The sequence below is a fragment of the Panthera tigris genome, chromosome B1, assembly GCF_018350195.1.
Source record: "Panthera tigris isolate Pti1 chromosome B1, P.tigris_Pti1_mat1.1, whole genome shotgun sequence".
In the NCBI taxonomy this organism is placed as follows: Eukaryota; Metazoa; Chordata; class Mammalia; order Carnivora; family Felidae; genus Panthera; species Panthera tigris.
The window spans coordinates 41151300-41294923 of NC_056663.1; the positions used below are offsets into that span (position 1 = coordinate 41151300).

At 43.2% G+C, this 143624-nt stretch overlaps 4 protein-coding genes and 2 long non-coding RNA genes across 9 annotated transcripts; 1 reads left to right on the forward strand and 5 right to left on the reverse strand.

Annotated features, from left to right (window-relative positions):
* Positions 1 to 430: 430 nt before the first annotated feature.
* NKX6-3 (NK6 homeobox 3) lies at positions 431 to 4520 on the forward strand. Its single transcript, XM_042982657.1, has 3 exons — positions 431 to 812; positions 2756 to 2925; positions 4281 to 4520. Exons 1-3 carry the CDS (start codon positions 431 to 433, stop codon positions 4518 to 4520), a joined length of 792 nt encoding a protein of 263 aa, XP_042838591.1.
* LOC122237623 lies at positions 2925 to 8023 on the reverse strand. The gene is made up of 3 exons (XR_006216208.1): positions 7832 to 8023; positions 3808 to 3905; positions 2925 to 3067 (listed from the first exon to the last, which is right to left on the reverse strand). It is a non-coding gene; the product is annotated as an uncharacterized LOC122237623 (long non-coding RNA).
* A 13280-nt stretch (positions 8024 to 21303) lies between these two features.
* GPAT4 (glycerol-3-phosphate acyltransferase 4) lies at positions 21304 to 42251 on the reverse strand. The gene is made up of 12 exons (XM_007097048.3): positions 41869 to 42251; positions 33944 to 34013; positions 33482 to 33782; positions 32603 to 32677; positions 31767 to 31856; positions 31490 to 31583; positions 30741 to 30856; positions 29597 to 29652; positions 28963 to 29048; positions 24458 to 24586; positions 24291 to 24370; positions 21304 to 22310 (listed from the first exon to the last, which is right to left on the reverse strand). Exons 1-12 carry the CDS (start codon positions 42031 to 42033, stop codon positions 22202 to 22204), a joined length of 1371 nt encoding a protein of 456 aa, XP_007097110.2. The 5' UTR covers positions 42034 to 42251; the 3' UTR covers positions 21304 to 22201.
* Positions 42252 to 42397: 146 nt separating this feature from the next.
* On the reverse strand, positions 42398 to 55024 carry LOC107181067. Its single transcript, XR_006216638.1, has 2 exons — positions 54690 to 55024; positions 42398 to 42877 (listed from the first exon to the last, which is right to left on the reverse strand). It is a non-coding gene; the product is annotated as an uncharacterized LOC107181067 (long non-coding RNA).
* Positions 55025 to 82274: 27250 nt separating this feature from the next.
* GINS4 (GINS complex subunit 4) lies at positions 82275 to 93637 on the reverse strand. 2 transcript variants are annotated; one of them, XM_007097049.3, is made up of 8 exons: positions 93474 to 93637; positions 92678 to 92792; positions 88849 to 88935; positions 87895 to 88008; positions 86363 to 86460; positions 86109 to 86197; positions 83353 to 83443; positions 82275 to 83270 (listed from the first exon to the last, which is right to left on the reverse strand). In XM_007097049.3, the coding sequence occupies exons 2-8, from the start codon at positions 92771 to 92773 to the stop codon at positions 83174 to 83176; spliced, it is 672 nt and encodes a 223-aa protein (XP_007097111.1). In that variant the 5' UTR covers positions 92774 to 92792; positions 93474 to 93637; the 3' UTR covers positions 82275 to 83173. The 2 variants fall into 2 exon arrangements, with proteins under 2 accessions (XP_007097111.1, XP_015399756.1); XM_015544270.2 differs by lacking the exon at positions 88849 to 88935.
* Positions 93638 to 106978: 13341 nt separating this feature from the next.
* Positions 106979 to 124601, reverse strand: GOLGA7 (golgin A7). Of its 3 annotated transcripts, none has more exons than XM_042983385.1 (6): positions 124578 to 124601; positions 124184 to 124315; positions 119011 to 119163; positions 112178 to 112279; positions 111043 to 111105; positions 106979 to 108389 (listed from the first exon to the last, which is right to left on the reverse strand). In XM_042983385.1, the coding sequence occupies exons 2-5, from the start codon at positions 124292 to 124294 to the stop codon at positions 111058 to 111060; spliced, it is 414 nt and encodes a 137-aa protein (XP_042839319.1). In that variant the 5' UTR covers positions 124295 to 124315; positions 124578 to 124601; the 3' UTR covers positions 106979 to 108389; positions 111043 to 111057. The 3 variants fall into 3 exon arrangements, with proteins under 3 accessions (XP_042839319.1, XP_007097114.1, XP_042839320.1); XM_007097052.3 differs by having other exon boundaries at positions 124527 to 124578; XM_042983386.1 differs by having other exon boundaries at positions 111043 to 111110; positions 124527 to 124578.
* Between the last annotated feature and the right edge of the window lie 19023 nt (positions 124602 to 143624).

The window sequence follows — 143624 nt, forward strand, 5'->3', positions numbered from 1 at the left end:
ACCAATGGCGCCGCGCCTCTCATAGCTCAGCCAGTCTCCGGTCTGTATTCTAATGGGCCATATCTTTATCAGGGAAATGTTGCTTCTCTGAACTTAAAACTTCTCATGGAGGGTCCCCAGACTCAGAGGCAGAGAAGGGGTCTGAGCTGAGGCGTGGGGAGCCGCCTTTCTCCAGGACAGACAGAGAGGGAAGGGGCGCTGGTGAGGCCTCTCACCTGCCCCAGGAGCACCTGACTTCCGAGGAGCTGACGCAGGTGCCAGGTCCCCAGGCCAGGGCTGGGCCGGATATCTTAGGTGGGAGGGCAATCTGGGGCTCGGCCGCTTTTGACCTTTCAAACCTGCCATGGGCTTCTGGGTCAGAGCTTGGGGTCTCTGGCTTTAGGGGCCTGGATTTGGGCTTCTCACCTCCCCTCACCCCAACCCGAAGATCATGGAGTCCAACCTGCAGGGCACATTCCTGCTGAACAACACGCCACTGGCCCAGTTCTCGGAGATGAAGGCCCCCGTGTGCCAGTACTCGGTGCAGAACTCCTTCTACAAGCTCAGCCCTCCGGGGCTGGGCCCCCAGCTGGCCGCCGGGACCCCCCATGGGATCACAGACATCCTGAGCAGACCTGTGGCCACGCCGAACAGCGGCCTCCTCTCCAGCTACCCTCACGTGGCAGGCTTTGGTGGACTTGGCTCCCAGGGGGTCTACTATGGACCCCAGGTGGGGAATTTTCCCAAAGCTGGCAGTGAGTACCCCACCCGGACCCGGAACTGCTGGGCGGACACGGGCCAGGACTGGCGAGGCGGGCGGCAGTGCGGCAACAGTGAGTACAGGGCAAGGCTCCACCCCCACCCCGGGCAGGCAGGCGGTGGGCACCGCAGGATCAGGGCAGGAGGAGGTGTGGGCAGGGAACACTCACGGGGTGGTCCATACCTGCTGTCCACCTCTCCTCAGCCATCAGACACCTGGATCCACGTCCCACCTCAGTGCAGGAATGACTTGTCCCCTCCCTGGCCCACCCCCTCCCGGCAGGTGCCACACCCCTCACCCCCACCCTTACCAGCTGCTGTCTCAGCCGCCCTCCTAGGGAACCTGGGGGTCTCCAGGTCTGGAGAAGGCCAGATAGCCTACATTTGCCCTGTGCAGGGTCCGGCTGGTAGCTCACCTTCCTTCTCCCACTGGGAGTCCATGTCACTTCTTCATCCAAAGCAAGCAAGTGCAGTCCCCAGTGAGAAGCTGCTGCAGCATCACCTTCCCAGAGAGCCCACGCATGCCCTGACACCATTCAGGGACACAGGCTGCACTCTGACCCCATCTTGGTCTTGCCTGTGTTCAAGGGGGCCGGCTTCCCACCGTCCTCCGCAGGGCTTATGTCAACAGGAGCAGCGAGAACAGCCCAGACTCCAGGATCAGGCGCTGAGTCAAGCCAGACTTGGCTCTAGTTGTTGTGGGGGGTCTCCTTGCCCTGCCATCCGCAGACCTGTTTTCAGAGGACTGGTGCAGGGCCCCCGCGATGCCAGTCAGGGCCAGGAGGGGGTGGCAGGTCGTGCACAGGCAGGTGAGGCTCACCTGGGAGGCAGGGAGGGTGACGGTGGCTGAAGGAGCCATCTTTGGGCCACGGAGGCCCAGCCAGGATCAGGCAGGGGCAGAGGCGGAGGGAACCTGCACTTCTCTCTAACGCCGGGGCTGCCCCACTGCAGTAGAAGCTTGGGGCCCACCAAGGAACCCCCCTCCCCACCAAAGGGCACCGGCCTCCCCATCTGCTATGCCTTTCCAGGCGGTCACACTGCCTGACCGCCCACCTCTGACTCAACCTGAAACATGGAGAGCTCCATGCGGGCGAAGACCTCATCTCTTGGAAGTGGTTTCGGGGATACTTTAGGCCTCCGTCCCTCACACCTCCATCGTCCCCTCCCCCCACCACACACTGTCTCTCCACATCCCTACTCTTCAATCCCAAGTGCATAGCCACACACAGGAAAATATCTGAGTCAGTGGTTGAATTAACACAAAGAGAGAGAGAACTGCAGATGATGGTCTCTTGGGAGGTCTCTTCCCCTTTTGGTGCCTCAGTTTCCCCACCTGTAACATGAGGAGGCGTGACATGGGCTGTCGGGCTGCACTGAACAAGGCCCGACAGGTGGGCCTTCTGCTTCCCCTGAGCCCCGAAGCCCTCCAGCCCAGCTCCTGCCTGAACAGCTGCCCTAGCTGGGTGGGGTCAGGGGCTTGAGCCTCCTTACAAACTCTTCAGGTGTGGTTGAGGCCACATGACTTCTAGGCCTGATGACAAGGGAGAGCAGTAACTTGGGGCTTAAGGCTTTGGTTTTCTCAGAAACCTAGAAAATGGGATCTCCAGAGCAGGGAATTAGGGAGTGAGGAATTCCCAGACCCCCTGGGGCCCCGATTGTTGGTGGAAGGTGCCTGGTCTCTTTCCTGGTGTCGCTGAGACTGGGAAGAAAGTCCTATTGAGTAGTGAAAACATTACACAGCAAGGAATGAGACCAGGGCAGGTTTTAAGCTCCCTCTGTCCCCTAAGATGCTATAGACTGGGGCAGGTGCCTTCTGGAGGTCCCTATCCATCCAGACACAGCAGAGGCCACAGTCACTATTGTCAGAACGCCAGGAATGCTGCTTGGTTAGTAGTGTCACGACGCCCCCACAATCTCAGTGGCTTCTCTGCAAAGGAGCTTGCCCAGTGGGAGATTCAGGACAGGGCTGGGACCCCCTGCTCATCCCACTAACCACATACTTTCTCCCTCCCACCAGCCCCGGACCCCCTGAGCGACAGCATCCACAAGAAAAAGCACACCCGGCCCACCTTCACGGGACATCAGATCTTTGCCCTGGAGAAGACCTTTGAACAGACCAAGTACCTGGCTGGCCCTGAGAGGGCACGGCTGGCATACTCACTGGGGATGACCGAGTCGCAGGTCAAGGTGAGTCTGTGCGGGAGAAGGTGTCTGCCTTGCAGGGAGCAGCCTGCCAGGACAGGATGCCACAGAGTGGAAGAGAGGCAGCCTCACTCTCCCAGCAACTCCTGGCTCTCCTGCTGTTTGGGCACTGCCTGCCCACCTAACCCTGGAGATGGTGATAATTACCATCACAAAAAAAAAAAAAAAAAAAAAAAAGGCTGTCAATACTGCTCTCTGTTATGAGAGCCTTGAGTGTAGGACCCCATTTAATCCATAAAGCACCCTTGATGTAGGTTTTCTTACCCACTTTACACATGAAGAAACTATCTCAGCTGAGCCCCTTGCTCAAGGTCACCTGGCTGTTAAGTGCAGAGTTGGGGATCAAGCCCAGATCCAAGGGGCACCAACCTAATGCTTTCCCCTCCTCTGTACTGCATTGACCAGAAGAAATTTCAAGACCTGATGGCAGCCTCTGGCCCAGATCAGGAGTCAGCCTCTGAGCCATGTTAGGGCTGGATTTGGTCTTGCTGCATTGGCTAGCAGAAGGAGCTAGCCTTGGTTTGCCAATAAAGATAACGCCTCCTCCCAGGGCCACCCAAATGAAGCTCAGATGGGATATCTGGTGTAGGAAGCCTCCGAGCCAGATGCAGTGGCCATGCTCACAATACGTGCCACAGAGTCTGAAGTCAGTAAACAGGCTCCTGCCACCAGGCTCCCAGAGGGCAACTTTGATGTTAGATCTCTCCTGAGAGACTTTGGGTGGGGGCTCCCCCAAAAAGAAAGCTTTGAGATATGTCACAACTGCTCCACGCTGTGACATGGTGACGAATTCAAGGGTAGAGGAGGGAAGTACAGGGGCAGGTTGGGCCCCAGGTCTGGGTTCCACTAGCATCTCCAGTCACCTACTTCTGCAGTCTCCTGGTCTGTTGAATGGAAGTGGAGAGAAAAATGTGGTCTTCTTGCACATTTTTCTGTTTCTGTAGGTACTTTTTTGCACTCTTCAACTATTGTAAGCAATGAAAATATGTTATTTTTGTAATTAGAGAGAAATTATTCAGAAGTTCAGTGAGGGTCTATGAAACTGAAGAAGGGATGACTTTTGAGCACCTACTGAATGCCTGGCCATTTCGGCTTCTTCCATCCAAGTGCCCCGCGTGGCAAAGGAGAAGGAAAATACACCGCAGGGAGGGCTAGAGCTTAGCAGAAAGGGCTGCTGAAAACGGTGTGAATATTACAACCTGTTCTTTTACTGAGCCATTTATTTTACTATACTATAAAAATAAGGATCGAATGTCCTTGCCGCTGAGTGGAGTCACCTCCTGGAGGGGGACCCTGTGTGTGCTGTGTGCGCACGACGCTCGGGCTCCTTCTCCTCCCAGGTGTGGTTCCAGAACCGAAGGACCAAGTGGCGGAAGAAGAGCGCGCTGGAGCCCTCGTCCTCCACGCCTCGGGCCCCGGGCGGTGCAGGCGCGGGTGGGGAGCGCGCGGCCTCGGAGAACGAGGACGACGAGTACAACAAGCCGCTGGACCCCGACTCGGACGACGAGAAGATCCGGCTGCTGCTGCGCAAGCACCGTGCGGCCTTCTCGGTGCTCAGCCTGGGCGCGCACAGCGTGTGACGCCCCCCTCGCCCGCCCCCACCCCCGCGTCTCAGCGGAGGCCCGACCGCAGCCCCTCCCCTGCCCTGCGGGTGGGGTGGGGGGGTCCCAGGGCCGAGGGCTCCCCCGGCGCCGACGTGGAGGGAGGGGGGGAGGGAGAGAAGGGGGAGGACCGGGGGCGGAGGTGGTGGTGAAGGGGGCCGGTCTAGCTGAGGGAGGAGGGAGGTACAAACGCGGCCCGAGCTCTGGCACCTCTGGGCCTTTCTGCACCTCTGGGGGCCCAGGCCTTGACCTGCCAACCCCGCAAACTCGTGAGCGCACAGGTGGATGGAAGCGACCTGGCTCCAGAGCCAGGAAACTGGCTGTGGGGTCCCAGACGTGCCACTGTGATTCGGCTGGCGGGGCGGGGGGGGGGGCACCCCCAGGGAGACAGTAGGCCTGGGCAGAGGTCTCCCTTCTGCCCTCGGAGTTGGGAGACCAGGGTGCTGGGTCCAGATGGGCTACTGGCCGACTGCAGAAGAAAAGATAGCACGTCCGGATTCCCTCCTCAGACCTTGGCACAGGAAGGATCCCACTTGAGAGGCCAGAACTAAATACAGGACCTGGACTGGAGGAAATCCACCTCCGGGAGGGGAAGTGGGTCCCAGCGAAGAAGAAACGCCTCTGACATCCTAACTCAAGGATCACACCCCTGGAAGGAAAGGTTCTCCTGGTCTCCTTTGTCCACTTTGCCCTCAGTGGGGATTCCCCCAGAAGAGGGAGCGACTAGAACCCCACCCCCACCCCACCCCCACCACCCCGGCTGGGAAAGAGAGAGGAAGAGGCAGAGAAAAGTTGAGAGAATCCTAGGGGTCGGTGCTGCACCCCAGAGCCGCCCCCTTGGGCTGCCCTCGGTGCTGATACAAGGGCAAGATCACCCGCGGAGAGGGAAGGGATGGCAGGGCTGGAAGGGACTTCAGAACCCCCGGCTTCTCCAACTGGGGTACCCCACGCAGGAAGGGAGAGGCCCCTGCAGGGAGGGGCTGCAGGACCACCCCACCTCTCCCCGGCCCCGGGCCCTTCCTTTCCTGAGACCGCTCCGCGGCAGGCGCTGGAGCCTGCGCAGTGGAGGGCACTGTCCAGCGGGGTGGTGTTTTTCAGCCCAGGTGATGCTGAGCAGCCGGCAGGTGGGAGGGGCTGGGGGAGGCGGGCGGGGAGGAGTGCAGCCCAAAAGGGACCGAGCGTTTGCCCATCTTTACTGGCTTTTAAAAAATAAAGAGTAAAAATTAAAGTCCCAGAAACCTCCCCGTGGCTCGTGTGCTTCTGTGAAACCGGCCGCGGAGTCCCAGCCAAGCCAGCTGTGAGAGGCCCTCCTCCCTGAAGGCAGGGCTGCCTGCTCCCTTGCACAACACCGGTCAATTGGGAATCTCATTGGTCAATGCCAGGCACTGTCATAAGTGCGGGGGTGGGGGTGGGGGGAACCCAAGACTTTAATGGAGTTCCTGGCCTCCTGGAATTCATAGCCTCTCGGGGAGAAATGAACTGTTTGAGGAACTAGGTTCCATGAGGAAAAGATCAAGGGGGAGAGAACAGAAGCACTGACATTAACTGAACACCTACCTACTAATTTCTCCCACATCGAAGGCCCGATTACATTTGCCCTCACAAGAAACCCAGGAGGTAGGCATTAGCGTAGCCTCATTACATGAATGAGGAAACTGAGGCTCAGAAGTGATCTAAGCCAAGTCACAGAAGGGGGACAAAGCAACCTGAGAGTTGATTCTAAGGCTGCCCCAGGCGCAGCCCTTCAAAGCCTTTTCACAAAGCCTATAACGTGAGAGACTAAAACGAGGTGGGCTTTCAGGACCCTTCCAACTTTAATGATCCATGCAAACACCCACAACTGCCCGGGTAGCTAGTCATCTGCCTCTCTGCAGTCCCAAGTCCCTTGGCCCCCCGGGGCCTGAGACTCTGGTTAGTGGAATCAGCTTGGAGTGGGAACGAGAATAGGAGGAAGACCTCAGCTAGGACCTCTGGGAAACTGAAGCTCTAACCTTTTGTAGTAACCCTAATGGACCCAGAGACCGGGCGTTACTGACAAGAACATAATGCTTTTAAGCTCTAACCCTCAGTCCAGAATGATGCCCACGCTCAGTGTCCCTCGACATAAGGTGGGAAGGAAGCAAGGCAGCTTCTAAGAACTGAGCACCATCTCTGTGTGCTCCTGGCCACAGGCTGCGTTGAGGAGCCCTCCACTGGCACATGTGTCCTGAGTGGGGCCCTGCAGCCAGGCTGCGGCAGGCACGATGGCACCCTGGGAGGACCCGAGGATTCACTCAGCACAGACCCCAAAACGAAAACTGCCGCGGACCCCAGGAGCCAGGCACAGCACAGTTTCCTGAGCACTTTGAGGAGAGTGCAGGGCCTGCAGGCTGGAAGTGGCCGCCAACCTAATCCCGGTGCGAAGTCATGAAGCAGGTGGGGAGGAAGAAGCCAGTGACTCAAAACATTGTGCTGGTTTGCTTTTTTTGGTAAGCAAATTATAATCCTAACGGCTCTCCGATCACTGTAATTCTTTCAGGTCTGATTCAAATTGTCTGGGTTCAGTATTAAGTCAAGCCTGGGGAATGTGTTCCCTCCCTACCGCCCACCCCACCCCGCCCCTGCAGCCCCGGGAGACATTTGCTGAGCTAATCAAAATCTTCTCCAATCTTGAAGTTCTGGGACGCCTGCCATTGGAACTTTCTAGCTCAAAGCCTCCATCGTTCCAGCCGTCTCCCCTACCTCATTCCTGCTGCCGTGGGCCACCTGAGCAGGGGAACCAAGCCAGGCAGAGGTACTGCCTCCCATTGCTTTGAAATGGGAGAATAGCCCAAGCTGGATGGCCCGGATTCCTGAGGGGAATTTGGAATAAGTTTTGTCCTCTGCAGATGTGTGTGTGTGTGTGTGCGCGCTTGTGCGCACATGCCCGCGCATGTGTCTTGCTGGGGAGCACTCAAGGCTGTGGTACTTCATGTATCATAAAGAAATCCTAAGCCCTAGACACGTGATACCCAGTTACAAAAGGGATTTCTTGAACATCCTGAGTTAAACAAAAATCCAGTTATTTTAGAAACTCGTGCTTCTTGCATCAACATCACAAACTCTTCAGGGATGAGACAAGGAGAAAGAAATTAAATCCTATGCTTCCAATAGCCACAGAGCCCTGCTCTGATGGGCAGCCCAGTAGGTTCTAACAGGCAGGCACAGATTCTGCCACAGCCCTCCTACCTGTGGTCCCCAAAGTTAGAAGGACACATACAGGACATGTCTCAGCCGGGCTGGGTACAAGTAGCAGGGTGAGAGTGTCTTACCAGGTTGAGAATGGCCACATCCTGATCACTGTGATTAAAAACAAGATGGGGCCCTGGAATCCCACTCCTGGTAACCCCTCTTCATACTCTGGCCACCTGTGGGGCTGAGGCTGGACACCAGTTGACCCGACTCTTTTCTTGCAGCATAGCATAGGGGACTGTGTTCAGTTACATCTGGGCCCACATGCTGGCTCCACCACTCAATGTCATGGGGTGAGTTGCTCAGCCTCTGGGCCTCTGTATACTCATCTGTGAGACAGGAATGATCATGCAGACCTTGCAGGGGGTCTGTGAGATCAGAGCTAATGAGTGTGACTCAACAGTACATGTTACATTATCCAAAGAGGGCTTTGGAAGCTGACAGTCCCCATGTCACCAACCAGTAGGTAGGTCATTGTGACCGAGTTAGTTAAGCTCTTGAAATCCGGTTTCCTCATCTGTAAGGTGAGGCTGACAACCCACTCTGCAAGGCTGAGGAGATGATTAGAGGAAATCACGTACAATGCACAGGACAGCCTGGGCACTGAAATAGGAGTCTGCTCATGCTCTCTCCTTCCTCCTCAAATTCATGCCTCCAGGGAGTGCCAGAGCCATCGCTAAGCAGGTCTTCTCAACAAGGGACCAGCTACATACTCCTGTCAGTCATCCAGCCCCAGCCGGTCACCTGCTATCTGGGCAGCTATAGAAGGACTTGTGTGTGATTAGATTCATTTACTGGCAAACTGCCTGAGATCTGGACTCCCAGGAAGGGTGCTACCGGAAGTGGAGGGCCAAATTCAGTTTGCAGATAGATGTGTTTCTTCAGGGACAGACAGTGCTTTTAGAGAAATGTTAGCTGGCCTCTAGGCAGAGCAAGCCTGGTGCAGTGAGGGATTCCCACCGCTTCCCAGGGCTTCTGTGTGCCTGGGCTCCTGGTTACCTGGCCTGCCTATCCCCTGATGGGTCTGGATCTGTCAGTTCTGCTGGAAAGCCTTGCTCCTCTAAGACATGGTCTGAGCACCAGCAGCGGCCTCCCCTGGGAACTTGTTAGAAACGCAGACCCCTTCCAGAATCTGCATCTTTTCCAGATCCCCATATCTGGCTCCTATACACACCATGCACGCCACAGTGTGAGAGGGTCCAGAGTGGGTATGACTGTGGAATGTGTGTGCATAACACTTCTCTTCTCAGAGCAGAGTCTGGTCCAAATTGGGTGCTCCATAAAAGGTTGTTCAATGGATATAGAGGAGTCTGGGTATAGTCACAGCACTTGTGACCCGATTGGGAGCAAAACTTTTCTGAAGTTCCAAGGACAAGGAAGTAGCTACCAGAGGGGGCTACCACCACTTCCCCAGGCAGGGCTGGAGCCCCTCAGCTGCACGACTAGAGCCGAGATGCAGGCTGGCAACTGTGAGAGCAGCTGACAAGGAGACACGGGATTTCAGAGCAGAGCCCTCTGTGGGCATTAAACCCGACTTAGGTCCCAGGTCTTAGAAGACAGCACTGTGGTTCATGTTCATAACGATGTCCCAGAGCCATAAGAAGGATTAAGCTGTGTCCTTCTTGTTCTGCAGAATGTGGCCAGAAGAGCAGAATATTTTAGAAGAATTTTCACCGGGATATGATTTTGCTTAGAACAGTTCACTCTCTGATGATGCTCGGATAAACAAAATGGTATCAAATAAAGATGTGCTGTTCTGATTATTGGATCATGTCTTTTCAACTTGGTTCAGAGGGTGGGTTGGGAGTTTAAGGAGGAGTTTAGTACAAGCCTGTGGTAGGAAGGACTTCTGTCATTCGGGAGGCAGACGTCATGGGAATGAGGCTAAAGAAACCCCTGTGATCACCTTGTCCCCAGGCCAAGAGCATTGGCATCACGCCAGGATGCCAAAGAGACATTTGTTTGTTCCCTATTCTGCAGAAAACTCCAGCACCTTCTATGAAAGGGACCCATTCTAAATGCTTTACTCACATCCCCTCATTTGTCTCCAACAGCCATGTATAATTTAGCATCCCCATTTTCCAGATGAAGAAACTGAGGCAGAGAAATGAACTGATAGATCCCAAGTCCATGGATACTCAGTAGTGAGTATACTGATACTCAATTTCAACATCATGCTCTGCCTCTCACTGCACTGACCACATCCACCACCGCTCCCGCGGTTGCTTCCTGCTAACATTCATTAAACATTCATGGTTCCATGAGCTGTTCCAGGGGCTTTTCTCATTTCATTGTCAAAAAAACAAACAAACAAAAACCCTCACATGAAATTAACACTGTTACTGTACCCATTTTATAGCCAAGGACATTGGGACCCAGAGAAGTTAAGTAACTTGCCTTAGGTTACACAACGTAAGGCAGTCAGGCTGACTCTGGAGCTTCCACTCTTAACTAACATAAAAGGGGAAAGAGAGAGGGGCCATTTGAATTAAGTCTGGGCTGTGAACTGTTTAAAAAGAAAACTAGGATTACATGTGTTATAAATTAAAGTCCATAAAGTCAACATTTGAGATCTGCTTTTTACCTGTTGCTGGGAATCCCAACAGGGGACAAGCCCCCTAGCCTCCTGATGCTCAGTCTAGAAGGAGACCAGCTGCTGAGAAAGAAAGGGAACGCAATGCTTTAGTGGTGTGAGGAATGTCTTCAAAGGAAAGAGGGACTCTGAGGAGGCAGCGGTTAAGGATTAGAGAGAGTTTATTTATTTATTTAAAAAATTTTTATTATGTTTATTTATTTTGAGAGAGAGAGAGAGAGAGAGATAGGGTGCGAGCGGGGGAGGGGCAGAGAGAGGGAGACACAGAATCCGAAGCAGGCTCCAGGCTTTGAGCTATCAGCACAGAGCCCGATGTGGGGCTCCAACTCAGGAGTGTGAGATCATGACCTGAGCTGAAGTTGGATGCTCAACCAACTGAGCCGCCCAGGTGTCCCAGAGAGAATTTAATTAATGGCAATGTACATTAACAATAATGAAATTCTCTGTTGACCCATGAGACACCATATCTCATCAAAAGCATTATATCTTTTATCATATAAGAAGGAGCCCTAGAGGGGCATCTGAGTGGCTCAGTCAGTTGAGTGTCCGACTCTTGATTTTGGCTCAGGTCGTGATCCCAAGATCTTGGGACTGGCCCATGTGGGGTTCCGCATGGAGCATGGAGCCTGCTTCAGATTCCCCTCCCCTCTTCCTTTGCCCCTCTCCCCTCCACGTGCTGTCTCTCTCTTTCTAAAAAAAAAAAAAAATTTTTTTTAAAGAATCACTAGAATAAAGGCAACCCTCATTGGTAAGAATCACTCACTGAAACTATATGACCTAAAAATTAGAATTTATAGAATTTGAAAGGAAAACAATAACTGAATCCCCATTTGAAACAATAATACAATAATATCAAAGTCACTATGGCATTCCATACAGTTGCACATACATTATTTCATTTGATTCTCTGATAGACTGGCCATCAGATTTTATCTCCATTTTGCATATGAGGAAACTGAGATCTATTCAAGATCAAAACTTCTTGTCTTCTAAGTGCAGGCTGTGTCTCCTCCTCAGTGTGTGAAGACCTGAAATCTATAGAGGACACAAAAGGACCAGATGAAGTCCTCGAATCAAAGACACACTGATCAAATGCATTGTAGTACACAACTACAGCAAACATCATTCTTCTTGGGGTGGTTTCTGCTGCTTCGCAATTGACTGCCAGTGCCTCTAGAAGGGGCAGATATGACACAGCCAGGGAAGATGTTCACTGAAGCAGTTTCCCAAGCTTGCCTGACATAGGATTTGTCAGGCATACAGATTCCCAGGACCCTTCTGGATCTTCTGACTCTGTTGGGAGAGGTGTGTCCCTGGGATGTGTCTGGAGAACAAATGCCCTGGGGCACTGGAGTGGACAAATTTGACAGATAGTGGTTTCAGAAGTCCAACTCGATTTAAACCCACATTTCAGCTCTCCCTACCCGCTTTGGAGTTATTCATAATGACCTGCATTGGGTTCTGTCACGGTTCCTCTTTCCCAGTGACAAAGATTCAAATAGCCGGAGGCGGCAGGGATGGAAGGAAAGCTGCAAACGGTCTGGATCTTCTTCACAACGAAAGAGGGAGAGATGGCAGGACCCGTCAGGCCTCCTGCTGCCGAATCGTTTCTGTGGCTGTGATACTTGCGAGAAGGTCTAACGTAATCAAACCGTCAAGGGCTCCTGGGAGAGACCCGGCTCTAACAAATTTCCTAAACCATTGCTGCCGTGTTCTGGAAAAGAAAGCTTACAGTTCTAACACTGCTTTAGCTGGGACCATCACATGCCAAGGTGGGAAGATCCAGGGCAAGAGTGGTGGTCGGCCAGGTGCAGGATAGCTGTAAAGCTCCGTGAATGGCAGCGTCTATGCTCACTGCCAGAAGTAAAAGGGCACAGCACTTCTGTGGTTTGGCCTTGCCTGGCACTGATCCTTGCCTTTTTCTGGTACTGTTTTCTGATGTTACTGCGGAAAAACAACCCTCCTGCCTTGTTTGATTGATCTAGTGTGGGCGGGCTGACCACACCTCCATCACCAGGCTCATGTATATGAGTGACACAGTCCTAAGCCAATCAGTGAAGGCCACCTCTCTGGTCATGTGATAGATTGGTTCCGGGATGGGCCTGAGGCTCAGTCCCAGCCAATGAGTAGGGACCCAGGTTGTTCTCAGATCTACCTGTCTCACCTCCCTACCTGAGCTGTTTCTGGCTGCTGCGGCCATCTTGCCTCCCTGAGAAGGGAGCCAACCCCGGGGGAGAACTAGGGCTGAGAGTTGGCGGGAGAGCAGGACTGAATGGGTTTCACTGTGTCAGGCCCAAACTCAGCCAGGCCTCATCTGCCCCTAGCCTTTTCAGGAGACAATACCCTTTTGTCTTGAGTCTAGTTGAATTGGGTTTCTATAATTTATAACAGAAAGAACACTAACAGAGTAAAAAAAAATTTTTTTCCCTTTAATCCTGTGGTTTGCTTCTAGGCTGGTCCTGCCAGAGGGCTGGCAACATGGACAAAGGGAGCTGCCTGGGTTCGAACTCTCAGGAGTTCCTTCCCTCTCACCTGTGGCCTGAGAGCTGGGTCCTACCCTTTTCCTCCCTTTCCTCCACAGCTTCCCCGTCTCAGCTCAGATGGCCATGCTGCAATGAATGGACCATCCTTAGTGACAGTACGGACTGGATTAAGCGATTCCTCCCCTCCTCAGTGTTTCTTAGTTCTGAGTCTTGCTCAAATTCCAGAAGAGAGCAGCACCTGGCTCTCACAGGGACTGCCTCTCCCACTTCTTGGAGGGTGAGTGGGCCAGGCTGCCTTAGCAGAGATGGACTGGTCTGCCCGCCCCACCCACAATGGTGAGGAAGTCTCCAGAGCCCCTGACAGTGCACAGATCTGCAGCAGCTTGGACAGGAGTGGCTCCACCCCAGCAGCCCCCCACGTCCACCCCCCGCCCCCATCTGCCTCGGCCTGCTGCCCAGAAGGGTAGAGCTGTAGGGCTCCTTCTTGCCCTATTTAAGCTGTGCTGAGTCTGCAGAGTCTCAGACAGAAGCTGCTCGGTTCCAGTCTAGTTACCACATCACTTACATAGCTCCCCTCGCGTCATCAGGCATCCTCTGTTGTCCTGATGCTCCTGTGCCTGCGGCCCCACCTCAGAGGCCCTGTCCTGTCCTGTACTATTTGTTACTCTTCAGAGCAATGAGCCAAAGGCTGACCCTCCCTTTGACGACCCCCTTGGGTACAAATGGGGCAAGTGAGAAGAGAGCTTCAGGTGAAAGGCAGGGGAGGGGTGGGCTGACCCCAGACCCATGTGCAGGTCTGTTGAGAAGGTCTCCTTGTCAGTAATAACCCCATGACACAAATAGTTCCCATTCTTTAACCAATAATTCGCTCACCCCGTTTCTTCCAGGGGAAGGCACCAACACCCGGACAGGGACAACGATGCTGGATATGGTGGAAGAGGCCGGATCATGCCTCTTTCCCCACAGCCAACCCAGAAGGCATGCGTTCCAAAGCCCCTCATTAGGGCCTCCCAGCAGGCAAACAAACATCATTAATCTTGGCAAAGTGAGTGAAAGCACATTCACCTGTCCAAGCCAGAGAATTAATGTTGTGTCAATAGGAAATTAGTGTTTACCTCTGGCCTTTACCTCTTCCCTTTGCTACAAAGAGCCCAGGGTGGACCAGCCCAAATGCAGGACCATAGTCAGAGGCAAGAAAAACAAAACCTCGAAACACAGGTGCCGGCCTGGGGCTGTGCTGGATGGGATGCCGGGTGACAGAAGAAGCCCAGCTGAGAGTGAGTTCTCAGGTGCAGGGAGAGCACAGGAGACATTCCCAGCCTCAGACAAGGTGAGTGGTGACAGCAGTGCTTTGGCGTCAGAGATTCTCACAGGACTGTGAGCCTTACTGGACATGCTTCCCTCACCCTGCATGGACGAAGGTGGCCACAGATGACTCCGTTTTCTCTCCCGTACACTGGGCTATGATCTCTCACACCAGGCAGTCAGTGCATGTAGGTTGAAGGGTACAATGTTATTGGTCAAGGAGCTGCTGTTTACTGAGCACCTACTAAGTGCCAGCTACTGTGTGTGATGATTGACAGAGATTCTCTAAGAATCCTACAAAGAAGCTATTTTGCCTTTTTCTCAGATAAAAATGATACTGCAATGCAGAAAAATTCAATAGGCTAGCCTCAAGGTCACATGATACAGGGAAGGGGCGAGGCAGATTTGAACCTGGGTCTGACTCCAAAGCCAGCGTTTTCCCTAATAATGGTCACGCACACTTTCACACCAGGCACTGCACATGAGGTCAAGTGTAAAGACAGGAAATCTCTGAGAAAGCCTTCTGGGTCACTCTGTGTTCCTCCTATCCCCCAGGAATGCCTCACTGCTGGGGGGTGGGTCAGGGAGAGGCCGGGCTGGGCCGGGCCAACTGGAGAGTGTGAGGGTGTGTGCGTGCCTGTGTGCCCCAGGAAAAGGAACCAAACAAGCCGATAAGATCTCTTGTTTCCAGAGCAAAGCACCAATTAAACACAAGGCAGATGTGAGCAAATAAAGCTGTGGCGTCCAGAGAGAAAATCAATACTAGATTATATGCCCTAGTCCAATCATATACCAATTAATACAGAGCGGGTGGGGCTGGGTGCTGGGGGAAGATAAGGCGGGGGGGCCAGCATGCAGGGGCTGACTGTGCCTGCCCCCACCGTCCCCACAACTTGGGGCTCATGCCCCTTCCCTCCTCAGGTGGGGGCTGCCTGCCCTGATTCTAAAGGGCTGTGCCTGAGGTCTCTGGGGGGCAGCTCGTGTGAGTGGTGCAGCGTGGGGAAGTGGGGGAGGGTAAAATGAGATGCCCTTTAGTCGGCGACTCGGAAGGAAGGAAGAAGAGCATAGAGATGCTTCTGGAGGGTGGCACCCACTGGGAAGGCACAGACAATTTGGAGCATGCAGACAGGCTGTTTGATGTTTGGTTTGCCACATAAAAAAATAAGGCACTCACTTTTGGAAAGTGATAGAAAATCAAGCCAAAACGGGAAAACTGGAAACCAAATTTATATCCCTAAGAAATGATATTGAAGCTCCTGGTTATTCTGTCCATGTTTTTATTTAATTCAGAAAGTACAGCCGAGAAGTTAATAAATGATTTTCAAGAGGGGTGATAAAAGATAAATGCCAAGGGTTTGCAGCACAGGACCAGGTGACTGTGGGGGTGGGGTTGTCTAGAACATTCCATGGAAAGACTTCACGTTCATCACCAGGGTGCCAGGGACAAGGCAGTGTGACACACAGAGCCACCTGCCAATGGAGAGAGTTTACCAAGTTTAGCAGGCCCCCTGCCTCAGGGAGGTGGCTTTGGCAACATCGGAAGGACAAATCAAAGGTGCCGACATCCCAGGGAGAGGAAATCTGGCTGTGGGCGGGGTGCCTGGCTGCAAGGACAGTCACAGACCGTGAATTCCTGCCCTTGTGGGGGTCAAGACACATGGCCGCAGAGCAAGTGCGCCCTTCCACAAAAATTCCCAGTGCTCTTGGGGAAAGGAGACCCAATGTTGTGTGGGAAGAAGAAAGCAGAAGTGGAAGGAAAGGTGACAAATTAGTGTTGAAAAGGGCACCTGCTTCCGTTTCTCCTGTAGGAAGCCCCTCTGGCCAGCGTCCCTCCTGTTCCCTGAATACTCAGGGACGCAAGCCCCAGAGGCAAGGGTCCTTTGCAAGTGGGAGTTCTGTGGGCCAAGGACTGTTGCATGCCAAAGAAAAACGAAATTTGCTAGCCGAATATTTTTTAGACATTTTGCAAGATGCACGGCCTCCCTGACAATTTTTAATGTACTAACTGCCTGGTCCAGTGAGCTGATTAATTGGTGCTGGAGAGATCAATAAAAAACAGAAAATTAAAACAATTTTAAAGTGATTAAGTAGTTTAACACCTGTCTCCCGTCACGTCAGCGCAGGAAGAAAAATAAAGCAGGTGTCGAAGGGGCCTCCTGAAGCAAGAGAAAACAGCGCCTGCCTCGGAGAAATGACAAATCACAGCTGGCGGATCAATCTGAGTGCAGGCAGCCCTTCCCCAAGCCCACCTCAGCGGCGGGAACCAGAGACCCCCAGGAGGCTGGCACCTCCCCTGGTGGCTCCTTCAGAGCCACTTCTCAGCTAGGGAGGAACAAGTCTGTCCAGACCCTGAAAACAGGGCAGGAGGGAGCGAGGGGAGCCAAGGAACATCTTGGCCTAGAACTCTGGACGGGATGAGGTGAGAAGGCACCAGCTAACCTTCTCCTGACCTCCCTTCCAGCCAGTCAGAGCTGAGTCTGTGCTATGTGGAGGGATTCAAAGGCAACGAAAATGCATTTGGAGAGCTGTGGGGTCAAGACAGGGAAACGCACAAAGCTCTCTAGGATTAGCTTCAGGGCTCCACCCTTACTCCCTCCAACCTCCACCTTCCCCTGGCCATATCTACAGGTGTGCAGATACCTGCTCTGATGGCTCAAATGTCCCTTGTAACTCCTCCGTGCCAGCCTCACTCTCTTTGCCCCTGTCAGCAGCCTCAATGGAAGCTGAGTCATTCCTATCCCATAGTTTACTGTATTTGACTCCGAATCACCAGAAATAAATTCACGGAGCTCAAGAAACCCTAAGATGGTTCTTCTCCAACTTCACCACCAAAGTCCTAACAGCAGAGTGGAAAGAACGTGGATAGGAAAGTGAGGGGGAATTCACAAGTGGAGAGGTAAGCCCCCAAGTCAAACATTTCACAAGTCTCCTGTTTTACCTTGAAAGTGGACTTGAATTTTGCACACCCAAAATGCAGAATATACTAAATGATACTCATGTTCTAGCACACCACTACACCTCCCTGGGGGTTGGGCTCAAGCCTTAGGCTCAGGCTGTGAGCTCCTTGCGAGGGGAGCTAGACCAGCCTCCAGCACTTGGGGGCAGGATGGGCCACGCCCCTAAAAGCCCACATTATTCTCACCTGCTTGCTGGGACGGTCACACGTTTGTTTTCTGCTCTCTAGCTTCCTGTTCGCCTTCAAGGTTCCCTTGAAGCTTTCCCCACCAAGACCAGGACGGAAAAGGAACTCCAAGCAATAAGAGAAACCTTGCAGCATGTTCAAAACATTAAATTTTAAACATGTTTAAGAGTGTGATCTAAACATTAAATAACATAAAATGTTTAAGAACATCAAAGTCCTCAGCTGAACTTCTTACTAGCAATTCCCACTTTGTAAGCCTCCCTATTAACACCTGTCACACTAAATAGGCATGGAAAAGGAGTCACAGCAGTTAGAGGCCAGGGTCAAGGAGTTCCAACTGTGAGTTTTAATCAAAGTGTTTTACTAGCCAGATTTTCCTCCTTTCCCCTACTTCCTTTTGGGCTGGGAGCTCTGCTTCTGTATTCAGTGTTTGGGCCTCTCTGTACACAACAATCCGTTTGGAGCCATCTTAGTCTCGAAGAAAACTTGTCAAATGCTATACAGCAAATTTTATGCCAATGGCAAGTCCACACAAAGAGATTTCCAGCTGCTTCGGCTATTGGCCCGCTTTTAAAAATCATCCATACAGCCAAGATCTCCACAAGATATAAACTATCTCTCGGCACTTCTTGCCACACAATGTGACTCTGGAGACCCGGCCGGGGATGGAAGCGAACAGTCCCCACCATCCAACTCTTCTCACAGATCCCAGATGCCCACTTGCCAAGGGTGCCCCCTCCAGGTGTGGCTCTCTGCCTGTGACACCGCCCAGGCTCGGTGCTACCCACAATGCCAGTGAAGGGCCCAGCCCAGGTACCTCACTGCTCTCGGAAGCAAGCACAAAGTTCTTGACGCGGCGCCCTCGGGCCTGCGGCTGCTCCCTGTAGAGTAAGGATCAGACTGACGAAGATAAAGTTTCCCCGGGCCCAAGTTCCAAACTCGGCTGTTTTGTTTCTGTTAAAATGCAATTGTTTTTCTCTGGAGTGTGCGGTGACTGCTCGGCGTCAGGAAGATGTATGAAAACCTCCACTTCAATTCAGCATCCCTTTTCTCCCAGACAAACACGGTCGGATTTTAATAAATCAAAGAGCCACACTGTTTAATAAAAATTTATTGACTTACAAGTGATTATTTATCAAAAGACCATTAATAGCAGGTGCTGAAATGATGTGTTACTGGGTGGTGCTGGGGAGACTAATAGGAAATCAATGCAGCTGGCCGGCCAGAATGCATATGAGAAGCCCACCCCCCCATCGGCTAGCGCAATTTCACCGGCAAAATACACCAGACGCTACCCCTGGTGCAATGAAAAGTTCCCCCTTTTTATTTATCGTTTACAAATGAAATGATCAATACTTTTAATCTAGAGCAAAATTTATTAACTTTCCCATCGGAGAGAGACATATTGACTGGAGGGAGAGGGGGTGTTAGTGCAGTGGAAGATGGATGGCTGGATGGTCGTCTCTTAGCCTGTCCAAGAGCCAGTGTGCACGCAGCTGCCCTTCCAGCCCACAGGTCCCAGGCCACATGGGGCAAATGCGACTGGAGAAATCGAGTCTGGCCACCAAAGAGGCACGGCGGGCAGGTGTGACCTGTGACACAGTGGACTCGCTCACATGTCACGGATGTGGGAAGCACCTGTCCCACAGACCACTGAGTTTCTGTGGTCAGTTTCAGGGAGGAACAGCAGGGTCTGCAGACCCAGAACACTTCTGCAGCACAGCAGGGTGAGATGCTGCTGTGAAGGGCTGGCACAGGATGCTGCCCGAGGACCGGTCGCTGGGCTGGGCTGGGCTGGGCATTCAGGGCTCTGTGGAGCGCTCCCTGCTGCCTCACAGCCAGCCTTTTTTAATCCCTGAAGCGCTGCAATAGCGAGGGGTGGGGAGCTGACACAGTGAAGAACCAAGTTCTGAAAAGTTCGTTCTATCGTCCACGAGGTTGCCATCCCAAACCGCCCCATCGAGCTGAGCTTGCTGATCTCCGGCGTGGCTGGCAGCCTTCTGAGCTTCCTCTGACAGGGGAATTTTACTTGCCTGTTTTGAAAACTCCTTCTCTAACTAGCCGGGCGAGGGGGCGGAGGGATCTCATATTTGAGTGAAAACAGCTGATCTCCACATTCAAACCTGCCCGGCCTCACTTCACCCGGACACCAGGGCCCCTCTGATGGAGTCAAGTTTCACCAGCCCTGATGTTCTGGAGAAATCAAGTGGATACAAACGGACATATTTCTGAATTAGATGGCTTTAGAACTTAGAGCTAAAGTTTGAGCCATGGGTTTAAAACTTACAGACACTTGAGGTGGGAAGAGCTTTGGAGGCCATCTAGCCCAAGCCCTTAATTGTGGATCAGGAACGCAAGAAAAAGAGAACGGCAAATGAGTAGCAGGTTAGGAAGGGGGATTAGAAGCTGGCCCGTGCTCCCCACTAATTGATGCCGTTAATTTTATGCCAGGGTCATCCTCATTGTTGCTAGGATCCTGAGGGCAAGAGTATTCTGGACTTGACATTGCCTTACATGTTCTTCCTAGGTGGTGTGAGGTTTTACAACTCAAGACCTGGCCAGCCATCCCAGATGGAACTCCTTCCTGCCTTATGGATAATGCGGGGCCTGCGGGGCCCCAGTGAAAGAGGATGGTGTAGCCTGAGGACTCCCCATGCTTGTGACAAGCACTAAATAAAGTTTTAGAGAGTGCTTTTTTTGAGGTGTAATGCACATCTCTGCTCCTAGTAAAACAGTAGAATAATCCTAGCTTAGTTTCTGCTAGTATTTCTTTTACACAGCAGTGACTCTAACCCCAGCTTTTGTAACACTCTGCCGTGCCATCAGCAAGATAGGCCTGTTTTCGTAGTTTCTTGTTTTCTCTCATTGTTTTCAGCACACCGATGAAAACCATGATGTAAATGTACTAACAGCAGACAGCTTTTAAAAAAATAACTTTTAAAAAGGGAACTTGATCTTCAAGACCAATTTTAAAGATCATCCCAGACGGTTGTTAAACACTAAACACTATAAATATTGCCTCCTCTAAAGGCTGAAAACCACTGTTTACTCTTGGTAAAACAGTTCATAAGAGGCTGTTCCCTACAGTCAAAACAGTGTTTTTATTTGAGAGAAAAATAATCTTTCACTGGCTAGCGAGGTGAAAGGTAAGAGGAAAGGGGAGGCTAGGAAGGGAGATAAAGGAACAGGAAGTAGGTAGGGCAAGAGTCAGACTAAGGACAGAAAAGACAAAGTGCTATCACGTCAGTGGCTCAGGAGCAGGGCTGCCCTTCCACATCATCCCGTCACAGGCCAGAGGGTGGCCTCGGAGAGGCACCGCTTACCACAGCTGGTGCAAATCCTGAAAGGTGTCATGACCATGCTGGGGGGGGGGGGGAAGAGGAGGGAGTGGGGATGGATGGATGGATGGATGGATGGATGGATGGATGGGTGAATGCTGGGGATGAGGCAACTCTCTCTCTCTCGTTAGGTATGTGAAATTGGTAGACCCTAGAAGCCAGAACTGGTGAGGGTTGCTAGGCTTCAGACCTGCCCTCACAGTGACCGTGGGTGGATGCAGGGACCGCACGAGGCCTGCAGCTCTCCTCTGGCTGTGTGGGAGCCCACACCCAGCCAGAACCCACCTGGCCCCCTCACTAACCCTTCCAGAGCCTCCGTTCCTTCCTTGCCCCCATAGGTCCTTGTTGCTTTCCACCGTCCTTCCATCCAGACTGCCTGCCTCATCTGCTTTGTCCCCAACCCCAACAAACAGTGCCTCTTCATACGCCTCTAATCCCACTGCACCTATCCACGCAGAAATCCACAGCTCATCTGTGCTGGAAATTCCAAGTTAACCAGACAGATATGCAAACATCCAACAGGAGCGGTAGCTCCTTCTGAATAATACTATTCCTCAGTCCAGAAGTCAGGTGGATTCCCTACAGTCTTGGGGTTATGGTCAAGTCAGAGACCTGTAACTGCTGTTAAGAGACATGTTACTTAGGGCTGCAGCCAGGGGAGACAGAGGGAAGGGAAAAACCCCTCGGATCATTGACCATCAGAGACAATTTTATTGACTCACAGAAACAAACCCAAAGCCCTCTGCAGCAGCTCTGAGCTCAGACCTTGTCCTGCCACGTTTCATGGACCTACACTTGTAACACTGAGCAACTTGTCCTTCAAAGTAGCACTTCAACCCCCACAACAACCCTGTGAGGTAGGTATCACCACCCTTCCCCTCCTGAGCCAGGTTACAGATGGGGAAACCGAGGCACGAGTTAACAGAGAGCAAGTCACATGGGAGTTCAGGGTTAGCACTGGAGCTGGAACACAAAATGACTCTTGGTTCCCACCACACGCTAGTCACCGATCACCTTGCTTCTCACCGTCCCCTCTGGTGACTGCCCGTGGCAGCAGCACAGGAATGAAACCTCGCTTTGCTGAGAGCCCCTGCAGACAACAGTTTTCTTTCCATCCAGTCTGCAGAGCTCCGGGGCAGGGGGTGATGTTCAGGCCAAAGCAGGCCGCACCGCCTCGGCGCTGTCTCCTTGCGCACAGGTGGACCCCTTCCCCAGCAGAGCCCCTGGCACGTGGCACCCGCAACAGACCAAACACAGGCCCATGGCCGATTCTTCCCGACCACTCAGTCCCACATGTGTGCAGGTGGAGAGGGGACTTTAATGGCATTCCCCAATGGACTCATTGTAAAGAAGACAAGAAGGGTGTCCCATCCCGGGCAGCGGCCCCCAGCGGCGTCCGCTTCCGATGGCAAGCCCAGGGGTCCCCGGGGCGGTCCTGAAGAAGCTGGAGTCCTAGGCTCCAGGGCGGCCTGAGGAGCCCTGCAGGTGGCAAGGACGCAGCAGTGGGGGTGGCAGGGGGCGGTGGCAGCTCCAGCTGGCTCGCGGGTCAGGCCCGCGAGTGGTGGCTCCAGCCAGCGCGAGGCGCGGGCTCAGGACCGGCTCCTGTCCTCATGGTTCCCAACGATCATCTTGCTGTACAGCTTCTGCTGCTCCTCTTTGAACGTGTCCTTCACCTTCTCCCTCTTCAGACCACCATCCCTGATGGGAGAAAGGCTGGTGTAAGAGCAAAGAAGGCCTCCAGCCCACCCAGTCACAGCCAGCAGCAACACGCTGCTCCAAACCCAAGAAGAACCTGTCAGAAACAAAAGTACCCCGTGGCTCTCTCCCTCCCGAGGTGCCGTCAGTAGTGAGGCTACACGCCCCAACTCCACCGTTTCTATTATAGCTCTCACTCTTGCCCTGGGGTCAGAACTCCCCACTCATGTTCAAGGCACTTTGTAATCACTTCAACCTACCAAGGAGTTTACAATTCTTTCTACCAATTTGCCCTCACCTTACAAAAGATACAGGAGGTATTCTGGGATCATGGAACGTGAGCCAAGCTTTAAGAAACACTGAGACTATAATGAATCCGCACATCTGATCTGTGGGATAAAATCTGTAAATTCAGACCCAGGGATTCTGCAAATTCATGCCAACAACAAACAAGGGGAGCTGCCACTCCTGACGACTTCTGTGCGTGAGGGACAGTGCTGCAAAGGAAACCAAGTCACTCTCAGGGTCCTGGGCTGACAACCCTGGCACCGCCCCCCAATATCTCCCAATCAATTCCCTATACTTGGATTTGCTTCTTCAAAGTCCCACTCCCATTCGTCACCCCAACTGCTCGCCTACACCCTAGAATGAGCATCTCTCACCTTTAACAACTAATGGAAGCCCAAGTCCACCTTCAGGCTTTCCACTACAGCTTTTTTCCCCCTTTGAGTTATGGAGGTGGCCATGGCAGAGAAAGTCTGGACGGACCTTAAGCTGATGCCCGTACCATCTGCTGCCCCTTTACAAGCCATGGCAAAGGTAGTCACGCTGGTCGTTCTTAGGCCTCTCGGACAGGGCATGCGGGCAGTGGCAAACACTCCAGCTCCAGCGGCCTGTCAGACCGGAGTTCAAAGTCTGGCTCCACTGCTTGCTCTGTGACTCTGAAAACGGTTACCTGACCTCTCTTGAGTGCGGGTGTCCTGTTTGTAAGATGGGAGTAACAATGCTCATACTGCAGGCACCTGCTGTGAGGACGGAGTGAGCTCGGCACCTAGAGCAGCCTCAGCACAGCGTCTGGCTGATGAGGAGTGTTCGATAAGGGAAGCAATTTTTAAAAGGCCATACCTGAGAGCCATGCCATCACCTAAGAATCCACATGTCAGTATCAAATTTGAATTTCTACATTCTTTCCCCGTAATGCCCACTTTAGTCAAATGCCCTATAGAACTCACCCTTGTGCTTAAAACAAAGGGTCCTAGGGCATGGAATGATTTCCCTGAACCAGCATTCCTCCCGATCACAGTCCTGTAATTTGGAGGCTAACTACTGCATATTCTGGCGTAAGGGTCCACAACTATGGCCCGTGGGCCGAATGCAGCCTGGTAACTGTCCTGATAAAGTCTTACTGGAACACAGGCATGCTCCTTTGTTCAGTCTCTGGTTGCCGCCACACTATGATGGCACACTTAAGCTGTTACAACGGAGACCACATGATCCACAAAGTAAAAAATTTACTGACTCTACAGAGAAAGTTTGCCAACTGCTGCTCTAATAGGTAACAAGCCAAATACAATAAAGGAAACTTCTGTCTTTCCAAGGATAGTCCAGTTTTGCCAAATGTACAAGATCAGAGAGCCCAATGCTTCTATGAAGTTTCCAGACCAGCATCAGGCCAGCCCTTCTGAAGGACCAGGACTGCCTGGTGCTCTGGTAGACTAACACAAACCCAGAAGGTACACAGAATCAACTGCTTCAGTCTAGTCATGCTGGGCTCTGTGTTCCCCAAAGTTAGGGCGGCATGGACTACTTCTGAGTTGACACCAGGAGAAAGGAGTCAAACTGTTCACTCTCCAAGGCTGACAAGCTGAATTCTCTACAACAGGGAGAAGGCGGATTCTTTGTAAATGGAGTCAGCAATTCAGCTTCTGCTTCAGAAATTCCCATCCTGCTACACTCAGCTGATAAAACCCGGCTCTGACTCACCAAAGCAGGTCCACGAGCCCTCCCTGCCTGGCAATGGCCGATTTCACCCTATTTGCAAACTGGACGGCATCTTCATCAGTCTGTGAGAAAGAATAAATGAGACCACTCAACACAGGCTGATGTCACACAGATAGAAGTGAAGACTTCTGCATGGTGTGGGGACCCACCTCTCTGGTCATGGGAGGCAGGTACCAAACACTGCAGACAATGGCCCAGCTGGTCATCATTCTCAGCAGGTACGTTACCATCCCATATTTGCTGCTGTTCCAGAAGGCATCACCAAACTGAGGGTCATACTGAAAAAGAGTGGAAAATTGGATGGTAAGAAGTCAGTAGTTCAAACGAGGTGGGTTGTCAACAGCAACTTTTGTGAATACATCACCTGGGGCAGTATCAGTACCAGAAAGCCATACTCAGACCCCTCCATGAACACTTCTGAAATGATTCTACACCTGGGCACTATGACCTTTAGCAACACGAACCCCCCGATTGACTCAGATTTTGCTGTGGATCATTAGGGAGGACTCTCTGAACCGCCTTCCCCCAACAAACGTCCTCCTTCTCTTTGATCCATTTCAGGTTTTACTCATTCATGGGTGTATGTAGTTATTAACATGTTTAAGCAGATCCAAAATCAGAGAAGAGGATTAGACACTCCCATATCTCCACTCCCCAGATTCAACCATTACCGACATCCCACCATCCTTGCCCCCGTCATCCTTGCCCCCACCATCCCGCACCTGCTCACAAACCCTATCTCCAACAATGGTGTCCTTCACTCCTCAATGCTTCTACATGTGCCTCACTCAAACAGAGACACCTTCTCACATCACTGCCAAGTTTTTAAGATCATTTCTGGTGCTCCGGACCAAGGAGAAGACAATTACAAAGCTTACGCTATGCTTCTGTAATTATACCTCTAACAAAGCTAATGATCTGTTTAAGCGGGAGGCTCTGCTCTGATCACATCGCCAGCATTCTAGAGGGAACAGGGGTGCGACAGCTCACGAGGCCACCACACGCGTGCTGCCCTCCCTGCCAAGCAGCAGGCTCAACAGAGACTTTCTTTTGCCAATGACTCTAGTGAAGGCTAAGGCTGTACTCCAGTGGTATCTTGTGGGAAAAGTGGCTGACACCGTGACCCGCAGTCTCACCAACAGAAGAAGAATTTAAGCAGCAGGTAAGCAGGGTTGGGAGAGCTGTGCAAGCTATCAAAGCAGCAGCAAAAGGAACACAGTCTTTGAAGACAATGACCGAACCGACTGTCCTGCAACTGCCAGCACGTGTCTGAAGGGCTCTCACAGACATGACACCAGACTGTAATTATAGCACAAAGACGGGGACCAGAGTGGGGAAAATTAGAAAGAGGCAGAATCTCAAGAGTTCTCCCACAGGACCTAGCTGCCACTGTGTCAGAAATGCCCTTTCTCTGCAGAAGCTTGAGAAGGAACACCAGCAGGGACGCTGTGGAGACTAAGGCACTTGACAGGCTGGGGCAGGATTTGGACTACACAATCTTTTCTAAGGCTCTCCAAGCCACTTTATGATTCTCAGAACAGAAATTGGATAATTATGCCTAGTTGTGGACCTGACTACAGGAAGGAAGACATTTAGATTAAATTACAGACTCAACTAAGAAATTCAAATTTATAGAAAGCTTTGTGAGTTTATATTATAATAGCAAAGGGAAATAAAGGAGAAGAACGAGTTTTAAATAGAAGCTAATGTTTAAAAACTGCACAGAGAAACGAAAACTGTTCAAGCATAATTTTTTCCTCCATTTGAAACTGGCATCCCTTTGTATGGCCATCCCTGATCTATTACTTATGGCTTGCAATTTATAAACAGAAAGAGTTACAAACCCCTGTTAGAATCTCTCTGCAGCACTATCACCAACAGCCAAATTAAGGAAAGAGCCCAAATGTCCTTCAACAGATAAATGGATGAAGAAGATGTGGTGCATACATATAATGGGGTACTCCTCGCAATCAAAAAGAATGAAATCTTGCTAACCTGCAACATTGTGGATGGAATTAGAGGGTATTATTCTAAGCAAAATAAGTCAGAGAAAAGACAAATAGCATATGGTTTCATTCATATTTGGAATTTAAGAAACACACCAGATGAACACAGGGAAGGGAAGGAAAAATAAGATAAAAACAGAGAGGGAGGAAAAATAAGAGACTCTTAAATACAGAGAACAAACTGAGGGTTGCTGGCGGGGTGGTGGTGGGGGATGGGCTAAAGAGCTGATGGGCATTAAGGAGGGCGCTTGTTGGGATGAGCACTGGGTGTTACATGGAAGTGATGAGTCACTGGGTTCTACTCCTGAAACCAATACCACACTGTATATTAACTAACTTGAATATAAATAAGTTTTTAAAAAAAGAAAAAAAGAGAAGCTAATGTTTATGTTTTGAAGAAAGTGGTGTTACATTTTATAAGCACTATATGGATAAAATAGTTGATGTTATGTGTGCCAGCACTTTGTTTAGAGTTGATTTTCTGTTCCATGCTGGGCAGACACTGTTGAGAGAAAAACAAAGCAAAAACTCAAAATAGTAATAAATTTCTCAAAGTCAAATAATGGTTTAATTTTGGTGCAAATGTAGTAAGAGCCTTGAAATTGCTAAGATTGTCCAAATTTGATTACCAATGAAGGCTTTATAACAACTAGCAAAGTTGTAGAGCAAAAGGTTTTTTTTTTTTTCTGTTTTTTGTTTTCTTTGAGAGAAGAAGAAAGCTGGAGTTGGAGAGGGGCAGAGGAAGAGAGAATCTTAAACAGGCTCTACACTCAGTGGGGAGCCCAACACGGGGGATCCATCCCACAAACCTGAGTTCATGACCTAAGCCAAAATCAAGTCGGATGCTCAAAGGACTCAGGCACCCCAAGCAGAAGTTCTTAATCATAACTGTTTGTTAATAAATTTGGGGAGGGAATGAAATTATATGTAAAATTTACATGCCTTTTGGGGCACCTGAGTGGCCCAGTCGGTTAAGTGTCCGACTTCAGCTTGGGTCATGATCTTGCAGTTCGTGGGTTCGAGCCCTACACTGGGCTCGCTGCTGTCTGCACAGAGCCCACTTTGGATCCTCTGTCCCCCTCTCTCTGCCCCTGCCCCATTTGTGCTCTCTCAAAAAATAAACATTAAAAAAAAATTTTTTTTTTAAATTTACATGCCTTTTTCTTTGGAGAAGAGCCATAACTGCCCCAAGGGTCCAGGTACCCAAACTTGTTAAGAACCACTGCTCCACAGCAGGGTTCCCAAACGAGCGCATCAGCAGCACCCAGAATGGGTTAGAAATGCAAGTTCAGAAACACCCAGCAATATGCATTTTCCCAGTCCTCCCAGGTGATGTTGACGCAGCTGTAAAGAACCAATGTTCCGGAGTGAGCAGGGACAGTGAGGAAGGGCCTCCTCTAGGAACTTGTTTCTTACGAGCATGTACAGAGCAGCCCAGGATCCCTAGTACATTCAAATGCAGGACGGCATGCACATGACACAAACACCGCTCGCCAGGTTCTTCCCCATAGCAGACACAGTTAATGGACTGTTTTCTTTCTTGAGTTCCCAGAGACAGCACCCTCAACAGGTGGCTTACGCAGCCCTGACCCATGGATCAGTTAGTTAGTTACCCTACAGCCACTGTTCATGTGCCATTCCTGCACTGGAGCTCTGCCTCCCTAGTTAAGGGGAGGGCTGGTGAGTGTTTGCTTACCCAGGAGAAACCCCTCTTCCTCAACTGCACGAGCTGTGCTGGCAAAGTGACAGTGATTCTTTCAAAATAATGCTCTGCAAACAGCAAGCAGACCCTTGCAAAAGTATAGAGACTAAATTCTAAGTATAACTGACACAGATTTACTCATTGTTTCACCCTGATCTGAGATTTCAACGTCAATACTTTAAACATACTGACAACAGCCTGTGGTGTTTAGAAATCATAGTATTCTTTTAGAAATAGTACAATGTAAGTATTTATAAAATCAGATGGACGTGATGGGGGGCAGGAAGGAGAAAAAAGAGAAACTGACTGAATTCTATACTCCCAGGTAAGTCTGAGCAGTTAGAGGTACAAGCACCCGAAAAGTGGGGGAGCAGCCTAGACGAGCTCTTTGGGTGCATTTCATTTTCATAAGCTGTTCCTGGTACAGAAAATGACATCACAGCCCAAGCTGTGGAGCTGTCTCTTCCTTCAGTGTTAAGAACACATCTGTAGCCATCCGTGCTGGCCTCTCCACCAACTGTACAAATCCAGCCGGGCCACACCCTCAACTCCCTGCGGCAAGCCTCCTCTTCGAGTGGAGTACCTTGCATTCTGGGTAGGTTTAGGAAGAAAGAGGTGATAAGGGGGGGGGAGGGTGGCGACAAGCAAAGCTTGTGAAGGGTCCCCCACCTCCTGAATCTGGTGGTGGCAGTGAGGTGTGGGCTCCAATTGGCTGTTCCTCATTCAGCCCCTCCCCTGCCCCTTCTAATGGGCTGGAGACTGTGAACAATTCCACGGTCTCCTCCTCCAGCACACTCTACCCACACTAGCCAAGCCCAAGCTGCTCCACTGGAGGATCAACCCACGAACCAGTGACACCAGCTTCTTCCTCCCCTTTCTCTTGCTGTGTCCCATTCATGGCATCTGCGGTAACAACCACATGTCCCCTCAGAGGTCTTGCTTGTACCTTGATAGCAACAGGGTAAACTGTGGCTCCAATCTCAAAACTTCCTTTTTTGAACATCATCACTGATGTATTATTGATGCAGGTTCCTAAAATGCAGAAGAGAGTAAAATGCTATTTCTTTTGGTCCTTTACCTCAGAGACTAGGAGTTTAAGGACTAAATACAATAATAAAACCTCTTTTAATGGCTTTTCAAACAGGATAAATCTGTCATCTCCATAGCTTATGGATGAATACCTAAAAGGGATAAGCAAGACACTGTACTGTTTCTTACTCTAGTACAAGATCATTTTCCCAATTAACACACCCAGATTAGATAAAAGGCCAGAGCCACTCAGTGGACTTGGGAGGTCTCAGTAAGAATCTACATGAAGCTGAGATCCCACTGACAATACTATAGAGGGGACTCCTGCATTGGGAAAGGTCACACTATGGCCTTCAGTCCAAATTCTGAACTTTCCTGAGTGTTCAGTCCCACAACAAATTTTGAGGGGGACCGAACATTATTCAGTGAAAACAGAGAACCCCTGCAAGGGTTGGGGGACTTGGTCTGAGGTGGCAGCAGAGTCATCATCCTGCATGGCTTTCCCACCCTCCCCACCCAGAAACTCTTTGCAGTGATCGACCCCTTCTTACCCTCTGGGAAGATGAGGATGGGTAGCTTGCTTTTATCCTGCACATGCTCAGTCAGTCTTTAGAAGAGACAAATAGAACAAAGGTTCAGACAGCCTTATGTCCATCATCACCAAATGCACTTATAAAACAACCTATGCAGATGTCACAGGGGATGTCGTATATGAGTTAACAAATAACGACTATCTTTTACAAACCCACAGTCTAAATTGTATAAAGACAAAGCTTATGAAGACACAGAAAATCAGATGACTACTATTTAACTCCTACAACTATTGAATGCAGTCTTAACATCTATGTAGAGGACACTGCTCAAACTTGGGGCTACTAAAAGAATGTGCCTGCCACAGGGCCTTGAGGACAGCACCCTCAATAAACACCTGTTACTGGACTTCTGGACTTCCTAACAGCCTTGCTGGGTTGGACCTACAGTCCACCTGGCTTTACACCATCCCTGAGAGATGAGGTAAAGGGAGTCCAATGGCAGGTCCATTTGCCCTGTGGAATACCGCCTCACCTGAGTCTTGCTGCTCTCCATTCCCTGCAAAGCTCTCACCATTGCTTACACCACATCTACCTTTCTTTCAAACTTGAAAACAGAGAAGCACTTGGTTCCATTGCCTTAAGTTGGTTTTTATTTGTGATAATGAATTCACCTTGAGATTTCAGATAGCGTTAAAAGTTCATATGTTTAGGGGCACCTGGGTGGCTCAATCGGTTAAGTGTCTGACTTCCGCTCAGGTCATGATCTTATAGTTGGTGGGTTGGAACCCCGCATTGGGCTCTGAGCTGTCAGCACAGAGCCTGCTTTGGATTCTGTGTTTCCCTCTTTCTCTGCCCTTCCCTTTCTCATGCTCTGTCTCTGTCTCTCAAAAAATGAATAAACATTAAAAAAATTTTTTTTAAAGTTCATACGTTTATCACAAGGAATAAAAAAGGTTAATTAATAGACGTTACTAACTTGACAAATGATACTAGGCTTTCTATACTTTTTATATTCCGTATTTTAGGGAAAAAAATGTTTTACTATGAAAGCAGTCTAGGCTCAGTGTAGAAGACACTATAATTCCACTGTGGAGGGATAACTACCCCTAAAATGCATACATTCTAACTGGTCTCACGGAGCAATGGCATTTCATTGATTTACCTTTTAGCCACCAGGTGGCGATCTTTCACTTCAGAACGCTCGAACCAGACGTGTGGGCAGGCCTTCACCATGGCTCTCTGAATCACACCCATGAGTCCCCCGTGCACTTGACCCACCTAACCTCACACAAAGGAATAACTGGGAGTGAAACCATCCTCACACAAATCCCCCACTCTGTGGAGAAAGCCCCAGATCCCAAAAGGAAAGTACCGCAACCTCTCACCCTCTAACATTTTATTGATCAACACGTTTCTCACTATAAAGACACCATTGTTAGACTCCCTGAATCTTACATTCGCCTTTTAATCAGACAAAGCAAAAATATGTAATTGAAAACACAGCTGAAAGCCCTAAAAAGAACTAAACTGAAAGCCCTAAAAAGAACTAATGGTGCTGAGCAATACCTTGTGTAAAAATGCTTTCCCTGGGCAGATTGTCCAATGCCCTTGAACCCAGTCCTTTCAAATCCTTCCCTGTCCTTCACCCCTTTCCGTGGTCTACCTAAACATCCAAAGTCTAATCTCCAACCGCACTCAGTTACTCTGATCAGAATACTTCCTATCAAAGTACCGAGGAGTTCTCAAAGCAATAGAAACAAAGGCTACTATCTATGTTGGGGCCCACATGTAAAAACATGGCTCCATGTTTACACCCTTAGGTAAGAGATCTATGAAGGGACCAGAAGCGTCCTAGCCCTGAGCATTCTAAAGTTCTTACTTGCCCAAGAAAGCAACAGAAGAAGGTCTTACCATGGCATAGTAGCCATCACTGGCCAAAATGATGACATCAATGGGAGAGGTGTGATTGGCCACACAGATGCCACCGTTTCGAGGCCTGTTTTCCCTGTGTTTAAAACATATGCAAAGCAACAAAAATCCATGGGAAACCATTCATGCGGAGCCTGCTGCCCCCCTCCTCACCAGATCCATCAGCTCTGAGAGCTCAGAAGAGCCCCCGTGGGCTGGCTGCAGGTAGGTTGTGTTTTGCCAGTGCCATTTCCCTCCACATCATACCAAGTGACCTCACCTGTCATGGTAGGTAATGATGGCTGTCAGGGCTCGCACGCAGATCCGGTAACACATTAAGTGAACATGTTTACTCAGGAACTCCTTAAACCTGATACAACAGGACAAAGATTTTTGTTTTTATTTTACGCAGGGGAAGGCAGGAAAGTTACTGACTCTAACAATGTAATTATCATGCCTACAGTCCTTTATGACTGCTAAGTATTTTTATAAATATTGGTGGATATGATAAAACTACAATGTAATAGTGTCTTTATGACTGCATATGAGGACACAAAGAAATGAGGAGAATTGCTTAAATTCACCTAAGTTAATGGGTTTAGAATTTATAGCTCTCAAATGTCCACCACAGGTGAGTCTCCTCAATTCTCTTCCTTCCCAGCCAACACCTAGAGGCAGGGCAAAGGACAGAGGGTCTGACCTCACCAGCCCAGGGAAGAAGAGAGCCAGCTCTCGAACTTTCAGATGAAACAAATTTCTCTTCAAAAAAAAAAAAAAAAAACACAACACAAAAAAGCCCTACCTATATTTCTTATCCTCTTATCAATTTATCAACACAGCAGAATGCTCAAAAGTAAACAATGTGCTGTAAAATCTGCTGGCACTGAACTCCACGGCTGTGAGGTTCCTCCCTTCAACACTCTTCCCAGAGTGTCAGAGGGCAAAAGAACACAGTCACAGATCAAGACTGATGAAAAAAAACAACAAAAAACCCACAACCTTCATGCTGATGCCACTGTTATCACTGGCTTATCTTATCTATCGAAGATGCTGTGGATGTGGCTGTCCCCAAAGGAGTGGCCTGGCTGGAGCCACCATTTGTGGACATGGACTCACCTCCCATTTGGCAGGTATCCCACCACGGTTGTGCCTACCACCAGAAGGCTAATCCCAGTGAAAGCAAGAGCTATCCTGTAAAGAAGAAGACCCATGAGAACACAGCACACAAATCCTTGCACTAAGGACAGAATCAAGAATGTGAAAATGAAAGTGGGCATCACAAAACCACCCCCAAGACCTGATCACCCAGGACCCATCTAGATAAGAGCTCCATCTAGAAAAGTGAGCAGGCCTATCATCACCAGAGAGCATCTGAATTCCAAGCTGCCAGTGAACTGTGGATTTGGCTCTCAGCTGACACGACCTCCTCAGGCATCAGGCTGCCATAATGACGATGGAAAAGCCTACTGTTGGCTGCTGTGCCCTCAGGCACCTGCTGTCCTGCTGTCTTACCCTTCCCTTTGGCTCTGCACCCTGGCAGAAGCACAACTTCTCTGTTGAGCAATAGGAAGTAGAGCCCGAAGGTACCAGGAGCCAGCAAGGCGTACTCAGAATAGTACATGGTACAGAAAAACGGAGAGATCAATGTTGCCTCTGTATTAGAGAGGCACACTTATAGGAAAGAATTAGCCGCGCCCAGGGAGCAGTAATCAGAGTACACCACGTTCCCTGGTCCTGTGTTTAGTCCACGTAGGCGAGCAGTTTGATTTTAAGAAACCCAACTATTTCTGTCTGATATGCAGAGAATCCAAGGGCCTCTAAAGGATAATCACCAGTGTACCCTTCCAAGGGTTGGACAGACTGGCCAGTGACACAATCATACCATGATCCTTTCTAAAATGGGAAAGCAAAGCAGGGCGACCCAGGTAGGTCAGTCACGCCTCGGGCTTAGAGGCAGAGGCTCAGGCCTTTTGTCCCCATGAGGCCTGCCCTCACCTGAGTGGCAGAAGGAAGCAATATCGAATCAGCACTCCTAATCCCCATAAGACCGTGAGCCGAAGGCTGATGTACTGGAAGTTATAGTTGGTTCTGCTCAGCAGGTTCCAGGACTCCAATTCCTCTGCTGAGAATCTCTTTGTCACCTCATCATCCATAATGGTCTCCATTCCTTTCCGGCAAAAGTAGAAGATGTCAGAGAGCTCAAACTCTGGAGTATTATCCAGAGCCTTACTACTACCACTTCGACGGATTTCTTTGATCTCTTCTTCCAGCGAAGTGGGATCTTTTGCAATGATTCCTGCAAAAGAGAACACCCCTGTCAAGCAGCATGTTGGGAGGGTGCACGTTAAAAACATTCAGAGTCCACATCCTCCCTCTGATACAGTGAAGAGTATGTGTGGAATTACAAGCACTTAGGAACATAGACGGTTTGGGATAAGGAGTGAAAGCCAGGCTTACCATTCGTATAGGGCTTGTAAAGTTGGTGGTTCTTCTCCTTGGCGCCTCTCTCCATTCTCAAGGTGGCCCACTGTGGGGGGAAATGGCAACACAAGGAATGAGACCCTTCTTCACACAGTGAATGCCGCCATTTCCATCCCGGAAAGTCCCCATCCTGGTCACCTGAGATGGGACTGTGGCTGAGAAAGCACCCGCTCTACAAGGAAAGTCAAAGCCTTCTCCTTCTAGAGCAGGCCCCTCCTTGACAACAAGGAGACAAAAGTTAAGTTATCTATAGCAAAGGCCTGAGGACACCTGGGTCTGTTTCTCAGGCCTAGGTTCTCTCTGAATCTTTGTCTCCAGGATACTGAAAGAATTCACCAACTGCTGATACACAGACCTCTTGCATTTCCTCGTCACTGCCAAACAGCAGCTATTCACAAACAGCAAAATCAAGCATCCTTTAAGCGACTGCCTACCACTTGATGCTACGTACCTCCCAAATTATTCCAAAAGCCACAGTTTTAGTTTTTGAATATTAAAAAAATCTGTATGTCTAGACTGTCCATCCACCTCTAAGTAGCCTTTTAATAGAAGGACCCCAAGACCTGACATAGAAGGGCCTGAGAGTGGTTTAGTATTAAACAAAATCACACAAAAACACTATTTGGAGGGGCGCTTGGGTGGCTCAGTCAGTTAAGTGACCGACTCTTGATTTCGGCTCAAGTCATGATGTGAGTTCGAGCCCCACGTCGGGCCCCCTGCTAACAGTGTGGAGCCTGCTTGGGATTCTCTCTCTCTCCTCTCTCTCTGCTCCTCCCTCTCTCTCTCAAAATAAATAAATATACATTAAAAACAACAACAAAAACAACACTGCTTGGAGGTTTAAAGAAAATCTAGTTTGACACCTCTGCTAAGTCCTTTAATCACCTCACTCCAACACTCTTTTCCATCTACAAAATAAGACTGATAGGATGTCAACCTCCTGCTTCATGGGGTCACTGGGATCAGATGAGATCATGTATATGACAGAGGTTGGGAAACTGCAGACCACCCTAACTGTCCTCATTGCTACTGAAATAATAGCGGATTCCAGAAACGATCTAGAAAAGAAGCCTCTTCCTAGAGCCTCTCTTCTTTAACATCCATCTAGCCAAAGTCAGCGAGCCAGGGTCTCTCCTGCCACCCTCATAACGAGAAGTGGCAACAAGCTCACTCTCCCTGCCTGGAATGTTAGTGCTACACAGAAACCTATGCCCATGACCAAAGAAATAGAACAGATATTTTAAAAGGTGTCTTTTCAAACTTCAGTTTCCTCAGTTACGCAAGCTATCATTCTGTGACACAGCAAAACCCACACGGCCTACAGCGCCTGGTGCGGACTCTGCTGGCAGAGCCACGCATAGTAGGAAGGCTATGCCGCGTGGTCTAGCAGAGCCAAAGGCAGGACACGAGTTTCTTCGGTGATCTGACCTCATGTGGAAACTTCTTAAACAGACAGCTTAGAGTCACCCACTCAAAGAGGGGTCTAAGGCAAGAAAACCCACATCACCCATTTTCTATACATCAGGTATTTAATTAGCACTGATGTTTTCTGGCTCTACGCATGGATGATCTTTTCTAGAAGAAAATGTAAATGAAGCTCCTAAAATGGAGGAAGGTGGATTCCACCTGTGAAGTCCATCTAGGGAGAAGGTGAATAGGGGCAAGAGAGCTTAGAACAAGCCTGACATATACAGACACAGGTTGCTCAACCAGAACTTAGGCTTTTCCATTTTGGTCAAGACTGCATGAGTACAGCAAACATAGAATCAGAAAAACTTGGTTCTATAGGACAACTTTGGTATTTAGACAAAGTTGCAACAGGCAGGTAATATACGATATCAAGCCTCTTGAGCACTAGAATTGAAGTCTGTGAGGACTGCTTCACTATGCAAAATTCAAGATTGCTGTGGTGTTTTAATGGGAATGGTACAGGTCAAATGAGACTCTATGTCTCCCAGCTCTATCACAGAGCTGTCCTAAATATCGCCTTGCCCTCCTGCTTTGTACCTGTAGCTTTGCTTTGTCACACTTCAGGTCCATTACAAAATGCTTGTGGGTTTAGAAGGGAACTGTGCAGTCACAAGAGTAGGAGGAAGGAGGGCAGGGCTAGAGGAACCTCGTTGTTGGCAGCGAAAAGCCTGTCACGGAGTGGGCCAATCCGTGAACTGGACTGCGTCAGCCTGGTGCAGAAGACTGAATGTAAGGGGTGACGCACAGGAGCAATGTCTGACAACCACACATCTGGCTTCTATGAGCTGTCACCTTATTAAAGAAGTACAGTGTTCAGAGACCCAGAATAAAACAGAGAATCCTAGGTTCAGAGTTCATTCCTATGAACCTCCTCTCCTTCCCCTGGTGTGAGATGCCATCTACCGCGCTACTCAGTATCAGATTACCAAATCATTCCCTTCTCAGCTTCTCCCAGAGAAGAGACCATGTGAGGGCATTAACAATGCCACACGCTCAGGTAACATTAAACCCAAGGCAGACCTTGGCAGGTGAGGTGCAGGCCCAGTCCCTAAAAAGGCAGATGGTTCACTGGTGCATTTTTGCTAGTTGCTCCTTCTACCGAATGCTACAATTTAGGAATTAATCACAAGTAACGTCTAATAGTCTTAGCAACACTAATCTCAGCAGTCAGCCCCCACTGCATTTTTCCACATATATATCCAAAGAATGAGGCCCTTAGAAAAACCAGGCTCCCATCATCCAGCACCTTTATTCTCCTGCAAACACCACCTCTTTTAATGTCTCTTTTCTTTCCCTGCTTCAGCTGTAACCTCCAAGTAGCTACTAGCAAATCTGCAAATCTTTACTTCACAGAAGTGCCAACTTCTATTCCTAATCGTCTGCTGGTCATCTCCATGTTCAAGTCCAGCTGGCTCTTAACAGCATGTTGCGAACTCAAAACAGCATACCTCCTCCCAACCCCAAAAGTGCTCCCCTCCCTGTGGCCCCAGGATCACTATCTCTCTGGTCATGCAAGCTTTCAAGCTTCCCATCTGTCACCAAGTCCTAGCAATCCTCCCCTGAAATGGCACCCTTCCACAGCTGCCTCTTGTGTGATGTCATCACCTTTGTCCCTAGCCTATTCTCTTGCCTGTATTAATGTAAAGGCGATTCAATTGCTCTTTCCTCCCTTCATGCCACTCAAACACATGCTGCCAGTCTGATCATGTCACTTCCTTGCTCAAAAACCTTCAATCGTTCTCCAATAGATAAAGAAACACTTAGTTTTGGGGTGCCTGGCTGGCTCAGTCGGTTAAGCATCTGACTTCGGCTCAGATCATGATGTCACAGTTCGTGGGCTTGAGCCCTGCATCGGGCTCTGTGCTGACAGCTCAGAGCCTGGAGCCTACTTCCAATTCTGGGTTTCCCTCTCTGCCCTTCCCTGCTCATGCTCTCTCTCTCTCTCTCTCTCTCTCTCTAATAAACACTGAAAAAAAAAAAAAAAAAGAAACACTTGGTTTTATAATCCACCTCACTCCCTCTGTGCATCCAATGTTTTTACTCCACTAAACTATGTACTGTCTGCACTTCTAGAATGCTTTTGCCTTTTTAAGATCCAGTTCAAATGCCAACCCTTATACAAAATATTAGTTAATTCCTGTGGAGTTCATCTCTGCCTGTGTATTTTAATTGGCATCTAATTGTAAATTGGTTCTGTATGCATATACTTGTCTTTCGTAGACTATGAACACCTTGAGGGGCGGGAGCCAGAACCTACCCATGTTCTCACTCCAGCAGAGTCTGACAGAGGAGAGGGCCCCACATGTAGTAGGCAGTCAATAAGGGCTGTATTTAATTAATCAACTCCCAGGATTTCTCTTCATCAAGGTCTCCGCATGAAAAGATGAGGGATAAAACCTAAAACTACTTCCCATCATCTTCCCCACCACAGTCACCTTCTCACCTCGTTCAGCTCATCCTTTCAGCCACTCAGGGTTATGTTACAATCACCCTTCTCACTGGGGTTGGGAGGGCAGACCTGACTGACATGACCTCGTTCACTATAGGCACATAAGGACCTGTTACTACTTCTGCTCTGTAGATGAGGAAGCACGTGGGAAAGCCTGATGACTGAAGTCAAGTTGCAGAGCTCGTGAGAAGAGCGCTGAATTTCAAGCTAAGGGGCACTGGATTGGAAAGCTCATGCCCATCCCACTACAATCCCACTGTACAGCCTCTTGGGTTTCCTCACAACCACCACTTGCTTTCTAGCATTCTCTGTCAGCCACTTCGGCTTTGTACTTCAATGTTAGATTACAACAGTCTCTGACCTGACCTGATAAATCTCTAGCCTATGAGGGAAAATAACTCCAGTCACTTCTTTCCATCTATTTCTATACTTTCTACTTTCTCCTTTCCCAAATCATCTTCAACTCAGTGGGAAGTCCACTCCCAGGACTTCTACCCCAAATAATACCATCATCACTGTGTTTAGGGTATATGTGAAGCACCAACATTAAAACAAAACCACTTTTAAAGAATACTGCTGCCCAGCCAAAGCATAAGAGACTGTTAAAAACTGAGAACAAACTAAGGGTTGATGGGGGGTGGGAGGGAGGGGAGGGTGGGGGATGGGTATTGAGGAGGGCACCTTTTGGGATGAGCACTGGGTGTTGTACGGAAACCAATTTGACAATAAATTTCATATACTGGAAAAAAAAAAAAAAAGAACACTACTGCCCTCTGCGCACGAAGACCTTCTGCAACTCAGCACTGACAAGACCTACACTGAGTTAAGTCTTCCAGGACAGGGAACAGAGAAGTCACTGACCCACCCATATTCTCCCCTTGGCAGGTATACCAACATTCTTTTACAGACAAGGATGTACTAATTGTGGGAAACTAGCTGTTAAGCCAGGGCTTACTTCGTTCTGCCAAAAGCACAGGTATCGCTACAGTATGGACCATGAGATACGCAGTTTTAATAATCCTTATGAAGATTACCCAGTAAAAGTGGCTGACAAAATCCCAAAACATGGATACAAAGTTATATACATATATATATAAATATGTATTATATGTATAACATATGTAATATACAATATATATGACACATATTATACATATATTACGTATATTATACATATAATATATATATATATACTATTAACCACAACATATGAATGCAGTTGCCAAAGACTAAAAGGTAACACACGTACAAAACGTTAAAGGTACTATAAGCTGGGTAAACATCAACGAATGCTTAAAATTCTTTAATATTATATTATTTGTCCGGTTATCTACTGCTACATAACAAACCACCCCACAACTCAGAGGCTTAAAACACCACCACCAATTATTTTGCTCATGAATCTGCAAATTGTACCAGGTTTGACATCGGCTGGGTGGCTCAAAGGCTGAGGGCTGGGATCCTCTGCTGACTTGCTCACTCCTGTGTGTGGTAGTTGATGATGGTTGTCAGGGCCTCCTTGGGACTGAGAGCTGGAATACCTAATACATGGCCTAGCCTGGGCTTCCTCACAACATGGCAGCTAACTTCCAGGGGCAAACATCCCAAGAGTCAGACAGAAGGTATATTGCCATTTTTAACCTAATCTCACATGTTACAAAGTAGAATTAACATCCACTACCTTCTATTTGTTAGAAACGAGTCATAAAGCACGCCCCTATTCATAAGGAAGTCAATCAGAATTCTACCTTTTGATGGCAGACATCAGAATCACTCGGGGAATTTAAAAATACCCATCCAGACCAACTGAATCAGAATCTCTGGGAAGATTCTAGTACTCCCAAATAAGTAGTACTTTTAAAATGCTTCCCTAGGTAACTCAAATGTATAGTTGGGAGACTGAACCACAGAATTAAGATGATCTCTGAGCTTCCTTCCAGTTCCAAAACTCTAGATTATCAGCCCAATGTAAGAAAGGATGAAGGAGCTAAAAAAGGTAAAATAAAAAGTCTATTAAAAAAAACAAAAAAACAGGGGCGCCTGGGTGGCTCAGTCGGTTAAGAGTCTGACTTCGGCTTGGGTCATGATCTCGTGGTCCGTGAGTTCAAGCCCTGTGTCGGGCTCTGTGCTGACAGCTCAGAGCCTGTTTCAGATTCTGTGTCTCCCTCTTTCTCTCTCCTCCCCCACTCATGCTCTGTCTCTCTCTTCTCAAAAATAAATAAACGTTAAAAAAAAAATTAAAAAAAAAACAAAACCACAAGCACAGATGTATTTTTAGATGTATACATGGATACACACATGTATACTTTCCAAGATCTATGACCAGTTTGGCCAAATCCAACTTGTGTCTAATACTAATGCTGATAAATACAGCATTCAGTTCTTACTGTCCATTAAGGTCAACTCCGAACAGTAATAGTGAGACAAGACCAGATAGTCTTGCAGAGCCACCTATAACCTTGCTGGAATTTAGCAGGCCTTTCTAGCCCACCTGACTCTAGCTCACAGCCAATTTGTAATTACCCACATAGCTCCACAGGACAGTGCCAAGAGCACCCAGAGCCCTCTCAGCCCCTGATACTACTGCTAGGAAATAAGAAGTGCAAATCTAGTTCCTGAAATCTTCAATCTTGAGGTCAAAACTGGATATACCTAAATATACACACATTATTTCCAGAAGCACTTCTAAATCACTGTGCCTCGAACTAGTGATTTTCAAGATGTGGTCAGCAAAGAAAGTTTCTGATGGCCAAGATTATCTATCCCATGGATTGGCCCAACAATGTATACCTAATGAATTTTCCACTGTGTAATTATTATCTACATTAAAGTCACAAAAGCATACATTTAAAAATATAGTCACAATTAGAATGATTTTAATTGGCTATGAACTTTTAATATATTAATTTTGGGGGACATATTCAAATGGAAAAGGGAATATGTACAGATCCTAGGTCAGTTTAAAGTGGTTAATTTTATGTCAATCTCACCTCAAAATTTTTTAGTGTAAAATCGTAATTCTTACAGGAATATTAAATACTAAATCCCAATATTCAATAATATACATAAAAATATTTCCCACTATAAAGTAACATTTCATACAGCTTGCTTAATCTTTCAGAGTCTCCATTTTCCACTGATAAAATGTAGATGTCCTGTCCACTGAAGAATAAATAACCAAAGGAAAATGACTGAATTTTTTATGAACCGTAAGATACCAGATGAACAAATAATTTCTCAAATTTTGCATTTCTCAAATTATATATGGTCTCAGCTATGAAAAAGAATACCTGAAGATTTGGTGACGACTGAAAACAGATATTGCTAACAAGTTATCAACTCTGGATAGATATTAAAAGTCCTGTGGCACAGATCAACTTTAGGAAATACTACTTCTCACCCATTTCCTTTACATTGTGGCCACTTTTGTTCAGGGTATAATTGGTTAGGTTTTGACATATGTTAAGAAATTTATTGTCCTTCTCTTCTATCTTTAGGAAAATAAACCAATTCATCAAATGACCTGCCATGTTAATTCTTTCTGTCCGAAACGCAAGAACCTACGGAAGATAAATGTTAAATGTCTGAACTAGAGAAAGGTCTCTCCCACACGTATCAGTGAGGAAATACCTTAACAGGAGCTCTGTGTTTCAATATCTGTTACATAAGAAGAGGCAGAGTCTGGCAGTGATTTTTAATCCTAAGCTCCTCTTTTTTAAATAAATAGGCAAGGTATGGAGATACGGGAGGTTCCTTTGCTCAGATGAATCAAACATTCAAGTACTTTAGCTGGAAAAGAAAGTTTGCTGAAGGCTTTCACAAATACACATTTTTTTTTTAAACTCAAAATGCCACTTCCCAGTCTCTCAACTTTCTCTGTATGCAACAGAGAGATAATAATCTGCCAGACAAGAACAACTCTTTGCTAACAGCATTTCTTCCCTCCTCTGTGAAGCAACTATTTGTAAACAGCACAACTTACCGCAAAGATTTTTAACAAGGTTTTCATGTAGAGCTTTCGGATACCAAAGGAGACTCCAAAAATGGCAGGGACTATGATGAAAACGAGGAGGAGGGTGAAGAGGACGGTCAGGGAGATGCCCAGAAGGTTGACAATCAGGCTGTCAAAGGGGAGCAACAGGAACATGGTGGAGGATCCAGGCAGGGCCAGTGCCCTCCTCCCCAAGAACAAAGCACTGTCTTCGGATAGTCCTATCAGACAGCACCAGCCTGGGAGAGAAAGCGAGTCCCCATAGGATAGCAAACCCTGTTCCAAGTTCACATCATTCGACTGCCTGGGGGCAGGAGGACCGTAAAAAAAGGCCGTAGGGGACAGCCCAAAAATGCCAGCTCTCCCCAGAACAGATGGACTCTAGAGGTGAATGAGGCAGGAGCGATCTTCAGCACAAGCATCTGAGTCCGGGAGCAGTTTCTGTGAAAGTGAGTAGCATGGGAGGGATCTCTGCTCTGCTCCCCTTATGCTCCTTTCCTTCTAGAAGTTTTACTTTTTCTTTCCTGCTCAAGAGCATTTAGCAGATAAATCTGTCCCGAAGATCTGTCATTGCCAGAAGTACCAAGAAGAGTTCAACTTGGTGCCAGAATAATCCTGATAACTTCTGTGGAGGGGGGTGACTGCTGGCACCTCACACAGAAGGCTATTGAACTTGAATATGTGGAAATTAAATAATTGTTTTACTTAAAACTCCTTCATAAGCTGAAAATTGTGTTCATTGTAGAAAGTTCATATCTGGCCCCATTCTTCCTCTGGAGAGACTCCTGGTGCGTGCTGCGTCCAGGACCCTCCAACCTGGAGAGCTACAGTCTTGGCCAGCAGGACACAGATGCTGGCACAGAATGTCTCATGCTGCTTGCGCGGAGTGCAACTCCAGATGCGTCTGGCATTGGTTTCTTCTGGATATTCTTCTCCCTGAGGCCCCCTTCTCAGCGGTGACCTGGGTTCTTGGCAAGAAGTTGCTTACATGCTGCCAAAGCTGGGGGTGGAAAGAGAAACACCATCAGTCACACAAATCAAGAGGAGAAACATTGATATGCTTTGGTGGGGAGGGGAGCTGTTTTAGAGTAAGCCTACATTCAGTGCCAGCTTCTCAAGTCATCAAGGGCAAAGGGAGCGGGCAGAACAACAGGTAGCAGACACACGTGGAATGAAAGCACAGAGATGTTCCATATAAGCTTTCGATTTCAATAGTATCTGTGGCCAACTTTCTGAATAGAAAGTATATGGATATATGACACATTCTCAAAGAGGGGATACTGTGAAAAGTGTATTTCCCTCCTACTTGTCCCCCAGCTACCCAGAGTTCTTATCTGCAGAGGCAACCATGTTATCGGCCTCATATTCTTCCCAAGGAATTCTACGCTTATACAAGGAAATCTCAATTGATTTTTTCTGCTCACCCCCCCTCAATCTGGCAACAATAATGATGCCATACTCAGCACACTGTTCTTCAACTTGGGTTTTTTTTTTTTGTTTTGTGTCTTTAGCTTATTATATCTTGCAAGAATATTCCATCAGTGCATACAGGGCTCCCTCACTCTTCACAGGTGCACAGTTTTCAACTACCGTACCATAAATTAGTTAACTGGTTTCCTGAGGTTGGACACTACATTTTTGTTATAAATAATGTAATGAATAACCACGTGTATATGTGATTTAGCACACAAAATGCACATGCAAATACAAATATAAATATATTTTCAAGATAAATTCCTAGAAATGGAATTGCAGGGGAAAAGGAAACAGTTTTAATTTTATAAGACATCATCCCAGGGTGCCTGGGTGGCTCAGTCACTTGAGCATCTAACTTCGGCTCAGGTCATAATGTCAGGGTTTGTGGGTTTGAGCCCTGCATCAGGCTCTGTGCTGACAGTGCAGAGACCGCTTCAGAATCTCCATCTCCCTCTCTTGGCCCCTCCTCTGCTCACGCCCTCTCTCTCTCAAATATAAACATTTAAAAAAGAAAAAAAAAAAGATACTGTCTGTTTTCTCCAAGGAGATTAAACTCCTCTCTCTAGCTGTCTATCTCCCCACATTGGTCATTCTCTTCTGTTTTAAAGACTTCTTTGTAGACCAGTTTTGGGTTCATAGCAAAACTGAAAGGAAGATACAGAGATTTCCCATGTACCCTGTCCCTACATATATACAGCCACCCCCATTATTAACATCCCCACTAGAAAAGTGCATTTGTTACAAGTGTTGCTGAACCTACACTGACACGTCATAGTCACCCCAAGCGCACACTTACATCAGGGTTCACCCTTGGTGCTGTATGCTTTAGAAGCCTGCACAAATGCATAAGCACATGTATCCATCATTATACTATCACACAGTAGTTTTTCACTGCCCTAAAATCCCCTGTGCTCCAATTACTCATCCTTCCCTTTCCCGAACCCCTGGCCACCACTGATCTTTTACTGTCTCCATAGTTTTGCCTTTTCCAGAATGTCTTATAATTGGAATTATATTTTCGGATTGGCTTTTTCCACTTAACATGGCCACTCATAAACTCCACTATTTTAAATATCTTAACAAAAGTATTTCAATTTTAGGTTACTTATTCCTTTAAAAAAATTTTTTTAATGTTCTTATTTATTTTTGAGAGAGAGAATGTGAGCAAGGAAAGGGGCAAAGAGAAAGGGAGACAGAATCTTAAGCAGAGTCTGAGCTGTCAGCACAGAGCCCAACGTGGGACTCGAACTCAGGAACCGCGAGATCAAGACCTGGATGGAAGTTGGACGCTTAACTGACTGAGCCACCCGGGCGTCCCTTACATTACTTACTTCTAACCACAAGTTACCAGTGCAAGCCCTGCACTTGGGAGCACCTTTTCAAATCTCTGGCACACAGCGGGGCTTTGCACCAGTCACCTCTGGCTCTGTTCCTATGCATTTACACGTTCAAGAACCTGAACAGACAGCAGGTTACAACCTTCACCTTAAACTGTGTCCAGTGCCTTTCTGCACAGAACTCTCAAAACCTTTCACATCTTCTCTCAGAACTTGTCAACAGTATTATTTCCACATCACCCATCATGAAATAAGCAAGACACAGACAGATCCCCCTCTTCTGACTCCTAACCCAGTACTGCTCCCAGTACAGTCCCGTACATTTGGTGATTAAATGAAAAAGACATGCCATTTTGTGGCACCAAGTCACAAATACTAGTTCCTGTTTGGGATCCTCCAGTTCTTCCACTTCTGCACTATCATCACTGCTAACATACTGAATGCAACGTGACAGATCCTGAGCTAACCTCACAAACATTTTACATACCCTACCCTCACTTACGTCTCACAACAGCCCTGTGGTGGAGTTCTTATCATCACTGCTATTTTACAAAGGAGGAAATCAAGGCTTAGAGGATCACGGAAGTTAAGGGAATCATACAGCTACTAAGTATCGGAGCACGAATTTGCACCAGTGGATCTGTCTCCTAGCCCAAGCTCTTTAACCATGCCCTCCTACCTCCCAAACTACCATATTGCAATGAATGAACACTTCCTTCATGGCAGAGCTGCTCTACAGAACTTCTTGTGGTCAGAGAAAAACCACAAGGCGAATCTGGATTCATGTATCAGAATTTGGAGTTCTCAGAATCCAAGGTACAAACCTGCTCTTTCATTTTTATAAACTGGCTAAACTGACTGTACATGCCAGATTTTTAACAGCACACCAACAGAGGTTGAGGAAATTAGATATATTTCTGAGACTTCATTTAATTTGCTGAGTCACTGTATTCTTTAAACCTGTCTCATTCCAGCCTAATTCTAGGGCCACATCTCTGTTCCACTCTTCTGTCCTTGTTCCCCTTGTCTAGCACTCCCATGGGAAAGAAGGAACAAAACCCCTGTGTCCCACTGGTCAAGGTTACCCTGGGTTCCATGGACCCAAGATGACTGACACCAGGGTCCTTTGACTTCCCATGCCAGAGTTTAGATCTCTTTTCCTTGAATCACAATCAACTGAGAATTCCCAAGGTTATTCTGGGTTCATGTCCTCAAAACATCAAACACATTTAGCAATAAACTAATTTCTTCAGGGGTTGATGAACCATAGCCCAAAGGCCAAATCTGGCTTTGGACTGTTTTTCTAAGCCAGGAGTGAGCTAGGAATAGTTTTTACATCTTTAAAGAGTTGTAAAAAATGAAGAATAATATGACACAGACCACAGCAAAACCTATTTACTATCTCACCCTACGCAGCTTGCCAACCCATGACCCAGCTGCTCCTTTTTCCTCTGAGAGGCACTGAACTCACGCCCCATCCCATGGTTCCACCCCACCCCTCGAGTTCATGTTTATGGGTGCCAGACTCCAGAACAGAGAACAGTAACGTAGCCAAACAAGTTATCTGGCCAAGACTAAACAATCCCCATGTAGATTCTCAGAAGTAAAGAGAAACAGCAAGCAAACCACAGTTATCAAACAGAGTCCCAAATATCTTGCTGGATCAGCAGAGCAGCCATTAAATCTGGAAGACTGGTTGGTGTCTTAGGCCCCATAATACAAACTTTGATCTCTGGAAATAATATCAGAAAATCAGTCACTTCAGAGCTCTACCACACAATTCCCAGATGACTGTTCAGTTAAGAGAAGATATCACTTTGCTTCACGTAAATATAACCATGACTCCACAAGCATGAGGTATTTACTCATTCTCCTGACTTCCACAGCTTTCAGCCAGACTCACTGAGAGTAATTTGGACCAAAGTTGCCCCAGGAGCCCAAATGGTCCAGAGAAAAACAGAAGAACCAAGTAGTTCTGAGCCTTTTAGGAGGGAGGGTGGCTTCATCCTAGGAATGTGACAGAGCCCATCACTAAGTTACCTAAACTCTTCAAGCCATTGAATGGCAAATCTGGGACTTTAAGCCCCCAAATGACCCAATTTCCAGGGCTCCTCAGATCTGAGAGTGATGAGTTCATTCATTCAACAAATACTCAATGGGCACATTACTATGTCTCACACATTATGTCAGGCATTATTTAGTGCCTAGAGACAAGTGTTAAACAAATAAGCATACACAAAGTCGTAATTTCACACTTTGATGATTGTTAGCAAGGCAAAGATAATTCTGGGAAAGAAAATAACAGAGGGAACTTAATTTAATATAGGTCATCTAAACCAATTTTGATCCAATCACAAGTCAGAGACTATTATGATTCCTAACTGCAAAACCAAATACAGCTGAAACTTGAATAACAATATGGGTTTGAACTACATGGGTCCACTTACATGTGGATTATTTTCTGATACAATACTGTATTTTCCCTTATGATTTTACTAATAACATTTTCTTTTTCTAGCTTACTTTTTTCTTTTAAAAAAATTTTTTAATGCTTATTTTATTTTTGAGAGGGAGACAGAGAGAGACAGAGCGTGAGCAGGGAAGGGGCAGGGAGAGAGGGAGACACAGAATCTGAAGCAGACTCCAGGCTCTGAGCTGTCAGCACAGAGCCCAATGTAGGGCTTGAACTCATGATCTGTGAGATCATGACTGGAGCCAAAGTCGGATGCCTAACTGACTAAGCCACCCAGATGTCCCTAGCTTACTACTTTTTAATAAGAATAGAGTACATGATACATGAACAAAATATATATCAATCAACTATTTATCAGTAAGGCTTCAGGTCAACAGTAGGCTATAAGTTTGGGGAAGGTCGAAGTTACATGCAGATTTTGTCAGCGCCTCTACTGCCCAGGTTGCTCAAGGGTCAATTGCACCACGAAACTTCCTACTTCAGGAGACCATGACTACCAGACTATACCCAGAGGGATGCCACCACATATCAACTCAAAGGAAAAAAACACAGGGTTAATGCATTTTTCAAGCACAATGTCTATCACATATTAGATCTCAATAAATGGTACGTACTACCATTCCATTAGGGTCAGAAGAAACCCAGAGTATTGTCTTCGGTTACAAATGCTAAACTTTAAGAGGGCTACAGAGAGGAAGGCATTTCAAAGTATGTCCTAAAACCCACATGCCAAAAAATACTACCTGCCTAGCAAGTGCTAGGCGCTCAATAAAAAGGTTAGCTGTAAAGCATAGAAATGGGAATTAAAACTAGTGAGATGGCCAAAAAAACCCTCCAAAAAACAAAAACAAAAAAAAAACCAATTTCTTTTATAAACCACTGTATTGGTGAAAATGAGAAATTACCCTCAAATACTGCTTGTTGGAGTGTAAAAATGGTACATCCTCTATGGAGAACAACTCAGAAAATGCAATGAGAATTTTACACGCACATAACCTTAGCTCCAGCAATTCTACTTCTGAAAATTTATCCTCAAGATAAATTAGAACAGTAGTTCTCACCCAAAGGCCATTTTACGCCTGCCCACCTTCTCCCTCCCCCAAACATTTGGTTCACGTGCAGACATTTTTAGTTGTCACAACTTGGGATAGGGAGCTGCTGGCAACTAGTACAGAGAGGTCAGGGATGCTGCTAAACATCCTGTAATGCACAGATCACCTCCTATGGGAAAGAATGATCCAGCCCCAAATGACAATGGTGCCAAGGTTGAGAAACCCTGTACTGATGCATATACAAAATGATGTGTGCAAGGTTACTGACTGTAGCACTGTTTGTAATAAATATCAAAAGAAATGCCCAAGTCCATTAACAGAAGATACAATGGAACACTATTCATCTGCTAAAAGAAGAAAGACATTTACTTGTGTACAGATAAGAAACAATCTACTAGTTAGAGGCAGAACAATATTCAGAGTAAATACCAACTGTGACAGAGGAAAAGGAAAAAATACATAGTTTGTATGTATTTGCAAAGATACAGATCTCTGGAAACATACACACAAAATGGCTACAGTTGCCGCCTCTAGGAGTGGAAGGGAGAGGTCACTTTATCTTTTTGCTATTTTTAAAATTGTATTTATCAGGGCACCTGGGTGGCTCAAGTCAGCCACCACCGACTCTGCATTTTGACTCTGGATTTCAGCTCAGATCATGATCTTACGGTTCTGAGAATGAGCTCTGTGCTATCAGAGCAGAACGTGCTTGGGATTCTCTCTCCTCTCTCTGCCCCTCCCCCACTCATGTGCGAGCTCGCACTCTCGCCCTCTCTCAAAATTAACAAACTTAAAAAATGAAAAAAACTTACAAAAAATAAAAATAAAATTGTATTTATCATTTTAAACAGGTAATAGTGCTGTGTGAATTTAATGTCAAATGTATTAGAGTAGTGGAGTACAAGAAATTTGCTTGAATAGTAAACTAGGGCCTAGGAGCAAACGTACAGTGTTTCCAAGGAAATAGGGCAGCGCTCAGAGCCACTATGCTGAAGTGAACCTGAAGTGCTAAAAAACCAAGAATACACATACAGCAGACATTAATCCTAGATAAAATAAATGGTTCAAAATAAAGCCAAGATACAGTTAAAGGATAACTCAATTCACTAGAAAGAAGACAGTAATATATGGTCAGTTTCAGGGTCTTGGTCTTAAGTAAAGTTGTTCTGACCTTAAGTACTTTCCCCTTGCCTACAAGGGCTAACTTGAGTTGGAACTGGGTAACAAGTAACATCCTACCAAGTTCTCCCAAGGCAACATTAAGTCTTCCAAGCTGGAAAAGAAAAAAAAAAAAAAAAAAAAAGAACAAAGGACACAGGATATTTTGATATTCTGGGGCAATCAGCCTAAGAAAGAACAATGTGATTTGCTGGGGTTTTATGACCAAGACGTCTCAGAACACTGCTCCGGGAGCTCATTTCAGAAATGGCACTTTTACATTTGAGTATTGTGTATGTAACTGGAAGCAACTTCCTTGCCTTTTGTTTTTTAGATCTTTTTGTCTGGTTTATTTCACTAGGCATAATTATTCTGAGGAATCACTCATGTTGCTGCACACATCAACATGTATGCAGCAACATTCCTTTTTACTGCTGAGCTACAGTCCAATGTATGGCTATACCACATTTGTTTATCCATTCACCTACTGACAGGCAACTGGGTTGTTCCCGTTTGGGACTGTCACAAATAAAGCTGCTATCTACAAGTCTTTGTATGGATACACATTGTAATTTCTCTTGGTAAATAACCTGGGAATAGAATGACTGAGTCTCAAGTAGGTGTGTATTTAGCTGCCAAACTGCTTTCTAAGCTGGCTGTACCATTTTGCACCCTCACCAGCAATGTATGAAAGTTCCATTTGCTCCACAACCTTACTCACACTTGATAGGATCAGTCTTTTTAATTTTAGACATACTAATGGATGTGAGGTGGTAACTCATAACTTTAATTTGCCCTAAGGACCAATGACACTGAACATCTTTTGTGCTTATTTACCATCCATCTACCTTGGTGAAGTGTTGAATCTTTTGCCTATTTTTTATTAGGTTATTTTATTACTAAGTTTTGCTATGGGCTATTTTTTTAAAAAACCAAGCTTTCCCCACCCCTCACCCCCCAAAACTAAACAGTGTTATTTGAAATTAGAAAGCATTATTACCGGACTATACACTTAAACATTGTGAAGATGGTTTTAAAAAAAGAGAGAGAAGTTTGATCCCACAGACAAAAAATAAATAAAAGTAAATAAAAAAAAAAATAAAAAGAGAGAAAGCGTTTCATCACAAAGGTACAAAATTTGTGGACTGGCAGACTTCTTTGTTCAATGTGCCACAAATTTGAAACAATCCTAACTACACTAAAACATGAAACAAAAAAACGAATGATCACAACCACAAACTCTATTTTAACCTCAGAACAGAGTATTACTAAGAACCTAAAATGCTCCTTTCTCTTTATGTTCAGCTGACAGTGATCTGCACTGTCCCACACAGCAGCCACTAACCACACAGAACTCTTGAGCTCTTGAAATGTGGGTAGTCCAAACTGAAATGTGCTGTAAAGTACACACTAGATTTAAATGACTATGAAAAAAATGAATGTAAAAGACCTCATTAATAATCTGTATATTGATTATACAATGAAATGATATTCTGGATCATTTTGGTTAAATAAAATATATGATTATAATGATTTTCATGTGTTTCTTTGTCCTTTTTTTTAAAGTGGCTACTACAAAATTTAAAATTATGGGGGCGCCTGGGTGGCTCAGTCGGTAAAGCATCCAACTTTGGCTCAGGTCATGATCTCACAGTTCGTGGGTTTGAGCCCCGCACTGGGCTCTGTGCTGACAGCTAGAGCCTGGAGCCTGTTTCGGATTCTGTCTCCCACTCCCTGCCCCTCCCCTGCTTGTGCTCTCTCTCAAAAATAAACACAAAAAACATTTAAAAAATAACGCATGTGGTGTGTATTTTACTGGATAGCACTGATCAAAAACTTTTAAGCAGACCCTGAAAATAAAATATGTCTAACTGGTAAAGAAAAAAAATATATATACATATAATATTTTTTCCTTCCCCATTGCTTTGTGGTGTGAAGAAAATGGTAGAGTGGAGGAGCTTAGAATTGGAACTCAGGAGTCTTTCTGGCTAAGGGTTCAGGCACAGCTGTTACTATCTGGTCTGTAACTCATTCCGCTTCCGTGGATTTAAATTTCCTCACCAGTTTTTTGGTATTTTAATTCAAAACGTCAACAGAAATTTATTAGGCTCCTTCTTACAAAGCATTATTCTAATACTGCAGATCTTAGGCTTACAGTCTAAAAGGAAGTGCAATCCAAATACACTAACAACTACTCCAGAAGGCAAATTAAAAGAGTGCCCAATGAAAGGAGACAAAACCCTGTGACTGGGTGACAGGTGTATATGTGTGCCTGTGTTTTAAAGGAGAGACAGCACCTTTAAAGAGTTAGGAAAAACTCCAATCTTAACATTCCTACCAACTCTAAACTTCTGTGCTTTTAAAAAGCATTCTTCATGCTATAGTAAGTATTTTGTAGTTTAGTGATAACATGGAATTGATGATATTTGGTCAAGTCCTCCCTTGAGCATAATGATACAGAAAGAAGTAAATGACAGGCTATAATCAGGTTCTACTTTACTTGAAGAAACAATTTTACAATATATTTCAACCAGGGTCAAATCATCTCTAGCTTCTATCTCCAGAAAGCAAGAAATCTATAATAAGATGTAACATTTTGTGATGTGCACATAGATAAATGTTTTTTTCTTCAGCAAAAACCATTTTTACCAGGCTAGAATCCTAACCACTGTACTTTCTGAAGCCACAAACACAAAAAACCCCACACAAAACATAAGATTTCTCCCCACACCCATGTCATTATGGGTAATGATTTACCAACACACCCAGATACTGCTATTTAACCGGTTATTTCCAAAAGCTGGATGAGCATGACAACCACTGCATTTAGGTCACAAACTAACAAAAGGCCATCCTGAAAATAATTTATAAATAACTATGTCACATTACAGAACCTAAATTTATAAGCAAACTCTATATGACCTCTAAATACAAAGATTCCTTTATTCACAACATTCTTTGGAGGTACAATATCCCCTCCAACTTTAAGGGTGGAGATTGGGGTACAAGTACTGAGTTTACCGGTCTTTCTGGAGATAAGAAAACTTAACAGCACAGAGTGTGCTAAGAAATGCATACCATTGTTTTATTTATAAAAACAAAAACAAAAACAAAAACAAAAACAAAAACAAGTGCCTAATCCATGTTAGATCCAGCCTAGGATTCTTATCTGTTAATAGCAAGAAAGGATGTTTCCTGGAAGGGTGCTATCTTCTCTTTGTCATCAAGAGCAAAATTTCAGGATCGAATACCAAATCATCCCAGTTCCCCTTAGTTACCCTTTTCTTAAATAGTTGTGAATGTTGTCTACATCTTTTTTAAGTTTGTTCGTACTCTCAGTCTGGTATTCCCCTTCTAAGGTCAGAATTTTCCCATGCTTCCTAAAAGCTGTGATTAGAATTTCTCATCTGTCCCATATCTAAAGAAGTATTTACATTTATTTATTTATTTATTTGGAGAGAGACAGAGAGAAGGAGAGAGAGAAGACTCCCAAGCAGGCTCCATGCTGTCAGCACGGAGTCCAATGTGGGGCTAGAACTCACAAACCATGAGATCACAACCTGAGCTGAAACCAAGAGTCAGCCGCTCAACTAACTCAGCCACCCAGGCGCCCCTAGTTTAAGAAACATTTTAAGACAGATCCCCTAGTTTCATTATTCTGGAATTTGATGGAAAAGTTCATATTAACCCATCCAAACCTTTCATTGTAAGAGTTTTCAGTTACAGCCCTTCTACACGTTTTCCTCTCCTGAAAGATACAACTTTTAAAGGCAAGGACTATGGTACAGGAAAAAGGAGACTGAATGTGGAGTTGGGAGAGGTTTCCAGACTCAGGACTCTTATTCCTGTAGATCTGGACAAGTCACTGAACCTCTATGGACTTTGAGGTGGCATCAGAAATGAAGAAGTTAGACAACATGATCTGGAAGTTCTCATCCAGATCTGAAAGACTTTTTGTTTCAACCTGTCCTCCAGCAGCTTCATCATTTTAGATACTCTTTTTTGGCCCCTCTCCAATGCTTATGTATTTCTTAGTCAAAGGACTTCCAATAGAATATGTCCCCAAAAAGTACATTATGACTTTATACAACAGTAAGATTTTTATTTTGAATCCCAAACTACTTTTGACATCAAGGATTTATCCCAGAGCTTGCCAGGTGTGGGGGGGATGGATAGGGATGTGGATAGGACAGACTTAATGTAAAGATCAACTGTTGGGGCTGGATGATGAATACATGCTGGTTTATTATTCAGCTATTTTTGTATGTCTGAAATTCTCCATAATACAAAGTTGGAAAAAAAAAATCACTATCAAAGTGAGAGAAGAATGGCATTATTACAGAACTCTTTCCTACAGTCTCTGGCATAGGATAACTGCTTTCACACCATTTCCCTTGGGTTGAGACAGAATCGACAGGATACGAAACTAAGCAGAGAGGCACTCAAAGTTCAGCCAAAATTAAGGAAAATGAACCAGAAAGGAATTGTTCTCAAGAAGGTTATCACTGAGAAGATCCATGGCACGGAGGGCACGAGCAGTGAGAGGCACTTAGATCTAGTACAGTAATGAACTTGTTTCCACAAAGCTATACCATATGTTTCATGCGGGAGATTTTCCCTAAACTTTTAAACAGCGAAAGTTAAAACCCTATGTGAAACGGAAGTGAGGAAATAAACCCTCTGGTAGGAGGATGCCTTGCAGGACATGAAATCAAAACGGAAAGGCAAGGGATTTCGGGGGTTAGGGAATTCTAAAGAAAGAAAAATGGGTTCCTTTGGAGAACAAGCGAGGAGAATATCAATCCCGGGGAAGCCAAAGTACCTAAGAAAAGAAATCACAGGTGAAGGCGCTTCCTCGTGATCTCTACTACCCCCCACCCCCCTTCAGCCCTCCCAGGCTCCACTCCTCCACGCTCGGGGTGCGGACTGCGGAGCACCTGGGATGCGGGCGAACTCCGAAGAGCCCATTCGGAGAGGAGCCGGCCGGAGCAGGGAGTGGAGGGACCAGCCCAGCACCGGCCTCGGGGAGGGCTGGGCGCGGGCTCCGGGGCGCTGTGGCGGGACAGCAGGGCGGCGCGGCCAGCGCCCGGGGAGGGGCGCGGACTGTTCCACTGCGGGCGAGGGGGCGGAACGTTCCGACCGGCTGGGAAACCCCAGGAAGCGGCAATGGTGCCTCCTGACGCCGGAGCGGCGTAGGGAGGGTGTCCCCGGCCCTCCGGCCCCTCGCTGGGCTCCTCGCCCCGAACCCCCCAGCCCGTTGTCGGCTCCCCTGGGGCCAGTGACCTTCAGGACGGGGGACAATTCGGTCATACTCACCGACGGCGAGGCTCCGGGGCTCCCAGTCCCTCCGTGAACGATCCCTCCCGCCCTTGGCCGCCGCCGCCGCCGGCCGAGGCGTGCGTAAAGACGTGCGCGCGCCCGCCCTTTGTCTACGCCGCTTTGACGTGACCCCTCGCGTCCCATCCCCACCCCTCCCGCCGTTTAATCTCTCGCCCGGCACCCGAGCGCCGGGCGCGCGCCGGGCGGGGGCCCCGAGAGGCGGGGCGGGGGACAGGGCGCCTCGTCACCTGCCCACGGCCGGGCGCGCCCGGTACCGACAGAGGCGCCCCCTGGCGGGCCAGCTGCCATTACCTCGGGCTGGCCCGGAGCCGCGGAGGCTGGTACTGTGCTTCCAGGGTCCTGGTCGCCTGCCCCTCAATGTGGCGCGCATCCCCCAGGATTCCTGCTCTGATAAGGGGCTGCGCTTCGTAAAAGGGAGTCTCCACGTTTCTGAGCTGTGCCCGGGCCTGAATACTGGCTACTTCATTTCCCCGAGGTGCGCTCGTATAGATTCTAAAGAGAGTGAAATCAGCCCTGATCAGCAAGAAGAGGCTTGAGTCACTAAATTATCTTGTCATCTTGGGGCTGTTGGGAGTATTCGGTGAGATACAGTTCTGGATGTAAAGAACGTAGCCCGAGGCCTGGAATGCTCAAGAAACATTAGCTGCCATTACCGTCACTGCCAGCACCACCACCACCACCACCACCACCATCATCATCATCATCATTATCGCCATCATCAGTATCATCCCTGAGTCTCATCTGTCTTACTAGTGAAGCCAGGGAGTTCAAGGGGTTTGTAAGGACGATTTCCGTGTTCCCTCGCAGGTGTAACTCTCCAACGTCTACTTCAACTCGGAAGGGATCTCTCCGCTGAAGTCTAGCTCGTGCCTGCTGGACTTTGCCTGTGTATTTCTCACCATCTCTTGGACTTCAAATGCCTAACCCAAGTGTATCATCTTCCCTAAAGTGGATTCTTCTTAGAAAAAAAAAATTAACCCTTCTTCTTTTTGCTCTTAAAATACATTTTTGCCTCCAAAAGCAGCCCTCCCTCCCCCGCCCCCTTCATTCTTTATACTATTGTCAGATTGCCATTCCCTGCTAAATAACCTGATAATAAATCTTCAGGGTAAAGTCCACATCCTTAGACCTCAAAATCTGACTGTAAGAATGATGGCTGTGCTCCAAAAACACTGGACCACTCATCCCCACACCTGTTTGGGTGTTATCACATATTTGTGAACTCAATCATTTATCTGTTCATTTAACCTACCTTCATTTGAGCCCTTCCTATATGGCCAGTTTTTGCCAGGGTCCCAATGATACAAAGTTGAATAATGCATGGCCATGTCAAATCTTCCACTAGATTAAATTCCATAAAAGAATACTGGACATCATACATTTTTGTGTCCTCCTCAGTGCCAGGGCTAGAGTTTTAAAGTGGTCACCACCATCTTAAATGCTCTTGGGTTCTTATATCTGGTCTCCTTTCCTGCCCCCAGAACCGGTCAAAACTTGGAAGTAGTCTGTTATTTGTTCTGCTTTTGTGTATTCATGTTTACATTTTCTTACAATTCTTGCCATATATTACAGTTCTTTCTATACAATAATTTTGAAATTAAAAAATGTTTCACACATTTTAGAGGCTCAACACAAATGCTATTGATTCTTTGCCCAGCCAAATAGTAGACTCAGTTGTATCAACACACACACAAGAACATGCACATATTCACTGGCACGTTCTTTAAACCTCAGTGCAGGAAGGCAATCAAACCTCCTTTTGAAGAGGGAGCCAATAAGAACTGGGTTAATATGGTTTCCTCAGTCTCCAGAGTTTTGTTTGCAGAGGTCAATGATCTGGGCACATCTCTATCATACTCATTTCTAGGCAGAAGAGTACAAATGGGAGAGATAAAATGAGCAAGTAATGCTTGAAGAGTTAGACACAAAGTAGGTTTATCTATATGGAAAGTCCATTGCCTATACCATGACTAGACTTACATCCAACACTAAATTCCTTGTCATGGTGAGTTTGGACTGTCTTTAGATTGTTGAGGTATTTACTAGAATGAAAATACTCTTTTAATACAAAAACTAGATGAGTAATCTTAAAAGCCTGATGAAGCTTGATAGTCCATTCAAAAAGAGGGACTACAGTGTTCAAGTTTTCAGTGAGAGTTTTAACAACCCCCATGTCATTCTGACTTTGAGCTAATTTCCCAATATGTGGGACTTTTGATTTCAGCGCAGGTCATGATCTCACGGTTCGTGAGATCAAGTCCTACATTGGGGTCTGCACTGACAGCATGGAGCCTGCTTGGGATCGCTCTTCCTCTCTCTTCACTCCTCCCCTGTTTGCACGCACACACTCTCTTTCTTTCTCTCAAAATAAATAAACATTAAAAAAAAGATACTCTTTCCCCCCAGTAGAATAATCCCATAAGTGTGCTGTATAACTTCTCTCCCTTCCATGGATACCTTTTCATGTAAAAGCCTTTGACATTAAGAGGTGAAACACAAATATTTACTAAACAACCAGCAAAATCAGTGCTCATTTCCAAGCACCAAGAGAAAAAGACAAATTAAGCAAAAGGTGTTTTCTTTTTAAAATTTGTTTTTGGGGCGCCTGGGTGGCTCAGTCAGTTAAGCGGCCGACTTCGGCTCAGGTCATGATTTCGCGGTCTGTGAGTTCGAGCCCCGAGTCGGGCTCTGTGCTGACAGCTCAGAGCCTGGAGCCTGTTTCAGATTCTGTGTCTCCCTCTCTCTGACCCTCCCCCGTTCATGCTCTGTCTCTCTCCGTCTCAAAAATAAATAAACGTTAAAAAAATTTAAAAAAAATAAAAAATTAAAAAAAATAAAATTTGTTTTTAATCATAAAATACACCTAAAATATACCATCTTAACCATTTCTAAATGTCTCAGTAGTGTTAAGTATATTCACATTATTGTATAACCAATCTTTGCAAATTTTTCATCCTGAAAAACCAAAAATTATATCCATTATACAAAAACTCCCATTCCCTCTCTGTCCCAGCCCTAGGCAACCACCATTCTACTTCTGTTTCTGAGTTTGATTACTCATACCTCATACTCCTATCTAAGTGAAATCATACAATATTTGTCTTTTTGTGACTGGCATGTTTTGCTTAGCATAATGCCTTTCAGGTTCATCCATGTGCATCCAAATTTCCTTTTTTTTTTTTTTTTAAGTATTCAACCTTAAATGTCCTGTTGTATGTATATACAACAGTTACTTTACCCACTCATCCATTGATGGGCATTTGAGTTGCTTTCACCTTTTGGCTATTATGAATAATGCTGCTGTGAATATGAATGTAAAAATATCTGAGATGCTGCCTTCAATTCTTTCGGACCTATTCCCCGAAGTGGGATTGCCAGATCATGTTGTAATTCTATTTTTAATTTTTGGGGGAACCACTACTTGTGATGCCCTTCTCTGCTATAGGAGTTGTGAAGTTGGGAGGAGAGATCCAGTGATATAAATCTGAGACTCATCAGAATATGGCTGATACACATGCTGGATTAGATCAATACAAGAACATTCTGACTTAGGAAGCAGGGACTTTGCAGTTAAGAGCAAAATGAAGAAGAAAGAAGTTTTTCAGTCTGCATCCACACTGTGGTCCTCAGCTTGAAAATTCACAGACCCAATGTTGCCAATTCACAGCAAGATAATCTGGTTCTGGGGACTGATTTGTGATAATCAAAGCTACAGGAGACACTGATGAAAGTGGCTCATTTATTAATTAGGTGGATAATTGAAAATGCCAAATTTACTGGAATAATAGAATCCATAGGTCAGTTCATACCCTTAGCAGTAGCACCGTCTACTTGGGAGACCAAATCAACATCAATAGGTTGATGATAAAGTTTTTAAAAAAAGGAAAAAGGAAATGTATTACTTTAAAGCCTTTGGTGACATTATATACCCCCAAAGTTGTACTTGTATAGAGTTCTATCTGCCAAGCAACCAAAAACAGTTGGCCAAGCAGAACATCTCCTCCTCTTTGCCCAGCTCTCCATTTTCTAAAATCCACTCCCACTGGCCATTATCACCTCCATTAAAACAATGGCTACCGGGGCACCTGAGTGGCTCCGGTCGGTTGAGGTTGAGCTTCCGACTTCTGCACAGGTCATAATCTCACAGTTCCTGAGTTTGAGCCCCACATCGAGCTCACTGCTGTCAGCGCAGAGCCCACTTCAGATCCTCTGTCTCCCTCTTTCTCTGCTCCTCTCTCGTTCATACTGTCTCAAAAATAAACATTTAAAGAGAAAAAACAAAAAAATAATAAAAACAAAATAAAAAACAACAAACAAACAAACAAAACAATGGCTGCCTTCCTGAGCCTCCCAGGGAAAGAAAATGGGAGTTGCCAATTACGGTAACAATAATTCAAAAGCCTAGTGGAAATCGCATATATAAACAAGACCACTCAAGCTAACTGAAATGTAATTTTTGGCAAACCTCTAATCTTTTAGGTCCTCTCTTTAAAGGTGAATTCCAATAAGATGCTTTCTCTGATCTCTTCCAAGGGGCTCATTCTCCGTGTGTGTGTGTGTGTGTGTGTGTGTGCGTGTGTTTCCTTTTTTTCCCCTTCACATGTTTCTAACACTGTCTGGGTGCCTCTAACAGTATTTATTTTTATTGATTATCTGTATGTCTGGTTCCGCTCACAGGATTGTGACTTTTGTTTTACTCATCTCTTTATCCCCCAAAATTAACGTGATGTCTGGCACATAGTGGTTGCTCAATAAATGTTTGCTGAATGAGTAAAAACTACATGATGACTACTATAAACTCAACAAATTATGCATGTGTGTAATAAAATCATGAAATGAATGAAGTAGTACCTAACACATGGAATTTGGTAGACAATACAGGGTGTGTGTGAGAAAAACAGTAAAATGGGGCACTGAATGGAAAAATTACCGACATAGGAAACGTTATCATAAATCAAACCAGTTTATGTTAGTCTGAATGTTTGAAAGGGCGAAAGAGTCCTGGGCCATTTTTGTTTTTCTGAGATTATCGTTACAAAAAACCCAAAAAACCAAAAAAAAAAAACCCCAAAAACAAAAAACAAAACAAAAAAACCTTACAGGATTACAATTGTAGCATATAGTTCATGTGTGTATTTCCAAAATTAACAATTTTAAAGAAAAAGGGGCAAAAAACCAGTTATGCTTTTTGTAAGATACGGCTTTATAAAAATATCAAATATTAATTCAGTAGAGTACTTGGTGATCTGGCAATGAAAGATCTGATCAGCATCTTTTTTTCAATCCTGTTAGCTGTCTCTGTGGTTGTAGGAGTAACAGCATTGGAGCTAATATCAAAAGTCTAGATTCCAGGCCCCCTACACTGTGAGAGACCTGACCCATCTGGTCCTCCAAGACTTCCCTACTCCAGGGGTAGACCCTGACTTCAGTTGTATTTTCTTAAAGGCTCATCAATAAGATTCCAGAAACCCTAGTTTCATGGGAACTATATTACAACACATTCAAGGGGTAAATCACCTTTATATCTGACTACTCATTTTTTCTGTTGATTCTTACCAGCTTTAATTTCAGAGACCCACCCCCAATCTTGACAGCATACCCTGTGCGGTTGGCCCACCCTCTTTGTGATCATCTCTTAATAAGCCAGACATAGAAGCCTGGGTACGGAGGGGGAGGAAACAGTGTGAATAGCGGTCCCTTATCAGATGAGGAAGCTGCAGCTGTGTTTTCACTGCCCCAGGAAGCTTGGGGGTTGGCTCCTTCTATCTTTACCCCTTTAGCCTCCTGGCTGGTTTAAAAAAAATTTTTTTTAATGTTTTATTTATTTTTGAGACAGAGAGAGTCAGAGCATGAGCAGGGGAGGGGCAGAGAGAGAGAAAGCGAGACACAGAATCTGAAGCAGGCTCCAGGCTATGAGCTGTCAGCACAGAGCCCGACGCAGGGCTTGAATTCAGAGACTCGGCTGAAACTCACAGATGCGGGGCTCCAACTCACAGAGCGCGAGATCATGACCTGAGCGGAAGTTGGATGCTCAACTGACTGAGCCACCCAGGCGCCCCAGACCACCTGGCTGTTTTACACGGAGAGATTGGGGTTGGGGGAGGACCTCTAGGGACCAAAATAAACAAAGTGAATGTTGCTTGTTCAACCAAGAAGTCAAGGACAAAGGAGATAAAGATTTTTTTTTTAAAAAAAACAACACTTTTATTTAACATTTGTCATCTATGAATGATAATCTGAGAGAATGAACAAGCTCTGAAAAGAGGGTAAAATCTTTCAAAGACTAAGGATCTCAGAACATTATGTAATGAAGCTGGGAACATACTTGGCACAAATATTCATTATTTCAACCCATATGTCTTGAGTGTCTCAGGGGTGGCCAACAATGTACCTGGCAGTCCTATCCCAGCCTTCCCAGGCCCTGAGGGAAGCAAGCAGTTCAGTAAGCAGCTTCAATACAGGGGGATAAAATACAACAGGGAAAGTGTGTGTGTAACGGGGGTGGAGGCAAATAGGAACAAAAGTCTGGCAACTGGGTCTAGGTAAATTACACTTTAAAAATGTACTGAATAGTTCATAATGTCTGTTTTTTCAGTACATTATTTTGAGGTAGACAGAGTTTCCCCAGACTCTTATCTGCTGGAGAGGGGGAAAGGTCAGGTGTTTAAGCGATGAACCGCGAAGATGCTTTAGCAAACATTTTTGGGGGGGGGGGGGCAAAAGTTGAAGTTGCCAGACGATTTTGAGTTACCAGGAAAATAGCCACTTCTAGAATGAGAGAAAGTAAAAGCATATTTCTGTGCTGCATCTCTATCTTCAAGGTAAAGAACTCCTCCTGACCTCAACCCACACACCCACGCAGTCCTTACAGACCCTCTCTGCCAGGCCTTTTAAAGAATTACATGTAAAAGGTTTATGTACGTTAATTCTGTTCCACACTCCAAAGGCTTCCTTCCCAGCAAAGGGTAAAGGGTGCCGTTGCCAGCATCTTCCTGAAAGAAATATCACTTCTGTGAGAAGTGAGCCTGCCAGGAGAGAACGATACCAAGCATTCAAGGCCTGGGGCAGGGGGAGGAGTAGGGAGGGCTAGGATTTGCCTGCGGTCCCCTTTCCCCACAATGAATTCGGAAGCAAACACAGTCTGGGTAAAGATCCTGGAGGGAGAGGAAACACTCACAACCTGGGCAACAAAACCAAGCTTTGCCTGTGCAGAAAAAGTAATCGAGAGGGCTCAGCCTGTGGGCCCTCGGAGAGTTCAGCTTCATTCTGAGGAGCAGGACTGGGAACTAGGCACCAAGCAATGGTTTTGGCCTTGCTTCTCGTCCCCCAAGAGCTTCCGAGCAAGCTCTAAGGAGAAGCAGACCCGGAGAGTGCCCTCAGGGCCCGGGGATCCAGCGGCCCCACCATCTGGAAGGCGAAGCTGTCCGTCTGGCGTCTGCAAGGACCTGTCGTGTGAACACAGGACGCTTCTTGGAAGGAGTCCCAGGCGTCAAAAGTGCTGCTCACCTGCACTGGAAAGCCAGCGCGCGCGCGCACCGTGCCTCCCGGCAGCCCCCTGCCCCTTGCCCTGCGCCCTGCTCCCCGCACTCGCTCCGGGTCTGCGTGCGCCTCCGGAAGCTCCGAGAGCCGCCCAGGCGCGCGGAGGCGGGGGGGGGGGGTGCTCAGGTGATTGGGGGCTGTGCGGGGCGCGGGAAGCTGGTGGCGCGACACGAACCCTCCTCGGAGTCTCCGCCTACAGCGTCCTCAAACACGAGCACGGATGTCAACGAAAGCCCCGCGGTGTCAGCAAACACCACTTGCTTCTTGGGGCTCTGCGGTTTAGGAGGTCTTGCCAGACAGGAGCGGAGGGACCGCGGGGGCCGCAGGGGCCGCAGGGGCCGCTGCTGGGAGGTGCTGTGGCTGAGGCCGAGGTGCATGGGGGCGGTACGCAGAAGCCAGGCCTGCCGCGCGGGGACCTTTGGCAAACCGGGAAGGACGTTCTGAGGACGGGGCAGAAGGCCCTGGCGTTCTCCACGGCAGCCCAGCCCGCCCTTCCTCCTCCCTGCCACGTCACTGCACCTCTTCTCCCTCGGGGTCCCCTGCCTGCAGATGTCTGCAGAAACCGGGTCGAAAGCAGCACCGGCAAGCAGTGGCAGTGGGCTGGGCGCCGAAGGAGAGCCGGTCGGTTCCTGGAGACAGGGGCACTTACCCTACGTAGCTCCAGGCAGCAGCTCCTTTTCTCTGAGACCACTTTCCCGGCAGGAGCTATTTATGTGCCCTTGACCCCTAGAGAGCCAGCAGGCAGGGTGCACTGGCCCCTGGGAGGCAGCCAATCAGAAAGGCCTTTCACGTGGGACCCACTGGGGGAAATGAAAAGGATGTGACAAGAAGTGTGACTCAGGCACTTTGCCCTGGGCCGCCAGCCCTCTGCCCCCGACTGGGCACCCTTAGGCGTAACGTCACGCTTGGGTTATCTGTAGTTGTGGTCTGCGCTGAGGAGAGGCCGACCAGGAAGCAGACATACTCCAGGGAAGAGAGGGTTCCCACATGCTGCATGTGGTTTCCCCAGGGGGTGGGGGTAGGAACAGACTGTGCCTCTCCCTCCGCACCTCTATGCAGTGACATATTGCCCACTTTGTGGCCTCTCTTAGCCCCACGTCATGGTTTCTTCCCAGCCACACTTCTGCCACTGCCTTCTTTCTGTGTTTCTGTTTCTGTGTTCATTCACTGCTCTGTACCCCTGTGGTGTGTGTGTGTGTGTGTGTGTGTGTGTGTGTGTGATCCAGAGAGAGGAGGGTCACTGGGTGTGGCACTCATTGGCCAATATAGCTCCTACAGGGCCTTGGGCTCAGACCTCTGGTTCGGTCAGTTGTGGACAGAGTGACAGGGTCACAGGACACAAAGCACCTCCATAAGGAATCCCACCTGGTGTGCGTCCATGGCACTCCAGTGCTGGACACGTTCCTGTTGTCTCAGGTGATGGACAGCTTTCCTTGTGTTCTTACCCCTAGCATCCTGCTCAGTCTCCTTTGCAGATCACTGTATTCTCTCTATCCCTTAAATCTTTTTTTCAAAACTTTTAAAATGTTTATTTATTTTTGAGAGAGAGAGAGAGAGAGACAGAGAGAGAGAGAGAGAGAGAGAGAGAGAGAGCATGAGCCAGGGAGGAGCAGAGAGAGAGGGAGACACAGAATCCGAGGCAGACTCCAGGGTCCGGGCTCTGAACTGGCAGCCCAGAGCCGGCAGCAGGGCGGAACCCACCAACTGTGAGATCATGACCTGAGTGGAAGTTGGAGGCCCAACCCACTGGGCAAGCCAGGTGCCCCTCTATCCCTTAAATCTTAATTCACCCCAAGTCCTCAGCCCTCTGCATTTTCACTTTCCATAAAACCTTGGATTGTGATTAACTTGTTCTGCGAGTATTACTCAAGATGAGTAAACATTTCTAATAAATTTTAACTTGATAAACGAGCCATGTCTTGCAGTACAAGTGGTACCTGACGCGGAAGTCCCATGATCACAACCGAGCCAATGGTTCTTGAAATTTGCTTTGATATGCAAGTGCTTTGGATTATAAGTATGTTTCTGGAACAAATTATGCTCGCAAAGCAAGGTTTTACTGTATACCTTTTCCTTGGAGATCTTCATCCAATTTTGACAGTTATTCAATTACTTTCATATGCTAAATACCACATCTGTATATAGCTTAGACTCCCCCCACCCCTGCACACCAGACTCCTAGATAATGGTTCTACTTTTGATCTGAGTGGTGGGACCACAGGTGAGTTCCCTGTGTAATTTTCTGTACCTATGTTCTACTTCAATCAAAAGTTAAAAAAAAAAAAAAAAACTTCAAGAAGGTAAATTGTTAATTATATGGTGGTTTGGAGATTTGGTTCTTTCAAAAATGGCCTCGGAATGAATATATATAAAGGCAACGTGTATTTTTCACTTAATATATACAGCAGTGAACATCTTTTCATATTATAGATGTGACTCATTTTTCATCCATGGTACATGGTATTCCATTGTATGGGTCCACCATACTCTACTACACACATTTAGGTGATTCTCAAATTTTTTTTTTTTTTTGCTATTAAAATGGTGCAGTTAAAACTCTTGCATGCATACATTTGTGTACATGTGTGAGAATTTCTCCATGACAGATACTTAGAATGAGGACTGTTAGTTCAAAGGGTGTGTGCATTTAAAATTCTGCTGGTACCACCAAACTGCTTCCAGAAAGGCTGTGTAAGTTTCTAATTTTACCAGTAACCTTCAAGAGTTGCCCTATTTCCATGTCTCCGCCATCACTAAAATGATCACATTTTAAAATATTTTTCAATATGATAGGTGAAAAACAATATGTCATGATTGTTTTGATATTTTTAAAAGAAAATGACATGTAGTATTTTCATATATTTACTTGCCATTTCCAGTTCTTCTCAGTTAAGTGCACAGTCAAATCTTTTGCCAATTTTTACAGTAAGCCATTTGTATATTTTAAAATGAAGTAGTAGTTCTTGGGTTAATAACATTGGCACCGTGGACTATCTATCTGAAAGAAAACAAAGGTAGACCGCTACTCCACACCAAACTAACTGAAGACGTTAATTTAAAAGTGATATGGGGCGCCTTGGTGGCTCAGTTGGTTAAGCCTCTGACTCTTGGTTTCCTCTCAGGTCATGATCTCACAGTTTCAGGAGTTGGAGCCCCGTATTCAGCTCCCTGCTGATAGCACAGAGCCTGCTGGAGAGTCTCTGTCTCTTCCCTCTCTGTCCCTCCCCCATTCATACTGTCTCTGTCTCTCTCAAAATAAATAAACATAAAAAATTAAAAAGAGGGCTATAAATTATAAGGAAGAGTTATAGGAGAGTATTGGTATATTTTGGGTAGGAGACATTCTGCATGGTTAAACCATAAGCAAAATCAACAAACAAGAGACTGGGAAAGTGTGTTTGTAAATATTGGACCACCCAAGGTCATGTTACTCCTTGTCTCAATTTTGATCATTTGTATTTTCTTTAAAAATCAGCCATTTCCTCTAAACTTGAAATTTAACAACATGAAGTTAAGCACGGTGTTCTCTCAATTTTTAAAAAACCTCCATGTTGTCTACAGTTCTTTTATTATTCCTAATAGCCTTCGGTTGTGTTTTCTATTTTTTTCACGGTAAACCTGAGGTTTTCTTCTTTAGTTTGTTTGGCATATTGATTTTCTTGTTGTCTAGTCCATTATTTTCTGTTTTCACAGTATGGTTTACCCCTTTTGTTTTTCCCCTTTATGTTTGTGCCTTTTTCAGTGGAATGCTTTTATTTCATTTATTTTCAATCTTTTGTGTTCTCTAAGAAATGCATTTAAGGGGCGCGTGGGTGCTCAGTCAGTTAAGTGTCCGACTTCGGCTCAGGTCATTATCTCACGGTCCATGAGTTGGAGCCCCGCATCGGGCTCTGTGCTGACAGCTCAGAGCTTGGAGCCTGCTTCAGATTCTGTGTCTCCCTCTCTCTCTGACCCTCCCCCGTTCATGCTCTGTCTCTCTCTGTCTCAAAAATAAATAAACATTAAAAAAAAATTCTTTTTAAGAAATGCATTTAAGATCATACCTTTTCCACAAAGAAAACCCATATGCTTTTAAACACAGTGCTCTTATTGTCATTTATTTCTAAATAGGTTCCAGTTTTTATTTTAGTTTTCTCTTTGGTGCAAGACATTATTATTTTTAAGATTTTATTTTTAAGCAATCTCTATACCTGTCGTGGGGCTTAAACTTACAACCTTGAGATCAAGAGTAATATGCTACCGCTCTACCAACTGAGTCAGCCAGGCACCCCTGATATGAGAATTATTCTTAAGTGTGTTATTGAAATTTCTAAAGGATGATACTGGGGGAGGGTATGTTTTTCATCCTTTCTCCCTTATGCAACCAATACTCTGGATCCCTACAGCGTGGTAAGTGATGAGTTAGGTGCTGAGGTACAAAGGTGAACAGAAATAGCAAGGTTGCTGACCACATGGTTGTTTAATTTCTAGCATTCGGAAAATGTTGTCTTTATTACCTTTATTTTGGGGAATTTATGGAGATTTGCTTTGTTGACTAATATGTGATCCAATTTTCTAAAAAAAAAAAGTGTTTTCTCATTTTGTTAAATTAAAGTCCTTCCACTTGAATTTCAAATACCGAGAAATGAGTGTTCAAGTCTTCTATGATTGCATTTTTCTCAAATTTGTGTATTCTCTGACAACTATGTTATATATTATTGCAATACTACCTTGTTTGGTGCGTGAAAGCTCAGTGCTATTGTATCTTCTTAGTGAGTCCTGAGCTGAAATCAAGAGTTGGATGCTCAACCAACTGAGCTGTCCAGGTGCCCCTGGACTGTTTTTTCTAGATTTTTCTTCTTTTCATCTTGTTGGTCCTTTCAATAAGCTCTAGGTTGGAAGAACATATTGAAACAAAGTTGGAAGTGGAAAAGATCTACCACAAGCTAAGCAAGCTTGCTACCTAACACAGAACACAGAAAGTGGGCAGTGGGGTAGGCATTGCCTATGTCAGTGCTCTCTGAAAAGCTCAGAGCTAAAACAGATTTCTACTGGCCAAGCAGTGTGGGGTCAGGAAAGAGAACTGGCTTTCTGAGTCCGAAGTGCAAGGTTCCCATCTTGGATAAATCATTTCCTGGAAATTATGAGCAGCCATGACAGTCTACAAATGGGATAGGGATCTCTGTCCACATTAATGTATTGTAGAAGAAGACAACAATAAATGAATAATTTACATATGGTTAATATTTTAGAATTTTCCAAACCCTTTGAACACCTTTATCTCACTTTTTCCTTGCAACAACCCTGTAGGTTGGTGTTACCATTCTCCTTATTTTACAGATAAGGAAGTGATTTCTCCAAGGTTCCTGAGTTAGTAAAAATTCAGATTCAGAACTTGAACCCAGTTTTGACTCCAAATTTCAGCATCATCTCCTGGTAACCTGTTACTTGTGAAAACATTTTGAAAACCAGAAAGCACCTTAAAAATGTAGATTTAGTGTTAATTTTCTGAAAGAGGCACTTGTGGGACTGTGCACAAATCTGCAGAAGGCTGCTGGGCTGTAGGCAGATTGAAAACTGGAGGGCAACTTGAGAGATTTTCTAGTCCAATCCTTTCAGGTGTGAGGCAGGTAATATTGAAAACTTACAGGAGCAGAAAAGTATCTATGACTCTTTTTGAATGTCCAAGACCATAGCTTCTACAACCTTCTTTGGTAGACCCTTTCAGTGTTTTGTTACCTGCATGACATAAAGCCTTCTCTTCATGACACCGTGTAGGTCTCTTTCCTCTTTGTAAAAAGTTCTAGGTTTGGCTTTCTTTGTCATTTGTCACTTTTCTGATTCTTTTTTCTTTATATATGCTTCTGAGTGTGCTGACTTATACTTTAGAAAAGCAGCTTGATTTTTACAAGACTCCATTTCTTTTCCATTGTTTTCCTCCTGCTAATCATAGTATTAGAGAATTTTGGTCCCTTTAACATTCATTTTTTTTTAAACTGCTTAATTCCTTCCTTCTTCCTTTTAATTAAATAATTCCCTAACCATTTTCTCCTGCATTTTTTATCCCATAAAACTAATTGTCCCTTAAAAACCAAGATCAAATTGGTCATCAGGTCGAGTTTATGCCTCTAATTACCACATGCAAATTGATGGCTTCATCATCAGTCATCAGGTCTAAACTACTATTTGTTCTGTTTAATTCACTAAAATTAAGCAGTTTCATTTAAAAAATTAATTCCAGTATAATTAACACACAGTGTTATATTAGTTTCAGGTGTACAGTATAGTGATTCAACAATTGTATACATTACTCAGTGCTCATCATGATAAGTGTACTCCTTAATCCCCATCACCTGTTTCACCCATCCCTCCATCCACCTCCCCTCTGGTAACCATCAGTTTGTTCTCTATAGTTAACAATCTGTTTTTTTCGTTTGTTCATTTTTTTCTTTGCTCTTTTTTTCTTTGTTTTGTTTCTTAAATTTCACACATGAGCGAAAGCATACGCCATTTATCTTAATCTGATTGACTTATTTCACTTAGCATTGTACCCTGAAGATCTATCCATATTGTTGCAAATAGCAAGATTTCATTCTTTTTGTGTTTGGGTAATATTTCACTATATATATATATATATATATATATATATTTCCCACACCCTCCCACACCCCACTCTCATCCTATGATCTTGCCATGCCCAGCTCCTTGGAGTGCCCACGATGCTGTATGTGCCCCATGGCTCTGTGCCTTTGCTCATGGTATTTCTACCCAAAATAGCCATCTTCTCTTTCCTCCTCAGCCTGGCTAATTTCTCTAGTGTTTCAAGTCTTGGCTAAGCCACCCTTTCCAGGAAACTTTTGTGATTTCTTGTCTTTGGATTCCTTCCTGTGTTCTTTTGTACCACTCCATGCCCATTCCTACTTTTAAGAAAAGCATATTATTCCATGATTGTGTTCTTGTTCATCCCCCCTCACTGGATGATACACTTTCTTCCTCTGATGCACGAGTTACATACAAGTTACACACCACAGTGTCTGACCTTAGAAGTTTGTTTACCAAATGGAGTGGAGTTATACTTGGCATACTACTATTTTTTTATTTTAATTTTTTAAACTTCACATCTTTTTTACTATTGAATTTAAATGCAGCACTCAGCATACTACTATTTTGTGTTGTGTAATGTATATGATCTGTTCACTCTTTGTCAAGTTCTAGAGTGACAGGACACTACAACTCTTGCCTTCATTGCCTGTTTTGCTTATGTTCCTCACCTAGCAATTTGTATTTCATGAAATGGCTCATTCCTACATGTTTTAAATACTGGGAACAGCAGGTTACTAGTATATGCCTAAGTTACTACTATGTACTACTCATTCATTCTTAATTCTCCTCAAGATTTGGGGTAGCTTTTTAAATTAAGACAAAATAGTAAAGTTGTAGGTATAAAAAGATCAGAAACTATTTAAGGAAAGACCCAAGGCAATGTTATGGGAAACCATGGCGAGGCAATGAATACAGTAATTGGTTCTGAGCTCCATGGTAGGAAGGCTAAAAATGGGAACCAATAAGACTCCTCTGTCTGATACAATGAATCATAGAAGTCTGAAGAGGCACACTTTTACTTGTATTAAATTCTGAGAAAAATTTCTTACATGGATTCTTATAAATAAAACAATAGGTAATATAATTGAGAAAGTCCTCAACAATACTTTTTGGGAGACATGGAGATGCGATTCACATGGCCATTTCACTAAAATCAAGGAACAAATACATTCCCATTAGTCCAGGGGTACTGCCTTCTGGGATCAAGTTTGATGCAGAAATAAAAGTTGTGGGAACCAAGAGAAAGAGACTGATATGGCTTTTAGTATCTCTCTTGTTTCGTTTACTAAGCTGTTGACGGGCCATGGTTAGCAGTCTATTCTTCATGACTGAGTTCACCCAAGGGTCCACGTGTGATCTTGTTGATGGAGATCAGAAAGCTTCAGATGCCGGGAGATGGCACAGTTGATGCTCTGTTATAAAAATGGAGGAGGTGGGCTGCAGTCTCCCCCAGACTGAGGACCAGCTGCCATGTCTGGAGGATGAGGGCAGCCGTGCCTGCAAATGCAGCCAAGTGGGTGTGCACGCACCGTGTGTGCTAACGAATGAAGTTAAATGAGGCATATGCCATTTTGCATTGTATTACTTTCATGATCTATTCAGGAAATTAGATTGCAGTCATGCCTAAGTCATCTTGTTTGTTCCAGTGTTCCTAATAGAAAATTCTTTATACCTCCCTTAATTCCCCACAGAATTTTGGTGGGATGTTAATAAACATAAAATAGTAAAACTGCAAGCATAAAAAGAAGATTAGAAGCCATTTAGAGAAAGAGAAAGAGCAATTTAAGCAGGAAGACCAGAGAGGGTTGTTATGAGGATTACACAACGTAATTTGTGGAGAGCAATTCATACACTGTCTTCACCCCAGATGCACACAAAAATATCAACCTCCTTTACCCCCTTCTTTTTCTGTAGGCAGTGGGTAGCCACTGAAGCTTTTTGAGAGAGGCAATGAAATGGTCAGAATTATACTTAAGGAAAATTGCACCTTCAAAGATAACAGAAGCAGCAATTTGAAGCTTTAAAAAGTTCACATTTGAGCTGGGAACAACTTTGGGTCCCAAGGAATACCCCACTCAAGAGGCTTAAAACATCCTCTGATATACAAAGCTTTGAATCCAAGCAAATCATTTTTTTTCAACCATCATAGTCCTGGCTCTTAAGAATTTTTTCCCTGAGTTAAATAATCCTGTATTTTCAGATTTACACTTAGGGGGTTCTCTTAGGATTCATTGTAAATTCCTCAGAGGTAGAAATTGTCATTCACTTTTATTCTTTTTTTAAAAAATATTTATTTATTTTTGAGAGAGACAGAGACAGACTGCGAGTAGGTTAGGGGCAGAGAGAGAGAGGGAGACACAGAATCCGAAGCAGTCTCCAGGCTCCATGCTGTCAGCACAGAGCCTGACGCAGGGCTCGAACCCACAAACCATGAGATCATGACCTGATCTGAAGTCTGACGTTCAACCGACTGAGCCACCCAGGGGCCCCAAATCCTATTCTCATAGAACCTAGTAGAGCTGGACACGAAGCAAGGCTTGGGTAATTGTGTGAATTTATTTTGAATAGCTTTCCTTAACAAGTTAGAAGAATTTGTCAGCATTGTGATATGCAGAACAAGATCCGCTTAAAGCAGAGAGCACTCTTATGTTGAGGAAAATGCCACTTCCTCTAAAATAATGTGAATGGCAGTGGTTATTCCCTCAAGGGCATCTTTTTGGAAGACGTGAACTTACTCCAGTACAGTTCTCATTTCTCAAAACATTTTTGGATCTTCTTTCCTTTTGTGGAGACGGTACTGCAAGGTATTAAGGGGCTGGACTCTGGTGCTCTAGGCTCACTGGGTTTTGAATCCATATCCTCTAATAGCTATGCGGCCTTCGCAGATTAGTGTGCTTTCTCATCTATCCAATGGGACTATCAGTGTTACCTATCTTATAGTAAAAAAATTAAAATCTGTTAACAGGTGTAAGGTAGGGACTGTTGCCTCTCAGACAGATGTAAAACAAACATATGGCAAAGGTTTTCTTTAATTCACTATTTAATGAGAGGACCAGGAAAATGTTAAAATCAGTTCAAGTGAGGATTTGACACTCTACAGGACAAAATTCATTTGCACTGCCATGGATAGGAATTCTTTGCTTCAACAGTCAGGAGATATTCACATTATCAGTTCTCTATAAATTAACTTCTACCTTCACAGAGTTGTAAAATAGCCCAAAGACATGGGCACACACTCTACGTAAATCAGATATCCCACTTGCAGGATATCCAGGAATGTCTTTTGCTCATTTCAAAAATCTCAAGTTTTTCTCTTCAAAAGTTGCCGTGAAGATTTACAAATTTATCCACTTAACATATAGAATAGTATGACTCATAGTAAATACTTGATAAACATATTATTATCATTGTATTCAGAATCTATACTACATTTCTTTGAATACCCTGTTAATCTTAAAAAAGTAAAAATAGTTATTTTACCAGCAAAAATGGGTTTACTCAGGAATGACAAGAGAAGTATCATTTGGAACATGCAATCTATGGGAAAACCATAGGCATGTCCGACAAAGAAAGGAGAGGAATGTGGTATTATGAAGAAGGAGAAAGCTGGAAGGGGTTGTTTTGAACGAAAGTCTATTGGAGAAAAGCAAGAGTTCAGGGTGATGACAGTTCCTCGTCGGCTGAGTTGCAGGGGTAGATTTCTTGTGGGAGATGCAGTGTCCATCTTTCCCTATTGGGACTTGGAATTGATGATTCTTTCCTGCTGGGGACTCTTCTGTTGGTGTCTATAATTGATGTTACATGGTACTGCTCTTTTTCCTGGCCTCCCAACTCTGCTTCAGTGAGGTTTTCCTTTATTAATTTTCACAACACTCAGTAGTTGTTTTTCAGCCATGGGAGGGATATTCACTTGAAACAGCTATGTTATTTGAAACCAAGCTGTTAAGTAAAGAATACTGATTTTGGTTTTAAAAAAATGAAGTTGTTTTGACAAGTGAGGGTATTTTCAGAACTAGTTTATTAGATACATTTAAAGAAATCAATCCTCAGAGCATTTCTGGGAAGATGGTGAAGTAAGAAGCACCAGGAAACTGTCTCTCTGCCTAGACAACTATTGCATGGGCAGAATGAATCTTTTGTAACTATTTGGAACTCTGGGGACTATTGAAGGCTTGCAACTTCCAGGAGAAGACTTGGATGGTAAACTGTAGTTGATTTTGGTCAGTTTCAGTTCTTAGCTCAGTAGCAGCTACCCATCCTTCACTCCTAGTCACGTGGTAGGTGGCTGTACAAATGTCCCTGGAGCAGCTTGCACTCAGCTGATGGGAGCTAGGATGGGCAAAAAGGACCCTGAAATCTAAATATAGGGGGCTCTGTGCTCTGATGGTGATTGGTTCTTCTGATTCCAGAGGTACAAAGAGGCAGGCAGCCATTACAGAACCTCCCCACATTGTTGCAAGCCCCTTTCCCTCTGGTTGAGGTGACTTTCCAGGGATTTAAAGGGCTGATACCTTTTCTTTCCCCTTTTATTTTTCACTTTTTCCCTGTTAAGGAGCCAGACTTAAAGACTAGGGCATTAAAAACTAATTGCATATACAGGGAAGATTAGAAAGTGACCACACATGCCCAGGGGAAGGTTCAGAAAAGACCTGAGAAGACCTAAAGTTTACACCCCAGGGTGCTCCCTGGCACTGAGACAGCCTAAAACAAACAGAAAAGCAAAACCTATAAAAACAAACAGTAACAAAACTAGCAAACCTTGGGGAAAAGAGAGAGTCTGATTTACAGAGTTGCCACATCTTTAGTTTCAAATGTCCAGTGTTCAACATGAAATAACAAGGTATACAAAGAAACAGGAAAGTATGACGTATTCAAAGGAAAAAATAAGTTAACAGAAACTGTCCCTGAAAAAGACCTAATGATAATCTAGCCAAAGACTTTAAAATTGTCTTAAAGGTGCTCAGAGAACTAGAAGAAGATGTGTGGAAAGTCAAGAAATGATGTGTGAACAAAATGGAAATATCAGAGAAACAGAAAACTTAAAAAGAAGGGTGCCTGGGTGGCTCAGTTGGTTAAGCCTCTGACTTTGGCTTAGGTCATGATATCATGGTTCGTGAGTTTAGCCCTGTGTCGGCTCTGTGCTGACAGCTCAGAGCCTGGAGCCTACTTCGGATTATGTGTCTCCCTCTCTCTCTGACCCTCCCCCACTTGTGCTCTGTCTCTCTCTCTCTCTTTTAAAAATAAATAAACTTAAAAAAAAAAAGAAAATAAAACCTAAAAAGAAGCCAAAAAGAAACTCTGGAGCTGAAAATTTCAATAACTAAAACGAAAAATTAACTGGCAGATTCAAAGGCAGATTTGAACAGCAGAAGAAAGATTCAGTGAATTGAAGACAGGCCAATGGAAATTATTGAGGCCGAGGAAGAGGAAAAAAAATTGAAGGAAAGTGAACAAAACCTAAGGGACCTGTGGGACATGATGCCATTGAGAGGACCAATGTACATATCATGGGCATCCCAGAAAAAAAGAGACTGAAATGGAGAGAACATTTGAAGAAATAATGGCTGAAAACTTCCCAAATTTGATGAAAGGCATAAATATCAATATCCAAGAAGGTCAACAAACTCCAAGTAAGATGAATTTAAAGAGGCCCACACTAAGACTCATTCTAATTAAACTTTCAAAGGCCAAAGACAGAGAATCTTGAGAGGTGCAAAAGAGAAGCAAATCATCATATAACAAGGGATCTTCAATAAGATTATGAATAGATTTCTCATCAGAAATTTCAGAGCCAGAAGACAGTGGGTCAACATATTTAAAATGCTAGAAGAAAAAAAAATGTCAACCAATCCTATATCCAGCAAAACTGTTCTTCAAAAGTGAGGGAGAAATTGTGACACTCCCAGGTAAGCAAAAGCTGAGGGAGTTTGTGACCTCTAGACCTGCCCTGCAAGAAATGCTCAAGGGAGTCCTGCAAGGTGAAATGAAAGGACACTAGATAGTAACTCAAAGCCACATGGAGAGATAAAAATCTAATAAAGGAAACATGGGCAATTATAAAAGCTAGTATTATTGTGATAATGGTTTATAACTGTACATTTTGTTTTCTACATGATATAAGAGAGATATATTTTAAGAGAAAACCTGAGTTAGGGGTGCCTGGGTGGCTCAGTTAAGCGTCCGACTTCGGCTCAGGTCATGATCTCACGGTTCATGAGTTCAAGTCTCATGTTAGGCTCTGTGCTGACAGCTCAGAGCCTGGAGTCTGCTTCGGATTTTGTGTGTCCCCCTCTCTCTGCCCCTCCCATGTTCATGCTCTGTCTCTAAATAATAAATAAATGTTAAAAAATAAAATAAAAAAAACCCTGAGTTCTAGTGTAAAAGCCAGTATTACTGTAACTTTGGTTTGTATCAACAAATCTTGCTTCCTACATAATTTAGGAGACTAATGAATTTAAATGAATTATGAGTTTATGTTTTTTGGCACACAGTGTATAAAGATGTAATTCTGTGACACCAACAACTGAAAGGGACGAGACAGAGCTGCAAATACGCAAAGTTTTTATGTTATTGAAGTTAAACTGGTATGAATTAAAATTAGAGTATTTTAACTCTTGGATATTAAATGTAATCCACATGATGACCACAAAGTAGCTATAGAATATACACAAAAGGAAATAATAAAAGAATTTATTTGTTTTTAATGTTTGTTTATTTATGAGAGAGAGAGAGAGAGAGAGACAGAGCATGAGTAGGGGAGGGGCAGAGAGAGAGGGAGACAGAATCCAAAGCAGGTTCCAGGCTCTGAGCTCTCAGCACAGAGCCCGATGCGGGGCTCAAACTCACAAACCATGAGATCATGACCTGAGCTGAAGTCAGATGCTTAACTGACTGAGCCACCCAGGTGCCCCTAAAGGAATTCAAACATTTCATTGCAAAAAAAAAAAAAAAAAAAAAAAAAAAATCAACTAAACACAAAAGAAGGACAGGAAATAAAGGACAAAATGGCTGCAGGGCATATAGAAAACAAACAGCACAATGATAGAACTAATCGGTAATTACTTTAAATTTGTAAATAGATTAAAACCTCCAATTGAAAGATTGGCAGAATGGATAAAAACACATGACCCCCAACTATATGCTGTCCAAGAGAAGCTCACTTGAGGTTCAAAGCCATGAACAGGCTGGAAGGATAAGGATGGAAAAAGATATTCCATGTGAATACTAATCAAAAGGGAGCACAGGTGGCTATGGCAATATCAGACAAAATAGAGTATTTTTATATTTTTTGAGAGAGAGCACATACATACACACAAGTCGGGGAGGGGGAAAGGGAGAGGGAGGAAGAGACTCTTAAGCAGGTTCTATGCTGGGCATGGAGCCTGACATGGGACTTGATCTTATGACCATGAGATCATGACCTGAACTGAAATCAAGAGTTGGACGCTTAATAGACTGAACCACACAGGTGCCCCAAGACAAAACAGACTTTAAATCACAAAAGTTTATGAGAGACAAAGAAGAACATTATATATTAATAAAAGGTTCAATACAGCAAGAAGATGTAACAGTTAAAAATATTTGTACATCTAATGACTGACCATGAAAAATATATGAAGCAAGAATTGAAGGGAGAAATAGACAGTTTTACAATAACGGCTGAAGACTTCAGTGCCTCCCCCCACAATAATGAACAGAACAAACAGAAGTTATGTAAGGAAACAGAGGACTTAAACACAATAAACCAACTGGATCTAACAGACATATACAGAACACTCTACCCAACAGTAGCATACATATTCTTCTCAAGTACACATGAACATTTTCCAGAATAGACCACATTTTAGGCCACCAATTAAGTCTCATTAGATGTAAAAAGATGGATACCATACAAAGCATTTTCTCTGACCACAACAGGATAAAGTTATAAATCAATAACAAAAGTGAAGCTGAGGGAAGCCTGGGTGGCTCAGTCAGTTAAGTGGCCAACTCTTGACTTCAGCTCAGGTCATGATCTTACGGTTCTTGAGTTCAAGCCCTGCATTAGGCTCTGTGCTGTGAGACTCAGATCCTCTGTCTCTCTCTCTCTGCCCTTCTTGCACTCGCATTCTCTCTCTCTCTCTCTCTTTCTCTCAAAAATAAGTAAATGTTGAAAAGAAATTTTTTTAAAGTAAAGCTGAAAATTTCACAAAATTGTATAAGTTAAACAATACATGATTAAACAACAAATGGCTCGAATTAAAAATCATAAAGGAAATTAGAAAACAGATATAAGTGAAAAGTGAAAACACAACATACCAAAATTTATGAGATGTAGCAAGAGAAGTGCTAATGGGAAAATTTATAGCCATAAATGTTTACATTAAAAACCAAAAAGTTCTCAAATCAAAAACCTAACTTTACAACCTAGGAAAGTAGGAAAAGAAGAACAAACTAAACCCAAAGCTGGCAAAAGGAAGGAAATAGTAAGGACTGGAGAAGAGAGAAATTAAATATAGAATAGAAAAACAACAGGAAATCAATAGAACCAAAAGTTGGTTCTTCAAAAAGATCAATAAAATTAACAAATCTTTGCCTAGATGAGAGAGAGAGAGAGAGAGAGAGAGAGAAAAGACTCAAATTACTAAAATCAGAAAAAGAAGTGGGGACATTACTACTGATTCTAGAAAAATAAAAAGGATTATAAGAGAGTACCTGAATAATTGTACACCAAAATTGGATAACCCAGATGAAATGGACACATTCTTAGAAACACAAAATCTACCAAGACTAAATCATGAAGAAATAGAAAATCTGAACCAACTTATAACTGGCAAGGTGACTGAATATGTAATAAAAAATCTTCAAATCAGAAAAAGTCCTGAACTTGATGGCTTCACTGGTGATTCCTACCAAACAATTAAAGAAAAATTAATACTGGGGTGCCTGGGTGTCTCAGTTGGTTGAGCATCCGACTTTGGCTCTGTACTCGGAGCCTGGAGCCTGCTTCAGATTCTGTCTCCCTCTCCCTCTGTCCCTCCCCCGCTCATGCTCTCTCTCTCTCTCTCTCAAAAAAAAAAAAAAAAAGTAATACCAATCTTTACCAAATTTTTCCAAAATATGGAGGAGGAGAGAACATTTCCTTACTCATTCATTGAGGCTAGCATAACCCTGACTAATGCCAGACAAAGACACTACAAGAAAAGTACAGACCAATACTCCTTACAAACACTGATGCAAAAAGGATTATATACAATGACCAAGTGGAATTTATTCCTGGGATACAAGAATGGGTCAATATATGAACTTGATCATTGTAGTAGGCCACACCAACAAAATGAAGGAAAAAAGCCATAAGATCATCTCAATTAATACAGAAAAAGCATTTGACAAAATTCAACACCCCTTCTGGATAAAAACACTCAACAAAACAGGAAGAGAGGTAAACTACCTCTGCATAATAAAAGCTACAGCAAACACCATATTAAATGGTGAAAGACTGAAAGCTTTTCCTCTAAGATCAGGAACTAGACAAGGATGACCGCTTCTACCACTTGTATTTAACACAGTACTGGAAGTTCTAGCTGGAGCAGTTAGGCAAGAAAAATAAATAAATAAATAAAAGATAGCCAAATTAGAAAGGAAGAAGTCAAATGATCTCTCTTTGCAGATAATATATTATATGTAGAAAACCTTAGACTTCGCAAAAAAGCTGTTAGAACTGATACATGAATTCAGCAAAGTGCAGGATACAAAGTCAGACACACAAAAACCAGTCACAGTTCTATACACAGACAATGAAAAGTTATAAAGACAGTTCCATTTACAATAGCATCATAAAGAATACAATACTTAGGAATTAACCAAGGAGATGAGAACCTTGTGTAATGAAAACTAAACAGCATTGCTGCAAGAAATTAAAGACATAAGTAAATGAAAACACACTCCACGTTCATGGACTTGAAGACTTAATATTGTTAAAATGTTAATACTACCTAACGTGATCTACAGATTCAATATAATCTCTATCAAAATCCCAACATTTTTTGCAAAAATAGAAAAAATACATCCCAAACTCATATGTAATCTCAAGAAAACCCCAAATAATGAAAACAGTCTTGAAAAAGAACAAAACTGAAGGATTCACACTTCTTTGATGTCTAAACTTACTATAAAGCTGTAGTAATCAAAATAGTGTGGTATTGGCATAAAGCCAGACATATAGACCAGTGGAACAGAATACAGAGCCCAGAAATCGACCCTCACATATATGGTCAAATGATTTTTTCCATTCAATGGGAAAAGGACAGTCTTTTCAATAAATGGTGGGGGAAAACTGGATATCCACAAGCAAAAAAAAAAAAAAGAAGTTGAACCCTTACCTAACTCCATATATAGAAAATTGACTCAAAATAAATCAAGGACCTAATAGTCCCTAAAACAATAAAACTCTGAAAACATACAAGAAAATCTTCATGACATTGGATTTCACAATGATTTCTTGTATGTGACACCAAAGGCACAGGTAACAAAAGAAAAAATTGACAAAGTAGACCTCATGAAAATTTTAAAACTGTGTGCATCAAAAGACATTATTCACAGAGTAAAAAGGCAACCCATAGAATGGGAGAAAAAGTTTGCAAATCATATGTCTGATAAGGGGTTAATATCCAGAATACATAGAGAACTCCTAAAACTCAGCAACAAAAAAACCAACAACCCAATTAAAAAATGGGTGAAGAGGGGTGCCTGGGTGGCTCATTTGGTTGAGAATCCAACTCTTGATTTTGGCTCAGGTCATGATCTCATGGTTTGTGGGTTTGAGCCCCTCGTCAAGCTCCATGCTGACAGTGCCAGCCTGCTTAGGATTCTCTCTCTCCCTCTCTCTCAAAATAAATAAATAAACTTAAAAAGTAAACTAAAAATAAATGAGCAGAGAACTTGAATAGCCATTTCTCTAGAGAAGATACAGGAATAGTACATGAAAAGATGTTCAACATCAATTAGGGAAATGCAAATCAAAACTATGAGATACCACTGCACACCCATTTGAATGGCCATTATAAAACAAAAATGGAGTGGTGCCCGGATGGCTCAGTCGTTTAAGTGTCACACTCTTGGTTTCAGCTCAGGGCATGATCTAGTGGCTCAAAGCCCCATATCGGGCTCCACGCGGACAGTGTGGAGCTTGTTTGGGATTCTCTCTTTCTCTCTGCCCTTCCCCTGCTTGTGCTCTTTCTCTTTCTCTCCCTCTCTCAAAATAAATAAACTTAAAAAGATAAAACAAAAAATAAAACAAAAATGGAAAACAGCGTGAGGATGTAGAGAAAGTGGAAGTCTTCCACACTGTTGGTGGGAATGTAAAATAGTACAGCTGGTCTGGAAAGCAGAATAACATTTCCAAAGTGTTAAATAGAATTACCATATGATCCAGCAATTCCACTTCTGGGTATACAGAATTAAAAACAGGGTCTCAAAGAGATTAAAAAAAATTTTTTTTAATGTTTATTTTTGAGAGAGAGAGAGAGAGGGAGAGAGACAGAGTGTAAACAGGGGAGGGGCAGAAAGGGAGAGAGAGAGACACAGAATCCGAAGCAGGCTCCAGGCTCTGAGCTGTCAGCACAGAGCCCGACATGGGGCTTGAGCTCATGAACTGCGAGATCATGACCTGAGCCGAAGTCAGACGCTTAACCAACTGAACCACCCAGTCACCCCTCAAAGAGATATTTGTACATCCGTGTTGTACAAATTGGCACAAAGTAGAATGCAAAGTAGTACAAAGTAGAACAGTGGTTTTCAAGGGCTGGGGGGGGGGGGAGGGGATAACAGGGAGGTACTGTTAAATAGGTATAGAGGTCCAGGTTTACAAGATGAAAAGTTAGAGATGAACAGTGGTGATGGCTGGACAATATAAATGGATTTAATACACTGAGTGGTACACTTAGAAATAGCTAAGATGGGAAATTGAATGTGTACTTTACAATATATAAAAAAAGTGAATTTCTGAGGAAATCTAGATATTTGGAATTTTAGCCTCCCATGAAAAATTAAGGAACATTATATTAAAATTGATATATAAGGTGCTTGCCTAACAATGTGCTCTGAAAGCTCTGTGGTCAACTCGTGTACATCACAGAAGGAAGTTTGATGCATATGAGGATGGCACTAAAGTCACGTTGCTGGCTGGGGCCTGCACACAGAGTAACTACAGCTGACCTCGTTGCAAGGTCACAGCTGAAGCATGAGTATTGCTGGCAAACTGGCTTTTCCCGAGAAGTGCCTGCAGGTCTGTAGGCACTTCTCGGGAAAAGCCAGTTTGCTAACAAGCTTAGGATGAGGTATGCTGCAATTATTTGAAGAAAACACGTCATGCGTCCATGATGAGTTTTTATCAATAGAGCAAAATACGAACTCGAAAAGTTGAAGTCAATGTCACACTAAGCCACTTCACTTCCTTTGCTACTTGGTTTTGAAACCGAACTTCCCTTTACCTTCAAATGACTGATTTAAACCAGTCTTCCTTTAAAGAGGGGGCCTAGGAAATGGAGCAATTCACTCTGTGGCTTTCGTTGAGACCTTGAACTCCTCCGTGTGGCCTGGCACGTTCAGGGCAGGAGCCAGTGATGACGTAGAGCCCTGCTACTCAAAAGCGTGGCTCCTGGATCAGTAGCAACAGCATAGCCTGGGAGCTGCTCAGGAAGGCAGAACTCCAGCCCCACCCATCTTCCTGAATCGGAGTCGGCATCTAAAATGATCTCTGGGCAATTGGCGTTCATATTAAGGCTCCGGAGGCACTGTTCTGGCTAATAGTGTCATAGCCCACATCCCTCTGTAGGCTGCTCAGAGCAAGGGAGGCAATGGGGAGTGAGCCTGTGTACATGTGATCAGGAGGGGCACATGGGTTCTAGTCTCAGACTTACCACTGAACATCCACTTTCCACCTATGACTTACTACCAGCCCTGTCTCCTTCTCAGGACTGCTGTGAGGGCCAACAGGGATCCTTGCTAACAAAGCCCTACATGATCTGGGCCCAGCCTGCTCCTCAGACCCTCCTGTGTACCATTTTCCATTTTGCCCATTGTGTTCTGGGCACACTGACTGCAGCCAGAGCCCATTTCTGCCTCAGGGCTTTTGTACAATCTATTTTCTCTGCTGGGAATGACCTTCCCTTTGATCTGTGTGTCTGGCTCCTTCTAGGTGTTCAGGTCTCAGCCTAATTCAGTGAGATTAACTGAATTCGGTGAGAACCTCTTAACTCCAATCTAGATACTCTCTAGGGAGTCACCCTGTTCCAACCCTCTGCAAAGCACTTATCCCATGTGAACAGTGACAGTGACTGTCTTATTCTGGGTTGGAGCCTCAGTGCCTTGAACTGTGCTGGCACACTGTATGCTCAATACATATTTGTTTTATAAATGGCTGAAGAGGGTAAAGTCACTGTGGAAAAAAAGCACCGCATGAAATAGAAAATGTTTTTATTAACGAATAAAACCTTCCTTGCTTCCACTTTGTGATTTCTCTTGGAAATGATACCCATATTACATCGATTACTCTAAAAGCCTACATCATATAAACGAAAATCTGCTGCCTTCTCATCAGCAAGAAAGGACTGGAATACAGGTTCCTTTTTCTCATGTTTCAAGGAAAAGACGATTCATTCACTGTCTCTACATCCTCCCTTCAGGTATCCCTGTGATACTCACCCCTCATATTAGTTTAATTTCATCCACTTCCCTTGAGAAAGTAAAGCTAAAAACAGAAACGCTGCTGAGGTCACAAGATAGGATAGTTAATGTTGCTGTTAACATTCCTGGCCAAGAATGGCCAGATGGCCTGGAGGGTGGCTTGGCCAAGCTGCCTGAGATTCAGGGAAGGGCTGCAGCTTAGCAGCAGGGAGAACATCCTTCATTAGGCTACAAAATGAGAACTGCCCCGAGGCTCCTTCTGCCACAAAACAGAAACTTAATAATGGTTTATTGGTTTAGTTGTGATTCTCAGTTAGCCAGGACAGAAACTGTTATAAGTACAATATGAGAGGTTTCAGAAGGTTACTTCACACAATCTAGTGAGATACCCTAGAAGATATTTTATCTTCTGTTGGAATAGGCGCATAAAGGGAGAATCTCCAGGTCCCTGCCCAGCACGTGGAATCAGCAGAGCGATGGCTCCATCTACTGACTGTGGCTAAAACAGCAGTCAGGTTGTGTGGCCAGGTAGGTCCTTGAGCTCCTTCTCAATGCCCAAGGGATCCACAGCACTGCGGAGGACATCTGCTGTCCTGAGAGACAAAGTGGGAAGAAGTTTCTAAATATTTCCTTTAAGGTTCCAGCCCATCATTCTTGTTTATTTATTTTTGATTTTAAATCAACTGAACAGCTCCAGAAGCCACCAGAGGTGCAATGGTTTTATAACGGATCAAGTGCTGTGAGCCTTCCTCCAAGTCAATCACATAGTCCCTGAAAAAGAAGGAAAAAAATGTATCCACAGAGTTGAGCTGGTGCCCCAATGGAGTAAGATTTCCCATGGTCAAGGACTCACCTCTGCTCGTCTGTTTCTGGTTCTACCAGTATGTTTTCCTGTCGTACTTTTACTCTCAGAAACACGTATGAATCTAGATCTGGTTTGGGAACTGCCAGAGAAATGATAATGCAGTCAGAAAATGTTCAGCAGCTCACAAGATCAATATGGGAAAGTTGCTGGGATTAACTGTCCCGAGCACTAAGGGACCCCTGATGTGAAAGCATTTTGGGGGAGGGGTAACTTTGAGGAGACATCTGGCTCTTTATGGAAACAGCACACCTCCCATCCATGGTTTCACACAGCAACAGCTCGTGCAATAGATGACAATATGTAAAATGTGCTGGGAATCCCGCCACACACCATGGAAGACACAAGCAAGCGTAACACGTGGTCTCTTTGGAAAGGGCTACCAGCAGCATCTGATAAAGCCTCACAGTGGTGGCACATTCACTCAGGGAAGTGGGGAGAAAGGAGTCAATGCAGACTTAATGAGGAAAAGTGAGCCTGGGAGGTAATACCAAGGGCCAAGGTAGAAATATACATGACGTTCTGGGAGGACAGAGTGTATAAATCTAGTGAGCAATATTTTTATACAAGGGAGTGGGAGGAGGGAGAATGAAAAAGACTGGGTGACGGGATAGTCTTGAATGTCAGACTACGGAATACAGGCTTTCACCGTAAGTGGTCCTTCACTGGCTGATTACAGGGTAAGAGGCTGTTGCCTCTTCCACCATCAGCCAACATTTCATGTAAGAAGGTGCCCTGTGCTGGGTTGCTCGACAGCTCTTCACTTCCCAGAGCTCCATGTGTGCCCAGAGGACTCCCATCAGCTGCAGGTTCTGAGAACCTACTGGATAACTCTCAGTTCTAAGAGGCTAGCTCAGCATTCATGTTGCCCTTGATTCCCTCACCCACAGGTGGGGGTTCAGTATAATTGGCTCAAAGGTGTAAGGGGGTTCCCCGGGCCGCTCCACAGTTTGGGGCCTGCCAAAGAGACTCCAACTTCACAGGGTCAGTTGACCCCACTGAGCAGCTACTCATTCTAGGGAACCCAGCTTAGACTTCAAAATGCCTTCCCCCACTCTGCCAGTGGGGTCTACAGTACTCCAGAGGTCTGAGGGGGACTCAGGGCACCTGGGCTAACTAAGCAAGACTGATTTCACTGGGGCAGGCGGATCCCCCTGCAAGCTTCCAATTCCAGGGGGCCTGGCTCTAGTCCTTGGAAGGGATCTGGGGCAAGTGGCATGTGAGTGTTTTAGAAGGTGTCCGCCAGCAATGAGTAGAATTCAGTTCAAGTCAGTTTCAGGAATTCAGAAGCATGCTCATGGCTGTTTGAATCAACTAGATTCGATAGTGCTGGGCAATGATTAGGCATACGGTCCTTGCTTCATTCCTATTCTTCCAAGGTGCAGACAAAAGTGGCCGAACTGGACATGGACTGGAGCTTTTGTTTTCCTCAGGCAGGTTCACCAACTGACCACTTCAGAGTTCCACAAATCTGCTATGGGTCTGCCTTGCTCCTGGTGTCATAGGCTGCACTGTGTCCCCTCAACACTCATTTGTTGAAGCCCTAAGCCCAGTCCTTCAGAATGGGAATGTATTTGGAAACAGCCTTTAAAGAGGTAATTAAGCTGAAATGAGACCATTAGGGTAGGCCTAGTCCAGGATGACTGGTGTCCTTATAAGAAGAGGAGGAGACATGAGGGGTTTGTGTGCACAGAGCGGCAGCCATGGGGGAGGCCCCAGAGGAAACCAAGCCTGCTAGCACCCCAATCGCAGGCTTCTGGCCTAGAGAAAATAAATGTTTTTTAAGCCCTCCAGTCTTCGTACTTCATTATAGCAGCCTGAGCTGAGACGCCCGGGCAACAATCCTCCTGCCACAGGGGTCACAGAGTGGCCCCCAGCACAGGATGCGTGGGAGATGAATTCCCAGGGCTCAGTTGTACTTAAACTTGTGGCCTCAGCACATTACATGCAGGTTGTGAACAAGGTGGATCCCAGAGAACAGTTTCATTTGGCCTGGCAATTTTGCTGGATGAGGTTCTGCTGGGATATGTCAAGCTACCACCAGCTGAGGGCCATGGACTTTAACCTACACGTCAGGGGTCCCCAACTGGCTGATCCAGGGTTGAGCGTGACTACCGTAACTCCCTTCCCTTGGCTCAGCAGGATGTTTGGGGGACTGTGCGAGATGAGCACAAAGGTGGCTTTGGCTGGGTTTCCCTTCTCCTGGCTGCCTTCCCTTTCTCCTCTCGTTCTCAGCCCTGCTCCCCTTTCCATGAGACACCCCACACAACAAAAAATACTGGGAGCCCTTCCTCTGGGTGGCTGGGAAGTGAGTGGCAATCACTGGAGGTCTGTTTAGCCTATTTAACTCCTCCTTGGTAGCTAGGGAGTCCCTGCATGGGTTGGAATCTGTGGAAAAGTGCGAGCCCCTTGAATGTAGAGACCTTTGCCTCCTCAGTCTCAGAAGAGTGTAGCATGCTGTGGATGCCCAGCAGATACTGACTGAAGGAATGAATGACTGAACATGAGCAAGTCTACATTTTTAATGGCAGTCATAAGAATTTCAGCCTAAGCTGAAGACCACAAAAGTCATGCTGAAATGGCTACCCTTATACCTGCTTTTAATGATTTGTTTTTAATGCACAACACTTCCTCTCTTCCCTTTTCTGCTTATCTACAATACTTACTTTTCCAGGCTTGAGAGTAAACATGAAGATCTTATTCCAAGGCACCTGAAGCTATGTCTGAAAAGAGAGCGTTCTGCTCACCTGACCTCAAGAGGTCCACCATCTGTAAGTTAGGAGGCATATGCTTTAAGGCAACATTCTTGAGGTACGTCTCTGTGTTAGCCATGTACCTGAAAGACAGGAATCCAAACTGCTGTGACCACATGACTGGCAGGAGCTGCCGGGTTGGTGGACGCACACCATGGCCCAGTCATCGGATCCATGGAGACAACCACCAAAACTCATGCTCACAAGCCAGGGAAAGAAAGCAGTCCCCCTGTGTCCTGCTTACTCACTGTTTGGCAAAGACCAGCTCCTCTGGAGAAAGACTAGATAGCTCCCCTTCGTGGGCTGTTTTCTCCTTTTCGAGGATATGAGGGAAAAACTTCTCTATCTGAGGATAAATAAAAATTGTGAAAATGTGTCAGGATTCAAGAGTCAAATATACTAGTTTTCTGAAATGGGTTGAGGTTAATCTAGAATTGACTTCAAAAAATGGCAAGTCTTGGGGTGCCTGGGTGGCTCAGTCGGTTAAGCATCTGGACTTCAGCTCAGGTCATGATCCTGTGGTTCGTGAGTTTGAGCCCCATGTTGGGCTCTCACGCCGTCAGCACAGAGCCCACTTCAGATCCTCTGTCCCCCTCTCTTTCTGCCCCTCCCCTGCTCGCTGTCTCAAAAAATCAAATAAACAGTAAAAAAAAAAAAAAGCAAGTCTTCATGGTCATGACCCTTTCTAGACTTTCAAGATTTCAAGAAGGCAGGTTTCAAAGAATTCAGAGCAAAGATAAGTGCTCTAAAAAGGAAGACCATTTAAAAAGGATGAGAGGAGGGGTGCCTGTGTGGCTCAGTTGGTTAAGAATACGACTTTGGCTCAGGTCATGATCTCGCGGTCCGTGAGTTCGAGCCCCGCATCGGGCTCTGTGCTGATAGCTCAGAGCCTGGAGCCTGCTTCGGATTCTATGTCTCCCTCTCTCTCTGCCCCTCCCCTGTTCATGCTCTCTCTCTGTCTCAAAAATAATAAATAAACATTAAAAACATAAATAAATATAAATTAAAAGGATGAGAGGCTTTCATGAAAGAAAATCTGAAAATACAGTTGTAAATGATATTTATGAGGGAGATAGGGGATATCACTTAACATTTCTAGGTAACTGTAAAGGTTGTTTTCTATGAGATAGAACATACAAAAGCTGGAAAGATGAATACAGAATGCACAAGCAGACAGAATAGTGACTCTTAATTATAAGAATATAACTAGCAAGGATGAAGTCCACAATGAGGTGAGCTTGGAAAAATGTGGAAGGAAATGCAAGTAGGGAAATGACAATGGGAAGGACCTGGAGCCGAGATAAATGAGCGCTTATCTGTTAAAAGGAGTTTAAGTTTTGCAATTTCACTGCAAAGTTAGACATAAGTTAGACGACCTCAGAACTATAGCTGAACGTCAAGTTATCAGGGTCAATTTGACACTGGCGACAAGATGGGTACAAAATAATTTCTGAAACTGGTTTTCCTTTGGTCATTATTCCCTGGACAACTGATGCAAACAACTCTTCAGGACTGCCATGCTGTAATTCAATGGGGCACCATCCACATAGCTGATAAACAGACTATAAATGTGTCCTCAGAAGTGTGCAACACATGTTCCATTCATGCTTCTCCAGAATAATCTTTTGTCCTCTTTACTCTTTAGCTACCCTGATACTGGTCTTTGCAGCACCTTCAGGCCCCGGGTTCTCCCAGGCCCCAGCCCAACTTCTCCCCCAAGACACTCAATCTATATTACAAACTGCACTGCCTTAACGCCCACAGGATCTCCATGTCAAACCTTCATGAGCCGACATCGCAAGTAGCTGCTAAGGACATAGCGGATCCTCTCCATCTCCATTCGATGGATAGTGACCTTCAGGTCCCCTTTCTTGGCTCTCCTGAGATTTTCTTCCTGTTAAAAGAGAAAATGAAGTGTATAAAAAAAGATGATATTCAGACTAAGGACCTTCTTTGTTTAATTTGCACAATTCCACAGGAACTATCATCCCTGGCAGTGTTGAGGACTCAAAGACTACATTTAGGTCAAAGGAGAACAAAAAACTCCTGAGAGTTCTCATTTGCATACACAAATAATATAGATGTGACTACAGCCTCATTATAAAAAGTTCAAACAATTCTCATTTACTTTTAGAAAACAACCATCTGAATCAAATCTGAATATGGTCAGTCAGAAGGGCCTAGAAGAATTCTGGTCTAATTGTAAAGGAGAGAGTATAGCAGAAAAAATGTCCAAGAGCAGTGTTAAATCACCAGTTGAGAAATGGTATAATACCAATGTTTTAAAGGTACTCTGAGGCTGATAAGGACTTAAGCTCAGCTCATGAAAGCCAAGGGCCACAAACTCAAGTGTCTGTGGGGGTCAGGCAGGCAAGGTATCTGAGAAAGGTGGGCAGTTAGGGACTGTGGGGAGCAGATAGCACATGAAAGGTGGGGGGGGGGTTGCCCTTACCCAGCTCTGGTCAGCTGTTCTCATATAGAAATGTGGGTCTGGTATTGACAGGGTTTTAGACTTTTTATGGAGAGCTGATGTCTAGATATTCAAAGGAACACTCATGCTTTAGAAATGTAGGTAACCAACTCAATATTAAAAACAAAACAAAACAAAACAAAACAAAACAAGGCTGGGCCAAACAAAAAAGACTACAAACAAAACAGGCTACAACCTCTCACTATGCTGACAAACGCTTTTAAAGTTCTCTTCCTTTGTAACCCTGACATAAGCAATTCTTACCATGTGGTCTAGCTGTTCCATGACACATTCTACAATTTCAGACTTGCTTTCCAGCAGCTCAGGGGCAAACTTTTCATTCATCCAGGCCTAAAAAACAATGCCCCCCCCCACCATATATATCAGTATCATTCACAATGGAGCAAAATAACCCTGTGCGTCTGTACATATCCCATGAAAACCACAGCTATTTCTGACAAAGAAAACTGTTTGCCTGTGAGTTGGAAATACTGGAAATGCTTTCAAAACAAGCTACGTTTATGATAGCTTTTCTATTTTTTTAGTAGGTAGGCTGTGTTTACAATCTTATAGTTAACCTACATTACAAAAAAAGAAAAATCACTTCATTCCAAAAATGTTGTCAGTATGATACCTACTACTGAGAGTAACACCACCTGGTGTTCAAACTGTACCTTTCACCAAATAACAACACATTTCTACTTCTTCACCTGCTACTTCCCACCAGGGGGCACCAGCACCATTCTATTGTAAGAGATGAAGTAACACATAAATCCACACATCTCCTCATTCTTGAAGCTTAGAGCCAATTTAAAAATACTTTTTCATTCATCACTATACCATCTGAGAGGAAATGGATACAGTTATCCTTATCTTATTAACGAGAAAACACAGATTATTTACTAACCGCCTAAAAGTATAGAGGATCACAATATAAAAGGATATTCATCTATTAAATAGTTTTGGAACAAGAGGTTAAATCCTTAATTTATGTATGACTCAGGCCCAGATGCTTGGTACATTTCAGAAATTACCAAGGCTTAGAGAACTGAAATATCCACGAGTGACTGAGGAAAACTAATCTTCTCTTTCAATTATAGGAAATTTAGTTTCAGCATAGCTCAGAATTACATGCCAATCAGGCTCACTTTATTCCTTTTGATGTCCTTGAGTCTCTGCATCTCCAATTATCACCACGAAGACACATTATTAAATACTAGGTACTGGTACTATCATAAAAATGTTTCTCACATGCTCAAGCACCTGCAACCAGACAGTCTGTATTTTCAAGTAGCATTATACGTAAGGAAAGCCCAAATTGTCATACAGGACTAATAAAGCAGGAGTTTTTCTTTTTAACTGATTTTATTAAATACTGAATAGGTACAGTAATATTTAGTACATACAACATGAATGGAAATATAAATACCTGTGTGCACAGAACTTCATTAACACGTATTATCATTACTTTAAAAGTCTCTGTGTCTCCCTCCCTCTTCAAAGGTATTCATTAGCCTGACCTTAGTATTTAATTTTCTCCACAGTGTCACTACATTTGTTTGTATCTCTACGTAACAATTCCCAATGATTTCAAAGAAAATGAAAGCACTTTCTGGGTATACACTGGGGTGAAATGGGGTAGATAAGGGAGATTTCTCATTGACATTATGAAATTATTTTGATAAAAATGTACAAAACATTAGGAGAAAATCTGTAGAAGTGTAAAACCTTCAAAAAAAAGTTTTTAATATATTTAGTGAGAAACTTACATTTAAATCCACGGGCTTTTTTTAACAATCAGGTTCTATGTTTGAAATAGCTGTATCTGGTTCCTGATCAAAAATTTTAATGACAAGCTGTTCATCATTATGGACTAAATTGTGTCCCCAATCCATATGTTCAAGTCCTAACTCCTAGCACCTCTGAATGTGCCTGTATTTGGAAATAAGGTCTTTACAGAGGTAATCAAGTTAAAATGAGGTCATTAGGTGAGCCCTAATCCAGTGACCTATGTCCTTACAAGAGGAGGAACTCTGAACACAGACACACATGGCAGATCATGTGAAAACACAGGGAGAAGATGGCCATCTACAGGCCCAGGAGAGAAGCCGCAGAAGAAACCTACAGTGCCATCACCTTGATTTCAGACTTCTGGCCTCCAGAGATGAGAAAATACAGGTCTGTTGTTTAATCCACCCAATCTGTGGTGCTTCATTATACAGCTTTAGCAAACTAATACAATCATTAAAATGAGAAAATCTGCACTGTAGGTAATAACTTTTAAATCATTTTTTTAACAGGTATTCATGAGTATCCTATACATGCTTCCGGAGCTGTGTTTATCAATGGCCTGTCAGGCTGCTCCTCAAGCCATGCTGTGCAGCCTCTGAGTCTGTGTCCGGCTCCGGCAGCTGTCCAGGTGGTGGACCCATGCCATGGCATACTCGGGGCACTGCAATGGAGCTTCAGGCCCGAGATGTGAGGCATGCTCACCTTCTGCCAACCGGGGCCGTGTTGTCAGACCCCACTATCCTCAGGCTTCCTTCCAAGGAGCCCCTCGTACCCACAAGAGGCAACCAGCCTGGGTTGCCTCTGGCTGTCCCAGAGGCTAGATGGTTAACATGATATGGCACGGCAGTGCACTAGTATGTGCCACAAGCTCGGCCTCGAACAACAGTTTTGCAAATGGTGGAGCTTAACATAAATTGTTTCTTCAAAAACTTACTTTTTATTGTTCTACATTATTCTCTTGAGAGTGACCCATGTTGTGGCAGGAGCTACCTTTCACTCATTTTATTGCTGGCTTTTTCCCTGCTGTGTGTGTGTGTGTACACACACACACACACACACACACACACACACACACACATATATATATATATATATATATATATATATATATATCTCATGATTTTTATTCATTCTATTGTTGATGGATATTTGGGCTATTTTTGGTTTTTAACTTTTGCAAGCAATACTATTAACATTTTGTGCATGTCTCCTGGAAGTTTTCTCTAGGGTTGTCCCTGGGAGTAGAATGACTGGGACACAAGATATGTATGCTTTCAACCTGACAATACAAGAACAAATTATTTTCCAAAGTGCACCAATTCACCACAGTATATACAGGTGTGCAAATGGCCCTACGTCTTTGCTTTATATTGTTCACCTTTTTCATTTCTGCCAATCTGACAGGTATGAAATGGTTACCTTCTTGGGATTTAAATCTTCATGTTCCTGATCACTAAAAAGATTGAACATCTTTTTCAAGGTATTACTGGCCATCCGGGTTTCCACTTCTGGGAGATGCCTGTTCGGACTTCATTTTTTCTATTGAGTAGTTTGTAAAGTTTGTTTAGATACTGTGGATACTAATATTGTGAACAATTTTCTCCCAGTTTTGCAGTGTGTCTTTTTACTGTCATCAAGGTGTAAAAAAAAAAAAAAGTTCTTAATTTTAATGCAGTTGAATGTATCTGTTTTTTCCTTTATGCTTTGTGCTTTTGGACTTTTGTTTAATGAATCCTTTCCTAACAAACAGGGGCTCTTAAACTAGGTGGGCAGATTTCAGGGTGTCTGTGAATCTCCTGAAATTATATGTAAAATTTCTGCATGTGTGTGTATGCATATATTATTCTGGACAAAAGAGCCAGTTTTCACCAGATATTCAAAAAGGTCTGTGATATAAAAACAAATTAAGAATTACTCCTTAATTATCATCATAGATTATCATATAAGGATACAGTTTTAAAATTATCCTTCTTTTGTCAGTCATAACATGCATGGTAGGACACAATGAAGAACACTAAAGTAACAAACATGAGGCAGTTCTGGAAAGGGGCTGTTAAAGGGAGAAGACAAGAATAAGGCAACGAGTGTAGTAGATGAAGAGCACACATTTTGGAGTCAAAGAGACTTGATTCACATTGGACAGTAACACCTACATTATTGGATTATTGTAAGAATTATTACTACTCACAGCTAACATTGAGTGCTAATCTTGTGTCAAACAATATACTAAGTGTTTTACATATATCATTTCATTTAACCCTCACAGCAACTCTGTGAAATAACCACCGTTATTAATGCGTACCTGCTCCAGCCTTTCAATGAGCTCTGCAGGAGTCAGGACCACCTCTTCACTACCCCCATCAGAGTCCTGTGCTGTGGGGTCCAGTTCCTCTGTCATCTTCTCTGAAACCAGGAACCTAATGGGAATAAAAGAACCAATACCCTGCAATGTGTTTTCCATATATTTGCAATAATATGCAACTGTATATCTACAACTGGTGTTATAGAGGCTCCCTGGCAGTGGCTAGTCAATTCATAGGCTTTGAATTTTTCCAACTCTTTACCTCTTCTTTTGAACCTTAAGTCAGGTATCAGTTCCCCAAAGAGGTCACCCCTTAAAAAGTGTTTCCAGGTACATCTCGGATTGAGCATCTATCACACCAGGCAGTAACTGTTTGTCTTCCTGGTAGAAGTCCTTTCCTTGCGGGCTGTGTTCACTTCAGTTCAAATATAAATCACGCATCTGCTTTGTCCCCGGCACTTCTAAGTACTGGGACATCATTACCTGTGTACTCCTGCGCTTAGCGCCGTGCTTAACTCACTGGAGACACTTAAAACTGTTGGAAGAACTAATGAATGCTTAATTTCCTAGAGCCACAAGGCCCAGCAACATCAGACCAGTGATCCCAAAGGCTAAGAAGGTGGGCGGCGGGGACGAGAGGATGCCCTCGGAGCATCCGGGAAAGTGAGCATATTCCTCCCGCTCCTCTCGTCTCTCGGTGCCACAGGAGCACAGTTATCCCCTCCTCCAACACACACACACACACACACACACACACCCACACCCAGATGTCCCACTCGCCCACTTGGATGCTCACCTGGGCACCGGGGAGGCAGAGAGGCACTCCCAGGTAGCAGGCGGTACTGGAAACTCGTGGGGAGCTGCCCCAAATTCCCAAGGAGCAACTGGCGGTGGAACGACAATCTCAAGGCCTTTCCCGGATGTAGCCGACCCTTCTCAACTCCCGCGCTCTTCTCCCAAATTTTCCGCCCCCCGCACGACGTCACCACGCTCGGGCGGCGCTGACCAATCACGGCCGGGGGCGGGGACTCGGCTCTCCGCCTCTAGTGCGCCCTGCGGCTTCAGGAAAGGAGGTGAGCCCCGCCCACCTCGCTCGGCCGCCTTCCTGTGAGTTCGCGTCTGACACCGCCCAGGGAAGGTCTGGAGGGGGCGTCTCGTGACTGCGGGAGTGCGTCGGAGGCAGCCTTCGGGTCCCTGGAATACAATGCCCCGAGAGTGCGCCCTGGCCAGCAGGGAGGCCATCAAGAGAAATGGGCTTTGTTAAAATCAGGCCACTTCCGTCTCTTGGGTCATCTTCTCTGCCCACCGCTCTTGTGGCCCTCTGGTTCCTTCATCCTTGCCAGGGCTTCACTGTGGCCACTACGTCCAGGTCTAAAAACCTTGAGGCTAGTGGTTCTTAAAGGGTGGTACCAGACCACAAGCAGCAGCATTGCCGGGAAACCCGTGAGAAATGCAGATTCTCAGGCCTGACCTAGACATACTGAGTCAGAAACTCTGGGGGTGTTTCAACAGGCTCTCCAAGCCAAACTAACGCAGGTGAGGTTGTAGAACGCTGCTTTAGGCTATGCTTCTATCCTAGCTGCTTCACTCTCCAGGTTTTGACATTTACTGTACTGCTATGCCTTATACATTTTTTAAAACGGTTATTTATTTATTTTGAGAGAGAGAGAGAGAGCACTCAGGGAGGGGCAGAGAAAGAATCCCAAGCAGGCTCCACGCTGTCAGTGCAGAGCCCGACATGGGGTTCAGTCCCACCAAGGGTGAGATCATGACTTGACCGGAAATCAACAGTCCGTTCCTTAACCTACTGAGACACCCAGGCGCCCCATCTACCTTTAATGTAGGACAAAAGCATATATATGTATATATATATTTTCTTTGCGTGATGTCAGGTTTTCTCTGAATTGCTGATTCTGTTCCTCTGCTCTGTTTTCTGTGCAAAGTGCCAGTCGCTGCTCCCCTGAAGTGTCACTTCCCCAGCAGTCAGAAGACTCTTTTCCTTGTGATGTTTCCCATGCCATACTCATATTAGAAAAAGAAGTTTGGCTAATTGACAGGTGGGTAGTACCTGCCTGATTACAACCATGTTTTGAAAATGGAATATACTGATTGGAAGAGTGGGAGTATTTACAAAGGGCTATAGAAGCTGGGGGGACATCAAAGAGGGATTCCAAAAGGAAGGGACATTTACATTTGAGCTTGTCTTCTCAGAATGAGTTTTGTTAGTGACAAATGGATGGCCTTTTCAAGGTCCCTTTCAACTCTGTTTCAATGGTTTGGTAGTCCAATGGTTTTCAGTCGTGACAGATTATGTTTTCCAAAGACAGATGCTCTGGTATAGATCTCATCCCGTATATTCTTCTTACAATGTTGATGCTCTTCCACCGAGAGGTGGGGGTCTGTGTTCTTGCCTCTTAATTCTGGGAAGACCTTCTGAGACCACTATAGAAATGTAAAGATGGATGGAAATCAAGATGTAAACACTTCAGCAAGGCTTGACTTTCAACTGAACAAATTTTTCTTTTCCTAATTCTTGAAGCCTCCTCCTCCCCTTCACTTGTTTTTCTGTAGAATCCTTTGTTCCAGGAACTTGGTATTGATGCTGACATCTCACTGATCTCAGCGCATACTCAGAAATGAGACTGGGATGGCCAGTGCCAGTGCTAGTCATGAGACCAGCTTGAGGGCATAATGAAGGTGGCTGGCAGCATGTACCAGATTCCTATTGAAACTACCTTGATCCTGTATTTTCTTGTGAAACCCTTCAGCCTTTTACTGTGGGTGGGCTTGCAGTCCTGGGGGACATTAGCCTGCTGCAGCCTCTATTCCCTGGCAGAGTAATAAACTATCTTCCTTCTTTGTACCCAAACTCTGTCTTCATGTTACATATTTTGGCTCTGGAGCCAAGAGGTCAGTTTTTGACAACACTTTGTAATTGTCTTGATCAGGAGAATGTGGCAGAAGTGATGCTGAATGACCTCCGGAGTTAAGTCATAAATGGTTGTGCAGGCTCCACATGATTCTCTTTCTTGAGCTACATCCCTTGGGAGCAATGAGCTGATACGCAAGCTTGGGTCTCCTGTAGCTGCCATGCTGAAAGGTCCACATGGAAAGGTCACATGGAGATAGAGACTGCTGTCTGACGAGCCACAGCAGTCCCATGTTCTGTCCTCCAGATGCCTGAGTTGAGTGACCCTTGAGATGATTCTAACTCTCAGACTGTGAGCAATCCCAGCTAACATGGAGAGATGAGCTGTCCCTGCAGAACTCTGCCTGGATTGCAGATTTGTGAGCAAAATATTGTTTTCAGCTCCTAAGTTTTGGGGTGGTTTATTGTGCAGATTTAGATGATTAAAATATTAGTCTTTGAGCTCAATCCCATTCTTCCATAATTTTCATTACTGCATAGCTTTTTAGTGTCATTACTAATATTCTTAAGTGTTGTAGATTTGAGTTCAAGCCCTGATAACTTCTCCACACAAGTACCAATTAATTAATTTACTGACCCAGAGACTTCCCTTCTCTGGTGCCAACTGCCTTGTCCAGTCTCCCTCTTCTCCTTAACTGGGGAGCAGGGGTCCAATTCCTGCTTCCTTACTCAGTAGAGGTGTAGCCATAAACAAGTCACTTCTCTGGGCTTTAGTTGCACTGCCTGTTAAGTGAGAACAATAGGTGTCTTCCTGAAGTCACAGGGATAGATAAAAAATCGAGGGGCCCTCTTTTACTTCTAAGATCTTTGACTCCAACTAACATGCATCAGACAAAACCACATTAGTAAAATGAGTTTTCAGAGAAAGATTTATACTGCATCAAAAAGGAGAATTTAAGATGTCCAAAAAAGAATATATAGAACTACCTGGGGAGAAGCAGCACAAACAATGATGAAACCGTTGGTCACATGGCAATGTCAAGTTCAGGAAGGTGGGAGAAAAGACACGTCTTAAGTTACATTATGGACAATGAAGACAGCAATCAGGAACACCTGGTTCGTGTGCACCCACTGTCAAGAAATTAAAAAAAAATGACTACATAACCATATAAAATGCCATTCATTAAAACAATCACACGCAGAAGAGAATCACAGAGGCTATGATAGCAGTCGGGTGCAGTTTGATAAATGCAAGGCAAGTTCTGATGATTGAAGGGATTGAAGATGCACACGCTAACCTGGATTCAGACAAGTTCAACATGAAGCCACAAACATGGCAAAAGAAGGGAAAAGCTACTGCCCAAAGTTCCAGAAAATAGGACCCTGTACAACTGAAGAAACTGAAAAGTCCATGTAGTTTCTGGGTGTTGCTTAGTGAAGAAATTAATTGCAGGTATAGACACAGCAAATAGAAATAGCCAAAATATTTGTGGATCGCTATGGAAATACACATTAATAAGTATGAATCTACTTTTTTTCAATCACCAAAGATAAGAGACAAAATATACATAATCAATACTGTATGGCAAACCTTTTGGAGTCGGTTGCTTAACTGACAGAGCCACTCAGGTGCCCTATTGTGTCTCTTGTTGAGTTCAACCATTCTGACAGGTGTGAGGTGATACCTCATTGTGGTTTTTATTTGCATTTCCCTGACGGTAATGATGACGAGCATCTTTTCACATGTCAGTGGCTTCTGCATGTCTTTTTTGGAAGAATGTCTGCTCATATCTTCTGCCATTTTTAAATTGGATTATTTGTTTTTTGGGTGTTGAGTTGTCTCAGTTCTTTATGTATTTTGAATACTAACCCTTTATTGGATATGTCATTTGAAAATACTTTCTCCCATTCATAGGTTGCCTTTTATTATTATCATTATTTTCTTTTGAGAGAGAGGGAAAGAGAGTGTGTGCACATGTGCAAGTGCAAGTGGAAGAGGGGCAGAGAGAGAGGGAGACAGAATCCCAAGCAGGCTCTGTGCTCTGCACAGAGCCCAATGTGGGGCTCGATCCCATGACCATGATATTATGACCTAAGCCCAAATCAAGAGTCTGATGCTTGACTGAGCCACCCGGGTGCCCTTTATAGGTTGTCTTTTAGTTTTATTGATTGTTTCCTTTGCTGTGCAGAAGCTCCTTATTTTGGTGTAGTCCCAATAAGTTTATTTTTGCTTCAGTTTCCCTTTCTCTACAGACATATCTGGAAAGAAGTTGCTACGGCTGATGTCAAAGAAGTTATTGCCTGTGCTCTTTTCTATAATCTTTATAGTTTCAGGTCTCACATTTAGGTCTTTAATCCATTTTGAATTTATTTTTGTGTATGGTGACAGAAAGTTGTCCAGTTTCATTCTTTTCCAAGTGGCCATCTGATTTTCCCAGCACCATTTGTTGAAGAGACTTTTTCCCATTGCATATTCTTTCCTGCTTTGCTAAAGATTGACCATAAAATTGTGAGTTTATTTCTAGGTTTCCTATTCTGCTATTTTACATGGTTGACATTTTCCTTAGAGGAGAGTGAACAGAACACCTGTAAGGCCAGCACCTCCTTGCGCTTAGGCCTAGACTCCCGCACTGGAGCAGGCTGTTGGAGGACAAAGTAGACTCCCTTGAGAGAAGTAGGGAGGCTGGCAGGTGCCGGTGTGATTTTAGTCATTCTCTTGGAAAACAGTGCTGCTGATTTTCTTGTAGGATAGGTCTTCCTCCCTTATACCCTCTTTGCTCCAGTCCTGTTGAACTACTCAAGGACGTGAGGGATTTTGTCTCCTTTCTTTGCACATGCTGTTCCCTCTTTCCAGACTTTTCTCTTTTTATTTAACCTTGTCTGATGAACTCCTGTGCATCCTTCAAGACTCAGCCAAAGTAACTATTCCTCTGTGACTGCATTCCTAACCTATCCACCCCTTCTTCAGGTCACCAATATACCTTATACTATTCTGGTATTACATTTATCATGCTACATTGCAGATTTAACATGTGTGTTTCTTCCAGTAGATTGTGAATTCCCCGAAGGTAGCCCTCAAATCCAGCACAGTGCCCATCATTCATGCATGCATTAGTTTCTTCATTCAACAAATATTTCTTGAGCATCTGGTGATATGAGTATCCGCTGTCAGGCTCTGTGTAGGTACTAAAGAAAAAGCAGTGAATAGGAAACACAGACTCTATGGTGGAAGACAGACAGTAAACAAATAACTATTTGTCAGGTGGTATAAAATAAAGCTGGGTAGCAGAACGTTGAGGGTGGGAACATTTTAGAAGGTTGGAGTAGGCATCTGTTTCAGTCCATTTGGGCTGCTGTAATAAATTGCCATAGGTTATGTGGCTTATAAATAGCAGTGATTTGTTTTTCATAGTTATGGAGACTGGGATGTCCAAGATCATTGTGCCCACAGAGTCAGTGTCTGGTGAGGGCCCACTTTCTCGAAAGCTGTCTTTTCACTGTAACCTCACATGGTAGAACAGGCAAAGGAGCTCTCTGGGCTGCTTTTATAAGGGCACTATTCTCATTCATGAGGGCTCTGAATTAGGGGTTAGGATTTCAATATGAATTTTGAATTTTAAGGGGACACAATCATTTAGCCTATAGCAGCTTCCCCGAGGAGGTAGCATGTGACACAGTTTGAAGAAAGAATGAATAAATTCTGAGAGGGATGAATGGGAAACACTGTGGTGAGATATAAAAACAGTACTGTCACGTGCTCATTGCAGAATACACAATGACCACGCCTTTTCCTTTCTTTATTTTATTTTTTATTAAAGTTTATTTATTTTGAGAGAGAGAGAGAGAGAGAGGCAGAGAGAGGGAGAGAGAGAGAGAATCCCAGGCAGGCTCCACACCATCAGCGCAGAGTCCAACCTGGGGCTCAAACTCATGAACCATGAAATTGTGACCTGAGCCGAAGGTGGATGCTTAACTGGGCCACCCAGGTGTCCCACATTTGCCTTTTTTTTTTTTTTAAGCGATTTATCTTCTGAAAAATTATGGCCAATATACTACTTATCAGGTTACATAAAACTATTTTCTAAATTTTTGGATAAGAGTCTGCAAAGAGAAATGTCATCTTTCCATCAAAAAATTCATGTGATTTTAGGTCATGGGCATCTGATGAGAAGCTCATATGTCTAAGTGCTGGCGGGTCTTCGTGTTTATTAGGGTCTATGTTATTTATTTATTTATTTATTTATTTATTTATTTATTTATTATGAAATTTATTGTCAAATTGGTTTCCATACAACACCCAGTGCTCATCCCAACAGGTGCCCTCCTCAATGCCCATCACCCACTTTCCCCTCCCTCCTACCCCCCATCAGCCTTCAGTTTATTCTCAGTTTTTAAGAGTCACTTGTGGTTTGCCTCCTTCCCTCTCTGTAACTTTTTTTTTTTCCTCTTCCCCTCCCCCATGGTCTTCTGTTAAGTTTCTTAGGATCCACATAAGAGTGAAAACATATGGTATCTGTCTTTCTCCGTATGACTTATTTCACTTAGCATAACACTTTCCAGTTCCATCCACGTTGCTACAAAAGGCCATATTTCATTCTTTCTCATTGCCAAGTAGTATTCCATTGTATATATAAACCACAACTTCTTTATCCATTCATCAGTAGATGGACATTTAGGCTGTTTCCATAATTTGGCTATTGTTGAAAGTGCTTCCATAAACATTGGGGTAAAAGTGCCCCTTTGCATCAGCACTCCTGTATCCCTTGGGTAAATTCCTAGCAGTGCTATTTCTGGGTCATAGGGTAGATCTATTTTTAATTTTTTGAGAAACCTCTACACTGTTTTCCAGAGTGGCTGCACAAGTTTGCATTCCCACCAACAGTGCAAGAGGGTTCCCATTTCTCCACATCCTCTCCAGCATCTATAGTCTCCTGATTTGTTCATTTAGCCACTCTGACTGGCATGAGGTGATATCTCAGTGTGGTTTTGATTTGTAGTTCCCTGATGAGGAGTGATGTTGAGCATCTTTTCATGTGCCTGTTGGCCATCTGGTTGTCTTCTTTAGAGAAGTGTCTATTCTAGGGTCTATGTAATTTAGTGAATTATCTTTAGGTCTAAATGAAAACCAGGCCAAACTCAGTATTTCTAAATACTTACAGCTTAGGACAGTGCACTTTTGTTTTTGTTTTTGTTTTTAAGTATGTAGCCATAGGTAGAGGTTTGATGATAGTCATAGGAAGAGGTTTAAAAGGTAGCTTTGCTCGAGTGCACCTTGTATCAAAGTTCCGTTCATTGGTTTTTATTTGAATGCCTTACTTTTTTGCATGTTAGTGGATCATGGACATGGCACCATTTTGAGAACTTCATATGACTAATGAAATGGGTCATTCCACTTCAGAGTAAAGTTTATTGAAGTAATTTTTCTGTGTAGGGACAACTTTTAGAATACAAGTGAGACTCATCTGTATATATGTAATGGTTTTCCTGAGCTGACCAAATACATTAAGATTTATTTAAAATTTTTTTTTTAAGTTCCAAACTTTCTAGTTAGAACTACAGAGATGAAGTTTTATTGTCATTATTACCATTTTATTTTATTTGTACATGGAACATTAATATTACACATCTCTGCAGATGTCAGTGCTTGAAATAATAAGGAATAAGAGCCTGGATAAATATAAAAGTGTGAAATTAAAAAATTTATGACATCTTACAAACCTCTGGCATATGTCTAGGTTTCTTCATTTAAATACTTCTTATAGGGGTGCCTGGGTGGCTCAATTGGTTAAGTGTCTGACTTCAGCTCAGGTCATGATCTCATGGTTTGTGAGTTTGAGCCCCGCATTGGACTCTGTGCTGACATCTCAGAGCCTGGAGGCTGCTTCAGATTCTGTGTCTCCCTCTCTCTCTGCCCCTCCCCTGCTTGCACTCTGTCTCTCTGAAAAATAAATAAGCATTAAAAAAAAGTTAAAAAACCCCACTTACAGGTTTCTTGTTGGAGCACTAAAGATTTTAATTGAGTGTTCATTAATTGAGTGTTCATCCTCTATCAAAGGCTAAAGAATAGATGATTAACTGTATTCCATATCACAGAACATTATCTGGGTATTTTACTATTAAATTAGCTAGCAAAGATAATGTAACAACTCCACCTTTAGAATAGTATCTCAAAGTGACAAAAACTGTTAAAATTTTCAGTTTCTGTTAGATCCAGTTCAGTTATAAATATTATCAGCTGAAAATACTGAAGTCTGGTCATGAAATTGTGTTAACTGTTGATATTAAAAATTATTTTAAGTGTTTATTTAGAGAGAGAGAGGCAGAATGTGAGAAGGGGAAGGGCAGAGAGAGAGGGAGACACAGAACCCAAAGCAGGTTCCAGGTTTTGAGCTGTCAGCACAGAGCCCCATGCAGGGGTTTGAACTCATGAACCCTGAGATTATGACCTGAGTTGAAGTCGGATGCTTAAACAGGTGAGCCACCCAGGCGCCCTAATGTTGATATTTTCTGAAACAAGACCCAGAAGCTTTGGGTCACTTGGTCTATTGCAGCTGGTGTTGCTGTGAGCACTGTCCTATGAGCTGCTAACTTGTTAGAATCAGTAAGCTTTGGATGTGACCCATGGAGCTCTGGGAAGGCTGCAGTGACTTTGGACTTGTCCCTCTTTATGGGGAAGTGAGATCATAAGTTTCCTCATCAGCCTCTCTTTCTTTCATCTTAGACATGTTTACATGAGAAATTCAGCTTAACCCTGAACTTCCTCAGCTATATACTGCTTCTAGGCTGGAAGTTTAATTCATTTATTTTAAAGAGCTCTTCACCTGTCTGTAAGCAGGAAAAAGCCATTTGTCCATACTTTTCACTTTTTTGGGGGGGTATAATTAGAAGTAGCAGAATGCAGAGGCCCGTGCTTCTTGACAATGAGACCAACAAGACAAATATGCTAGAATGTTTAGAGAAAATTGAAAATAGAGACCTAAGTGAAATCCCAGGGGGTGGTGGGTATTGTGTCCAAATTATCAAAGCCCATGGTGATATGAGGATGTTAGCTGGTGTGTATACATAGTAATTTGTATTGACAAATACATGTGGTTGTTTTTGTAATAAAATTTATAAAATTTGTAAACGTATAGAAAATAATAAGCCATTTCACATTACAAATTCAATCTAAGCCCTATGCTCCTTTTTCATACCCCATTATCTTTCCTCCCTCTCTGTGGGTAACCACCAGCTTCAGTCAACTTAGTGTTTATTGTTCCCAGGCATATGGACATATTTTACCATATATGTGTGTATCCAAAAATAACATGGTAATAATGCATGAATTGTGTGTACATATATCAATTAGTATAACCATGGAATGTCAGCATAAAGCAACTTTACTTTTGTCTCCAATATTATTTTTGTGCCTTTACATTGATTTGTTGGGTAAAGTTCTTCCCCTGCCCATGGATGAAAACTGAGGAAGGTCCATGATTACTCTTGTCACTTTTGGTTGAAAAAAAAAAAATCCCATGATCATTATAAGTCACAAAACACAATCCCAATTCAGTAATTAAAATGTCTAGGGGACACCTGGGTGGCTCAGTCGGTTGACGTCTGACTCTCGGTTTCGGTCAGGTTGTGGGATCGAGCCCCATGTCGGGCTCTGCACCGAGTGTGGAGCCTGCTTAAGATTCTTTTTCTCTCTCCCTCTGCCCCTCCTCCCCATCTTAAAAAAAAAAAAAAAAAAGTCCAGTTTGTTATTATCAGAACCCCCTCTGGAGAATAGTGCCCTGTTCGGGGCTTAGCATTGACCTCTGTTTGCCATTCGGGCACTCAGCAGTGGCAGTACCCAGATCAGTCACAATGAGAGGAAGTCTGTGTTGTTGAGTCATAGGTAACTTCCACCTGTGCTGCCATGATTAGTTTACATGGTCCCATGGTCCCATGGGGCTGGGAAGAGGCTGACTGCCACCAAAGGACTCTCCATTTCCACAGTGAGAACCTCTTTGTGGTGGATGCTATATCTAGTGGGCATTTACATGGCATATGGATTTCTTCACACTCTGAGACCTTTCCTAGAGGTTCTTCCAGAGTGTTCCTCTACTCACCAGCCTTCCACTTTTGTCTTCCTACATCCCCAAGCAGCTGGCCAAGTAGCCACCCCCACAAACCAGTGAACCATGCTTAGATTTCCTGCTCATTCATTCCTCTCATTGGAAGCCAAGAGAGCCTGGCTGATGCAGTCCACAGGGATCAGTTTTCTAGAACATAAAGGAGCACAAGGAGGAGAAAGAATCTAGAGGGGCAAAAGGAGACTATCCAGCCCACCACACATGCTTGAGTCTGCATCTGGGTCTCTATTCTGTTCCATTGTTCTGTGAGTTTATGCTTGTAACAGTGCCCCATGCTAAGTACTGCAACTCAATAGATCTTGCTAGTTGTAGGGCATGTCTCACATTTTCTAGAACCAGCATGTCAAGTCCCATAAAAAAATCGTATTAGAACTTTGCCAGGCAAATAATTCTTTAAGTTCTTAATACGCCTATCTTTGGAATGAATTGATTAGGCTAAATTTGTCCCTAAGTGCTCCCTCTAGTCCCAGAGGCATTTTTCCTTTCTGTCTTTAACTGTTCCATATAGTTAATATGCAGCTGCATTGTTATCCTGACACCACACATTTCCTTGATAAATAGAAAGATTGTGGTGAATTCCAAGTCTACATAGAACTTGGGAATAGAAATCAGTGTATACAAGCAACTTTTTCTCCCTCCTCAGAGTTTTCTCACAGAATCTCTATCAAGGATGATATTAATATGTAGCTCTTGCCGGCAGGGTTTGGTGAAGTTTCTGTCAATATGGTTTCTGTTGGGAATTCTGGTTACTTAAAAGGCGATTTCTCCTATCCTGATGTAGTCCCTCCATATCATTAGACATTAAGTGAAGATCTTTTTCTGCAGTATTAAAAATGCCCACAACATGCTGTTAGGCCTTTCCTAATGGTTTAACTGAAGCATCACTCATTTTAAAAGTAGACAGCAACATCTATAATCATGTTGCTTTTTCAAGCACATAATCCTAAGAAATTAGGAATTAGACTAAAACATTTGTACATTGTATGAGATATTATGCAAATGTGCACACCAATCCTTTAATTGGAAAGAAAAGGTCACATTACATCTGTTTTTGAGTCCTTATATATCACAGAATCTAAGCCTCTATGGTTATGTTGTTTGACATTTGGCTGTTCTCAGAAGACTAATTGCCAAAACATTTTGAATACAAATTATGATGTTCATTTCCTAGCAATAAATGGCTCTGTGAAAATATGGGGTAAGAACATATATACATGGACAGAAACATTAAGATCAAGAGCAGATCTGGCAACCAATGGACTAATTTTTTAGCTCCCCCCTGCCCACCTTCTTTTTTAAAAAAGAACTCTTTGTAATTGAAACAAAAAAATTCTTCAAAGACAGGTGATTTACGATTCTGAAGATTAAAGACTTCACTACCAAAGCAAAAAGTGGCAGTACAAAGTTAAATAAGTTTTTATAAGGTCAGTAAATACTTCTATTGCTCAGATGCTACTTTAAAAAATCAGAAAATTCTGCTGGCATAAATTCATTTTAACTTGACAGTGACTCTTAACCAAAAATCATTGGTTGTGCCTGATTTATAAAATTATTTCTTTTTGCACAGTAGAGGCTTTTTTTTTTTTAAAGCAGACATTCAATTCCTACAGGGCTTCCTGGTTGTAGGTAGAATTTCATAGAACTTCACATCTGCACCATTTGAGATATATGGGAAGAACTTAGGATACAATACAGAAGAGCTATAACCTTTATTAATAATTCTGTGTTTACTCATTTTGAAGCTAACGATCCTAGAACTTAGGTGGTTAAAGAACCTACCTTTTGGCATTTATAATTCACAGCCCATGTTTGCTACCCTGTACACATTTCCAAGTTTTGAGTACTGTGGAGTACTGTTGTAAAACCACTTACTACAGCTTTGGTGGGAGGAAGAATAAAATCCCTCACACCTTACACATTTGCAGATTAAAGTTGGTTTCTGTGTAACGCTTATATTTATTGTTTATCCTCCAACCAAACACAGATGAGGACGAGGATCACTTATTGGCAACGTCAATGATACACAGAATAATAAAAAGGACAAAGTAGGAGTTGGTGGCTTATTCATTATTTACATACCAATGTACTTCAGATTTTTTTGAATGTAATTCCTTTCCTTTCCCTGGGAATTCTTATCTACAGGACACTGGAATCCTCAAGAGTAGTTATCTCTATGCAAGTCTACTTTAGTGGAGTTTAAACCGCAGAGATCTTTCTAGTCTTAGAACTTTACAAGGGGAGTATACAAATCACTATATGATCAAGTCAAACACCTTACTAATCAAGATGTAGTGAAGTAACTCTGCTAATGACCAGTCAGCCTATATCTTACTCACTTAACAAACCTGTTAAATAGATTTAACACCCTGCATGATGATGCGTGGTTAGGGATAGATCCAAGGGTAGGTAGAAACCACTTCTGCCCTCATGGAGTCTGAAGGGTTAGGGTGGGGCAGGGAAGAGCAGTGTATAAATGAAATCTAGCACCAACACTCTGACCTCCCTTATATGGACTTAAAACAACAAAACAGGAAACAAAGCATGTTACTCTTGACAAACTATGACTTTAGGCTAGGAGCCAGGGCCAAGTGGAATACAGAAGGAACTTAATTCAGGTCTAATGACCTCCTTTCTGAATACTGGCCACCTGAGTACTATTTACTATTTATTAGTGTAATTGGGAAGCTGAAAATCTTATAAAGAAAAATAATTTCACAAAAATCAGAATATGGACTATATAAGCAGTTATTCTCTACAAATGCACTTCATTTTAAAAACAGTCATCAGATGATCCAAGATAGCTAACAACTGATTTTTTCCTAATGAAACATCCTAATCTTTAAATTTTTTAAATGTTTAATTTTGAGAGAGGGAGAGAGAGAGCGCGCGCGTGCACAGGAGTGGAGGAGGGGCAGAGAGAGAGAGAGAGAGAGAGAGGGAAATACAGAATCCGAAGAAGGCTCCAGGCTCTGAGCTGTCAGCACAGAGCCCAACGTGGGGCTTGAACCCATGAACTGTGAGATCATGACCTGAGCCGAAGTTGGACGCTCAATCGACTGAGCCACCCAGGCACCCCAAACATCCTAATCTTTTATTTCCTTAATCGAATACATTTTTTACTATTAGGGACTATTTCTTGGTGTTTATATTTAGCTGAAATATCTGCCTCTTATGAGATAAAGCATATAAACTGAAAAGTGTGATGAATGTAAGGTGTTTAAAAATCGTCTACACAGATTCTACAAGTATTATCTATCTGCCAAATTTAATACTGTATCACTTTACCAAATCACAACAAATACGACACAGAGACAATTTGTTTAAGAAAAGTTTTACTAATGTGTTATTATTTCAGCAAAGTTATTGCAACAGGTTTAAAAGGCAGAGAGATACACTATCACAGGCTATAAAGTAACAAAGGAATTTTATACAATTAAAATATTACACAGACTGATGGGATTTACTGAATAACAGATCCATAAAAGAAACTAAATCTGAAAGATTAAATCCAGTATTAGCACCTACAGTATCTCTGAAAGTAAAACTTTTAACTGTTTCATTCTTTCCTAATATATTTCTTAACTTTCTTGCAAATACAGTGCTCTCAAAACCCCGAAGATGAATGGAGGGCATAAGAAACCCTGACACTAAGAACATACAGCCAGAAGAACTATAAACACGAACTCGGACTTGAGAGTTTTAGTTGGAAATCACTGAACTTACTGTACTTGAACCAATCCTAAGATTTCTGTGCACTGAATACTGTATATGAGGAAAAGTCTATGAATCATAAGGTTTGCCAGTAGGGACAGTTAAAAATTAGCAATATACGGTATTATTCCTATCAAATTTTTTTCTCATAAGTTATATTTATAACAAAACTATAATTAAAATATTTATTATACTTGCTTATTACACATTCAGGGACACAGCAGGGACATTTATGTGTTTGATGGTTTAGCATCCACTTTATTGTGCTTACTTATTTTTGTAAGGAACACGCAACACATACTACATCTTCCCAACATTCAAGGTAATGCAATAACAAAATTCTCCAAAGAAAAATAACTGGAAATTGCATTAAATACTGTTTTAATTAGGAATAACTGTTATAATAGAACAAGTAACATTATACATTGTTTTTCCAATGAGCTTCCGTTGGAGAAACTGAACAGCAGAAATAGATCTTTAAGATTTTGGCCATGGCAAAACTGGTAGGTCTATGAGATCTGGGAGATGCGTTAGCAAAACCACAGACACGGCCTACCTTTCACCAAAATCCCGGAGAAAAGCATTTTCTGAATTTGGGGGAAATAAGACTGAACACTGGCTAAGATGGGACTCGCTGAAGTCTCAAGCCACCTGGGAAGCTGGCCCCAGGAATGAGAGAACCACTGTCCTGGTGGCAGGTAAGAAATGAATTTTGTGTTGGGCTGACCAACGGCTTATTTTATTAACGGCTTTGAATAAAAAAAGTGAAATGCTTCATTATGTTTTCTCAGAAACTAATCAAGAGATTACAGAGTCCTACACAATTTGGAGACACAAAGTGGATGCTGAGTGACCAGAGGTCACTCCAGGTGTGGAATTTTAGAAAGTTAGTCCTTGGAGTAAATGGCACCGTGGCTCTGGCAGCAGATACAAAGGAATGATGCTCTGGAGAGGAGGTAGGGGACACTCTGTGATCGGCCAGTGGATAGATGAGGGTCCCAGCTGGAGGAGGGATCTGTAGTTAGGAAAAGGAGGAGTTTTAGAAAGGGATGCTAAAAATAACCTCTAAAACAAGTCTCTCACACCAACTGATCAGAGGTCCTAATAAGTGCGCTACGGTCTATCTAACAGAATACTTGGATCTGTACTAATTGACTAAGCAAGTACATAGCCCAGCAGTCCAGAAATGCAAGCCCTGTATATTTCTTATTCTTTTTTTTAAGAAGGATGATTCTTTTTATTTATTTTGAGAGAGAGAGAGAGAAAACAAATGAACACGAATGGGGCAGAAAGTGAGGGAAAAAGAGAATCCCAAGCAGGCTCTGCACTGTTAGCATGGAGCCTGACATGGGGCTTGAACTCATGAACTGTGAGATCATAACCTGAGCTGAAACCAAGAGGCAGAAGCCTAATCAATTGAGTCACTCAGGCACCCCAAGCCCTCTATATTTCAATCTCTGACCAATCACACCATAAAATATAGTACAGCACAGGGTGAAGTAGCAAATCTGGGGCCAGGCTGCCTCAACTGCTGCCTACTAGTTTTTAGCTTTAGATAAGTAACTTAAGTTCTCTGTGCCTGAGTTTCCTCATCTGAAAAAACTGGGATAATACTACTACTTTGTAGTGTTGTTGTGATGATTAAAATTAAGCATTTAGAATAGTGCAGGCACATAATAAACACCAACAAAAGTTAGCTATTTTTATCATCACTAATTTATTGTGACAGAATGATACATTCCAATTTTTTAAATAAAGAAGATAATCCAAAGAGAAAACACCATCAATCTTTAATAAAGATATTTTAAGTGTTTTTTTAATAAAGGCCATCTCCATGATTTGTGTATTTTCTTTTTTTGTTGTTAAAATCATTAGCTCTCATATAATGCTTCAACCTGCAGAAAACTTAGAGACTTAAGAAAAATGGCAGAATCGAATTAATTATTCTTACAGTTTCTCCCCCTCCTCCAAGACCTCAGCCCATGCTAGATCCTGGCCCGAGGAACACACAGCTCTAAAAACCAAATTGAACAAAAATATTTGCATTCATGAAACTATCCAGAAGTTCCTAAAGTAAATCTTTCCCATTTCAAAATTTCACAGTTGCCTAACTATTGATAGATTAGTCTCTGGTGTGTAATTGCTCAAAACCCCACACCACCTCAGAAAGACATTATATTTAGCAATAATAGCTGCAAAACGAGTCATGACAAATGGGTTGTGCCAAGTCAACACAGCTGCAATTGATAAAATAAACTTATTCCAATGGCACATAACAAAAACCACACTTTAAGGTTCCCGGTTGCTCAACTGAGAAATGCCAGTTTGGAAATTGTACACGAGAAAGTGTATGAACAAGTAACACTAAGTGTTCCCAAACAAGCCCTTTTTAAAAGAAATGAAACACATGGCAGAGGATGTCATTATTTAGATTTTCGGCTTTCAAAGTCAAAGAATTCAGGTGACAATTTCACTAGTGCTAAAAGGCGGCAGCCTTGGAATGCTGGTTGGTTTATAGGGTTTGATAAATTGTGCAGGGGCAGACAAAATGTATTTTGAAAGAAAGTCTTGAAAAAGAAAAGGGGAAGATAAACAATAATCTGATGAACTCTTCCCTTTCCCCATGTTTCTGCTGCTGCAAGTACTTATACGAAGTATGGTGTAAAAACTGGTTTTCCAGTCAATCAGGCTTGGGTTCATATCCCAAAATGTGTTAAACTGAATGATTTTGAGAACACCATATAATCTGTTTGTACCTTGGTTTGCTCATCTGTGAAATGGAGAAAATACTTTGCAGAATTCTTATAAGAATGAGAAATACCATTTGTATAATACCTGGCACAGAGCAGGTGCTCTCAAAGTGGCAGTTATTATTGTTGTTGCCCTGGAAGGAAGAGTATGTCTGCTTTGGTAGCATCTGTTTCTGTGCTGTGAGTTAGTGACACATACCTGCAAACGGCCAATCAGGAAAGTACGGTAGCAGAGCACTGCAGAAAGTGTGCGTGACTGAAATCAGCAGAAACCATGAGGTACGATTTTCTGTTACTTAGAAGGCTATGCTCATGTACTATGGCTTCCACGTGATTTGCTTACAGACTCCCATCAGTATTAACTAATGTATTTCTCACTTATTCAGAGTCATTATATGGATATAGAAGAACATAAATATTCTAAACAAAAGAATTACATTTATGGTTCTACCCACTAGGGGTATGGTTTCTTCTACAGGGCAATGAAGCCACTTAAATAAATGAAATATTCAGAATCTCCCCCTCCACTCTGAAATGTTTCTTTGGTTATTAAAGCCATTCATCATATGGGCAGGGCAATCACTGAAATGATTTTTATATGCAAAATCCAACTATTTGAATGTCTAGGATTGCCTTGAAATACTAAAACAAGAACCCCCCCCCCCAAAAAAAAAAAAAAAAACAAAACATGCCCTAAAACAAAGTAAGAAAACCAGTCTGAAAATAGTACAGGGGGAAAAAAATCAGGATTAAATTCTAGATCACCAAACGGAATTTGGGCTAAATACACATTTTAAATATAAAGCCAATATAGGGACTATGCCATAATCTAAAGATTTATTTACCATGCAGGAAAGAAAATTCACGCATGCTATAAATGATAAAAACTGCATATACGTCATATAATTTTATTTTTACCTTTAATTCGATGGTTTATCTCCCACTGCTCATGCCTCTGTCTTCATAAATGGTGATTTCAATCTAAACAGCATGGCTGTTAAGAAAACACACTGTAGAATGGAACATATAAAAGGGGACCATGGCAAGATGGTGTGTGTGATCTGTGCAGTCTTTGCTGTCAATTCGCTTTGCTCATTTTTAAATTATTAAGGATTTCTCCTACCCAAGTTAAACATGATGCTTTCTCCATCTTGCCAAAAACTTCAAGAAATGTAACTGCCTGCAGTACTCCACATGTCCTCCCTCTCAAACACTGATTATTTATTTTTTGAAGAAAGAAAAAAAAAATTCTGGAAAAAGATGCTATAGTGTAGAAGCTAGAGGGTTCTTGGCTGAGAACTGAAGGAGGTAATGAATTCAGGGGTTCAAAATGCCCTGAAATTATTTGCTAACTTTTTCCTGGGAGAGGGTTCATGACCTCTAAAAGTTTAAGAACCACTGCTGTGGAAGATAATAAAACTGCTGAAATTATTATCAGCTGGAAGGCCTGGGATTATCTGACCTAGGTTTTTAAAAAAATTTATTTTACTCATTACTCCAGTTATCAAGTTAAATTAGTTTTCTTGCAATTTTATTTACCAAATTCACTTAGTGAGTTTCAAAGCTTACTGCCTCTAAAAATATGCACAGTATGTCAAAGGTAATGAAATGATACATCTGGCAGCTGTAACTGATTTCAACTAGTCAGATGAACCCCCATGGAACTGCAATTCATTTGGATGACAAGTCTCACCACACATTATGAGTTTATGCATTTCAAAGAGGCTATAGGTTCAGAGTTTCTGCAGCTGAAATGCATTACTCATACCACCCCCATTATTACTACAAGATGCCCTCAGAACCACCAAGAAAGACGGTAACCAGAATATTAAACAATCCAGAGACCTGCACAATTGCAAAGGAAGGAGACTTGCTTTAAGAAAAATGTTGGAGACAAGAGGCTTATGGTAGGTATGCAATTCACACAGAAGATTCCTAGGGCAAATAAATACATGAGAAAGGAGTTAAATTCTCTCCAGGTGATGCCCAAGAGTACCGTCAAAATTTTCTTTTTATAGATATTTAGACCTTATGATCTGGACTAAAAAGATACAACTCGAAGTCCTCTCTCAATGGGATCTGTCAGGAGGAGGCCTTGGGGAGCATATATCTTCTCATTCTGCTCTTGAATGTATTTGGACACTTTCTTCAGAACCTGACAGAAAAGAAACACCACAGCTTTTTATGTCATCATCAGATTTTACCTTAAGTAGCAGCTGGATCTCCAAATACTCAGGCAGTGGAATTAGTTTTCAAAATCAGAAATAGATATTCATATGGAGGGATACAGCTCTGAGTATGTGGCACACACCAGTTGTACACAACATTCAGCACAGTTTGATGGACTCGGCGAGTCACAAGTTATCTTCAATACGGTGAAAGTGCAAATGCACACAAAAGCATGAGTGCCGGCCCCTCCTCCCTGCCCCCTGTCATCTCAATCCTGGATACAGAGAAATAAGTGGATGCTCACATACACAAAAGTTAGTTGTACTTTTCCCTTTCCCACTCATAAGGTGTTGTCAATGTGATACCTTCTAATACCAAGAGTAGTTCTTGGCCTTCCGTCCCCTTTAACACTGAAGAACTGCTGTTCCTCTTGTTTGTATGTTTTCATCAATTGTAAGTAATGATACAAAGTTAGCCCATAACAAAAGATAGAAGATAGCCCAGTTAGTTTAAAACGGAAAAGTTTATTTCCTTTGTAAAGCACGTGACTGTCAGTGGCTATGGAGTTTCTGATGACAAGTGTCTTCCATCATTTCCGTGTCTGCATATAGTGCTACTCTGTAGTTTGCTCTTGTGTCCTCGATGGGAACTTCAATTTATAAGTTTAGCATTAAGGTTGTAAAAGTCAAAGCAAATGCAGACAAAAACCAGATAGGATACAAAGGAACTTCTGGAAATTGCCAAATCTCCAGCTTTAATAAGGGCAATTTTGAGACCGATAAGCTAGGGGAAAATAAATCTTAAAAGTTATATACAAAATCAAAGAGTTACATGTTTTATTTCAGATTCAAAGTCATCATAATAACCCTTTTTTGGCTCTAATGTTCAAAAAGGCTTTGATCCAGTTCTTTAATTACTATACATTTTCTTAAATTCATACTACCAGAATACAATAAAGTCACAGATAAGCGCAATCACAACATAAAGGGGAAAAAGAACTGTATGAAAATAGTTGGAAATTAAGAAACAATTTAAGAGTGGGTCTACAATGCACCGGGGCAAACTAACAAAATTAGGATGTTACAATTTAGGTACTTTCGTATAAATTGATTTAGAATTTTAAACACTAGGTAGTCTGTATAGTGGATTTTCTTACTGAAGGAAAGTGAAATTTAAATAAATTCATTCAAGTTACATCTTTGGGAATACTACAATCTCATGTTCTAAAAGAGCATGATATCATTAAAAGAACAGTCTGCAGGGTTAAGTAGTGAATTAAGAATACCACCACTTCCGGGGCAGCTGGGTGGCTCAGTCGGTTAAGTGTCTGACTTCGGTTCAGGTCATGATCTTGCAGTTTGTGGGTTCGAGCCCTGCATCTGGCTCTGTGCTGACAACTCAGAGCCTGAAGCCTGCTTCACATTCTGTCTCCCTCGCTCTCTGCCCCTCCACAACTCATGCTCTCTCTCGAAAAATAAACATTAAAAGAAAAAACTTAAAAAATACCACTTCTAAAGAATTTTTTTTTTTTAACCTAATTACCTGAAGTAATACAAATATCATTCTATTTTCAACTCACAAAGAACCTGAGTAATGCTTGGTCTTTATGGGCAAAAAAAAATCTTAGGTACATTTTATCAGTTTATCAATCATGCTAAAATAACAAATGTAAGGAAGTAGCCCATAAAGGTGCCCAAGTCAGGACGCTCAATCTTCTGTCCAATTTCTTTCCCAGCTTATCTGACAGAACTGGAAATTGGAGAGTCGGTGTACCCTCACTCCAGTACCTTTACACTAGGGGGTGGCAGTCAGAAAAGCGTCTGCATGGCTGGTTGCAAAGAAAGGATTCCTTCAGAACAGCTTTCCTCCCTCACTCCTTGGGCACAGGTTACGGGCAAAGAAATAGCATGCCTTTATTTCATTCAAGCATTAACTTTGATGTGCAAAGTTTTTACTTAAACTTTAATAACATTCATGTGCACTTAGGTATCAGTTCAGAAACAAAACAATGTCTTCTTTTTGCATAAGCTCCAAATCCTCTTAATATTGCTCTGGGGAAGGCAGGACTGTCTTAGTCTCTTCAGCAACAAGAAAGCTTTAACATGAGTAAACTCACACTGCATCCCAGGCAGGACAAATCAGCATGCTCACTCCTAGGAAACTTTATGTTGACGTTTTGCTCACAGTTTATTATTTTTGGTAAATCAATGTCAAAACAAACAAGAATATTGGACAAAATTATCTGTTATCCTCAAACCCTCAACAAAACCTCAATCTGTGTAATATTTACAAAGCTGAAGACAATCCAACCTCAGCAAAGACTATTTATTATCCTCCTTGAGAATATTAAACTGGAGAAAGCCTCAAGAAGAAATACAGACCTTTAAGAAAAACTATCCTAAGTGCGGCTAAGCAAGAACAGCAGGATCTTAGTATTTTCAGAAAATATCTAAGTTCCTTCTAATTTGTTCCTTTTACAGATTACAGCACATAAGCAGAAAGGATGTTATGAACCAGGCAGACAGCTACTGAGAGGAGAAGCTTCTACAAGCCCATTTGTTCCCCAATTATAATGGCCAGCAACAATAGAGAAATAACACTGAAGTCTTTATCTTCATTTTAAATCAATAAATAGCACATTACAGGGGAAAAAAGCATGATTGTTCTAGTGAGTTTTAAAAGGCTTATTTACAATTTCAAAAAATTTAACCCACATGACAAAGCGTAAGTACTATTATATTAGGCTTTCTGTTTGTAGGTTAAAAATTTTAGTCTTTAAAACAATACAGACTAAATGACTCAAGCCTGTTCTTTCATAAAGTAGAAAATAATAGCACAGAAATTCCTAAGGGACAAACTGGAGGGAGGGAGAAGGCAGCTGTTCTTACACTTTTATCATTTTATCAAAACTACAAATATACATTTAAAATTTTTCTTTTGAAAGTATAAATACATTATATCTTAATTAGGACCATTCCAGCTGTTCACTTTGCGTGATCTAGTTATTCATTGTCCAGTAAAATCACCTACTTAAAACATGTAGCCACACCTTAAATTTTGGTTTCTTGACGAATTTTATTTGGTCTTTACTTGCTTTATAAAACCCCATAAAAAGAAACTTTGGTTAGACATATAAAGTAGTGCCTTCTATATTGCCTATGAACCCAAGTGAAAACATATATTAGGATCAATTTCCACTTTATTTCTGATACTGAGAACTGCCTTTCAAGACTAGTAATTAAAGGGATATATATATATATATATATTTTAATTTTAATTAATTAATCAATTTTTAGTAGGCTCTGCACCCAATGTGGGACTTGAACTCACAACTCTGAGATCAAGAGTTGCATCCTCTACCAACTGAGCCAGGCAGGTGCCCCCAGTCAAAGGGATTTTAATTAAAAGCTACCAAATGTTTTAGCAGCTAAATAAGCCAGCAGCTGCTAAAAAAGATTACTCATATTTGAAAAAAAATTGTATATGAGTTCACAAATACCTGATTAAAACATGTATGTGTGTATATATGTAAACACTTAAGTTAGTGTATGTGTATATATGTATATACACTAAATTCTCACTTATTTTAAAATTTTATTTTTATAATAATATCTCTATTTTTATTTTATTTTAGAGATAGAGAGCACATGCACACACTTGTGCAAGGGAGAGGGCCACAGGAAGAGAGGGAGAGAGAGAAAGAGAGAGAGAGAATGAGAGAATCTTAAGCCGACTCCACGTTCAGTGCAGAGCTCAACATGGGGCTCGATCCCACAACCCTAGGATCATGTTCTGAGCCAAAATCCAGAGTCAGATGCTCAACCAACTGAGTCACCCGGGTACCCCTTAAAGATTTTATTTTTAAGTAATCTTCACACCCAACGTAGAGCTCGAACTCGCAGCCCCAAGATCAAGAGTCGTTCGCTCTACTGACTGATCCAGCCAGGTGCCCCTTATATTTATCTTAAGAAAACACTATTTATTATTAAGCATCTACCATATGTAAGGAAATACATTAATTCTAATACCCATTTTATAGTTGAAAGAATTCAGATTAATTTGTCCATGATCCTATAATTAGTGAATGAGTTGGCTGGAACCCAATTACCCATTTCTTTTTACAACTGATATTAGAAGGAGGTTTCTGTATCTATTTCAGTAAATGCACATGGATAAATAAAAGCTAACTGAAATTGTATTAACAAATGTGAAATGTAGTGAAATGACAACTCTACCAGGCTTGAACAAAATACTCTCTCTGGAGGATGTAATTCTACTTTAAATTGGCAATATTACATACTTCTTTAAATGACCATCCCCAGATGACCTAGTTTCTATCCATATGAATTCAGCCTTACCCTCCCCTCCTACATCCAGCTTCTCATTCAATCTTGGTTCTACTATCAACATATTCCTTGAATTTGTTCACTTCCTTCTATCTCTACTGCTCTGTTCCCTGTCCAAGCTATCGTCATCTCTTGTCTGGATTTCTATGGAGCATTGTACCTGGTTTCCCTACTTCCACTTTTGTATCTTTTTTTCCCTCCAGAGCAAAGAAATTGCTTTAAAATGAAAATCTGATCATATCACTCTCCCGCTTAAGACCTTGAAATAGCTTCCCCCCTGCACTGAAAATAAAGTCTGAATATCTTTCCATGGACTACACACTCCTACATGACACAGCTCCTTCCTTACCTCTCCAAATTCACCTACAGCCCCTCTCTTCCACACTGGCCTTCTTACAATTCCCAGGACCCATCATGCTCTTTGGGCCTTTTTATTTACCATCTCTCTGCCTGAATGGTCTGGACGATTTGTAGCCTTCACTTAGCAGCTTAAATGTTACCATTTCAGTGGCCTTTTCTGACCACACAATCTAAATTAGGTCTCTCCTATTATTTTCTATCATGGGAAAGTTTGTTTTTTTCAAGACGTTTATTGCCATTAATAATTTAGTTGGTTTTGTTTCCTTAACATCAGTTGTTACCACTAAATTATAAATACTACAAGGTCAGTAACGATGTTTGTCCTATTCCATTATATCCCCTGTGCATTGTTTAGCACATAGTAGGCTTTCGATAAATATTTATCAAATGAATGAAACCCTTGTCCCTTCACTCAGCAAGTGTACTATTAAAGAGAAGCTGCTAAGACAAAACACAGACTGAAAGCTGATACTGATCCTTTACAACTTCTGATTTTGAATATTAAACAGGAATGAAAGTTGGCTGGTTCTCTGTATAATATGGAGAAAAATATAACAACTAATTTAGTTATTTAGATATACCCTTTTTAGTAAAACTAACACAATTCACGTCAGGATGCTAATGAATATGGCAGCATCTCCAGCCAGTAACTCACAAAAATAATTTAGCTGCAACTCTCTGCTCTCTACTACACAGAGTGCAAGACAACCACGGTGACAGTTCTGTTGTGTGGGGTATAGTACAGATACCCGTATAGCATTTCAGTTGCTAAACATGCTCAAAATTAAACGATGTATTAGGGGTTTACTCTGATTGACTTAAATTCATTCAATACATATTCAGTGAGCACCTAATGCACCCAGGGCATGGTGTTATGCATGAAGAGGGACACAAAACAGTTAAGGCACTGTCCTTGACCTCAAGAAAAATACATACTTAAAGGGCAAATAAGAAAGCAAACTGCTACATTCAAAAGTCCAGAGAGGTAAGTGCCAGGAAAAGAGACATAAATAAAATGCGGGGATACATAGGTCAGAAAGATACTAATTAGAAGAGTAAGGAAAGGTTACAGGACAGAGGCACCTAAGGGTTTGGTGAGACTTGAACACAGGGAGAGTGGCACTATAGGTGGAGGAAAACCTAGGAGGGTATGCTTGGTGCCCAGCGAGGAAGCGGGTTTGGCCAAAAGATACAGTGAGAAAGGGGCGGGAGAAAGCTGGAAAGGGAGGCCTGAGGTCAGTTGGAGAAAGGGCTTGAGCTCTACTCACTGGCAGTGAATGGGAAGCCAGGAGAGGCCTCCGAATTTATAGGAGTGCTAGAGGAAGTAATGCAGTGTCCATGAAGGCAGCAATAGATGGTTTGGACAAGTGAAAGAATGGAAGAAATGAAACTCATCACACTATTTCGACAGTCTAAGAGGTAATAAGGGCGTACATTAGAGCATTGGCAGAAGAAATCATGAAAAGTTAATGAATGGGAAAATGGCAGATATTTCAGTCTTTGACAACTGATAAATTTTTCCCTCTTCTTCATCCCCCACACCTAAAGATGGTACTGAAAAAGGAAGGGTGTTATTAAACAAAATGGGGAGGCGTGAGGTTTGCTTTTTGGACATCTACATTGAGAAGCTGGCACCTCCAGGTCTAGCAGGCAGTTGGAAAGAAAAGAGAAGAACTCAAGCTGGAGGATAAGACTGAAGACAGAGACTTGGGGAAAAAAGTAAAAGGATTCTCAAAAAGCTAGATAGAATGAGAATACAGATCTTCTACAATCTTAAGTGTAAGTCAATTTGAACATTGGTATGTCAACTCTATGTTAACAGATGAATTTTGACTGGTTTCTGAAGACTCAGGAATCTCTACTATGTGCTCTCTACACAGGAGCAATGACAGAATTTGAATTATTATTATAAATGCCCTTGAAATTTTATGGCAACTGTTATAAACATGGATATATCAATTCACCTTTTTTATGATTTTAAGAGATTTTGTGAAAACAAAGGTTGGCTCACCTTCTCATAATGAGTTTCCATGCATAAGAAGATGGTGTAGGCTGTTAGGCAAGCCAAACAGCCTTCAAGATATGATTGGCCCCCAAGCTTCTCTGCTTCTGCATAAAGGTTATTTAGAGTTCGAACTGTTTCTTCAAACTGCTGCCTATCAATCTGTATGGAAAAAAGAATTTAAAGTAAGTTTTGGAAAAAAGATCAGCCACTCACTAATGCTGGCTATCACTAATTGATTCTGCTGTTCTGTCAACATTCTTATCTAATAGTTGGCAAACCTCCTGGATGATTAAATCAGGACCTATGTTACTGAAACTGCTTAGTTTTTTTTTTTTTTTTTTTTTTTTTTTAAATCTTATCCCTCTTATGGACACTGGATATCTTCAAGGCTCAGTATGGTGTCTCTTTATTCTCTATACTGAGTTTCAAGTAACTTAATAAAATTATACAATCCTTCCATTTTCCATTCACTTATATTCACATTTACTGAGCACCTATCATCAGATGTTAGGACAGGCCTTTGAGGAAGATGAACAAGACACTCAGTCCTCCAGGAGTTGACAAGTCATGTAAGCAGAACAGGTATGTAAACATAAAGACATAATAAATTGATAAAGTACTACAGTGGGCACATATATAAAGTATGGCGGGAGCACAAAAGGAAGGAGAAGTTCTCTTTATCTGGAAAGGACAGGTAATCTTTTTATTGTTTTAAAGTTTTTTTTAATCTAAATTCCAGTTAGTTAACATACAACGTAATATTAGTTTCCGGTGTACAACATAGTGATTCAACACTTCCATACATCACTTGGTGCTCATCACAAGTGCACTCCTTACTCTCCATCACCTGTAAGTTGGTTTGCCTCTCTCTCTCAGAGCAGGTAATCTTAAATTGAGTCCCTAAACACTGGAATTTACTAAAAGCTCACACTGAACAAGGCAAAATCTCAAACTATCACACAATTCTTCACACCAAGTCATTCCTGTTACCCTTCTATTCAGTGACACCATTATCTCACATTGACCCTAATACTACCATTGTCTTCCATTTTCACTCTAATCATCTGCTTTCACTTTCTTCTGCTAACAGTACTTTCACATCTCAGTGCTCTACCCTAGGATTTTCATCCCATTAGTAGAGTATTTCATGCCACACTATCATTCTTGACAACAAAGGACAACTTATCTGTCCTTACTATAGGGCCCCTCTCACACAAACTCCCTTATTCCTGAAACGAGTAGAGTAACTCCTTACATATGAATTCTCTCCTTTATGAAGTCTATACATATAGACTCAGAAAAAAGTCAAAGGACTTCAATATACAGTTTGAGACAAAACAGTCCCACGAACATAATTTTTTAAAATGTAAAACAATTTATGGTCATCATCCTTAAGCTATTAAAACCCTTTAGGTTAGAGGCAGTTGTGATCATTGTTTTGTTCTGAGCGTGGAAAAACTGTGAGGATGTGGTGAGCCAACGGCATGAAAAACTTTAATGTGAACTTTAAAATGGTGGTGGCTCTCCTGCTTTTTCAATAGGAACTACTTTTAATTTCCTAGAATATTAAGAGTTTCTGAAAAGGGCTGGATGGGCAGAGATGGTGTGGGAAGCCGCCACTTGAAGAACGGTCATTTGGAGAATTGACGTCAGAGTTCTCATTCCCTGAAAATGAATTCTATTCACTCTGCAAATAAATATTTGTAACAAATTGTTATCTTTACCCAATTATACCTAAAATAACACCTTCAGTTTGTCACATCAGCAAATCCACAAAAGTCTAAATAATTTCAAACACTCACAATTGATTTACTTAAATGTTATGATCTGATAAGGAAGGTTCCATTAATTATTTACATTTCTTTGGCTTTGTGATTCAAAACCATGGGCTCCAACCCAGAAACATCTTCTTTCAGATCAGAATTACTGATCATACTAGAAACAAGAATTCTTAAAAAAGCTATTCCAAGACAGTAATGCTTTATAGGATGGAAACAAATCATAGATCATTAAAGAAAAACAAACCAACCAACCCACCAACATGAAGGACTTTTTTAAAAGGTTAAAAAAGAAATTTAAAAAGTCAGGAATTTCTTTGAAAGATTACTAAAAAAGGAAAGGGGAAAAAAGGTAAACAGCATGGTAGACAGCAGCAAGAGCAAAGGACCTAACATATGAGGGTTCAACAGAACAAATGTGGGCATTTTTCTTTCACTCCCTTCACTATGAAAAATACCTTTCAGTATTCTCTCTTGGGTACCTGAAGACTGATACATATGCTATGACAAAATTGGGAGATTTGTGAAGTGGGAGCCCAACATAAATTTGGACTAATAAACATTGAAAATCAGAATGGAAGGAATCAGACTCATTTTCCCAGAAATTTTGTTTCTTGTTGAATGATGTGGTAGAAAGCATGGGGCTGAAGCTTAAAGTGATCACAAGTCAAAGGTAATTTCTATGAACCAGATGCAGACACATATTTTAAAGGTATGTAGGGGAACAAATGCTTCAATTATAGTTGACTCATTTCTCTCCTACCCAGACCCAGGGTGTCTAGATGTCTGTATTTTGGCTAAAGTTAGACTAAGGCTTTCTTTAAGAATTGTCCTGGCAACAAAGTACTTAAGCATCAAAGTGTTACATTCTAACAGGCAACGGAAAAAGTAAACTTGTTAACAGGCAGAACGTGCCCTCACTCTCAGATTAAAGGGTACAAATGCCTGTGTGTGTGTGTGTGTGTGTGTGTGTGTGTGTGTGTGTGTGTGTGTGTGTGTGTTGCTTTAAAGTAATACAAAACATTGTATATTAGTTTCTTTCTCTATTAAATTGCCAAGTGTGATGTTCTCACAAAAGGAAAATCAGCCCCAGTGGCAGAGCAATCAGTACAACTTCTAGGGTAAGGAGTAGAGAAACAAAGACAGAAACCTTCCAATTTTCCATCAAACAAAGCAAGGAAAATTTAAACCTGTAATTTAAATTTGATTTCAACACATTAAAAGGAAAATCAAAAGCTCTCCCAAGCAGTTTAAAGCATAAACTAGTGTTTTAACCCAAACATTTAAAAAGAAAAAAAGAAGAAAAATCCCTCAAAGACACAATTGAACAGCACCAAATAACACTCCGTATAGTACTCAGAGTCATAAGCAGTTCTGGTCTATAATCTGAAGTCAAAGAAGTAAAAAGGCCTCCAGAATTTAGAAACATCAATTTTCTATAAAAATCAGTGGAGTACTGTGACTACATTGTGTTTCTGTATTCAGACTATAAAATAAAGGCTCTACCACACAGAGTGGAAGGCTAATGTGTTTCTGCATACATATATTTGGCTTAGTTATGAGTTAGAAGTTTGACTTTAAAACCTTTAAACAAAGAAATCTTGTAACATCCAAGTAAGTGTATAGTTTACACTATGATTTGAAAGTACATAAATAGTGTACATCAGACTTTCCATAAGAGGCTTGCAAATAAAACATTTGATCCATTTCATACAAACCCTAACACAGAAAACATGTATGTTAACTGTGATGTTAAATTATTTAAAGAAAAAAAAAAAAACCAAAACATTTGGTAGCTCTAGCCAGCAGGCATCGTGCTCAATTTCTACCTCTTCAAACCACAGTGGAAATGTCCAGCCAGTGTCAAGCTGAGTTAACTCATAACATTGCAATGATAAACTGTAGCATTTATGTGGCATTTCACAGACAAACTAATATGAAATCTTCTTTAAAAGGCATATCTGATCTGGGGCACCTGGATGGCTCAGTCTTATTAAGCGTCCTACTGCGGCTCAGGTCATACCTCGCAGTTTGTGGGATTCAAGCCCCGTGTGGGGGCTCTGTGCGGACAGCTCAGAGCCTGGAAGCCGGCTTCCCACTCTGTGTCTCCCTCTCTCTCTCTGCCCCTCCCCTGCTCATGCTCTGTTTCTCTCTCTCTCTCTCAAAAATAAATAAACATTCAAAAAAAAAAAAAAAAAGAAAGAAAGAAAAGAAAAGCATATCTGATCTTTCATTTGCATTTAAAGAAACATACTTGGGTCACTAACTTGACCACAGTGTTGAAGGACACTATAATTGATATACATTGATTTCCCAAACTTGGCAATCAGGTAGAACAACCTACCTTGTTACAAGCTGATTTTAAAGGACTGCTACACATTTCTCTAGCACAGAATCATCTACACCCACTTATCCCATGACCAGTATTTCTTACTCCCACACCCACAGCACACCTCATCACCTCAGTCGCTCACTTCCCAATCAAGGAGAAAAGAGCACAAAACTCTGCTCCCATCTTACCAGAAACTGATCTCTGAAAAGTAAACTGAATGTAAGGTAACATGGCTCAAGACCAAAAGATCTTTCTTTGGGTAGGTGAGCACATGCGGGCCCAAGAAAACACACAGTCACATATGCTCACTTCATTGTACTTTTAAAATAAAATTCACTGATTTTTTCCCCCTAACTCTTAAGAAAGAGGAAACAGTGCCTTCTTCCATTTCTGTGTGCAGAGTTGTCTAAGGGACCTATATCCTGAGGACAGTTTCAATATGCAAGCATCAAAACGCAGGTGGCTCCCAGTGATCTTAACTGGGAACAACAAGTTGAAGGCCTTGTTCGGAGACATTTCCCTGTCCAGGCCGATCTACTGTTCTAGGTTTTTCAGGTTCCAAGAAAGCCTGTCTGTAACTGTCTGGCACAGCATTTAATAAACCCTTTCTGCTGAGCAGTGCGACCAGCACAATGGCCACAAACGCCAGTCACAAGAATGATGATGATTACTCTTGCGTGGCGAAGTAGGAGGTCATAGTTTACAACATGCTGAGTTAGGTGGCTTGGAACCTCAGGAATTAGTTCCTCATCACTGTTGTCAATAACCCGGGTGGAGGTGTGGAGACGGCCGGGTAAGAAGACAGCTGGCCGGGTACAGATTCCCGGCACTCGGCACCACCGAGTTCTATAAGGCCATCACACTCAGGGGCTTGGCTTTATTCGTCCTCCTCCAAACACCGCATCTTGCTTAGTGGCTCTCCTTTGACCAAGGCACCTCCTTTGCCTGCCCCTCCTCAGAACCGCGAGGCAGGCATCAAACGGGTCTGGTGTCGGCCCATACTCCCTCCCGTCCCTGAAGAGTCCCCCTCCCTCGCCCCAGAGCAGGTGTGGGGAGCCAGTCTGCGTACCCGGTTCTCCAGCTCCGCGGGGAACTTGGTCTGGAACTGGCAGCGTGTGCCACTGCTGTAGTCTCGCTGAATGAATACCTTCCCGGACACCGGCGCCTGCTGCGGCCTCATGGCGAGGACAGGACGGGCGCGCTGCGGGTTCGGGGAGACACCAACCACGGGTCAGATCCCCGGCCTGGACCAAAGACAGCCGCCCCCCCCCCCCCCCCCCACCGGCCAAAGCAGCCCAAGGCCTATTCCGCCCCACTCCCCTTCACCCATGCTGTCACCGCGGGCCTTTAGCTACAGCCCCGGCCCAGGCCCCGCGCCCCCCACAGCCCGGTTCGGCCCGGGAAACACGAACCCGCCTCCTCTGCCCTCCAGCTGCAGTCGCACCGCCTACGCCGTCACTTACGTCTTGCCGCAAAAGACCTCTTTCCCCGCCCCTCAGCTCGGCGTCCTGCCTCGAGGCGAGGACCCACCCTCTCCTCGGCCGTAAAGCGACTCTGGTGAGGCTGCGCGCTGCGGGGTGGAGGCGCGCTCAGCGGGCGGGGCCCAGGCTGACTCCGCCTCCCGCCCCTCCCGGAGGAGTCAATAAGGAAGGAAAAGCCTGGGCGGGGCGGGGAAGGGGAGAACTTTGGAGCGCGGTGTCTTGCCGACGGTTGCTGAGGTCTAAAACTCGGGATTTTCCACGTTGTGTCATTTCCTTGTCACATTGTGTCATTTCCCTATTCATCGTCCAGGTAGTTTTTGATCACTGATGTAAGGTGTTATTTTCACTCTTGATTGGATGTCCTAGCTTGCACGTGGGACACCACCCAACTCTATACCAAATAAACTGCTCACACAAATTTGTAAACAGAAAGCAGAAGCCTAGGGACTTCTTTTGGCAAAGGGGTGGGAGGAAGAGAGGACAAAGAACCTGCTTGGGCTTTGTCATCCAGCATCCTTCCTCCAATTCTCTGAGGTGTTACTGATCCTCCTACCCCAAGATTTCCATCCAGTACCCCAGTCTACATCCCTCAGGTGGCCTGAGAGGACAAGCAGTTCTCATTTCCTTGACCACTGGGGCTCTCACTTAACTCAGCATACTTTTGCAAGGCAGCCAAGGAGACCCCACCTTAAACTCGTCTGCTGGTGCTGGCTGATATAACTTGTTAGCACGACTATCTATCTCATCCTGAATTTTATATATTTTAAGAATATTCTCTTACTGTATTTTTAAAAGTTTTATGGAAATATAAATAGCATACAATAAACACAATGTATTTGAAGTGGACAATGTAATAAATTCTGACATATATATACAACCATGAAATCATCTCATCATCTCAATCAAGATTGTGAACATTTATCTCCCTCAAAATTTGAGATTCCTTATGCTCCTTTGTAATCCCTCTGCCCTACCCTTTTCCCCAGGCACTGATCTGCTTTCTGTCACTATATGTTAGTTTGCATTTCCTTGAATCTTATGTAAAATGTCAAATGTTTCCATTTGCTGTCTTTCACATAGACAGTATTTTGAGATTCATCTGTTGTTGTGTTATTATGAATTCATTCATTTTTGTTGCTGGATAGTATTGCATTGTATGGATTTCCTATTGTTTGTTTGTTTATTCATTCATCTGTTGATGGACTTTTGAGTTGCTTCCAGTTTGGGGCTATTACAAATAAAGCTGCTATTGGACATTCATATTCAAGTCTTTGTATGGACATATGATTTCATTTCTCTTGGCTAAATATCTAGTGTTTAACTTTTTAGGAAACTGTCGAACTATTTTCCAAAGTGGTTGTACCATTTTACATTCACACCAATAGTATATGAGGGTTGCCCCATGTTTGTATAGAGATATCCTCTTGTAGTTATACATTTCATTTTTCTATGACTAATGATTTTGGACATCTTTTCATGTACTTATTTGCCATTCCTATATCTTCTTTGATGAAGTATTTGCTCTAGTTTTTTTGCAATTTGTGTTTGTTTTCCAATTATTGAGTTTTGAGAGTTTTGTTGTATATTCTAGAGAATAGTCCTGTATCAGATATACAATTTGCAATCTTCCCCGCCCCCCCCCCCCCCCCCCCCCCATTCTGTGGCTTGAGTTTTCACTCTCTTAACATATCCTTGGGTTTGGAACACATTAGGGTGCAGATATCTCGGGAAGGGCATTATTATGCCTACCACAGGTATGGATTTAAGTTCATTTTTTCTCCTCATATAATTATCCAGTTATTCCAGCATTATTTGTTGAAAAGTCTCTCCTTTCTCCACTTCATTGTCTTTATAGCTGTGTCAAAAATCAGTTTTTTATATGTATATATGTGGCCATTTCTGGATTTTCTATTCTGTTCTATCATCTGACCCTGTTTTGCATTAAAGACTAGGGTTTATCTCTGAAGTTGATACTTTTTTACTGATTCAGTAAGATCTCCTTGACCTCTAGCCCCTAGTAATCACCATTATACTGTCTGTTTCTGTGAGTTAGACTTTTTTTTTTTTTTTTTTAGAGTCCACGTATCACTGAGATCATACAATATTTGTCTTTTTGTTTGACTGATGTCACTTAGCATAATGTCCTCTAGATTCATTTTAGGTTGTTGTAAATGGTAGGGTTTTCTTTCTCATGGCTGAATAATATTCGTATTATATATATCGTATTATATATATTACATATAATATACCTATTATATATATGTATTATATACATATATATGTGTGTGTGTGTGTGTGTGTATATATATATATATATATATATATATATATATATATATAATTATATATGACATTTTCTTTACCCATCCATCTGACTATGGACATATAGGTTGTTTCCATATCATGGCTATTGTGACTAATGCTGCAATTAACATAGGAGCACAGTTTTGTCTTTGAGATACTGATTTCATTTCCTTTGGATGTATACCCAGAAGAAGGATTGCTGGACCACATAGCAGTTCTATTTTTAATTTTTTGAGGCAACTCCATGCTGTTTTTCATAGTGGTTGTACCAATTTACATTCTCACCAACAGGGTGCAAGGGTTTCCTTTTGTCTACATCGCCCCCCACCCCCCACCCCAGCACTTGTTGTGTGTTGTCTTTTTGCTAAAAAGCCATGCTAACAGGTGTGCGGTGTTATATCATTGTGGTTTTGATTTGCATATCCTGGGTGATTACTGATGTTGATGAGCACCTTTTCATGTACCTGTTGGGCATTATGTGTCTTCTTTGGGAAAATGTCTATTCAGATCTTTTAATCCATTTTACAATTGGATTGTTTACTTATGCTTTGCTATTGCACTGTATGAGTTCTTTATCTATTTTGAGTATTAAACCCTTATCAGATATGTGGTTTGCAAATATGTTCTCTTATTCTGCAGATTACTTTTTAAATATATTAATTGTTTTGTTTAGCTCTGCAGAAGCTCTCTAGTTGGATATAGTTCCACTTGTTTATTTTCGTTCTTCTTGCCTGTGCTTTTGTTGTCATGTTCAAGAAATCATTGCCAACACCTATGTCAAGGAGCTTCTCCCAGTGTTTTCTTCTAAGAGTTTTATGGTTTCAGGCCTTTTTTTCTTTGGCAGCATTCCATGCAGCCGAGGAAGCTGGGCTCTCTTTCACATGCTCTCACTTTCCCTGAGGGAGAAATCACAGGCTGGGAATGTCTCTCTTGGCAATTAGCTGTGCATCTTTTGGGGGAGAGGTGGTGTAGGCAAAGTGAATCTGTTCCTTTTATCCTCTTCAATATGTCCAGTCTTGGATTCTTTCTTTCTTTCTTTCTTTCTTTCTTTCTTTCTTTCTTTCTTTCTTTCTTTCCTTTAAAGGTGTGCTGGAACTTCTCCACTGGACTCCCAGACTTACCCAAAAACACTCTCATCCCTGGATGACTGTCAAAATTGGTGTTCTTTGGGGGAAAAGACAATAGAAAACTCCTATTTTTCTATTTTGCTGATGTCACTCATTTTCTGTAGGTATTTTATTATTAAAAAATTTTTTTAACATTTTATTTATTTTTGAGACACAGAGACAGAGCAGGAGAAGAAAGGGGCAGAGAGAGACGGAGACAGAATCTGAAGTAGGCTCCAGGCTCCAAGCTGTCAGCGCAGAGCCTGACGCAGGGCTCAAACCCATGAACCATGAGATTATGATCTAGGCCAAAACCAAGAGTCAGATGCACAACTGACTGAGCCACCCAGGCATCCTGAAACAAATTTCTTTAAAAGTACAGAGTAATATAATGGCAGACAAATCCTCTCTAACTAAACTGTATACTCTACCAAGAGTTTTCCTTCCTTTAAATTGCCCTGAGCACTTGTGAATACCATGTGTGCTACATAATCATGCACTCACTTTTGTGACTCCTTGAGATTGCTTTCTTAAAAAAAAAAGTGTATATATATATATATATATATATATATATATATATACATATGTATAAAAGCTGTGAGAATGGATATTGTTAAAGAAATAATTGAACCCTAGAGTGAGAAAGAAGATGTTAGATGTTACCTGCCTGTCTTCCATTTTGTGTGGAAATTCCTTCTACAACCTCTGTTTGAGTACTAATTCTAGAGACTGGTAGACTACAGCTGTTTGATCTGGGTCCACTTGTTTTGTTAGGAAGATAACCTCTTACTGATGGGAAATCCACTCCTGTGTAACTTCTGAGATGGTATGTTACAATGAAACTTAGAATTCCACCAAGCAGATGCTAAGAACAGTAGCTTAAGCTGGGTACTTGACTATCTATATGGACTTATTTAGGAAATTGAAAAACCTACCCTATCTGCATTAGCCCATCACCCATCTCTCTGTTACCCTTGAGAACCTTCTTTACTGAAGGATTAGTAGAGCGCTGTGGTATCTCCTATCAAACAAAACTAGAGGGGATTCAAGACACTTGAATTCAAGACTAATATTTTGAGAGCTTTCAGTGTGTTCCCTGGCGTTTGAGGACATCATTCCTGAAATGTTTAAAGGCTGGAGGCTGTGCCCATAGCTGCCCCTTTCCAGTGACCTACTTGAAGAGGCTATGTTGGGAAGGAGCTTCACTTTCTCTGTTTTGGTGCAGCAAAGGTACGTATTTTCCAGGGGTCCAATGGTCATGTGGTACGGAACTGGTCTGGGTTTCCTAAAAGAGATCCAATGGAAGAGGAACTTCTGGAAAGGCAAAGGGATCCCAGTAGACAGTGGTGGCCAGGGAAAGCTGTAAGCCACTCATGGGAGGAGAGGCATTGACTCAGTCAAAGGAGCTCAGTGTGACACCTGAGGGGAAACCCCCAAGTGCTTGTGAAAGAAACATAATTGTCCTTCTGCCCCCAAGAGGGCACTATTACCAGATGTCACCTATATCTACCACTTTGCCCTTTGTCTCTAATCTCCTTTCCCCTTGGGTTTGCCCTGAAAGGAGGAAACATGGTGACTTGGCAATCTGGGGAAGGAGATGGAGCAAAGAAGAGAGACTAAGCCCCAAGCATCCGTCTCCAAACGTCCCGTTAGCTTCCACGTTGCAAAGGGAGAAGCCCTAAGTTTAGATGAGCTTGGAGAGTTGATGTTACACTGAAGGGATATTTTAGTTACTGAAACAAAACTGTTCAGTTGATCAAAAGGGCCCGAAAGCTAAGGGGTCTGCTGGAGATTTCACTGAGGGATGGGAAAGAACAAGCCCTGGAAGTAGCCTGGGAGAGGCAATGGGAGGAAGAATACCATTATTCATTCTTCTACCCAATAAAACTTCCAATCCCTGATCTCTATTTTCTCCCCAAAGTATCACAGAATCAATCTACTTTCTCTTCAACATTTTGACAAATCTTAGATATCGTAAGAGTTCGCAGACTCGTGCCTCTCCCCATCCTCTCAGATTAAGTACTATCTCCTGTAACAGAGTTTTGGTGTGACATTGTTATCTCCCAGCTACTTGTGCAGGAGTAGTATTACTGCCTGGGGCTTGAACACCAGACCCTCATCAATGCAGGGCATCACATGGTTGATTTTTACTCAGTTTTGTTTCTTTAGACCCTCTGAATTTTTCACATGAGCTGCTTTTAAGTCAAGCCTTCCCTCTTGTTTGTGCATTTTTAAAAACTCAAATGCAGGACTTTATATGTTTTTTTTTTTTCCTGTGAAGTTTTATTTTAAAGATCAATAGATTTTGAGTCATGCCTGTTGAAAGTATTCTGGATCTTGATTCTGGCATCCATGGCAAGAAGTCATCCTTCCTGGCTTGGTGTCATTGGCCGATCTTAAAGGCAATCCTTCCCTGACTTCATGGAAATGATTGAGAGGGAAGATGTTGTGGTGGTCATGAGAATGGACTCTGGAGCCAGATTCCTTGAGTTGAATTCCTGGCTCTTTTAGCTATAATTGTGGCACATTACTAAACCTCTCTGGGCCTCAGTTTCTTCATATGTAAAATAGGAAACTAATAATAATACGCTATTATGATTGTACCTACCTGTGTCCTCTAGCTAACAAAGTACCTCGAAACTAAGTGGCCTATGACTACAATCATTTACTTAGTTTATAATTCTCAAGTTGGCAATTTAAACTAGGCTCTGCTAGTCAGTTTTTCTGGTCTGAGGTAGGCTCCTTAATTTGTCTGGGGCGAGCTGCAGATTAAGTAGGAGGTCTGTTTTTGGGGGTGGGCTAGCCATTAGTTGAAATGTCTTAGCTCATTTTCCAGCAGGCCAGCTTGGGCCTGTTTTCATGACATGGAGAGGGAAATCATGGAGGGCCTCAAGAGGGTGGGAGAGGGAGGGGATGGTTATAAATTCTTTCTCTCTCTCTCTCTCTTTCCTTTTTTCTTTCTTTCTGTCTGTCTTTTAAATACAGTGTTATATTAGCTTCAGGTGCATAACATAGTGATTCACAATTCTATAAATTATTCAGTGATCATCATGATAAGAGTACTCTTAATCCCCTTCACCTATTTCACTCATCTCCCTCATGAATTGGGACCATTTTTGTAATCAATCTTCCCTTTGCCTCATATGAGGTTAAGAAATAAATGTGTTAATATATATAAGGTGCTTAAATTGTGCTTGGCACATTGTAAGTGATATGGAAATATTAGCTATTATCAATAATATTCACTACTTGGCAAACAGTAAAAGAAAGAAAGAAAGAAAGAAAGAAAGAAAGAAAGAAAGAAAGAAAGAAAGAAAGAAAGAAAGATTATCATCAGAGAACTCTTCATGTTGATATCAATATGCTGATTAGCATTCTTGGATGGCAAAAGATAAGCCAGCTGTAAATCTATGGAGCAGTCTGCATGTTAAGAACATGGGTTTTGGGGTCAGATAGACATGAGCTGGGATGTGAGTTCTGCACTTCACTAGATTTGTGTCCTTGGCCAAGATGTGTAACCTCTCTACATCTCAGTTTCCTTACTGTAAATGAATGTAATAATTTCTACTGTATTAGTTTCCTAGGGTTACCATGGCATTACCACAAAATGGGTGGCTTAAAAAGCCAAAAATTTATTTTCTTACAGTCTGGAGGTTAAGAGTCTAAAATGAAGGTGTTAGCAGGAACTTGCTCCATTTGAAGGCTCTAGGGAAGGATCCTTCCTTGCTTCCTTTAGCTTCTAGTTTCTGATCGTTGACTAGCCTGTTAACTTGAAACAGGTGCACCTCTTGGTGGATGTCGAGCCAGAAGACACAACCAAGCCAAAGAATGGGAAAAGGGAGTTGGGATGAGCACTGGGTGTTATATGTAAGTGATGAATCACAAAGTTCTATTCCTGAAATTATTATTACACTATATATTGACTAACTTGGACTTAAATAAAAAAAATAAATGATAAAAAACAAGAAAAGGGAGCGTTTAACTTGCAACAAGAAAAGGAGAACCCTAGGAATATTTCCTAAAACAGTGTATTCTTGAACAACAAAGCTGGGGAAGTTTTAAGCTAAGGGCACATACATGTTCATGAAGGGGCTTGTGCAATGGGGCATTCAGGATGGAACTGAGGTAAAAAATCATCTTAAGATGACAGTGTCCAGGTCTTAGTTTGTCAGAGTGCCAAGGGTTAGCAAAGGTCAGCATCAACAATTCTCTGGCTCCAGTTGGTCTGGTATCTGAGTGCTCAAAGGGGTTTAGATCCTGCAAAGATAACTCAAGAATGTAAGTCAGGTCAATCTTTACTTTTGAATCAGCACTGGGAGTTCTCCACAATACGTTGTTCCTGATAGGATTAGGTTCTCTCCTGGCCCCATAATGGCTATTTGTTCTTACAGCCTTTTGTTCCCTTAAGGTAATTAACTAATGAGGTCTATTCTGCAGTTTCAACACGTCTTGGGAAGTTCTTGTAAGACACAGGCTTTGAGCAAGTCATGCTGGTGAGGCATAGAGTACAAGATGGCCAAGTGGCCCAAAGTGACTTTTTTTGTGTCAAGAAAGCTATGTTTCATCTTTCTTTTTCTGGGGACCCCTAACTCCTTCTGCTTAGAATTCATGGCATTCCTTGGCTTGTGACCGCATGACTCCAGTCTCTTTATGCAGACTTCTCCCTTTTGTCTCCTCCATGTCTTCAAATTTCTCCTTCTAGGACACCAATCATTGGATATAAGATCCACCTTAATCCAGTGTGACCTCGGTTTACCTTGATTACATTTGCAAAGACCCCATTTCCAAATAAGGTCACATTCCGAGGTTCCTGATGGACATGAATGTTTGGGGACGCTATTCAACCCAGTTTGCCTAATTGCAGGGTTTCAATATGATATTGTATGTAAAACACTTAGGATGTGTTTGTCACATGATAAATAAGAAGTAGTGGTCATTGTTTTTATGATTATTGCTGTTATATCACTAGAGTTAGTCAAATATCTTGCTGAAATCAACATAATATACCAATAGCTATCATTTATTGAGCTACTAGTGTCAAGAACTAGGTTGAGTAGCCTATATGCATGATCTCATATAATCCTTACTACATCTAGGAATCTAGTACCCCTGGCCAAAGAATGATAATAATATGAATCAGAGACTATCTGTGATCCATGAACCTGTGCTAGCTCCAAACAATCATCTTATTCTTTTATATGTTTTAAAAATCTTTTAAGATTTTAAGATGCTGAAGTCAATCTTTCACCAGTTAGACTCCAAGCAAGACCTGAGCTTTACTGCCCACCTGCTTGTACTCATAGACATTTGTCCCACAGTTTTTCTTAAGCTCTTCTTCCCAGCTTATCACTTAACTCAGGCAAATGGAAAGCAAAGCTGCCCCTCCAGCAAGTGATAGCAACTGCTCTGACAAGACCACCCGCTGGCCCAGACCACCCAGACCAGTTTGAGCTTAATACCTGACTCACACAGAGGCAGATGGACCATGGAGAGACCTCTAGAATGACTGATGACTATCTTTACCTAATTATACTAAAATCTCCACCCAAGGAAAAGCCTCGGCCTCATTTACATAACATACGATCCATAAGACACACGCGTGACCTCATGCTTGCCTCCATATGTGATGACAAGGCATCCCTATCTAAATTTTCATCCTAACCCTAAATGAAAGGAACTCATCCACCCTTGCTCAGAGAGTCATGGCTTTGGAAGTTATTCCTCATGATCTCCTTATTTGCTGTAAATAAAATCTTCCTTGTGTGACAACTCCATCTGGTGCAGTTTCTGACTCACCAAGGAACAAACTCACATTGGTTCGGTTACAAAGCTACAGGTCTATAGTTTTAAAAATTCATTCTTTCCTCCCTGTTGGAATTTGAGTTCTTTGTATCTCATTTTTTTGAACCCTATATATTTATTACTCTGTTCATGATAGATTTTCAAGAAATGATTTGAAAGTAAATTCATTCAACAAATATTTATTAAGCACTTACTCATAACAGCTGGGAATGAAAGGACAAATAAAGCCTGGAATAAGTCCAATCACATTCTCATGGGGGCCAGGAGGGTGGGGAGACACTCAGCATCACTCATCAGGGAAATACGAATCAGAACCACAATGAAGTACCACCTCTAAAATCAACAACACAGGAAACAGCAGCAGTTGGTGAGGATGTAGAGAAAGGGGAACCCTCTTGCACTACTGGTGGGAATGCAAAATGGTGCAGTCACTCTGGAGAATAGTACAGAGGTTCCTCAAAAAGTTAAAAGTAGAACTACCCTACAACCCAGCAATTGCACTACTTGGTATTTAGCCAAAGAATACAAAAATACAGTTCAAAGAGGAACATGCACCTGGATGTTTTCAGCAGCATTATCAACAATAGCCAAACTATTGAAAGAGCCTAAAAGCCCATCCACTAATGAATGGATAAAGAAGAAGTGGTATATATGAACAATGGAATATTACTTAGCCGTCAAAAAATGAAATCTTGCCACTTGCAATGATGTAGCTGGAGTTAGACTGTATTATGCTAAGTGAAATGAGTGAAATAAGTCAATCAGAGAAAGACAAATACCATATTATTTCATGCATATGTGGAATTTAAGAAACAAAACAAGTAAGCAAAGGGGAAAAAAGAGAGAGGCAAATCAAGAAACAGACTCAACTATGGAGAACAAACTGATGGTTAACAGAGGGGAGGTGGAGGAAAGGTTAAATAGGTGATGAGGATGAAGGAGTTCACTTGTGTGATGAGCACTGGGTATTGTATGTAAGTGACGAATCACTAAATTCTACACCTAAAACTAATACTATACTGTGAGTTAACTAACTAGAATTTAAATAAAAACTTCAAAAAAAAAAAAAAAAAGAATATGGGAGGGTACAGATTGTAAAATGTAGGTTAATATGAAGGAGCAGACGGATTTTTAAAATGATTAAAAAATTTTTATTTTAGAGATAGAGAGTATGTGAACAGGGGAGAGGCACTGAGGGAGAGACAGAGAGAGAGAGAGAGAGAGAGAGAGAGAGAGAGAGACAGAGAGAGAATCTTAAGCGATAAAGAGAATCTATGTGCTGAGAGTGGAGCCCTACGTGGGGCTCCATCTCGTGACCATGAGATCATGACCTGGGCTGAAATTAAGAGTTGGGTGTTTAACTGAGCCACCCAGGTACCTTGAGAAGAGGGTTTTTAATAGATGGGGAGGTAATTGGATATCCCAGACCCTGTGCCCAGGGAATAATGAGGTATCTGCTATGATGGTTAACTTTATAAGTTAACATGACTGGGCCAAGAGATGCCCAGATAGTTGGTGAAACAGTATTTCTCTCTCTCTCTCTCTCTCTCTCTCTCTCTCTCTCTCTCTCTCTCTGTGTGTGTGTGTGTGTGTGTGTGTGTGTGTGTGTGTTTGAGGATGTTTCCAGAAGAGATTAGCATTTGAATTGGTGGACTGAGTAAAGTTGATTGCTGTCTTCAATGTGGATGGGCATCACCCAATCCACAGAGGGCCTGAATAGAATATAAAGGTGGAGGAAAATGGAATTTGCTTTCTGTCTGCCTGAGTTGAGACATTGATCTTTCCTGCTTGGAGTGATCCTAGTTCTCAGGCTTCCACACTCAGACTGGGTTCTATGCCATCAGCTCTCTGGCCTTCAGGCCTTCAAACTACACCACCAGCTTTCCTGGGTCTCCAGCCTGCAGACTTTCTGGATCTCTGGAAAGCCTTGACTAATATACCTGTAGTGACAGAGTTGGTGTCTGCTTGGGTGAGGGCAAGGTGGGGGTAGGGGTAAAAGATCTTCTTTTTTTTTTTAATAGTCTTTTTTTTTTTAAGTTTATTTATTTCGAGAGAAAGAGAAAGAGAGAGAGCAGCAGAGGGTCAGAGATGGGGAGAGAGAGATAATCCCAGCAGGCTCCTCACTGCCAGTGTGGAGCCAATGTGGGGCTTGAACCCATGAACCATGAGATCATGACCTAAGCCGAAACTAAGAGTCAGATGCTCAACTGACTGAGCCACCCAGGGACCCCAAAGATCTTTAATAAAGAAGAGAGTGATAAAATTGTAACATCCTTTTACTTGCCCCTCTATTGTTTCTTCAATGTAGACGAGCCAGTTCTTTTTGTCTTGTATGGTAGGATCTCTTTTCCAAAGCTTCAGTCTTTTTGTAAGCCTCTCATAACTTTCTGGTGTTTAGAACTAAGATACAGAACTCCAATAACCACATTAATCTGTGCTGAATGTTATCGGAGACTGGCCTGTATTCCTTTCATTTAAAAAAAAAAAAAATCTTTTTTTTTTTTCCTGATCAGAACAAAGCAAGCTTTTCAATGTAGGTCCCATTCTGCATCACCGGCTCACGTTCGGCTTGCAACCCAGAGATCATTTTCTGCCCTGCTTATGAACAGTGTTCCACGCTGCAGTTTATTTCTTCTCTGCAGCTCCTGTCATTTCTGAGCTTTGTTCTATCTGTGTCCAACCACATCCTCCCAGGCCCTTCATAAAAGCTTAAACCGAAAGATGTACTTACACTAAAGAAATTTTAAGTGTTCTTGGCCGTGCTCACCAACCCCTCTGTTTCATCTAACATTGCTTGTTTTGTTTATTGTTCTTTCCTTCCAAGGCATCAGAGCAGCACGGGATGGGAAGATCAGATCTGTGTTCTTAGTTTTCATTTCTTGCTTCTAGGGTGTGCTCGCACAATGGACAGAACTCCAAGGACCATCGCCTCTTTGTTTTCCTGCATTTGTTGGTAATTTCAAGTCTGCTTCTGTTTCAGAAGCTTGTATGTCTTTACTGCATTTTGAGTGAACACTATTAGCATACCTGAGTAGACAGCGTCTGTTCCTTCCTATTTCAGTCTCACCATCCAGAGCAACATGTGTCCTAATTTCAGGAAACAGGCTGAACAGATGTCCGAACTGTTGTACTGAACACTTCTCTGGGGAGAGCAGCTCTCGCCTGCATTTTTGTTTCTTTCGCTGTGAGTGAGGAGAGTGGATTGAGCCATGTTGTTAATGGAGGTCCTTTGCCTTTATTGTCTGGGCTCATGTTGCAACCTTCTTGTGTCTGCAGTGGCTGGTGGCAGTGGAAGGTCTGGAGATTTGACTCTGTACCAGCACAGTCTTGGAGCTGGAAGCAAGTCCGGCTTTGAGGGCCTGAGGCCTGCAAGGTCTCATGGAGCTCCACACCTCCAGGGGCCCCACGCTTGGCTTAATGTTCTGCTGTCATCATTTTGAAATTCTGAATTTCTGAACTTGGGGTCCGCCTTTTCATTTTGCACTGGACCTCACAAATTACAGATGGGAAGAATGAGAGGGCCTCTGGTGAGGGCACACCATCGCTCTCTGGGATAGATGCCTAAGTTTCCATATCTCCACAGAAACTGGTTCAATGTGAATTTTGACAAAGTGAAAAAGAAAAACAAATCTCCCTTAGAATTGCATCTTTCTAGAGTTGGAAGTGCCCGTCAGGTGTGTGTTTCAGGCACCTATCTTAGGCTAACTAGGGCACTATTTGAAGGATGGCATGATTCCCTAAGAGGTCCTTTCAGGTTGACTCACATTTATTTATTTTTTGTGTGGTTTCGTTTTTTAAAAAATTTTGCCAAATAAGGGTATTTATTTATTTTTCTTTTAAAATTTTTAGTTAAATTCTAGTTATTTAACATACAGTGTAATATTGGTTTCAGGAGTAGAATTCAGTGATTCATCACTTACATACAACACCTAGTGCTCATCACAACAGATGCCCTCCTTAGTACCCATTACTCATCTAGCCCATCTGCCACCCACCTCCCTCCATCAACCCTCAGTTTGTTCTCCATCATTAAGAGTCTCTTAAAACATGGAAGAACTCTTAATCACAAAAATATCTTTACAGTAACATGTGTGCCAGGGCATTGGCAAAATAGGGATTGAGACTGTAAATTTAAGAAATTTTTTCCCCCTGAGAACTAGCCTGTCGAAGAAGGGATGCATATTTAGATCTTGGCTTTGGGGAAGTAAAGTTGCTCTCCTCTGGACATTTGGCCATGGAGACATATTTACAGAGGGAAGGAGTTGGACAGCTCAGGGCTGGAAAAGAATCAGGAAGAATGAATGAAGTGAAGAACCCCCTGAAAAAGAACAGAGAAGATGGAAGGCCTTAAAGAGGATTTTTTATGAGAAGGTCACATCAGTGGCCATAGACTCAGAATTCTGTTTGGTATGTTCTAGAATCCTTTCTGCTTTCTAAACCATACATCCACATGTTATTGAACTCTTCTCTGTAGAAAGCACTGCGTGCTCACCCTTTGAGCCCCTCATACCTTTTCCTTCTGGGTGATATTGAACCATATGATCTCCATATTGTTTGTGGTATGTTTTTAGTTCTGATGTAAGATTTGCATCATGTCCCTTTTAAACTCCCTTTTACCCTTGACAATCAGTCTCATTTGTGGCTGGCCTAATTTAGGGAATCCCTACACTTAGTCAACAGGGTTTCTAATCCATCATTTAAGTCGCTGATAGGGTCACTGAGTAATAGAGGTTAAAAAAAAATCATTGTGTAAGTGAAGAAATGGCCCAAGGCCCTCCTACCCAAAATACTCTATTAGATTTGCTTCTTTGATCTCAAACCTTTTAACCAGGAGCACACAATTGATGAATGTAAATTTCTTCCCCAGGTACATTTACGAGAGGAATGTGTTAGCTTAGATTGATTTCTTTCTTTCTTTTTTTTTTTTTTAATGATTTTGTATTTTTAACTAATCTCTACACCCAACACAGGCTCAAATTTACAACCCTGAGATTAAGAGTCACATGTTCTTTTGACTGGACCAGCCAGATGCCCCTGATTTCTCTTTTTCCTAGAAGCCTGGAGGACTTGAGAGGGTACAACAGGTTGTGAGTGAGTTTTCTTTCTGTGTAGAAGTGTTAAGGGGAATAGTTGGGGCACAGAGACTAACCCAAAGGAGTCTCCAGAGGGTTTCCTGAGCACCCCAAGACTGCCTAAAGGCTTATGGTGCCTGGGAGAAGGCATGAATAAGTGGTTGTGGGGCTTATTTGGGGTGAAGCGCTCAGTAACAATTATTGCTTAAAGTTAGTCCAGGACAGGACATTTATTTATTTATATGGCTGTAATGGCAGAGAAGTTACCTTTCTCCACTGTCCCTTAGTAGCTGTCAGATTAGTCAGTGACCACACAGGGCCATGGAGAATAGGACAAAGGTCAGGTGAGCCTGGACTAAGCAGAGGAAGAAGGGAGAGGTTTGAAGTAAGTGGGCTTCTGTGTGATGATCCTTAACAGGAAGGCAGGGGAAGGACTTGGCAAGGGAAAATGGGGGGCGGGTGCCCTCAAGACAAATTTTCCTACTCTTACTGGCATTGTTCTGCCATAAGAGATAGGATCCTTTCAAAAGTAAGCAGATTGTCAGAATAAACTGCTTCAAAATATAATGGGGTCGAGAAGGGGTGACCAGGTTTGCTGGTATTAAAAACCAGGTGTTCTCTGATATGTTGTATGTCCAGCCAGGTGAGGTACACCCTGTCCTTGAGAAAAATGGGCTCTTAATCTCATGCTTCTGAGGATGAGGGGGTCCTTCTCCGTGGTCCATCTCTAAGCAATACCTAGTCCTTGAGATCTTTCTTTCTTTCTTTCTTTCCTTCTTTCTTCTTCTTTCCTTCCTTCTTTATCTTTCTTTCTTCCTTATTTCCTTCCTTTCTTCCTTTCTTCCAATTCATCCAGCATGTTTTAATGGGCAAAAACTCTATACCCTTAATTTCCTTATGTGAAATCAGACACAATTAATTACTGGCCTCACAGGTTGTAATGAGGATGAAATGAGATAATTCAGGTCAAGTCTCTAACTCAGCTTCTGGTAAGTCACTGGATGTTAGTTTGGTTCCCCTTCTAGCATTACTTTTCATTCATTCTTTCACAAGTATTTGTTGAACACCTTTGGTGTGTCAGGCACTGTTTTGAATTCCTTTAAATAATATTGTCTTAAAAAAATTGATAGTACTAGATTACTTGTATTTCAGCTGGTATTGTCAATATTAACCGTATAACCAATTAATAATATAATCATTAATCATTGAGAACATATGTCCATATAAAGACCTGCACATGGATATTTATAGCAGCTATATTCATAACTGCCCAAACTTGGAAGCTTTAGATTCTGTAGGATTCCAACTCTATGGCATTCTGGAAAAGGCAAAAACTATGGGTACAATGAAAAGATTAAGTGGTTGTCAGGAGTTAGAGGTCAGGGAGGGCTGAGTAGGCAGAGCAGAGAGGATTTTTAGGGCGGTGAAACTGTCCTGCATGATGCTACAAGGGTGGATACATGTCATACATTTGTCAAAATCCCACAGAATGTACACCACCACGAGGAATCCCATGAATATGGGTGATGAGGGTGTGTTAGTGTATGTTCACCGGTTGTATCAAAGGCACAATTTGGGGCAGGATGTTGATATTGGGGAGGTTGTGCATGTGTGGGGAGAGAGGGCATATGGGAACTCTGTATTTTCTGTGAACCTAAACTGCCCTAAAAAAATAAAGTTTACTGATTTAAAAGCTAAAACCACAACCCATGGGTAAGTGTGAGTTATGGATAGGAATTGTCATCTGCTCCAGGTTTTGCTCCTCTTCCTCTCATTCCCCATCCCCATGGATGACACTCCCAACCGTTTCCCCTATTTTATCTCTGGTTTCTGTTTGCTTATTTTCCTTACGTCTTTTTACTCTGTCAGAGTCCATGGAATGTCAATTTCCTATCATGACGTTTCTGCTAATGTCCAATTTCCATAGAAAATACCCTCTTACTTTTCTGATGCCCAATAAACTTTAACTCCCTCCCCAAATCTCTCAAAGCATAGGCTTTCCGGTTCTTACCAGTCACTGGTTTAATTCTATTTAATTGGGTCTGTCCTTTATACATTGCCATATGGCTTCAATATGTACGTTATCAGTATCTCCTAAAATGTTATCTCCTAGACCCAGAGCGTTTATAAAGATGTCGCAAATGGAATTTAATTAAAAACAGATGGATCGTCTTTGAATGGCTTCCTTTTCAATTGACAATACCAGCTGTCTCACTAATGCAATCCTAGAAGAAAAAGAAACCATCTAATCCAACTCTCTCCTTTTATAGATGAAAAAACTAGAGACCAGAGATGCTTATGTGACTTTCCAAAGGTCACACAGCTAGATGGTGACAGCACTGTGCTTTGTCCCAGTTTCTATCAGCAGAGACTGCTTTCCACTTGGGATGTGTGTTTGCAGGGACCCCACTGTTGGGGCAGCAATGGTCACAAGTAAGGAAGTTCATTCATTTTCTGCTGATTCTCTCTTTCTTCCTCCTCCTTCACCTCTTCTTTCTTTTCTCAGACAAATAAGACTTAAATGCATTTTTCAAGATCTTACATCTTTTCCTTTAAAAAAAAATAAGAATACAAAGATCATTGTGAAGATTTAAGAGGTGATTGAGTCTCAGCCTGTAGTTTTACAGATGAGAAAATGGAGGCTTAGAGAGTTGAGACGACTTGCCTCAAGTCACACAGAAGGTGGGAAATCAGAAATTAGAACCCAATTTCACAGACTTCTAATGGAGTGCCCGTCCAGTGTCCCAGCAAAGCCACATCTTGCAGAACTGCTTTTTTTTTTTTTTTTTTTTTTTTTTTAAACAAGCCATGGGTGGAAGGAGGGTTGGAAGCAATGAGGAAGGGGCACTTAGGAAAGATTTGGAAATATACCATCAATTAATTTTGTGTGAAGAGGAGCCAATGCTTTTAAAAACATGTCCCTGGGTCAGAGATAGCACTGTTGCGCTGGACAGCCCAGAAGATGAAAAGCAGAAGTTTGTATTGGCAAAGTCTCTTCAGTGCACGAAAAAGGAAACATGTCCCTTTTTTTTTTTTTTCTTTTTTTTTTTTGGTGCAGAAACTGCTTGGATGGTCCGTTTCATTGTATTTTTCTAGGAATTTGAGACGGTGAGAACAGAGTGGCTTTTACTCGCACATTATTTCTCAGTTTATTTTGCTTATAAACATATTAGCATTTCCAGACTAATTAATCTTTGACCTCCAGAATCCTGCCTTCACAGGACACAAGCAAGATCAAAGGTTATTTTGTTCAATGAAACATTGGGATGGGTTGTTATGCCACCAACTCAGCTGTTCCAAAATGTGTTTCATTCCCCCTTCTTATACCTATTTTTAGAGGTTTCCTTGATAAAACCAAAGCCCATCAGATTTTTATAAATAGAGGCAATATTAATTACTTGTGAATTACAGCATTTTTTAAAATAATAAATTTCAACACAGATTTTCAGCCCTTGGGTTTATAAATAGCATTTCTCAGAAACTTTTCTGCACTAATAACCCCAAAGATATTTTGGATCTTAAAAAGCATTAAAAATGCTTAACTAATGCTTAACTTGAAAGCTTGGTCTTTGCTTCCTAATTACCTTGATTTTAGTCTAAATCAAGTAGCAATTTCAACACTGTGTGGTAGGGAGAGTATTACAAGATGAGTTGTGTGCCCCCCATGAACCAAATTCCTGTGTTGAAGTCCTAACCCCTAGTACCTTAGATGTCACTATGTTTAGCGACGGGGTCCTTAAAGAGGTCATTCAGTTAAAATGAGGTCATTAGGTGGGCTCTAATCCAATGACCGGTGTCCTTACAAGGGAGGGACTTTGAGCACAGACACACATGGAAGAGCATGTGAAGACACAGGGAGAAGACCTCATCTGCAAGCCCTAATCCTTGCAAGAAGAGGAGATTAGGACATAGTGGTGCCTAGTGGAAGGATCACATGAGGACGTGGGAAGAGGTGGCCATGGACAAGCCCAGGAGAGAGGCCTCAGAAGAAAGCAGGCCTGCTGACAGGTCAAGTGCAGACTTCTGGTCTCCGGGACTTCGGGACAATCAACGTCTCTGTTTCAGCTGTCCAGCATGTGGCATTTGTTAAGGCAGCCTGAGCAGACTTCGATGAAGAGGGTTCTTAGAAGCACAAGAGGCCCTGTGTTCTCCCCCAGAGGGAGTAGGACATGTGGCTCTCACTTGCCTTCCAGGGCTGACAAGTGCCCTAGTGTGATAACGCATGTGAATTCGGTTAGAAAGTTGTAAATCCCTGCCTGGCTGTGTGACCTTGGGCAAGTCTCCTCTGCCTCTGGGAATCAGTCTCCTGTCTTGCAGAGTCTGTCGATGCTCTGACCTCTGTGCACCTTGCCACCCCCTCCAGCTGGGGAGTTTGAGAAACACACAAATTCTTCGGCCTGCCTGAAGATCTCCTGGATCAGGATCTCTGCAGGTGGTACACAGGGATCTTTCTTTCTTTCTTTCTTCCCAAAGTTTATTTTGAGGGAGAGACACAGAGAGTGTGAGTGGAGGAGGGGCAGAGGGAGAGGGAGAGAGAAAGAATCTTAAGCAGTCTCTGCACTGTCAGCACAGAGACCAATGTGGGGCTTGAGCCCACGAACCAGGAGATCATGACCTGAGCCCAAGTTAAGAGCCAGACGCTCAACCCGTGGAGACACCCAGGTGCCCCAGGAGTCTTTATTTTTAACAAACTTTCCAGCAGATATTGACAGGAAACCCAGTTTGGGAATCACTGGATTCGAGCA

Bases quoted from the DNA above. Each gene is read 5' to 3' on its own strand.
- GOLGA7 (XM_042983385.1), bottom strand. From the start codon at position 124,294: ATGAGGCCGCAGCAGGCGCCGGTGTCCGGGAAGGTATTCATTCAGCGA. The intron at 112,280-119,010 runs GTGAGCCAACCT...CTTTTCTGTCAG, and splicing joins TGGAAACTCATTATGAGAAG to GTTCTGAAGAAAGTGTCCAA. The intron at 111,106-112,177 runs GTATCTTTTTAG...CATGCTGTTTAG, and splicing joins TTGAGAGAGGACTTCGAGTT to ATTGAAATCACCATTTATGA.
- GINS4 (XM_007097049.3), bottom strand. From the start codon at position 92,773: ATGACAGAGGAACTGGACCCCACAGCACAGGACTCTGATGGGGGTAGT. The intron at 88,936-92,677 runs GTACGCATTAAT...ATTGTTTTTTAG, and splicing joins TCATTGAAAGGCTGGAGCAG to GCCTGGATGAATGAAAAGTT. The intron at 86,198-86,362 runs GTGAGTAAGCAG...CCTGTCTTTCAG, and splicing joins GAGCTGGTCTTTGCCAAACA to GTACATGGCTAACACAGAGA.
- GPAT4 (XM_007097048.3), bottom strand. From the start codon at position 42,033: ATGTTCCTGTTGCTCCCCTTTGACAGCCTGATTGTCAACCTTCTGGGC. The intron at 31,857-32,602 runs GTGAGTCCATGT...CTGTTGTATCAG, and splicing joins GGATACCTGCCAAATGGGAG to GTTTAAGGAGTTCCTGAGTA. The intron at 29,653-30,740 runs GTAAATCAATGA...TCTCTTCTAAAG, and splicing joins CGCCACCTGGTGGCTAAAAG to ACTGACTGAGCATGTGCAGG.
- NKX6-3 (XM_042982657.1), top strand. From the start codon at position 431: ATGGAGTCCAACCTGCAGGGCACATTCCTGCTGAACAACACGCCACTG. The intron at 813-2,755 runs GTGAGTACAGGG...CCCTCCCACCAG, and splicing joins CGGGCGGCAGTGCGGCAACA to CCCCGGACCCCCTGAGCGAC. The intron at 2,926-4,280 runs GTGAGTCTGTGC...TTCTCCTCCCAG, and splicing joins TGACCGAGTCGCAGGTCAAG to GTGTGGTTCCAGAACCGAAG.